This window comes from Schistocerca serialis, chromosome 6 (genome assembly GCF_023864345.2).
Source record: "Schistocerca serialis cubense isolate TAMUIC-IGC-003099 chromosome 6, iqSchSeri2.2, whole genome shotgun sequence".
Classification (NCBI taxonomy): Eukaryota; Metazoa; Arthropoda; class Insecta; order Orthoptera; family Acrididae; genus Schistocerca; species Schistocerca serialis.
Genome location: NC_064643.1, coordinates 156,398,060 through 156,542,238, shown reverse-complemented (window position 1 = coordinate 156,542,238; position 144,179 = coordinate 156,398,060).

Here is a 144,179-nt window from a genome sequence, read left to right as displayed (position 1 = left end):
GGGTAATGAGCAGCAGTAAAATTACGTAAGGCTATGCAGAATGTATTAGGTCAGGAAATGAGACGGTGGTAGTCGTAGGCGTGGTTTCCCATGTGGGCAGCAAAATAGCTGCTGCGCAGAAGTAAGAAGGATATGAAATGTTGTCTGGAAATAGAAACAATAGCTTTATTGAAAAATAAAATCTGCTACATCCAAAAATGAATTCAAATATCAAGGCGTATACTCCGAAAGTATTTCTCTCCGTTTCTGCTGTTATTTGATGATGTAGGTAAGCACGAACAGTGGTAATACATGGGCTTTAACCATGATACGAGTCACAGACGTGGGAATATTACTCAAAGGGTTAACAATTAGGTTTTCTGCTCTTTTTAGACATGTAGGCATACCGCCATACCTGTCATTCGGACTGCAATGCATCCGCATCCGTTCGTGAAGAATTCCTGCTAAGGAAACGGAATCTTCTTGCCACTAACGTAGTCAAGGACTAACAACGTCGTACACCTTTGTTGGCAACTGTGTTAGTATGAGAATGATTTGCGGTTGTGGGGCTACATTGTATCTGCTACATCCATTTAATATTTTCTTGTCATCTCGATCAAATATTGTCAATAATTATCACAGAAGGAGTGGTTTTGAGTTAGGAAACGTATTTCAGTTCAAAATGGTCGCTTCATGCGAAAGGTGGTCGTACTCTTCATGTTTCACGTTGGGAGCTGTATACGTCAGCTACGATTATGGTAAGGGCAGTATTTACTACTGTGCGAACAAGGCACTGCTGCAGTAAAGTGCTCAAATTGTGTAACCATAGCTGCTTTTTCTTTTCATTAGTTCCAGTTGTTCTGCAGAAGCTTGATCTTATCAATTCCTTCCGCTAGTGCTCTTTTTTAAGTTCTAATGACTAAAGGACCAAACTGCTAGGGTCAACAGTCCCTAGACGTAGAAACTACTTACACTAACTTTAACTTATTCGAAGGACAACACACACATTCATGCCCGGAGGAGGACCCGAACCTCCGGCAGAAGCGGCCGTGAAATCTGTGACACGTCGCACTCGACCGCGCGGCCACACCGCGCGGCAACTACTATTCTAAAGGTCAAAACTGAGAGACTATTCTTAGCCCTCCGTATCGTATGTGTTTCGAAAACCTCTCAGGATTTGCGACAGTAGTATTCTTCGCGAATGCCAATCTACAACAACAACCAAACAAGCCTAAGTCCCTGAAGAGACTAGAATTATCTGTCAGGGACCCGAATTTGTGTTGTTTACATCATCTCGGTGTCAAACAAGACGGTAACAGTCACTGAAGCAATACACGAGGTTATTATTGATGTGCCCGCAGCTCGTGGTCAGGCGGTAGCGTTCTCGCTACCCGCGTCCGGGTTCCCGGGTTCGATTCTCGGCGGGGTCAGGGATTTTCTCTGCCTCGTGATGGCTGGGTGTTGTGTGATGTCCTTAGGTTAGTTAGGTTTAAGTAGTTCTAAGTTCTAGGGGACTGATGACCTTAGAAGTTAAGTCCCATAGTGCTCAGAGCCATTTGAACCATTTGAACTATTTAACACAAAATGACATTAAAAATTTAAGTTATTCACAAGCAGCTAGTTGAGAATATGTATTAACATTAAATGACACGACGAACCGTCTTGTTCTGCATTTGGATTCAAACCCAGCTCATGCAGACTAAGCAAAGATTTCGTGACTGACGGACACTAACAGTCATTCCTGATTAGGCATACAGAGAGTGATATACCTCGATTTTAGACAGTATCAGTTAGCAAATATCAACTTTAAATTGCATAACGCAAACATTTTTAACAGACGCGAATTCCTACCCAGCATCTATTGTCCCTGTTAACGAACGACGAGAGATGTTAAATATTGCTTCTTCACAAGTAACTTACTTGAAATGCCGTGAGGTAAAGCTGTGTGTTGGACACGGATTCGAACCCGGAACCTAATCGGATTGCTATCGAAGCACAGTCAAATGTGACATATCGGAATTTTGCGGCAGTAGCTAGATGTTTTAACTGAAATGACGAGACGAAACATTAATTTTTTCCTTCCCAGGACTCCAACCCGGCACCTATCGCTGTTATATTCTAGAGAAAACGAACGTTAAATATAGGTTTGTTGCACCAGCAGTGACATGTGAGCATGTTTGAATTGAAATAATATGACGAAGAGTTCAGCGCTCACTGGGAATAGAGCCCCACACATATCGTTGTTGACTACACACAAAGATAAGTCAGGTACCGAATTGTTCTCCACCAGCTGCTCAGAATAGCATCTTGAACGTACAGTCATCTCGCAAATAGTTCTGTGTCTCACTGGGAGTTAAATACGTCAGATATCGTTAGTGTTGACAGCGAATGAAAATACATTAAAAATCAAAATTATTATCCACCAGCAGATAGGTGTTCTCATGATAGAGCTTGATAATACATAATTAAATCTTTAGTGCCGGGCCATGATTCGATCCCATTCACGCGTAATATGTGAAGGTGTTGAGGAATCTGCAGTTTTGGACAAACAACAAATTGTAGCCGAGCTGTATTGCCACGAAGGGATCAAATTCCGCGTTAAGGGCGGTCTGAGTTGCATTCCCAGTTCAGAACCAATTTTATCGACATACAGAAGCTCAAATAAAAGATGGAATAAGTGTCCTGTGACCATACATAGCGTTTGTGTCGTCACTTGAAATAAATAACTAGTATAAGAAAGGTTACTGGTGATAGAGTTTCTACATGTCGCCACTCCAGACTTTATTGTGGTTCAACCTACCGTCTACTTGGTAAAGAAGGAATATCATCTTTAATGTGAATTTTCAGACCACGCAGCCATTATATCTCCTTCACTTGGTGTAGCCAGGAGAGAATGGAAACTGTCTCTCCCTATCTAAAATCATTGACAGAAGTGGGAATCGAACCCAGACCATAGGTATAACAACCTACCATCCGTCCAACAGACCACGAAATCCCCTTCTCTGCGAGTCATATTTCTATCGTAACGCAGTTGCGGCACACTGGATGAGAATTCTGACACACAGGCTCCCTGTACTAATTTGCAGCATGTTCAGTAAATTCATTTACCTGGTTGACCGAATCACCATGAACTAGCTGCCTCGGCTACCCAGTGCATGCATTCGACTATTTTGTAATCACAGAAATAAAATCACGTAACTGCCACCTACACACAGCTGCCAACAGTGTAGGATGCAGAAGTTTAAATAGGAAGTGTTCCTTTCCACTTGAGCTATTCTATTGCGCTATCTGTTACTAGAAAACGTCGCTCAGTCCAAAAGAAAAGCTGTAACTGTTTGTCTCTCAGAAGTCAAGACCTGGCCATATGCATAATCTGACAGTGCTGTGGAATCCAAAAGTTCTGGAGGAATAGTTGCCGAGCTCTGGAGCTGTTGTAGCTACGTGTCAGCTTGTAGCATAGATAAGATGTCGCGAGTTCGAATACATTCAGTGCCACATTTAATAAAACGCAATTCTGCTCTCTGCTGAAGTTATCAATCTAATGGAACTTTGAACTTAATTCCCTTCACTTCTCAACCCAAAGTAGTCGCATGTGGAAAAAGGACTAACTACTGTGACATTTTGTTCTGTTCAGGTTTAATAGACAGCAGGCAGCAGATGCATCTCGAAGATGTGTAGGGAGAGCGCATCGTGCCATAATATGTCAGAAAAGTATTTTCTACATTAGCTGTCGTGTGGTAGTGATATTTTATTCTTCTTCAAACTTTGACAGCTTTAACTCAGAACAAGTTTTCTACATGCATGTAATCAATAAACTGCATGTGCATTGTCAGACTGTCATAGGTAACATCAGAGAATTCGCATATATCGTTGATGATTAATTTCTCTCTCATGTTTACTATTGTTTTAACAACACTAAAGGAAACCTTACGAAAATTGTGCACTGTATTATAAGAAATGAAATAAAACTAACCATGATAACCTTACGACGAAAGTATCTGTACACAAGCATGCCTCTATCGACACGAATTAGTAAAATACTACTTACTTAGATTTTGATTGGGTCTGTGTTTAATTGATATGCTGTGTCATACTCAAGAGGTATGCAAATGTGGCATTTCATAAATATAGTTACGTATTCCTAGAAACCCAAAATTCGCTTGTCAGCAGCGGAAAGAGGCGTTACCTGTTGTGCAGCATTGTAAGTTTTTCAACATTGCACTATGAGCTGAAAGCGTTTTCTTGCGATTTCCTTATTGATGTTTGATCTGACTGCTTGTAGCTCTTTCACAGAAGGGATAAAAACGTTACAGTCAGTGAGACTGGATCTGCGAACCGTAACAGACGCTGTTTCACAGGTCAGCACGTTACCACAGAGCTGGCGAGGAGGTATGGGTCTCAGCTTCCTATTTCGAGGCCAATAGTAACTAGAACTCGTAAACCGCTATTTAAATGTCGAGATTAGTTGCGATTTCCACCTGCAACGACTTTCCTGGGCTGAAAACCGTAAATTTTCAATCTATTGTTACCCTTCAAGCGATAATAACTCAGATTATTCAATGGAAATGACAGGTAAAATCAAGTGAACTTTGAGGCTTAATTCCGTGCACACCAGGAAGTAACTCGTCGATCACAGAGTTGCCAAACATACGTTGCCTTGTTGCCAAATCTCAGTTACAGTACCAGCAGGAAGAAGACGAACCGATGTGATCCTACAGCGGTCTGGGAAGTGACCATAGCTGGTGTCTCCAAGTCGCGGCTGCTACGGCCTGGAATACGTAATGCGTCTGATTCGCTTTCTGTAACTAGGTTTAGGGCCTGGAGCGTAGTTACTAATAATACTCAGAACTGACTGCAAACTGAGCATCATAAATCAGTAACTCTCATTGTTGTTTTTATATTTCTTTCGTAAGTGTACTCAAAACTAAGAAAGTCATTCACAGGCGTTTTCGTTCCTCGCCGATAGTCGAGCACAACAAACAAATAAAAAAAAAAAAGAATGTGTGTGTGTGTGTGTGTGTGTGTGTGTGTGTGTGCGTGTGTGTGTGTGTGTGTGTGTGAGAGAGAGAGAGAGAGAGAGAGGGGGGGGGGGAAATAAAAAGCAATGAGAGAGAGTGTAAAAAATTGTTGTAAAGAAATTGAATCATGGTATTTAAAGAAATTTTTCATTAAAATGACACGTTCCACATCATTACGAAATGTCGTATTCATGATCTATTGAACAAGAGGTAATCTAATGTAATCTAATCTAATCACATCATATTGATGATTAGCCATGAAGAGTCATGAATTACCGAAAGTTTTGCCAATACCAGTAACCAAATCTAAACTTGAAAATAAAAGACGACAATTTTTGTAATAAACCGTGACTCCTATCAAGACCCTTTCGTCCCTGTTATCTAACCACGAAAGATGTCTGGTATACCTCCATTCTGAAGTAGCAAAGTGTGCATGCATTTAAAGATGAAGTGCATGATGTGAAGTTCTGTGACGGAGATACGAACCCAACACGTAATCCGATTGTTAACTAAGAAAAATCAAATGTTACGTATCGGTTTTTCTTACGAGCCGCTAGGTGTCTGAATCTAAAATAAGGATACAAACTTTTGTGCCTAAGCGACAATCGAACTGCACACCTATCGTGCATCCACTAATATAGCGTAAGTATCAGTTGCTTACTCATGAACAGTAAGATGAGTGCGTGTTTGACCAGAAATAACGACACCTGTTGCGATTGTTGGCAACACATGAACAGACATTGAAATTGCGCGTTAATTTTCACTAGCAGGTCGGTGTGCACTTGATAAAGCTAGAAATGAAATTATGAATATTTTTGTACTGGATCAGGTTTCAGACCCACATACTTACCTTTGGAGACCTAGAGAAGATTGCAGTCTTGGGAAAAGGAACGAAATGACTGAACTATACTGTTCCGAGAGATTCAGATCCTCGAAAGAGGAGATACGAATTCGAATCACAGTGCAGCACCAAATTTTTAAACGTCTCTAGTTCAATCAAGTACAAGTAAAATAAGATCCCTGTCCCTTTAAATGGCTATCGGTTCATCAAATAAAATAAAATTTGCTAATGTAAGTAAGCTTACTGGCGACTGTATTTCTGTTTACCATGATTTCCGCTGTGTCATTTCCCAATGTAAACCGGCTCTGCCCAGTCGGTAATGAAGGAACGTGATGTTTAATGCGGATTCTGGATTATAACGTCTTTCTCCTGAGGTTACCAGAGCTAAAATAAATATGTTTGTGCCTCTTAAAAGCAAATGCCTGAACCCACGCATTGCACCTGTGATAGCTCGTTCCACCAGACCATTGTGGTCACATTACCCAGCCCCAGGAGTGTGCTGTAACGGATGATGTGCTTAGCTTACAAAATTAGTCACGGTGGAAAAAATGCGAGTCTATTAAATGGTCAAGTAGAAGCAAGCTTCTGACGCAGAGATTATGCTATTCTCATGTCAGCAGGATGTAAAGACTCTTCTAGGCATCATAGGCTGGATGTGAAGCCATTTTGATTTTTCACAAATTCAGAAAATTTCGTAGTTCTAGAAAATCCACTGTGAAGTGTGAAGTTGCCGGATAATTCGATTATTACTGTTATTATTAATATCATTTTATTCATACCGCTGCTGGAACACGACCGTAGTCTTGAGGTAAAACGCGAGACCAGCTAATATGACGTCTGGCGACCGAAAGCACATATCGACAAAATTTTTATCGCCCCTTTCCTCTCGGTGCTGAAGCTATGAGTGTAATACAAGCGAATCTACAATATCATATTAGCTGGTCTCGCGTTTTACCTCACGACTACGGTCGTAGTCAAGAGTAATGTACTAAGACTGGAGTCAAGACTTCCTCTGGGAAGTGCCGCAGTCTACATGTTGCCAGATCGAGCATATTGCCAGACATAGAATTCTGAGAGGAGCATGACTGTATTGTCCACCTTCCGTGAACGACTCGGCGGTCAATTTTTTGGTCTGAGACTGTATCTACAACACATATCGTACGCTTAAGACCCAGAAGAATTTAAAACAAAATGTATTTTTTAAGAGAGCAACGTTAACCATACCGTTCGAAGTATTCATAGTATTGTATACGTCTGTGTAAACGCCTTCCAATGACCACTCAAGAAAGACAAGGATACACAGTCTAGCTTCAATATTATAAATACGCCTCAGTTTGTGGATGGACTCAGACTTAGGTTCATAATAATTTTGAAAATTTAGCAGCCCTGTACCCATTGGTGTTAAACTCGTTTTCAACCAATGATTCCCACAGCTACAGGGATACTACTTGTGATACCTCTTAGACAGAATACTTAAGCAGTGTTATCAGACGAAAAGATCAACCTGACACAAACTGTGGGAAGTTTGTTTTACAACTTTCGTACCTGGATATTCAGCTTTTTCCTATTTGAGATATCTGTGAACGTTGCTGCTTAAGACAATTTAAGCAGAAACTAAATTCCCTCAGCTTCGACAATGTTTAAAGAAATCGTCTTATCGGCACTAAATCGTGGTTTGTGAATTGTTTACCGGCCGTACTCTTCTGTATTTTGCCGGTTGGAAGGCGAAAGCTTACTGACGAATTTCACACAGAAATTACTGTTACAGTGTAGTTATGGAGCCAAATGAGTGAATTGCGTATTTTCCGGTGAGAAAGAGCACTGGCAAACAGTCTTCGCTACATTAGGTTATTTAAACTGGTGTCACTCTGAGCTAGACTTTATGGTCAGCGACTAAGTGTAAGGTCAACGTTTCGGATGCGAGTTTGCGACTGCGAAGTACTTTCCTACATTATAGAAGCGAATATTACATTTGAACTAATATTGCGAAAATTTTGTACTTGGACAGCTTAGAATGAAAATACTTCTGTTTATTGCAAAGGGAAACAATAGATTTTCTAAAACACTCTCTGTCATACACAACTTGAAACAGGGCATGTCGACCACATCATGTGGAAGAACTAACAGCAACGTATATCGGAAGGCAGTAAGATCACTTGCCTTTTGGTTTGTCAGTACTCGATAGCCATTTCTAGGCGAAAGTAAATGAAGAAAGGCAGTGCGATTTTGTTACCACGTAACGTCTTCGTCAATTACTTTAGTTTTAATGTAATCTACGACTAATTGCTGGTGTTTGATATTAACATGAAAAGGATTCCGTAGACAGGGAAAGAAACTGTTCATGGGAAACTACTTCTATAGTGACCAAAAGGCATTAAATGATATTCAAGCACTTGAGTTCCAGCAGCGGTATAATTAAAATGATATTAACAATAACAGTAATAATCGAATTATCCGGCAACTTCACACTTCACAGTGGATTTTCGCGAACTAAGAAATTTGCTGAATTTGTGAAAAATCAAAATGGCTTCACATCCTGCCTATGATGCCTAGAAGAGTCTTTACATCCTGCTGACATGAGAATAGCATAATCTCTGCGTCAGAGGCTTGCTTCTACTTGACCATTTAATAGACTCGCATTTTTTCCACCGTGACTAATTTTGTAAGCTAAGCACATCATCCGCTACAGCACACTCCTGGGGCTGGGTAATGTGACCACAATGGTCTGGTGGAACGAGCTATCACAGGTGCAATGCGTGGGTTCAGGCATTTACTTTTAAGAGGCACAAACATATTTATTTTACCTCTGGTAACCTCAAGAGAAAGACGTTATAATCCAGAATCCGCATTAAACATCACGTTCCTTCATTACCGACTGGGCAGAGCCGGTTTACGTTGGGAAATGACACAGCGGAAACCATGGTAAACAGAAATACAGTCGCCAGTAAGCTTACTTACATTAGCAAATTTTATTTTATTTGATGAACCGATAGCCATTTAAAGGGACAGGGATCTTATTTTACTTGTACTTGATTGAACTAGAGACGTTTAAAAATTTGGTGCTGGACTGTGATTCGAATTCGTATCTCCTCTTTCGAGGATCTGAATCTCTCGGAACAGTATAGTTCAGTCATTTCGTTCCTTTTCCCAAGACTGCAATCTTCTCTAGGTCTCCAAAGGTAAGTATGTGGGTCTGAAACCTGATCCAGTACAAAAATATTCATAATTTCATTTCTAGCTTTATCAAGTGCACACCGACCTGCTAGTGAAAATTAACACGCAATTTCAATGTCTGTTCATGTGTTGCCAACAATCGCAACAGGTGTCGTTATTTCTGGTCAAACACGCACACATCTTACTGTTCATGAGTAAGCAACTGATACTTACGCTATATTCGTGGATGCACGATAGGTGTGCAGTTCGATTGTCGCTTAGGCACAAAAGTTTGTATCCTTATTTTAGATTCAGACACCTAGCGGCTCGTAAGAAAAACCGATACGTAACATTTGATTTTTCTTAGTTAACAATCGGATTACGTGTTGGGTTCGTATCTCCGTCACAGAACTTCACATCATGCACTTCATCTTTAAATGCATGCACACTTTGCTACTTCAGAATGGAGGTATACCAGACATCTTTCGTGGTTAGATAACAGGGACGAAAGGGTCTTGATAGGAGTCACGGTTTATTACAAAAATTGTCGTCTTTTATTTTCAAGTTTAGATTTGGTTACTGGTATTGGCAAAACTTTCGGTAATTCATGACTCTTCATGGCTAATCATCAATATGATGTGATTAGATTAGATTACATTAGATTACCTCTTGTTCAATAGATCATGAATACGACATTTCGTAATGATGTGGAACGTGTCATTTTAATGAAAAATTTCTTTAAATACCATGATTCAATTTCTTTACAACAATTTTTTACACTCTCTCTCATTGCTTTTTATTTCCCCCCCCCTCTCTCTCTCTCTCTCTCTCTCTCACACACACACACACACGCACACACACACACACACACACACACACACACACACATTCTTTTTTTTTTTTTTATTTGTTTGTTGTGCTCGACTATCGGCGAGGAACGAAAACGCCTGTGAATGACTTTCTTAGTTTTGAGTACACTTACGAAAGAAATATAAAAACAACAATGAGAGTTACTGATTTATGATGCTCAGTTTGCAGTCAGTTCTGAGTATTATTAGTAACTACGCTCCAGGCCCTAAACCTAGTTACAGAAAGCGAATCAGACGCATTACGTATTCCAGGCCGTAGCAGCCGCGACTTGGAGACACCAGCTATGGTCACTTCCCAGACCGCTGTAGGATCACATCGCTTCGTCTTCTTCCTGCTGGTACTGTAACTGAGATTTGGCAACAAGGCAACGTATGTTTGGCAACTCTGTGATCGACGAGTTACTTCCTGGTGTGCACGGAATTAAGCCTCAAAGTTCACTTGATTTTACCTGTCATTTCCATTGAATAATCTGAGTTATTATCGCTTGAAGGGTAACAAAAGATTGAAAATTTACGGTTTTCAGCCCAGGAAAGTCGTTGCAGGTGGAAATCGCAACTAATCTCGACCTTTAAATAGCGGTTTACGAGTTCTAGTTACTATTGGCCTCGAAATAGGAAGCTGAGACCCATACCTTCTCGCCAGCTCTGTGGTAACGTGCTGACCTGTGAAACAGCGTCTGTTACGGTTCGCAGTTCCAGTCTCACTGACTGTAACGTTTTTATCCCTTCTGTGAAAGAGCTACAAGCAGTCAGATCAAACATCAATAAGGAAATCGCAAGAAAACGCTTTCAGCTCATAGTGCAATGTTGAAAAACTTACAATGCTGCACAGCAGGTAACGCCTCTTTCCGCTGCTGACAAGCGAATTTTGGGTTTCTAGGAATACGTAACTATATTTATGAAATGCCACATTTGCATACCTCTTGAGTATGACACAGCATACCAATTAAACACAGACCCAATCATCATCTAAGTGAGTAGTATTTTACTAATTGGTGTCGATAGAGGCATGCTTGTGTACAGATACTTTCGTCGTAAGGTTATCATGGTTAGTTTTATTTCATTTCTTATAATACAGTGCACAATTTTCGTAAGGTTTCCTTTAGTGTTGTTAAAACAATAGTAAACATGAGAGAGAAATTAATCATCAACGATATATGCGAATTCTCTGATGTTACCTATGACAGTCTGACAATGCACATGCAGTTTATTGATTACATGCATGTAGAAAACTTGTTCTGAGTTAAAGCTGTCAAAGTTTGAAGAAGAATAAAATATCACTACCACACGACAGCTAATGTAGAAAATACTTTTCTGACATATTATGGCACGATGCGCTCTCCCTACACATCTTCGAGATGCATCTGCTGCCTGCTGTCTATTAAACCTGAACAGAACAAAATGTCACAATAGTTAGTCCTTTTTCCACATGCGACTACTTTGGGTTGAGAAGTGAAGGGAATTAAGTTCAAAGTTCCATTAGATTGATAACTTCAGCAGAGAGCAGAATTGCGTTTTATTAAATGTGGCACTGAATGTATTCGAACTCGCGACATCTTATCTATGCTACAAGCTGACACGTAGCTACAACAGCTCCAGAGCTCGGCAACTATTCCTCCAGAACTTTTGGATTCCACAGCACTGTCAGATTATGCATATGGCCAGGTCTTGACTTCTGAGAGACAAACAGTTACAGCTTTTCTTTTGGACTGAGCGACGTTTTCTAGTAACAGATAGCGCAATAGAATAGCTCAAGTGGAAAGGAACACTTCCTATTTAAACTTCTGCATCCTACACTGTTGGCAGTTGTGTGTAGGTGGCAGTTACGTGATTTTATTTCTGTGATTACAAAATAGTCGAATGCATGCACTGGGTAGCCGAGGCAGCTAGTTCATGGTGATTCGGTCAACCAGGTAAATGAATTTACTGAACATGCTGCAAATTAGTACAGGGAGCCTGTGTGTCAGAATTCTCATCCAGTGTGCCGCAACTGCGTTACGATAGAAATATGACTCGCAGAGAAGGGGATTTCGTGGTCTGTTGGACGGATGGTAGGTTGTTATACCTATGGTCTGGGTTCGATTCCCACTTCTGTCAATGATTTTAGATAGGGAGAGACAGATTCCATTCTCTCCTGGCTACACCAAGTGAAGGAGATATAATGGCTGCGTGGTCTGAAAATTCACATTAAAGATGATATTCCTTCTTTACCAAGTAGACGGTAGGTTGAACCACAATAAAGTCTGGAGTGGCGACATGTAGAAACTCTATCACCAGTAACCTTTCTTATACTAGTTATTTATTTCAAGTGACGACACAAACGCTATGTATGGTCACAGGACACTTATTCCATCTTTTATTTGAGCTTCTGTATGTCGATAAAATTGGTTCTGAACTGGGAATGCAACTCAGACCGCCCTTAACGCGGAATTTGATCCCTTCGTGGCAATACAGCTCGGCTACAATTTGTTGTTTGTCCAAAACTGCAGATTCCTTAACACCTTCACATATTACGCGTGAATGGGATCGAATCATGGCCCGGCACTAAAGATTTAATTATGTATTATCAAGCTCTATCATGAGAACACCTATCTGCTGGTGGATAATAATTTTGATTTTTAATGTATTTTCATTCGCTGTCAACACTAACGATATCTGACGTATTTAACTCCCAGTGAGACACAGAACTATTTGCGAGATGACTGTAAGTTCAAGATGCTATTCTGAGCAGCTGGTGGAGAAAAGTTCGGTAGCTGACTTCTCTTTGTGTGTAGTCAACAACGATATGTGTGGGGCTCTATTCCCAGTGAGCGCTGAACTCTTCGTCATATTATTTCAGTTCAAACATGCTCACATGTCACTGCTGGTGCAACAAACCCATATTTAACGTTCGTTTTCTCTACAATATAACAGCGATAGGTGCCGGGTTGGAGTCCAGGGAAGGAAAAAATTAATGTTTCGTCTCGTCATTTCAGTTAAAACATCTATCTACTGCCGCAAAATTCCGATATATCACATTTGACTGTGCTTCGATAGCAATCCGGTTAGGTTCCGGGTTCGAATCCGTGTCCGACACACAGCTTTACCTCACGGCATTTCAAGTAAGTTACTTGTGAAGAAGCAATATTTAACATCTCTCGTCGTTCGTTAACAGGGACAATAGATGCTGGGTAGGAATTCGCGTCTGTTAAAAATGTTTGCGTTATGCAATTTAACGTTGATATTTGCTAAGGAAACGTATGAAGACGCAGACTTCCTCGTTATCAATATGTGCGGCATGTCTTTCGTGCTAACGAAAGTAAATTCCCGCTTTACCTCTTCTTACGTGTCAAATGAAATGTGTGCCATGAGGAATAGAATATTTGTTGACTGCATCCTTTCTTGCTTCCATCCTTACCAACATATTTCTTCATTCTCGTGGTAATCATGACATTCTATGTGTATGCTGCAAAAGATTGCAAGTGGACAAATTCGACATCGAGGTGCAAAGCGTTTGGTATCTTACATTATATTCAATTCGAATAAGCTTCCGGTGTATTTTTACTTCGTTTGAATTTTTAGATGATTATGAACGTTACGAAAATTTATCTCACATGCTTTATGTTGAATGAGAAACATTGAATGATCCGTTTTGCTTTCCCTACGTTGAAATGATATAATGTCGGCGTCAACAGCCTTCTTCCACGCCGGAAGCTGAAACTTGTATCATTCTGGATTAATGATAATTGAGTGTCTCATATGTATCCATAGCCCACAAGCGACGTCAGAAACCATCAGGGGAGAACGCCGCATAAAAACCAAACGTGCGCGCTCGTCTCCACTCTGAAGAACCGTATCGGAGAATCACGGCAAGCATTTCGCTGAAGAGCTGCCTCGTCAGAGAGCCGAGAAATGGCAGCATCGTAGCAAGTATTTGTCAACACTCTGATAGTGCATTTACTTCCGGGTGTAGGTCGGCGTTACTTCGCTAAATTCACTTGACATTCGTTTCTCACATCGAAGACTCGTACGATATAATCCACTGCAAGATGACACAGTTAGAAAGTATATTTAATTTCTGGACTCCAAGAACGGCGTTCTTCACATAAGTAACCCCTGTTTGTGTGTGCATTCGGGAGGACGACGGTGCAATCCCGCACCCGGCCATCCGAATTTAGGTTTTCAATGATTTCCCTAAATCGCTTCAGGCAAATGCCGGGATGGTTCCTTAGGAAGGGCACGACCGATTTCCTTCCCCATCCTTCCCTAATCCGAGCTTGTGCTCCGTCTCTAATGACATCGTTGTCGACGGGACGTTAAAACAGTAATCTCCACCTCCTCTGTGTGTTTAAGGTTGCGTTTTGAGGCTCAGGCAACATCGCAGTGACTATAGTCCGCCCCTGGCCGCCAGTGTGTCGTTAGTTGAGAGGTTCCCTTGTGCTTTGCAGTGCTTGTACTATAAGACATAGCAGTTCGAATCACGGTAGAAGCCGCTGACTACAACCTTTTACTTTCCATTTTAATTAATGGAGTTGCAAACTGCTAGTAAAAATTTCTTATGCGAAATCTGAAGAATGCCTTTAAACATGAACCTTCGTCCGATTTCGACTTAGTAAATTAAGTTAATATCATGGACTTCTGCTTTGCAAATTCCAAGGTGCTTCACTGTAAAATAGGTCCTGAAAAGATTCAAACCGACTTTCAACGATATAAATTTGCGCTTTGTTCGTCATATAGGTCTAACATGTCAGAAGGTTGTTTATGAAGTGCACATGTTCATTAATATAGTTCCCTTCTTCTAAATTTTTGCAATAGCATTTAACTGTAGACGTTTTCTAACACCGGCGTTAGCAATTCCTTTCCGTTCTCTGAAACCTTCAAAACGACAAATTTTTCTGGTTTAAATCTGATGACCTTAACTATCACTTCCGATCAACAATAAATACTTCATGAACCCATACATGGAACTCCAAATGTGCAGTGTTCCTGCACTGCTACAGAGAATGCATTGCAATGTATTCACACAGTTTATCGCATAGACTTACCATAAGAAATGAAACAAGAACTGTAATACACTTTACACCACAGACGCTCACTCTGGCTTGACGAAAACATCCAAACATTGACCAAAAGTTGCACAAATAATTGAATTTGAAAAGAAAAGAAACGAGGTATGAAGCATTTATAAATTCATCGAATGTAGTGAGGTGGTTTCATTTCGTCCCAGTCTATAAAATTAATTTGGGGCCATACTCAGCTCTTGCCGATTAATGTAATATAATACCCGCCTACTAATCAGGGCGTCTGTCTCCGTTGCTTTTGAGCGTGAATGGAAATCGTAGAAATTTTCTGTGGAGCAACATTTAATAATAAAGCGTTTTAAATCATCAAAAGCGATGAGCGGTAGCAGGCGCTTTCGATAAAGAACGGGGGAGTGCAGCGCCGCTGCTGTCGCCACGGCCGCTGCCAGTAGCCAGCAAATGGATCCCGGAGCTTTGCCGATTACGGCGTCCAGAGGAGGACAGTCTGCAGGAAATCAGCCGCAAAATGGTTACTGGACAAAATTTTGATATCGGTGTGTCAGAAAGCGAAATAGATTGAATCTGCGCTACTATTACATTCACCTGTTCAGTATTCAGGCAGAAGAGGCTATAAAAATATTTTATGCCAGCTGCTCTCGATCCACTGACATTATGAACAGAAACAACGCACGCTACCGCTAGACCACAGGTGCAATCAGCCTGTAGTTTCTCCATCATGGGACAAGTTTTCCTCCAGGAAGTGCCGCAGTCTACAGTGTTGCCAGATTGTGCAGATGACCGGACTTAGAGAATTAGCGAGTTGGCCAGTTTTATTGTCCCATGTCGCGATCGGCGCGGACTTAGCCTCTGAAGCGGCCGGCCGCCGGTCAAGTTTTATGTCAAAGAGTGTACGTGGATTTTTGTCTTTGGTCGCTGGCAGTGCGATTCTAATGTTGTGAGGGTTTTGTGTTTTTCGTCGCCGATGTGCGAATCATACGTAGCTGTGGAGTAGCATTGATGGTTTAAGGTTGCATGAGGCGCGAAAGAAGGAAACTTGGTGTATAGGAGCACAGGTATGTGAAGATAAACATAGAATGGTGGGGAATCGTTCGACGTAAAGAGAATCAGAATCTGGATGACGTTAGAACAACCATCACTCAGTAGTGCGACGATGTTTCAGCGGAGGCATTAGGCAAAGCAAATAGGACAATAGTATGTTCTGTGTTTCTCTATGAAATGTTACAGAAATTTAAAAGTGGAACGCGTGGACAGGGGTACTCATGTTCTCAAATGTCGGTGCATACAAGACCCCTGATGTGTTTAGTACTATGGCAAGTGTTTTTTTTTTTCGAAATCTAATTATTTGATTTGCAGAATGTATGTATGATTCTGATGTGTGTGTGTTTCATTAAGATCGATTTTTTACGAGTTGTGGCTTTTTAACTACACTTTCGAAGTGTAATTAGAACAGTGAGGCATTTTCCGTCAGTTGTGGTAGCGTATATTGTACCATGTTCCGTATGTGTTTGAAGCATCGTAGTTGTAGGGTTATTGTCAGTTCATTTTCCCAGAAAATTTTTTCAGCAGCAGTTGTAGGACAGTTTCGTGTGGTATTGTGGACACGAAAATAAATGAATACACCCGTACAAGTGGTCGAGGGAGAATTGTGGCTTCCCGCCAGTTTCAAACGCCCTCCCAGCTGAGCCCCATACACCATGGTGAACCCTCCGTTTTATTTTGTCCGGGGTAGCGGAATAGGACGGTGTTGTCTCCTGCAGTGTGGTTTGACCGCCCATTTCAAAGAACACGAACGTCACCAGCACAGGTTGTAACTCATATGACTTGTGAAATGTATTCCGCTGTGCCGCCATTGTTTGCTGAAAAGTATTCACCCCACACTCATTACAAAGAATCGTTGTTTTCTTTGGTGTACAAGGTAGTTGCTTTCTCACCTTGAAGTTTGTCGCTATAGTGTGTTGGAGAGAAACTTGCAGGTTGTATGTCAGATGCTGGACAGGGTCGCTGACGGATGAAACCCTCTAAAATAAATGAATTCACCACCTCACCTATTCTGACCTGTACAGGTGGCTGAGGGAGAATTACTGCCTTCCCGCCAATTTCGAATTCCATCTGTGAACTGGCTCTGCTGAGCTTCATGTACCATGGTGAGTCCTCTGGTTCATTATGTCTGGGGTAGTGGAATAGGATGGAATTGTCTCCTGCAGTGTGGATTGACTGGCCATTTCAAAAGTCACGAACGGCTGCAGTACAGAATGTAGCTTTTGTGTCTTGCGAAATGTATCTCGTTGCACTGCCGTTGTTTGCTGAAAAGTATTCAAACCACACTCGTTCATTATCTGCCCCAATTCTTAGCGCAGGAGGTTATCAACGCAGGCCTCAAGCTATATGCTAACAGGTAATACACCTGTAAAACTCCTCCTATAATATATCCTCAACTGAACACATTATTACAGTACCTTCATAGAAGAAAACTATGCACTGAGACAATGCAGTAACATAGTTCCGAACTGAGCTAAAAAATTGAGTAAAATGCATAGTATACCACAACATCTTGAGACGCCCTGCTAATTCCACAGGACAGGACAGATAGTATAAATTGTGGAAAGGGGCCAAAATAAGGGGTGCCAGTTACACTCGAACATACAACTTTATTATTTAATCAAACATTACAGGAATGCAGCATTAATTCTTGGGATTTAATTACTGGCTGAAAGTCAATTTAATTTAAAAACGGCTGAAGGCCAATAACTTAAAAAAAATCAGCAACATTAAGAGCAAAACAATTCTAATTTTTTGAAAAAATCAGCTAGAAGCCATACAAGTACAAACAACAATAACAAATTTAAAAAAAATAGGGCAGTACACCCAAGGGAGCACAGATGTTCGAGAGTCGTCCTGTAACTCAAACACTAATGCTCGCTTAGGTGAGACAGGTAGTCAGGCCAACCATTGACATTCCGACGACAATGCAACCGACTGACAGTCAACGGACCCACTGACAAGATAACTTCCACTTCACCAGACCAGGGCACAACAGGGAGTTCAACAGAACAACGTAGAAGATATTGGCACCCACAACCAATCATACACGGAGCTGTTAAACAACACACCGTATTGGACAGCAACAACACAATGAGGGAACTACACTGCCTGAAATTTACGTCAATGGCCAAGGCAGGTATCCGGAACGTTAACGGCCACAAGGCAGAAGATTCCGCTGGTGCACATCAATTCAAATAACCAAATACAGTGAAACTCCACCGGAGGGTGGCTAGAATTTTCCAACTTGAAAACCACGTTGTTGCTCCCGGGAATATCCCAACAGCCGACAACGAACTCCAAGCGACACAATGTGAACAGTCTTCACTTGCTGGTGCGTTAAATCAAAACTCAACTTTCGTGTCCAGTTAGCGAATTTCAACAAAATCCCACACATAATTTAAAACCTTTTCTAAACTTCTTCTCGCGGAAATCCCCTCCTCCCCCCCCCCCCCCCAACCAAATAAATTAAAAGAACAAAGTATTTTGCTTACTACATTTTTCACTGTTCGCGCAGTAAAATGTAAGCAACGGGAACGACATTTCAATACATCACTTCTTCACTACTAGCTATATTAGCAAAGAAATTTGCAGACGGTATACAAATATATGCCAGTACTTGCAACCATGCACTTGTACCTGCAAAGTTCTATGCGCCATACAGGAGCTACGAGGTCATAAATATCGAGATTTCGGATTTGCGTCTTCAACCATAACGATTTTACGTGCTTCCAATTCAGTATTTTGCATAATAATTCATTTGAAAAGTAATGAAATCTCTGAAGCTGTTTCGAACATGGAATACCGATTTATTAAACAATCTAGGGGGTGTGTTAACAGTCCACAGTAACTGACGGCTATCTGTGGTAGAATCTCGGAACATACTCGGAGCTCAAGCGTAATAATATTCATCAAATGGATTAACCTCCTCCTTGCCAAGAAAATATGTATCCCGGAGACACCTGCTGCGCATGACGCAACTCTTGCGTCTGTCATATAGCACCCTGAAATTCATAGCAAAGGACAATGAGGCAAGTGCTTCATTTCTTGACTTAAAAGCAATCTGTCTCAGTGTCAGATCAACGTTTGTCGTATATGCGATCGGACGATAGTTGTGTCTTATTTGAGGATTCCTTTGTAGAGAGGACACTCTACATTATCTTGGTTGAGGAGTGGTCGATGTATGAAAAATTAACATTGCACGTGGCCCCCAGCAAGGATGCCAGCACCCGTACTCTTCTCGTTGTATCTTTTAGCTGGTTTTCAGGGTGGCGCTCGTAATTCGATCCCTCGCTACAAGTTGTTATGGTGACGTGGGCTCGTTAGCCTGATTGCAGGCTGCTGTAGGCACGTGGATGTCCGTGGTAAATCAGAGAGATACTGAACTGAAAGACATTTATATATTTATTCAGTCCGTGAGCTGCAGTCGATGCATTGTTGTCTTTCGAATGTCAGTGGCTGGGAACCGAGGTCGGCGCTGGGGTGTGGAGGAAGGCCGAACTCTACTTGTGACCGTTCCAGGCTCGGCCAAACAGGGAACGTCAGGCCTCAGAACTAGAGACAGCACGCGCCTACGACACACACTGTGGAAGACCGCCGCTCCGATTAGCGTAGAGGCACGGCCCAATGCAGAAACTCCTGAGCGTGACGGGTTGAACCAGCGATCAGAAGACAGCGGCTTCTTATTGTGGAAATAAGCCCACAGTAGGAGAGCGTTTGCGCAGACCAAGTGATGGTGCGGCAGTGGACAAGGCCCAGGGCAAAGCGCCGGGCAACAGGACAGGCATCCTGGAGCCGACAGCAGTCAGCCAACAGGTGGCTCTACAGCATCAATCCTAGGAGCAGTCCATGCATCCGCAGGTAGCGGAGGCCGTATCCATAACTGGGGGCTGCGTGGCTCACGTCATTAAGGTGACCTGCATGGAGTGCTTCTCATAGCTGGAAGGCAGTTACTGATATTCTCTTTCTAGAATGGGCAGCATGTATGTGGGATTGCATCACCAATGTTTTACAAGGCTAGCACCCTTTGTCGCACCGGACAGGGAGGATCCCAGTGCTGGAATAATAGTTGTGGTCACTTCAGTCGGCCGTTAGTGTAGTCTGCCTTCCGTACTTGTGCTGTGTCTTCGGTGTGCAGCGCTGACGGAGGTAGTGAGGCAGGTGTGCGGTTACTTAGCGTATTACGCGGCCTGGGCAGCAATCCTTGGTACTTCAGCTCTGCCCGACCATAGTGTCTTGCGAAAGAATGCCTTGACGGCCTCCTTCTGTCCCGCTTCCCTGATGCTTTTTTGTGTGAACCCGTGGTGACGTCTTTTGTTAACACGACAAAAGCCAAGTAAAAGACGCACTTGAAGTAAAAAAAGGCCTTGGTAAAGAATACAAATGAATTGTCAGACAATATTCATAGCATACTCCGAAATTTTGCGGCCGATGTATTTCATTACAGAAGTTCCATCTGAAAAACGCATCACAATTTTCAGGAACGTTTTGAAAAGATTTCAGAGATTGTTAACTTGTTTTAAATAAGCAGAAACGTAAAAAAAACGTAGTATTTTATGAGTGTAATATCGGTCAGTAAGAACTGAAATCAGTCATCTCGTACAAGAGCCCCAATGGTACAGTTTGAGGATGTATGCCGTGAAACGCATGAATAGGCCCAGTCGTAGGTAAAACAGGTTGCCTGACTCGGTTCATTCGTAGGGCACTGGTAAAATGCAGTTATCATAAAATCTCTGAAGCTGTTTCGAGCATGGAATATCGATTTATTACACAACCTAGGGGGTATGTTACCAGTCCACAGTAACTGACAACCATTTGTGGTAGAACCTCAGGACATACTCAGAGCTCAAGCGTAATAATATTCCTGAAAAGGATTGACTTCCTCCTTGCCAAGAAAATATGGATCCCGGAGACACCTGTTGCGCGTGACGCAACCCTTGCTTTCAGCCGTGCACAGTACCTGCCAGAAATGCCATTTTGGTTAATGCTACAAGGCCTGATCAGTCAGTCATCCAGACTGTTGTAACTGCAACTACTGAAAAGGCTGCTGCCCCTCTTCAGGAACCACACATGTGTCTGTACTCTCAAAAGCTATCTCTCTCTTGTGGTTGCACCTACGATATCGCTATCTGTATCGCTGAGGCACGCAAGCCTCCCCACCAACGGCAGGGGGGGGGGGGGTTGTACGATTATATCGTGAATTGGTCACATAACGGGGATATAGCAGTTTGTTGCTTTAATTTTGGACACGAGTGTAGATGTGCGAGTGTGCCTCAAACTGGATGCCACAAAATCAAAATTTGTGTGTTCCGTTCTCGATTTTATGTACCTCTCACTGCTAAACATTTGGAACAATACTTTAATTGTAGCTGTTCCTTTGAAATTGCGATATATATTCAGTTAAAGACGAAGTAAAGTTAGGCAGGTAGAAGATTGCAACACCTCACTCATGAAGAATGCATTTTTTACTCAATATATAACAAACCTTATATTACAGTTAGTTTCCCAGGTTATTAAGAAATTAGAAGATTGTATGGTGAGATAACAGATGTCATTCAGACACTTAAGGGAGATGAAAACTTAATTTTTAAGGGGGACTGATATTCTATAGTAGAAAAATGAAGACAAGAAAAAATAGTAGGTGATTGTGGATTGGGTGAAAGGAATGAAACACGAATTCGCTTGGTAGAATTTTGCAGGGATCTTATACCTGATGTAAAAATCGTGAAAGAAGGCTGTCTACATAGATGGACGCTGGAGACACCAAAGGATTCTGATTGATCGCATAACGAGAAGACGGCGATTTCGAAACCAGATTTTAAAGTGTAATACATTTCCATGTGCAGGTGTGGACGGTAACCTTAGGCTGTTGGTTACGAACTACGCAGCAAAAATGAGAAAATTGCATAAAGAAAGGAAACTGAACAGATGAGACCTATACCAATTGAAATAACCAGAGGTAGTTGAGAGCTTCAGAAGGAGCGGGTAAAGGAATTCAGGAGGTCAGGAATAGGTAACTCTTTAAGATGAAACAGTTAAGGCAACAGAGTACCAAAGAAGTAAAAATACGTAGTCTAGTAGCTGCCTTAGATAACTCAGTGCACGAGGTACTGAGCCTAACAGAATAGATGGTAAATTATAAAAACTTAGGAATGAAACAGACAAACCGGAATAAAGAACTCTAAAAATGAAACTGACAGCAAGTGCAAAATGGCAAAACAAGAATGGCTAGAATGTAAAAGCCAGCGTAAAATGGAGAATATAGATGCCGTCTATAGCAAAATTAAACAAACCTTCGGGGAGAAGAGAAGCAGCTGTGTGAATATTAATAGCTCAAATGGTAAACAAGTTCCAAGCAAAGAAGGGAAAGATGAAAGGTATAAATAATATGTAGAAGGGATACGGTAGGGAACTGAACATATAGACAGTACTATAGAACGAGAAGCGCCAGTTCATGATGATGATATATGAGATATAATACTGCGAGAAGATTTCAATAGTGCAATGAAAGATTTATGTTGAAACAAGGCTCCCAGAATAGACGACATATCCTCAGAATTACTGAGATCATTGAGAGACCCAGCTATGGCAAAATAAAATTTCAGCTGGTGTGTAAGATATACGAAACATGTGAATCACGAGGTCAACAGGAATGTAATAATGGCAATCGTACAGAAGGCAAGTGGTGACAGCTGTGAATATTTCCGCAACGTCAGTTGAATAAGTCATGGTTACCAATACTGACACGAATTGTTTACAGAAGGGTGGAAAAAGGGTAGAAGCCGACGCCGGGGAAAGTCGGTGTCGGTTCCGGAGAGGTTTAGGAACACACAAGGCGATACTGACACCACGATATATCTTAGATGATAAAGTGAAGAAAAACAAACATGTATTTAGCTTCTCTTGACTGAAGGATTGCTTTTAACAATGAGGACACAGATACACGTTTTGAGACAGTGAAGGTTGCAGGGATAAAACGCAGAGAGTGAGTGGCTTTTTACAGCTTCTACAGAAAGTAGAATCGACGTGCGTGGAAGGGGAGCAGTGAGTGAGAAGCGAGTGAGAAGGGGTTGTAAGTTATCCACGATTTTATTCTATCTGTACATCGAGAAAGCAGTTAAAAAAAGAAGAACTAATTTGGAGAGGGGATATGGGTTAAGGGACAAGATACAAAAGCCTTGAAGTGTGCCGATGACATTGTTGTTCTGTCAGAAACAGTAAAGGGCTAGAAGAACAATTGAATGGAATGGATAATGTTTTGAGAAGATGTTATACTACGAATGTCAAAAAAGTAATACAAGGGTAATGGAATGTAGTGGAATTAAATCAGGCGATAACGATGAGATTAGATTAGGAAATGAGACTGTAATAGTGGAAGGTGAGGTTTGCTAGTTGGGCGACAAAATAACTGAAGATGGTCGAAGTTGATAGGATGTAAAATGCTGATGGGCTACAGCACCAAGATTTTGTTGACATCTGATTTAAATATAAGTGCCATGAAATTTCATCTGAAGGTGTTTGTCTGGAGTGTAGTCTTATACAGAAATGAAACGTGGACGATAAGCAGTTCAAGCAAGAACAAAATACAGGCTTCTGAAATGTGGCGCTACAGAAGAATGCTGAAAATTAGGTGGGTAGATGGTCAAACAATTGGGGAGGTATTGAATCGAAATGGGGAAAACGTATCAATAGCACAACGTGTTAATAAAGTATGTAAGTGTGGGGAGAGGTAAAAATTGTACAGGGAGACCAAGTAATGAGTAACAGAAGCAGATTAAAATGGTTGTAGGTTGCAGTAGTTATCTGGGGTGGAAGAGGTTGGAATAAATTACAGTAGCGTGGAGAACTGTAGCAAACAAGTCTTTTGTCTAAAGACCTCAAGAAGAATAATGTTAGCAGTAAAAGTCAGAAGAGATAAATGAAATATACGATTCCTTTTTCACAGAATATAGATTCTTACTGAAATTTAAAACTTCTCTAAGCTTCAGTAAAGAATAAAAATTAATTTTCGCCGTACAAAAGCAACTGTAGTCTGGTGCACATAATCCAAAAATGATAGAATTATTTGGTAACAGCAGCGCTTATAATACAGTGAATGCAATAATATATTTCAGATTCAGTATTATTTAAAACGGGTCCTTTTTGATTTCTGAATGGCATAAAGCAAATGGTAGTTGTCTAGAGATAAAGATCAATAAATATCCATTTACACATATTTCTTGGGGTATTTAATAAAAATGGTGCGAAGGACGTAAAGATGAAGAAAAAGATAAAGGAGAATAAGTATTAGACGTTACAAATCACTAAAAGACTTCTTCTTTACCTGAAATTGATGTAAAGATGTAATTAGATTTATTTTGATTCATTATTTCAACTATGAAGTTCATATCCTTTACGATCAAGATGAAAATAAATATTACCCTTGTCTTGGAATTACTCTATTGCAAAACGTTCAGTGAAAAAATGAATTGTGTCTGTTGTAATAGACCCATACTTAATTTCTTGAGGTAAATGAACAGATGCGGTATACATTTAACGTTAGCTAATTCAAAATATATTTTTTAAAATTCAAATCCGTCTCTCTAATTTTTTCGCTGTTCGCGCCAAAACTTGGATATGAAGTCTTCCAGAAATGTAGCTCAACGTTAACAAATAATGACTACGTATATATTAAAATTTGTTGGTGAAATAATATTGTCAAGTACCTGAACATCAATTTTGTCCATGTTTCCAGATGTATAACGATATTTTTCTTTTACATGTTGTTAAGCCTACAGTTCTTTAACAAATATTTCAAACAACATCCAAAAATAGTCGTGTTGCTTTCGGAAGAACGCAGAGCAGATATACTCAATAATTCTCAAGTGGCAGAGAAAGATAAGTATTCTACATTTTTACTCAATACTTATTTAATGTAACTCTGTTAATAATATATTTTCTTATATTTAGCGGTTGTCAGTTTGAATAATCGAAAAATCCAAGCCATTTTCACCGTATTTGTAAGTAAGATACTATGTTCTTAGAGATACATTTTCATATAGTGTTTATGAGTTGTAAATTATTTTCTGAATATTCATTCGGATTTTTATCGATGTATTTCTAATTATGAGGTTCAAATTCCGTTCAAAATGTAAATGGTTGCAGTTTTTGCTCGGTAACTACTGTTATCATTTATGGTGAAACACTCATTTTCAGTGAGATTACAGTTGTTTTACTGATCTATAATTGTAACCATGAGTTAAACATTTCAGTCTTGAATGCCAGGTACACTGGCCATCAGTTGCACATCATGTGGTTCATGGTGAGTGAACAGATTTCCTATAGTAACATTTATCTCAGTTGGGAAAATAAGGACGATCTATAACCAGCGAACTGATAGTTCCACACCTGTACGAAATTATGGATGGGAGATCCTTGTTACAAGTAATTAAGGAATTCACCATATCCTTGAAACCGAATAAATTGGGCGTTGTTACAGATGTGTAAAGGGCACGCTTGAAGAACTTCACAATTTCTGGTATTGAATGGCCATTTTCTTTCGAGTTTATGAGAGTATCCATTATTATTATACCAGCAGGCTGGCAGCAGGTCATGACACAGTAAGCAGATGGAAAGCGTGACATCAGTCTTACTTACGGCTTCTGAAGTCAGAGAGAGGAAAAGCGGATCCTCAGGCCTATTGGCTAAGCTCGGAAGGCCACAAACGTAGGCCAGTCCCCTTTGTTTCTGGGAGAGAAACCTCAGAGTGAAGCCCAGAAAAAGATAACGTCTCTCCAGAGAGAAGTTCGCTAAGTACCTGACCTAGTTAAGCATCTGTGTCATTTCAGTCTTCTGATTACTTCATTAGGAAATGTTTGTAAAAGTAAAATAAGCACTGAGATGTCAGAATGCGGTGAAATTACGCGTCGGAGTAGATTTCGAAGGAAACTGGATTGTAGAATTTAATCTACAAGTATTAAACGTCATGAGGTGTAGTCGTCTAAAGTGGAACAATAGTTTCTACAATAGGCAATTAAAATGTTATCATTAAACGAACTAGGGAATTGCGCCTTACTGCACTGATTAAATGAGAGATATTCTAATTATTGGCATTTGTCAATAAAACTCCCCCGGGCGAACTTGAAATTCGTTATTGCTTTACTGCTGGGCAATGTAAGAGAGTTTCTCGTAACTTCCACACGACAGAGTATCTGCGCCTTGAATGTAAATATTTGTTTGGAAAATTACAAACGGAATGTTATATATGGACGCCAGCCACTGTGTTTTACACTTACGATCCTACTCAGTGACAATTGTGTTACTTGGTGTAAAGCTTCTGGAACCACATAGAGACTATGAGCTTCGGATATTCGGATACTGACACACACACACACACACACACACACATACACACACACACACACACACACACACACACACACACACACACACACACCATCGCTGAAGAACCTGTCTGATGATCAGGCAAGACAAGAGAGTTTACTAACGTCTAGGAGAGAGATTTGGGTAATCTCAAAAATGTAACGCCACAATCACAATCACTGTAGTTGTTTTCCACTTTAGCAACGCGAAAAGTAACGTAAGAAGTTAACTTGCTGTGCAAGCAGCGTATATTACGTAGGAAATATTTCTATGATTGACATTGTCATTCTACAGTGTGTTGTGGTTGGCAGGAGAGCCAACACCGGGTTACTAGAGGAAGCCGAAAGGCACGCGTTTTAGCTCACGCAGGCTGGCGTGAGGTCTGGAACAGAACAAGGAAATTAGAATTTAGAAAAAACTGACGTAGCTGGTGGAATACTTAAGTTTAATCCATTAATGGTGAACGTCGCTCTGGACGGTACATTATTCACAGTATCAATAGTAACTGGTAATGGCGCCTTGCTAGGTCGTAGCAAATGACGTAGCTGAAGGCTATGCTAACTATCGTCTCGGCAAATGAGAGCGTATTTTGTCAGTGAACCATCTCTAGCAAAGTCGGTTGTACAACTGGGTGAGTGCTAGGAAGTCTCTCTAGACCTGCCGTGTGGCGGCGCTCGGTCTGCAATCACTGACAGTGGCGACACGCGGGTCCGACGTATACTACCGGACCGCGGCCGATTTAAAGGCTACCACCTAGCAAGCGTGGTGTCTGGCGGTGACACCACACATTGTCTCACAGCGTATTTGTTGATCGAATAGACCACGGCTTTATTGCTTGTTCGTCGTGTCCAACGGGCACAATATGTCAGTAATCAGAAATATCGCCATCGTCGGCACACCTGACTATAACAACTCGTCTGATCACCGAAATATTGTGCCCGTTGAACACCTCGAACCGACAGTACATCCGTTCACTGTTCGATCCACACTTTTATTGTTATTTGAAGCAAACACTCACGGACACAAAGTTGCATTTAAAATCAGTACTCACCAAGAAAATGACTGTCACCACTCCTTTGCAGTCTCGTCCTATGTAAAGTCTACGGGGAATAGAAGACATAATTAAAAAACCTGAATCCCTGGAATACTAGTAAACTTGAACAAACTAAAAATGGAATTATGATCGCTTGCTTACCTTTCGCAAGCGATTTGGCGATATTGGTCGACAGTGAAATCACAGCAATAACGCAGATAGGAGGCCTGAAAGAATGCAGTGTTAAGTTTGCCTACAGTTCCCTTATGTAGAAACTGGTATCATTTGTATGAAATTTTTCTTTTAGAAATTAAACACGAAGTACGGACAGACCTCGTCAGTCAGGCACTTCAAGCATCTCGATGAGATAATTCAACGAACGCAGCTAGAAAAGAAAGCATAGAGTTCGATTACGGAAACTAAAGACAGCGTACGGCGGAACGCATGACATCTACCAACAATGAGCATGTTCATAGATACTAAGATTAGAGGATGCAATATGGTGATAAGAAGCTGTGTACCCAACCAAAAATTTAATTCACAACAGAAAAAGCGACCTACAACTTCATGAAAGAAGAATTAAGGATTATGAAGAAAATGCTTGGTCTCGAAAAATAGGAGGATGGATACTGAGGTAAAGGCCGTAAAGTAGCAGAGAAACTATCAAATTGGACTGTGGACATTAGAAATTGAAGACTGTAATTTTATGAACATGTTCAACGATTCCCAGAAATGAGGCATCCACAGATAATTACGACATACGAAGAAAAATTAAAGGATGAACCAGGTCTACAACAGCTTGAAAAGAAATTCGATAGCCGAGATAGAGGCAGTGAAAGTAAAAGACAGGAATTTGTTCAGCCAAAAGAAAAACTTTTCGGTAGTGCAGCAAGAAAATGAGGTTCGACAAAAGAAGATGAGGAACTAAGTGGATTATAAAAGTATGAGACAGAGAATGAGAGGCATGCGGAGGGTTAGGAAAAGGAAACCAAAGGCACCATTTAAACCAATACAACCCATACACAAATAATAATAAAGATGTTAATATTATGACTTTTACGTTTCTCATGTTACGTGGAGAAAACGTATCATCTCAGGAGACATGACGCTAATGCCATGTAACAGAGATCATGTCTTTATTGATCAAAGTTTCGCGAGGAGGAGCCAACAAGTTTCTACAAATACGCCACATCAAAAAGTAGACACTCATTCATAACTTGATTCTCTAGAGGAGGGATGTTCCAACCTGGGACCAAGAAGTGAGCATCTACTACACGATCGCAAAAAAGTCTGTTTAGGTAAAGCTATGGTAAACTGAATATTTTCAATTTGATACTCCAGCCACACATGCCGTTCTCTCATTGATCGGTCCCCTTCGTAACAAATGGTTCAAATGGCTCTGAGCACTATGGGACTCAACTGCTGAGGTCATTAGTCCCCTAGAACTTAGAACTAGTTAAACCTAACTAACCTAAGGACATCACAAACATCCATGCCCGAGGCAGGATTCGAACCCGCGATCGTAGCGGTCTTACGGTTCCAGACTGCAGCGCCTTTAACCGCACGGCCACTTCGGCCGGCCCTTCGTAACACAGCCGCCCGTGATATCTTGAACCGTGATAGTCTGTTTGCTATAGCCGGCCAATCCGTTCAGACGAGCTGGTCTTTTATTTTACGGCAACTTCATCTACAACTACGCAACTAGAGATATTGAGACATATAATGAAATTACAAGGAAAGTACAAGGAAATTGTGTATTACTTCCGTACTGTTGTGATAACGATTTTCACCATGGTTTTCATCACAACAAATTGTTAGAAATTAGAAATATCCTCGTGGATTGAAGTTACTGCCAACGATTGCTATCTAACAGTACCATAATCCTGTTATAACAGGTTTAATTTGGTATCGTATACATTGCTACAAAAAAGAAAAACATTTGATAGTAAACGTCTCTACAGTGGGCTTTCTCGAAATCATCTTGCTTTCCTGTGTAATTTGATCGGTAGAAGTCGGAAGTAATCGTCTTGGAACTAATGTCAACCGAAGCAACTGTCAGTAGAAAGCTCTGCGTAGCTAGCAGCGTGTTTGATATTGTGACTGAAACTGAAGGTCGGTCGCTACCCATAAGTTGAATGAGTCCTCACAGTGAGACCTGTAAAATAATTCAGAAAGTGGTAAAATGCTGCGAAATTAGAGAATTGTACTCGTTCGTACAGAGTATGGCAGTACACATTGAATGTAGCAGCAGCTGTTTGACCGTGTTAATCAAGGCATGTCACGTAACATGCCAGGCAAGATAAGATGATCTTTAATTCAGTTCCCTCATTGGACAGTCCATGGAATAGGTTCCCGTGCAGCATGAATTACATATTATTAATAGTCAAAGCAGGCTGGCAGCACTTTAAACACAGCTGAATACATTATTATAATCTCATTAATTCTGTGATTCGTAATTACATATACGAGTAAAATTACTAACGAAGTCTCATATACAAAAGTCAAACAATTTCCATCTCGCCTTTTTAGAATGAAGAATCATAAATTAATAAATTCTGTATATCTTTAATGTGTTAATACATATATTCTTCTCAGCGGTTATATTTAAGTATGTTATGTGCGTCCAAAAAAAACTTGTCTTCTTCAGTGTGGGCTCAGATAAGCTAAAAGTTGGACACCCCTGGTTATAGAGTTACGAAACTACTATGATGCTGATTGCCACATTCCACCCTCTCTTGCTAATGGTTAGAGACACTTTATGTGGGACCGAGATCTTGCCATTTAGAGGGCAGTCGACATGCGACTGGACGCCTGATTGTTTGTCAAACCAGGCGCGTGTGCGCGCTGTCTTGTGCATCTGTCCGTGTCATCGTGGAAGACGGGAGGGAGTGTACACAGCATCCTCATCACGAAGCTGTAGAAGAGACGGCAACCGAGAGTGTTAAAGTAAAAACACAACTTCACGTTCGCGGAATCTTGAATGAGTTAGTCCAAGTCATGGCACGGGAAACAGCCACATGTCGTGGCAGAACTACCTTCCGGCATGAACTACACCGACCACACACTGGCAGTTAAACATCTCATACGGCCGTCGGCACTGGCGACACCACCCATCATTTGAAAAATCGCAACTCGTCGAACCACACTCCGAACTACAACTGAGCTAATCAGCTACGGTCCGGTTCTGTGTTGTCTGTCCCGCCGAGGACGAGCAGCTGTATGTAGTAACCTTTGTGAGGTATCCGCCTCCTAATGCCTATTACAAGCACTTCCCTCCACGATGTTCATTCGGAAACTCATTGAGGTTGATCTGCATCCACTGACAACATAATATCTGTCGGATTTGAAACCGACTGTCATCGACGTGGCTTGAATCAGATATCTGGTACCTGAGAGTTAAGAATATTTTAACGACCGCTTTTATTGCGCCGTGTCAGACCGGACGGTCTAGCGGTAAAAACCCAGCCTAAAAGCTGAAAGATACTACAAAACGTGTTGCCCTCCTTTGAACTTTCTCGATGTACTACGTTAGTGCTGTCTGGTGAAGATCCAAGATCGCACAGCAATAGTCCAAAAGAGGACAGACAAGCGTAGCGTAGGCAATCTGTTTACTACATCTGTTGCATCTTCCAAGTGTTCTGACAATAAAACGCAGTCCTTGGTTCGTCTTGCTCACAACATTTTATGTGTTAGTTCCAATTATGGTCGTTCATAATTGTACTTTCCAATATTTAGTTGAATTTATGTCCTTTAGATTTGATTTATTTATCTTGTAACCGAAGTTTAATCGATTCCTTTTAGGACTCATGTGAATGTTCTCATCTCACACTTTTCATTAATTACGGTCAATTGCTAATTTTCAAATCATACAGATATCTTATCTAAATCGTTTTGCACTGAGTTTTGACCTCCTGATGACTTTACTAGACGATAAACGATAGCATCATCTGCAAACAGCCTAAGACGGCTCCTCAGATTGTCTCCCAAATCGTTTATATAGATCAGGAACAACATAGGGCCTAAAACACTACCTTCGGAAACACCTGAAGTCATTTCTGTTTTAATTGATGACTTTCCGTAAATTACTATGAACAGTGACCTCCCTGACAGGAAATCACAAAACCGGTCGCATATCTGAGGTGATATCCCATACGCAGCTTACAAGCCTCTTGTGATGTACAGCAGGATAAGCCTTCCGGAAATCTATAAATACGGAACCAGTTTGAAATCCTTTCTCGATAGCACTCAACATTTCGTGTGAGTAAAACGATTGTGGTGTTTCACAAGAACGATGTTTTCTAAACCCGTGTTGACAGCGCGTCAATAGACCGTTCTGGTTCAAATGGTTCAAATGGCTCTGAGCACTATGGGACTTAACATCTGAGGTCATCAGTCCCCTAGAACTTAGAACAACTTACACCTAACTAACCTAAGGACATCACACACATTCATGCCCGAGGCAGGATTCGACCCTGCGACCGTAGCTGTCGAGCGGTTCCAGACTGTAGCGCCTAGAACCGCTCGGCCACCCCGGTCGGCTAATATAGACCGTTCTGTTGGTGGTAATTCATAATGTTGGAACACAACATATGTTCCAGAATCCTGCTGCATAACGACGTTAATGATATGAGCCTGTAAATTAGTGGATTAACACTGCCACTTTTTTAAAATATTGATCTGACGTGTGCAACTTTCCAGTCTTTGGGTACAAATCTTATGTCGAGCCAGCGGTTTTACAAGACTGTTAAGTATGGGCTGTTTCATCAGCATATTCTGAAAGGAACCTAATTGGTATACAGTCGTGACCGGAAGACTTGCTTTTATTAAGTGTTTTAAGTTGCTTAACTACTCCATGGATATCCACTTTAAAGTTACTCATGATGGCAGCTGCTCTTGATTCGAATTCTAATATATTTAACTTCTTCTTCTTCCGTGAAGTAATTTCGGAAGGCCGTGTTTAGTGACGCTCCCTTAGCAGTTCTGTCGTCGATAGTACCTCCATTGGTATATTGGAAAGAAGGCATTGATTGTGTCTTGCCGCTAGTACACTTTACATACGATCAGAATTTCTTTGGAAATTCTGCCAGGTTCCGATACAAAGATTTGTTGTGTAAACTATTATAAGCATCTCGCATTGAAGTCCGCGTTAAATTTCGAATTTCTGAAAAGATCGCATATCTTAGGGGTTTTACGTTCATTGTAATTCGGCATGCTTTTTTCGTTTTTTCTGCTACACTGCGCTGACCCGTTTTCTGTACCATGAGGGATCAGCCCCGTCGTTAATTTATTTGATATAAATGTGTCAATTGCTGTCGATACCAATTCTTTGAATTCAACTCACAACTGGTCTACATTTACAATGTTAATTTGGAAGGAATGGAGATTGTCTCTTAGTAAGCGTTAAACGAAATTTTATGTGCATTTTTGAATAAATATATTTTTCGCTTATATTTGATGGATTTGTGGGCGACGGTATTCAGTCTCGCAACGACACCCCTGTTACCCTTGTGTCCGTTTTGATTATAGTTATTAACTCATATCGCTTTGCAGCGCTACACCTACGTACTTCATCAATGTGACTGCTGTGCCGAAACAACACTCGTTGGCACTGTAGCGGGTTCATTGATTTACTTCTGGATAATGCCTAGTGGATGTTACACAAAACGCACGAAGTAATATATCACTTTATTGTAACTTGAACAAGATGATATATTCAACATTGAAACAGTCTATGCGTACAGGAATGTCATGTGTATTGGTTACTGTCGCTGAACACCAGCTTGTCACTTGATATTGTACAAGAACTAATCTCTCATGTCAATGTACAACTGACTATAAACCTTGCTACATAGTTCTGTCTCACTGAAGTGTCGCGCCGCTGGCTCTATAGTGAGACAATGCCGTCGTCATCGGCGATAACTATGGAGCGGGCACAACGACCCTATGCTGTGAAGTAGATAAATGTTCAGCCGGGGCCCAAGAGAAATACGGGCTCTGCAACGAATATGTGACATCATATTATTCGGCTTTTCGCCAGTCTCTACGGACAATCGGCTCCAAGCAGGGCTCGTGGAAAATCAATAGGTAATTTGAAAGGTACCTTTTAAAGGACTTAATTCTTTCGGGTGCTGTCGAGAGTTTCCATGCGTTTAAACGAGCAGTCAAGAATTATTAAACTCATCTGAAATACACTGGAATTAAAAATTAGAGCAAAAAAACGCTATTTACCCGTCCTGTGTCTAATTCACGATATAATTATACGAACTGTCAATAGATGTCCGTACTATCTCTGTCCTGTGCGGAAAATGGCATTCTGCTCAACGGACAACGACGCCAGAGAATATGTCAGGGCACCTATCAACCGGGATAGCGTTTGCTGGGTAGTTCCACATCAACAGTCGCTGTATACACAGTCACAGACGGTGCAGCGTGGCGCAGAGAGCAGCCTACAAGGCTATCTGCGCTGGAGGGCTATGGGAAGAATGGAAGCAAGACAGTCACAAACTGATGTGGCCCGTTGGCTTAATGGAAATCGTTCTGTTGTTTTTCGGATGTGACGATGGTTTATAGAGATCAAAACTGTATTCCGAAGACTAGGGCGGAGTCGACCACGTGTAAAATCAGAATGAGAGAATCGTTATTTTTCTGTAATGGCACGACTGTACTGTCTTAGTACTGCATGCCAACTTGCCAGTTCATATTGAGATACAGAGTCCTAAAGTTTAAAGAGCGTTGAAAAATCTGCAGTTGAGATGCCGGAAACATTCAAGCATATGGCTTCTTGCTAGAGATGAACCTATCTTTCTGTTTGTTTGGCTCATTAATTTCAGAAGCATTATAGACAGAAAAGTTGAGGTAATGGACTTGTACCAGTGTTGAAATAAGCCCTTCATATGACCTCGCAGCATCCACTGGACGTGTTGTATCGACACAAACGGCGTACGGAAGGCTTCGGCAGAGGGGCCTTTATTGTCCGAGACAGGCTGTAAGTGTACCTCTGATGCGTCTTCGCAGAGGGGAACTTCTAGTGGGGTCGTCAACATGCGACCTGGGCGGTGGAACAGTGGGTCAACGGTCCTTCCACACATGAGTCCCGATTTGCCCTGGACACTGATTCTCGACGGATTCGCATCTGAAGGGCGAGTGTATCACGATTTCCGGGCCCAAGAGACTGATACCGATCCCTAATGGTGTAAGCTAGGATTATGTTCATTCGAACTCCTCTTCGTGAAATTGTGCGGTTAAATCGGCAGGGTTTTGCTGCTGTCACGTGTCATGACGAAATCTTGGTTCAAATGGCTCTGAGCACTATGGGACGTAACTTCTGAGGTCCTCAGTCCCCTAGGACTTAGAACTACTTAAACCTAGCTAACCTAAGGACATCACACACATCCATGGCCGTGGCAGGATTCGAATCTGCGACCGTAGCGGTTGCGCGGTTCCAAACTGTAGCGCCTACAACCGCTCGGCCACCCCGGCCCGCTGCGAAATCTTGGGACCTCATGTGCCGCTGTTGTGAGGTGCTGTGGTCCCAGACTTCGTACTGCTGGGCGATAATGCTGGGCGTCATGGAGCAAGCGCAGTTGACGTTTTCGTGAAAACGGAACATACTGCACGCACGGCGTGGCCTCCTCGCTCTCCCGATTTGAATCCCATAGACAACCTCTGCGTTGCACTAGGGTTCCATCACGTTAGCATCCACCAACCACTCTCCAAGGCTTGCGAGCAGCGCTCCAGGAAGTATGGGCGTTGTTGCCTCAACATGAGATTGATGATGTGATTGGCGGCATGCCCCATCCTTGTCAGATCTGAATGCTGCCAGATGTGGTCACACCCCATACTGAGAGCATTAACCAGTTGTCACAATGTGTGTGTAAATCCGTTCAGTTGCGAAAAACGAAAAACATTTTTGTCTACAGTTATGCATGTTGCAGCTGCTTATGTTCTGTATTATTTCTATTGTTTCTGCTTTACTGTCACGTGATGATACTGCACAATAAGCACAATAAGCGCACAAGAAACGCAACCTTGCAAAATCTCGGTTTGTTGCTTTAATTTCGGACGGCAGTGTAGTTACTCGCTCCCCGCCGGAGACGGCTCCTGACACTCGTAAGACCTGTAGTGTCACGTGCAGTGACGTACTCGCAACAGCCTGTCTGTGTCTTCAGCAGCGGTGGCGTATGGACACTCGTGGTGGCGGGTCTGCGCCGACGTGTCTCAAGCGCTGCTGCGTCGGACAGCGGTCGTACTTAACTGTGCGTTCGTAGTGAGGTACCAATTTCGTCATGGTACCCCGTTCTTCCGACGACATCTCAGCGACTGTGTCAAGGAGCATAGTACTAATGCAGTGTTCGAACGTCATGGGATCGTTTTTCTTACCCATCTTCATTAAATTATATTTTTCCCACAAGTAAGGAAAACAGCCATTCATCAGACCAAATAGAAATTTTGTCCTAAAGTCACTCAACGAAGACAGCTTCCCGTACACCACTGTGTCATCAGACGACAGGAGAAGATCATGAATGCGTAAGCCGGCCGTTATGGCCGAGCGGTTCTGCCTCGGGCGTGGATGTCTGTGCTGTCCTTGGGTTAGTTATGTTTAAGTCCAATACACTGATGACCTCAGATGTTAAGTCCTATAGTGCTCAGAGCAATTTTTTGTATGCATAAACAGAATGAGAGCGGTTCCTTCACACTTCACTGCAGCACTCCTGAGACATTCTTGCCTCTAACGAACACTCTCCATCGGGAACAACGAAATGGGTTCTATTAACTTTTTCTGGAGGAAGGAAAAATGTTGTATGTAGCAAAGGCCTTAAGTGATTTTTTAGTAGTTTTACATGCAAAATTTATACAAAAATATGTACCCGTTTTCGAAACATACTTAGTTCACTTGGATTCATTTTATGGGCTGAATTAACTAAAAAAAATGTTCTATTGTAATAAATAGTAAAATAGTCATTAAATAATAAAGGTTTAAAATAACAATAACAATATTGAATTATACAGTGGAATATAGCGAACCAACCACATCCTTGTATTCTGATGGTCACGAGCTGCTGCACATTGCTTTATTGATTTGGTGGTATTTTTATAGTGTTGCCAACAGTTGGCAACACTTGCGCATGTTGGAAAGATTGAGCATTCGGAAATGTGTACCTCAGGTTTCCACTGGGAAAAAATATATCTGTATCAGCTAAGGCGCAATAAAATTTAATGCACTCACTTGTAGCCAGAGGGTCTGAAAGGGTTAAATAGGAAGTTTTCGAGGTACTCAGAAACACTCAGGCGCTGTTGTGAAGACGAATCGTGAAAACAGCTTTCTGTAACGCATATTCCAAACTATAAATCCATTAACATTGTCTACGTTCAAGTGGTACCCCAACAGTTAGCACTTACACAATAATCAAATTGACTGCATTAGTGGATACTTGTTTGTTAAAGAGCTGATACCGTGTCATGACTTATGTATCGCACAACCTGTTATTGTTTTTATCTTCAGTGTGAAGAATAGTTCGAAGCAGCTCTCCACTCTAGTATATTGCTTTACTATGGTAAACTATACTCACCATTTGAATCTACCTCCTGTATTCAAGTCTTTGTCTCTCAATATTTACATTACTGCCTCTACACCCCCTCCTGCCACCCCCCCTTCCCCCAGCAACTTAAAAAGACAGAACTTCCTCATCAACCATTTCACTATGTCTTAGGACGTAGCCAGGCATCATATCCATTCTCTCAGGTAGTGGTACCACAAAGCACTTGGGTTCTATTGTCTTCACCATTACCATACTCTGTACCAACCACATCGGATCCCCTTCACATCTGTGCTTGCGTCCCGACAACAGGTAATGTAATTCCAGGAGCATTGGATGTTATACCGAAACATTAGTCAGAGACTAACACCAAGCTGACTACGGAATTAGCATTCCATGTGTAGACTGAGATTAACACCACAATGTAAATCGCTCCGTGTGGAGGCATGGACTGCATTGCCACAGATGACCATAGCCGGCTAGCATGGCAGCGACGTGCTGGCAGGTTCCACTCTTAAAGTGTTGTGGAGAAGCACTGAGATATCACTCCTAGCGCCATCTAATCAGAATCGACAGCAGACCAACACCGACAACGATAGTTCAGGTATACATGCCGACGTCGCAAGCTGAAGATGAACAAATAGAGAAAGTGTATGAGGGTATTTAAAGGGTAATGCAGTATGTAAAGGGGGACGAAAATCTAATAATCATGGGCGACTGGAATGCAGTTGTAGGGGAAGGAGTAGAAGAAAAGGTTACAGAAGAATATGGGCTTGGGACAAGTAATGAAAGAGGAGAAACACTAATTGAGTTCTGTAACAAGTTTCAGCTAGTAATAGCGAATACCCTCTTCAAGAATCACAAGAGGAGGAGGTATACTTGGAAAAGGCCGGGAGATACGGGAAGATTTCAATTAGATTGCATCATGGTCAGACAGAGATTCCGAAATCAGATACTGGATTGTAAGGCGTACCCAGGAGCAGATATAGACTCAGATCACAATATAGTAGTGATGAAGAGTAGGCTGAAGTTCAAGACATTAGTCAGGAAGAATCAATTCGCAAAGAAGTGGGATACGGAAGTACTAAGGAATGACGAGATACGTTTGAAGTTCTCTAACGCTATAGATACAGCAAAAAGGAATAGCGCAGTAGGCAGTACAGTTGAAGAGGAATGGACATCTCTCAAAAGGGCCATCACAGAAGTTGGGAAGGAAAACATAGGTACAAAGAAGGTAGCTGCGAAGAAACCATGGGTAACAGAAGAAATACTTCAGTTGATTGATGAAAGGAGGAAGTACAAACATGTTCCGGGAAAATCAGGAATACAGAAATACAAGTCGCTGAGGAATGAAATAAATAGGAAGTTCAGGGAAGCTAAGATGAAATGGCTGCATGAAAAATGTGGAGACATCGGAAAAGATATGATTGTCGGAAGGACAGACTCAGCATACAGGAAAGCCAAAACAACCTTTGGTGACATTAAAAGCAACGGTGGTAACATTAAGAGTGCAACGGGAATTCCACTGTTAAATGCAGAGGAGAGAGCACATAGGTGGAAAGAATACATTGAAAGCCTCTGTGAGGGTGAAGATTTGTCTGATGTGATAGAAGAAGAAACAGGAGTCGATTTAGAAGAGATAGGGGATCCTGTATTAGAATCGGAATTTAAAAGAGCTTTGGAGGACTTACGGTCAAATAAGGCAGAAAGGATAGATAACATTCCATCAGAATTTCTAAAATCATTGGGGGAAGTGGCAACAAAACGACTATTCACGTTGGTGTGTAGAATATATGAGTCTGGCGACATACCATCTGACTTTCGGAAGAGCATCAACCACACAATTCCGAAGGCGGCAAGAGCTGACAAGTGCGAGAATTATCGCACAACCAGCTTAACAGCTCATGCATCGAAGCTGCTTACAAGAATAATATACAGAAGAATGGAAAAGAAAATTGAGAATGCGCTAGGTGACGATCAGTTTGGCTTTAGGAAAAACAAAGGGACGAGAGAGGCAATTCTGACGTTACGGCTGATAATGGAAGCAAGGCTAAAGAAAAATCAAGACACTTTCATAGAATTTGTCGTCCTGGAAAAAGCGTTCGACAATATAAAATGGTGCAAGCTGTTCGAGATTCTGAAAAAAGTAGGGGTAAGCTATAGGGAGAGACGGGTCATATACAATATGTACAACAACCAAGAGGGAATAATAAGAATGGACGATCAGCAACGAAGTGCTCGCATTAAGAAGGGTGTAAGACAAGGCTGTAGCCTTTCGCCTGTACTCTTCAATCTGTACGTAGAGGAAGCAATGATGGAAATAAAAGAAAGGTTCAGGAGTGGAATTAAAATACAAGGTGAAAGGATATCAATGATACGATTCGCTGATGACATTGCTATCCTGAGTGAAAGTGAAGAAGAATTAAATGATCTGCTGAACGGAATGAACAATCTAATGAGTTCACACTATGGTTTGAGAGTAAATCGGAGAAAGACGAAGGTAATGAGAAGTAGTAGAAATGAGAACAGCGAGAAACTTAACATCAGGATTGATGGTCACAAAGTCAATGAAGTTAAGGAATTCTGCTACCTCGGCAGTAAAATAACCAATGAGGGACGGACCAAGGAGGACATCAAAAGCAGACTCGCTATGGCAAAAAAGGCATTTCTGGCCAAGAAAAGTCTACTGATATCAAATACCGGCCTTAATTTGAGGAAGAAATTTCTGAGGATGTACGTCTGGAGTACAGCATTGTATGGTAGTGAAACATGGACTGTGGGAAAACCGGAACAGAAGAGAATCGAAGCATTTGAGATGTGGTGCTATAGACGAATTTTGAAAATTAGGTGGACTGATAAGGTAAGGAATGAGGAGGGTCTATGCAGAATCGGAGAGGAAAGGAATATTTGGAAAACACTGATAAGGAGAAGGGACAGGATGATAGGACATCTGCTAAGACATGAGGGAATGACTTCCATGGTACTAGAGGGAGCTGTAGAGGGCAAAAACTGTAGAGGAAGACAGAGATTGGAATACGTCAAGCAAATAATTGAGGACGTAGGTTGCAAGTGCTACTCTGAGATGAAGAGGTTAGCACAGGAAAGGAATTCGTGGCGGGCCGCCTCAAACCAGTCAGTAGACTGATGACCAAAAAAAAAAAAAAATGATTAATGGAATTCACCTCATGGAGATCCCGCGTCCTCACGTGTTACGTCTTACGTAACGGTACAACGGTGCCGCTCTTCAACAGGACAGTGCTTGTCCACATGTCTTACGTGTTTCTTCGAATTTATGCGTGATGTTGAGATGCTCCCATTTCCAGAAAGATTCCGAGATATGTCCAACAACACGTTTGGGATAAGCTTGCATGTCAAACCCTCTTCTGGTGCCAGTATCACGGATTTCTGGAGAAACGTGCCGGCTGTATGACGTCCTTCCCAATTGAATCACTGCACGTGTCCACGTCAGATGAGTCGCAACGTCATACCTATAAGTAGACTCATATTGCCAACTTCTTTGCCAGTTTGATTAGATTTTGTCATCATTACAGGAACATCACATATTATCTCAACCTGTGAAGTTTCATTATATTTCCTGGTGTCCCTCTGGATACTTCACCTTTTCTACTGCATCTACTTACTGTTTTCGTGCCAAGATCTACTCCTGTCACTTTCACACCTCCTCTAGCCCCCGCCCCCCTCCCTCCTACCACCCGGCCACCGCATGCCCCCAGAGCCATACTGGCTCTTCCTTGATGCCTCGGGATATATACCGCAAACAAATCCCTTCATACCGTCAAGCTGGGCCGTAAATTTCATTTTTTCGTATTTCGGTTCAGCACCTCCTCATTGCAGTCTACTCATCTAACTCTTAGAATAGTTCTGCAGCACAATATTTGAGAAGCTTCTGTCATCTACATGTCTGTTAGTTCACGTTACACCCACAGTAGGCTACACTCAAGCATATTTTTAGAAAAGACTTCCTAAACTTAAATTTATATGTTAACAAGATCCAGTCTTTCTCATCTGCCTTTCATGGTATTGCCAGGCTGTGTTTTATAACCTCTCGACTTGTGCATTTGGAAAACTTGATGACGTACATGGAATTTTAAAGAACTTTTTATAGCTAGATTCCTTGATGATTTACAAGTGATGCGAAAGAAAAACTTACGCGGTTAGTCGTTATATCGCATATCGACTATTTCTATTCACTACAGCACGGCAGCGTTAGTTAAACTGGAATGCTTGCGAGCAGTACGACAGTAGACGATTCGACTGCTTCCCCAGATCCATTAATACATACAGTCTCTCCTTCGTTGGTGTGCGTTCAGTGCACCGCATTAAATATGTAGAAGCTGTCATCCCATCATAATGTGAATAGAAGATCTAATTTCAAGGGTGCACCTATCCATAAATCATTTTCAGATGATCAGTAAAGTTATTTTTGTTCTCATTGACAAAATACCCAGTCATGTCTCTCTAACAATCAAGGAAACGCTCATTTCTTCCTCCAGTAAGACTTGTGTTACTTTCCATTTATTCTTTGATCTTGATCTTGCTATGTCTTCTTTCATCATTAAATACATTGCACCCTTTCCGCACGACGTCTTCCTCTCCTCTCTCTCTTTCCTCTTGACCACTGTTGTCAAGACCTTAAGTCTTAATCCACCCACTTACAAGCCGTATCTAGTGTTGTAGTCTCTACAGAAAAATCTAAACCGCATTTTTATTGTTGTACATATTTTAATTTCTTTTCTTTCCATCTCCTTCATTTCTCAGTAGCGGTTTCCATGCACCAACCAAGATGATACAGTAGTGATACTGGACATACGTTCTGGAGGCGCGACATTCGCTTCCCCATCCTGCCACCCACATTTCGATCAGTGATTACCGTAAACCGATTAAGGAAAATGTCGGGATAGGACGTGTTCGATCTATTGCCCAATCCTTCCATATTTTGAACTTTTTTTCCGCCATAATGAGCTCCGTGTCGACGATGCCTTAATCGCTAATGTTCCTTGTTTCCTTTGTTTAGATTCCATACTAAATAAGAGACCTGACATATGTACCATCAGGAATGTAATGTTAAAATGCGTGGTTTGATTTTAGAGTGAGTCCAACAGAGCAATTATTATTAGGATAAGTAAATATAACAATTGAAATAAAAGTGTTTATACAATACAATCACCACAAGAATATTAGCCACTGCAAGCCCAGGTTCTGTATTACATGCGACTGATAGCAAGAACATCTACTGCAGCGAGATTCAGCATGCGCTGTACGCTCTGCATGGTGCCTTAACATATGTCATAGATGGTGAATTCGTAGCTGAATATATGGTTGCCCTCAGAGAGCGACGACAACTTTCCAAATTATTTTTGCAGTTATTTTAATCTGTTTGCGATATGATATCTTCAAAATAGTTATCGTATACAGAACTGTAGCGTTTCAAAATAGATATTTCTGCTTGGTACTATTGGTGAACATCATTATGACGAAACGTATTCGTATAAACACATTGTTTCCTCTCGAATTTTCCGCCACGGCGCTTTCAAAAGCACACAGATGCAGTGCCGCTCAATTAGGAGGAAGTTAGCACCAATATCGGTTGTGGGAGAAAGTTCACAGAAAGTAACTCTCAGGAGGAAGGAGGTGATAGGAAAGTTGAAATTTTATAATTAGCAGGGAATCTGTCAACGTCCCTGGTTAAATCTCAAAGACTAACCGCCATATCTCATGAAGGTGGAGCCTGTGGAACTCTTTGAGAGAAGGGTGGTACTCTAAACGGGACATTTTGAGAGAGAGGTCGCCTTTGTGCTTCAAAGAGTTTTCTAATTTCCCTCCCTCAATCCACACTAATCCATTAGGACACATACATTAGACTTCAGAAACAGTTTTCACAGTCATCACATAGCTATTGATATAAATGTCACGCATCTTAACACGTCGGAACACCGAACTGAGATTACCGCTGTCAGCTCCTGGCCTATCAGACAGTTAGGGGTTTCAGCACTGTTGTAAGTAGGCTATTCAGGTTTTTGTGTTGGTAACACCACGTATTGCTGTGTATGAATATCGTTGATTGCGCTGTGTGCAGTCTGTGGCTGGTTGGACTCATTGTTGGAATATTCGCTATTGTAGTGTTGGGCAGTTGGATGTGAAGAGCATGTAGCATTTGTGCAGTTGGAGGTGAGCCGCCAGCAATGGTGGATGTGGATAGAGAGATATGCCAGAGTTTTGATATGTTACTATAAGCGGGCGATCTGGACATGTGTCCGCCAGAAAAAGTAGATTTGTAAAGACGGTTGTCAAGAATTGATAGATATATGATCACTCTTGAATATTATTAGGGTGAATACATTGTTTGTTCTCTATCAGAATCTTTCATTTGCTAAGTATGCCTGTCAGTAGTTAGTGCCTTCAGTAGTTAGAATCTTTTATTTAGCTGGCAGTATTGGCGCTCACTGTATTGGAGTGGTTCGAGTAACCAAGATTTTTGGGAGGTAAGTGATTCATGAAAGGTATAGGTTGTTGTTAGTCTGGGCCATTCTTTTGTAGGGACTATTGAAAGTCAGATTGCGTTGCGCTAAAAATACTGTGTGTCAGTTTAGTGATGATCAGAATAAGTAAATAGAAATCTGTTTGAGTACGTTGAGTTTTGCTCACCTGTTTGAAAATTAAATAACGTAGGAGTTTTTCCAGCATTGCCATTCTTAATTTTTCAAAGGGGATATTGATGTCTTGGGACTCCTTGTAAGAACATCGAATGGAATTTTGTACGTTCTAGTTGCTGTTGAACTTACTTCAAATTTGCTTCTTTCACTTCGTTACATGAAGCCACTGGACGGTCTGTATCCAACGCCTTTGTTCAAAATTTTTTACGTGAAGTTTGACAGGTTGCTAAAGTTATTTCAGATAACGGACCGCAATTCAGATCTGCTGTTTGGTCACGCATGCTTCGGAATCATAAAATCAAACTTGTTTTTATTTCGTTGTATTCACCACAGTGTAACCCGTCTGAACGGATTATGAAAGAAATCAATAAGCTTTGCAGACTTAATTGTCACAGAAAGTATCGGTATTGGGACAGATATTTACACATATTTCAAAACTGCTCAATGAAGTGTCTCATGACACCACTGCTTTACCACCTGTTCTTGTACTGAAGAATGAAGAACCACCAAACATAATCAGAGAACTTGTACCTTTTCCGAATACACGTAAACTTCGACACAAAGACATAATTGATTTGGTTATTAAAAAAAATTTATTCTGCTGCAAACAAAAGGAGAAAACTACACAGTAAAGCAAATTCAAAGAAACTATATATTGGTCAGAAAGTGCTCATTAAAGCTCATTCATTGTCACGTAAGAAGAAACACTTGACTCACAAATTCTTGCTGATTTATAATGGACGTTAACAGAATTCGACGTATACCACATGATAATTGCGTTGAAGTTGAAACTCTGCGTACTAGGAAGAGTAAAGGTTTACACCACATTTCACAAGTAAAACCGTTTATTGAGAAATAATCTGCTTTTTAACTTAGTCTTTGCCATAATATTTTTCACTTCACGTTACTAGTATGCTTTGTCACACTTAGAAACTGTTTACATGCAACAGTGTTTTGAAGTTAAATATCGAGGCAAGAGCCTAGGGAACTTATCCAGACAGTAATTACGAATGCATTTTTATAGGGAACAGACGATTCAGTGTTATTGTGTGTACATTCTTGCTTCTTACTTGCATTATTACGTAACGACTATAAGGCTTACAAACTTAGAAAATATACTGCTAATGATACTTTAATGCAACATTTTGGTTTACTTGAAAAGACATTCTCGATTTAAAGTACTTCCTGTGAGATTACATATGACTTAGTATTTGATTTGTTTGACAGCTACACGATTACATGACGACGCTACTAATGCGTGACACAATCTACATTGTTGCTTTTGCGCTGTATCCGTTTTATATCTGCACAGTTTTTCTGTATTATTCTGGAAAGTAAAACATGTATTAGTAGTAACTTTTGTGATATAGTTACAATGAGACAGCCTTTTTCGTAGCACAACAATACATTACAGTACAGTACTTTCTTGATCACGGCAATAACCGTAAGAACTACGATATCTATACGCATAGCATTTATCTTTTGTTTATGAAGAGGTAAGTACATTGACTTTTTCAGAACTTGGCTTATGGATGACGACAACTACGACAGTTGGCACATTTTTACCGTTAAGTGATTACAGAAATTATCTTACAGCAGGATGTACAGTTTAGCGCTATAGGAAACGCATTTGAGTGTTTAATTTTTGTACTTAGAACTTTTTTAGAAAGATTATTGAATTACAAAGGTACAAAGAAGGCTATCGGTGACACATTTCATCCCATTGCTGTAATCTGTAAGACCTGAGGGTATAATTAAATTGACCCTCACGGGGTACACCTTTACTTTGTGTACTAAGTTTGTGGCAAACGCTAGGAGCCCTAGCTAATATGGTATTTGCTTATACAACTTTACACATCGGTAACATCTTTCTCTAACACGGAATTACACAGCTATCTGATTATTTAACAGAGAAACAAACGTTTTTGTACTACATCAGTGACACACGTTTACAGAGTTACACAGTTGGATAACTTAACAATTACAAAATTGTATTTTGTTTGTACTTTGTGAACTGTTCATTTTTTTTTGGAACCATTGTGGTACTATGAGAGCTTTGAATGATGTATTTGGTATGGATCACGATTTCTGAAGTACATTTGAGGTATATGACTTTATTCAAACGAGCAGAGAGCATTTTGAGATTATTGAAGAAAGCTATGACGTTTTTGAGATTTTACTGAGGTGTTAAGATGTTATTATTGCGACGACGATGTGTACTGCGACATCGAGGTGTGGCAGTAATCATTATGAAGGGTGAGCGTGTGCATGAATGTGGGGACCACTAAGGTAACAGAAATTTCGGACACTATTTATATGAGATTTTGTTTGTTGTAAATATTTGGGTAAGGAAGGTAGGTGACCTTCACATAATGCGCTGTGGGCGACTAGCTGCTGGATAGTCGTCTGAAAAAAAAAAGCCGTTAGTGTGGGCCTTTCAGAGGCACAGGTGGAGACAAAAGAGGCCATTAACCTCATTATTGACATTTCTTTCTAGAAAGCATCGCAAATACAACATACTCATACTTGAAGATATATGATAACTCTTCAGAGCTAGTAATTTCTGATATTTACTGAAATACCTAATGAAATGATGAGAAATATTTTATGTCTATTGTCTTTCTAGTTGAGAGATTTTTTTAACTGCCTTATGAAATGCCTTATGACTAGTGAATGACGTTTCATGCCTTGCTGTATGTATATATTTCCTTATTTTGTTTAATATCTAGTTTCTAGCTGCACTGCAGCATTGGTTCAAATAAAATTTAATATATATACTAATAGAAATGTTTTCTTTCTACTGATACAGTAAATCATAATTTTATGATCTACTTTTTTTTTAAAGAAAAAGAGAATGCAGATAGGCATTTCGCTTCACAGGAATTGCATGCATTAATTTTTTAACTACTTGATAACTTGTTTGGTAGAGTAAGTTATCGTGATGCATCACTCTAGTTTTAAGATGTGACATAGGTATTATACATTTCCTATCTTTATTGTCTTATTTTTTCTGCTTGAGCTTTATCATGTTTAGGTATAAGTTATTGCACTTTCAAGGCATAATTCTACTGATTTTTACATTGTATTAAGCCAGTTTTACTACTGATGATGATGAGCGTTTGGCGTCATTGGCCGGGAGGCCCCTCGCGGGGCAGGTCCGGCCGCCATATCGCAGGTCTTATTACATTCGGCGCCACATTGGGCGACCTGCACGTCGGATGGGGATGAAATGATGATGAACACAACACAACACCCAGTCCCTGAGCGGAGAAAATCTCCGACCCAGCCGGGAATCGAACCCGGGCCCAGAGGACGGCAATCCGTCACGCTGACCACTCAGCTACTGGGGCGGACAGTTTTACTACTGATTTATTTTTATTGTTGCTGCACATTGGCTCATATTAGCTGTAATATTGTATTTGCTTTGCTAATTTAGATATACTGCTGCTTGCTTTGCCAATCTGAATTTTTTGTGTCAATGCTGTTTGTGTTAATTGTTTTGTGATGCTGCAGTGCCTTGTTCTCTAGATATATATATCTGAGCTCAGTAGATTTAAGTTAGCTTAAGACGGGGTAGGCTATATAAGAGAATGAGTTGTGATGAATTGGAAGAAATGCATTGACAAGGTACAAGAAAAAAGTTTGGCCAAAAATGTAGTGTGCAATGAAGAATAATCGTTTTAAAAGCGGATATGAACAAAAAAGTAGGGTAAAGGGGCAACAGGTTTAGGTAGGATTTTCTTGGAAACACATGATGAGGTAAGATAATGGCAAATAAATAATGAGGTAAGAAATATGGGAACATATAAGTACTGAAAGCATGCTTAGATAGGATTTTTTTTGTGGAAACAAATGTTGAAAGAAGAGAAAAGATATATGAAGTGAAGTTTCGGGTTGGACTGTAGAACCAAATGTTCCACTGAAAATTAACACTGTCACTTCCTTTTGTGTTATTCCGCTATGTGTTTGTGTATCCTTGCGTATTTGTGTTCTTCCTGTCTTTGTGTGTTCATCTGATAAGAGTTATGATGTAGAATTTTTCTAATACTAAACTACATTCACTATCATGAGGAATACTGTTATCCTCAAATGCTTCGGAAGAATGGTTCAAATGGCTCTGAGCACTATGCGACTTAACTTCTGTGGTCATCAGTCGCCTAGAACTTAGAACTAATTAAACCTAACTAACCTAAGGACATCACACACATCCACGCCCGAGGCAGGATTCGAACCTGCGACCGTTCCAGACTGTAGCGCCTAGAACCGCACGGCCACTCCGGCTGGCCTTCGGAAGAATGTTTCGATATTATTTACTCTGTTATTTTTCCTTTAATGACAATATGTCAAGTCAATGTTTGAATATTCTCATTTATTTACTTATGTCATAATCCCTGTATCACTGATGTGTATGCTTATTTCTATTCTTTTGTAAGGCCCGTATTACTACAAATGTTATTTGTATTATTATGTTCTTTAATGACGTTTTCTGTACCTTTGTAACTATATTCTCATGTCATAAAATTGTATAGACACCAGTTCTTGGATTTAAGTTTCATTTCACTGCACACGTTTCTGTTTGTCATAGTACGAGGGTGAGTCAAATGAAAACCTTAAATCTGTGATAACAAATCGAAATTTCGCGCCGTTATCGTGTAAGTTGGTAAGCGTGCTACAAATAGCGTGCAGAATGTAGGTGGCAGAATAGTGCAGATGCACACATACCGAGGTAGCATCAGTATAGATATGGCCGTCCTGCCTGCGGCTTGCACCAGGGAAGAAGCGCCTTCTGTTATTCGTTTTTTGCGTAGTGAAGGTGTGACACCTATTAAAATTAATCGACGAATGAAGGTTTCGTACGGTGATGCATGTTTTTCACAGCGACAAGTCAACAAATGGTGTAGGAAGTTTGCAAATGGTGTCACTTCAGTGGAAGAATCTCCTCGTCCAGGTCAGGCACAACGAGTTGTGACTCCACAGAACATTGCAGCAGTTGAAGCCATAGTGAAGGAAAGCCGCCGAGTGACACTGAATGACATTGCAGCATGTTTACAGATTAGTCATGGGTCAACACACCACATTGTGGATGATGTGCTCCAGTTTCACAAGGTGTCTGCAAGATGGGTGCCACGTCAGCTGACTCCTGAACTGAGAGAACGACGTGTTGATGCCTGTGAAGAACTTCTTCTGCGCTTTGAACGAGAAGGTGATGGCTTCCTTGCAAGAATCGTTACTGGGGACGAAACCTGGATTCTCTTCCACCAACCGGAAACGAAGAGAGCGAGCAAGGAATGACGCCATTCCTCATCACCAAAACCAAAGAAGTTTCGAAGAGAACCATCAGCAGAGAAGATTACGCTGATTCTCTCTTAGAACCAAAATGGCGTCGTTTTGGAACGTGACATGCCTAGAGGAACCACTGTCACCAGCGCATCATACACAGATCTCCTAAAAAATCATTTGCGGCCGGCAATCAAATCAAAGCGACGTGAATTGCTGTCAGTAGGTGTCCTTTTGCAACATGACAAAGCAAGGCCCCACAGTACCAGTACAAGAGTTGCAACAATCACAGACCTGCATTTTGAGTGTCTTCCTCATCCACCATACTCACCAGACCTTGCCCCAAGTGATTTCCATATCTTTGGACCACTCAGACGCAGTGGGAGGAAAGAAGTTTCGTTCTGATGAAGAGGTACACAACGCGGTGTACCAAAAGAATTTTTTTCTAAAGGAATTCATGCACTTTGTAAGCGCTGGAGGACTTGCATTAAGCGCGGGGGAGATTATTTTGAAATGTGGTACAGCTTTGCACCACTTATGCACAATAAATAATATTTAAAAAAATATTTAAGATTTTCATTTGACTCACCTTCGTATATGCACAATTTATGAGAATTTGAAAAAAAAAGGACTGTTAGTGCACGCACGTGTGTTGATAATTCAGCAAGGGACTGGTTAACAGCACTGCTGGTTCTAAGGAAATTCCAAAAAGTTTTTGAGTGCACAGTTGGTGGTTTAAGGACTTTCTATATTACCAGCATGACTCTTCGATGGTGATTGTGCCCCCACACAGTGGCAACAGATGGCTGCTGGACATCTATACGAAGACTACCGTGGGCCTGCACATGTGGTGGCGCTCCTACACCATTATCTCTACAAGGACTACAGTGGATCTGCATCTTTGGTGGCCCACCCATAGCATAATCTCTACCAGGACTACAGTGGGTATGCTCTGTGGTGACCTACCTACCAATATTCATCAAATCCTCGACTGACACTGCTGTGGGTTTGCTCTGTTGTGGTCCCTTACCTGTCTGCATGTCAAGAGTTAGCACTGTCTTGCCGTTGGAAGGACGACACTACTTCTTCAAGACTGCATGGAAATTCACTACTTCCATGTGCATTTTACTGCTCATACTTTGTACTACTGTGAAGAATCATCAGGACTGTCTTTATGGACTGGGAGGACAATTTTTGCTTTTGGCCAACATTGTATCAATAAGTGTCTGCATTTGATATTTTTGTTAATGTAATTATGAAAAATTTATCGAATCGCTTTTGTCCACTGCCAAAGACAATTTGCATGGGGGCTATGTAAGTAGGCTGTATGAAAATCGTAGTGCTCTGTATGAAAATCGCTGATTGCGCTGTGTGCAGTCTGTGGCTGGTTGGACTCATAGTTGGAATATTCACTAGTGTAGTGTAGGGCAGTTGGATGTGAACAGCATGTGGCGTTGGGTAGTTGGAGGTGAGCCGCCAGCAGTGGTGGAAGTGGGGAGAGAGATGCCAGAGTATTGAGAGGTTACTACAAGCGGACGATCTGGACGTGTGTCCGCGAGAAAAAGAAAATTTCGTGAAGATGATTGTCATGAATGGATAGATATGTGATGACTTTTGAACATTATTAAGGTAAACACATTGTTTGATCTCTATCAAAATTTTTCATTTTCCAACTATGCGTAAAAGTTGTTAGTGACATCAGTAGTTAGAATCTTTTATTTAGTTAGCTGTATTGGCGCTCGATGTATTGCAGTAGTTCGAGCAACGAAGATTTTTGGGAGGCAAGTGATTCATGAAAGGTATAGGTTATTGGTAGTCAGGACCATTCTTTTGTAGGGATTATTGAAAGTCAGATTGCGTTGCGCTGAAAATATTGTGTGTCAGTTTAGTGATGATCAGAATAAGTAAAGAGAAAACCGTTTGAGTACATTGAGTTTTGCTCATCTGTTTGAAAATCAAATAACGTAAGAGTTATTCCAGCACTGCCGATCTTAATTTTTCTAAGGGGATGTTTCACTGTTTACAGCGGTTACTGATGAGTAATGATGTAACTACAGACGAAATAAGACGTTTACGCACTGAAATTTACCTGCTGTCAATGATACGTAGAAAGAAATATCTGAAACAACATTAGCCAGTCAAAGGAAATCTGATTGTCAGCTTGTGACCTATAACTCTCTATCACAGAAAACCTGGAATTTAACAGTGTTGTAAGTGCACAGTTGAATGATCATGACTGCTTACAACTTAACAAATATGCAGCAGTATTGCAACTAAGTGCATAGTTCAATAATCATAACTACTTACAATGTCATAAATGTGCAGCTTTCAATGCCGTAGGTCCCCGCATATGTGTATGATTAACCATATAAGCCCTTAATCATATTTCCAGAATATCAGATACATCGCTTAAGTCGCAGGTGTTATATGCGATACATTTAGTAACAATCCACACGACAAGGTAATACAAAGAGAGACCCCCCCGTTTTCTGATGGCTAACACAAACCAGTTACTAGTGACTAATTATGATGGAAAGTATCGTATGCTCGAAACATTTGAGAAGCTCTTCTAAAATGGAAGCAAATGTCATTTTATACTGAGAGCAATTTGAGAGGAAGGTAAAAGGAGAGCACAGACGATTTGGGCACAGACGGGTCAATCGGGCACGATCGACCGCCGTGCCATCCTGAACCAATGGCGTCACCGTGTTGGGGCATGGAGGGGTAGTGACAGCACACCATTCTCCCGGCCGTTGTCGGATTGGCAGACCTGGTGCTGCTACTTCTCACTTAAGCAACTGGCCCAACTGCCACAACGAGGCCGAGTGCAGATCGTTCCAGTAATCCCACTGAGGAACAATCCCTGTCAGAACCGAGAATTAAATCCAGATCCCCCACAAAGCTGTCGCAACTTCGGAATTGGACAACATTAACATAGCCCAGATGCGGTTCAGCTGCGAGGATTCTGTCAATATACAGGATCACCTGCCAGTTATGTGGAAAATTATACACTAAAGCGCCAAAGAAACTGGTATAAGCATGCGTATTCAAATACGGAGAACTGTAAACAGGCAGAACACGATGCTGCTGTTGGCAACGGCTTTCTAAGACAACAAGTATGCGGCGCAGTTGTTACATCCGTTACAGCTGCTACAATGGCAGGTTATGAAGATTTAAGAGGGTCTGAACGTGGTGCTATAGTCGGCGCACGAGCGGTGGGATATAGCTTCACCGAGGTAGCGATGAAGTGGGAATTTTCACGCACGACCATTTCACGAATGTACCGTGAATATCAATAATCTCCGACATCGCTGCGGCCAGAAGAAGATCCAGCTAGAAAAGGACCAACGACAACTGAAGAGACGTGACAAAAGTGCAACCATTCGGCAAGTTGCTGCAGATTTCAATGATGGACCATAAACAATTGTCAACGTGTGAACCGTTCAACGAAACATCATCGATATGGACTTCTGGAACCGAAGGCCCACTCATATACCCTTGATGACTGCACGACATAAAGCTTTACGTCTCGCCTGGGCCCGTCAACACTGACATTGCCCTGTTCATCACTGTAAACATGTAGCCTGGTCGGACGAGTATCATTTAAAATTGTATCTAGATGGACGTGTACGGGTATGGAAACAATCTCATGCATCCATGGACCCTGCACGTCATTAGGGGACTGTTGAATCGGGTGGAGGCTCTGTAATGGTGCGGGGCGTGTGCAGTTGGAGTGATATGGGACCCTGATACGTGTAGATACGACTCTGATGGGGGATACCTAAGTAAAGCATCCTGTCTGATCATCTGCGTCCATTCATGTCCATTGTGCATTCCAATACCCCACACGTCCAGAATTGCTACAGAGTGGCTCCAGGAATACTCTACTGAGTTTAAACACTTCCAGTGGCCACCAAACTCCCCAGACTATTGTGGATATTTGGGATGCCTTGCAACATGCTATTCAGAAGAGATCTCCGATTCCTCGTACTCTTACGGATGAATGGACAGCCCTGTAAGATTCATGGTGTCATCACCTTCCAGCACTACTTCAGACATTAGCCGAGTCCATGACACGTCGTGCTGCTGCAGTTCTGCGTGCTCGCGGGGGCCCTACACGATATTAGGCGGTTGTACCAGTTTTTTTCGCTCTTCAGTGTATGTACTCATAGGTCATATCATGAAGAGTTGCGGCAAATATGCTGTACGATTACGAGAGAGTTCTCAGACTAGAAATGATTGGTACAGTCATTGCAGAGTCTCTGCGAATATAGAACTCTGCATCAGATGTACAGTGTGATAACGAAGGAAGATGGGGTGATGATATCGCGAGATATAAATTAGCGTATGACAGAGAACACTACGGTATTTTAAATAAAATATTAATTTGCTGTTGATCTGTGTGAAATTAACTTACATTTTTTTCTATAGAGAAGAGCAGGGCAATTAAAACTGCAAACAGTAAAAGTAACAGTTTCTTAAGAACACAATTTTTAATAATAATTTTTTAACTTAATAACCTTTGTCCGTCGCACGAAGATTTACCTCGAGCTGCAACCGAAGAAGCCCGTAACCGGCTGTTAAATCTTAAACCAAAAATGGTGCAGAACGCGAGAGAAGTATTTCTCTTTTTGTTCTTGTGATCATCTTCCGACAAGCAGCGATGGGGAACTGAGTCAGTGTGTGTTCAAAATATGCATATAGATTCCTATTTAGTATCTGGACACAGTGGATATTGGTGTATTATAAAACGCGTGACAATCTAAAGTACTCATAATTATATTAATTCGGAAAGTATATGAATGATGATATGGTGACAAAACGAAACACGCGGCTCAAGCGTCCGCACTCCAGTCTTAACTGTGGAACTTTAGAATTCTTCCTGCCCTTCTGCAATCGAAATTTTCCGATCGTCAGCAGCTATGTCTTTCTCTCCTTTGTACACCGAAATTAGTCCTCCTTTGTGAGAGTTATTTTTCTTTTCAGTGTGACGTCAGTTCGTATATTGGAGAGGCACGCTGGAGAAGAATAAGGCTAATGGCACGTGAAAGCTGCGCTGAAGTTGGAAACGCTGTTCGGCGGCACCGCTGACACAGCGCAGGAGAATACTGCCCCGATATTGCACTGCGGGCTATGGCGGACCTCTTAAGGGTGGGGCGGCGAAGGAGTGTGGGGGGAGGGGGGTGAAGGCGAGGAGAGCTCTCTTGAAAAGTTTGCAGCAGATATTGTTTCTTAATCTCCTTCATTCTGGTTACACCACCGCGATAATATTGTGCAGACCTAGTCCATAAAAACGAAAGCCATTTCTTCTCCTGTAACTAAGCTGCTTATTCTAGGCACTAGACGCTTACAGCAAATTACAATGGCAGCGGTCCGTGTCAGAATGGGAAGTTCTTACGACAAAGGGACTCACACCCTAATCTCCTTACAGGCTGTTAAATATGCTTTCAAATCGCACCACAGACAGTGGCTTTGTGATACACTTAGTCGGTCCACCCAACTTTAGCACCAGCATAGTACAGGTGGAACACAAAGAACGTAAACTGAAGAGCCAAAGAAACTGGTACACCTGCCTAATATCCTGTAGGGTCCCGGCGAGCACGCAGAAGTGCCGCAACGCGACGTGGCATGGACTTGACTAATGTCTCAAGTAGTTCTGGAGGGTATTGACACCATGAATCCTGCAAGACTGTCCATAAATCCTTAAGAGAACAGGAGGGTAGTATATCTTCTGAACAGTACGGTGCGAGGCATCCCAGATATGTTCAATAATGTTCATGTCTCGGGAGTCTGGTAACCATCGGAAGTGTTTAAACTCAGAAAAGTGTTGCAGGAGTCGCTCTGCAGCAATTCTGTACGTGTTGGGTGTCACACTGTCCTGCTGGAATTTCTAAAGTCCGTGGGAATGCACGATGGACATGAATGAATGCAGGTGATAAGACAGGATTCTTACGTAGGTGCCACCCGTCACAGTCGCATCTAGAAGTATTAGGGGTCCAATATCACTCCAACTGCACACGTCCCACACCATTATGGAGCCCCAACAGGCTTGAACAGTCCCCTAATGACGTGCAGGGTCCATGGATTCATGGGTTGTCTCCATACCTGTACACGTCCATCCGCTTGAGGCAATTTGAAACGAGACTCGTCTGACAAGACAATATGTTTGCAGTCATCAACTGTCCAGTGTCAGAGTTGACGGTCCCTTGCGAGGCATAAATCTTTGTGTCGTGCACTTGTCAAGGGTACACGAGTGTACCTTCGTCTCTAGAATCCCCATATCGATGATGTTTCGTTGAATGGTTCGCACGCTGACATTTGTCGACGGCCCAGCATTGAAATCCGCTGCAATTTCAATCTCTGTTGGTCCCGTTCTTGCACGATCTTTCTCCGGCCTCAGCGATGTCGGAGATTTTTATGTTTTGCCGGGTTCCTGATACGATACTGTCATGAAACGGTCGTATAGGAAAATCCCCACTTCATCGTTACCTCAAAAATATAGTGTCCCTACGCTCGTGTGTTGACTGTTAGACATGTTCAAACTCATTTAAATTTTGATAACCTATCTAACAACCGCGCCAGTCACGTGTTGCCTTATATAGGCGTTGTTGTCTTATATAGGCGTTGCAGACTCCAACACCATATTCTTCTCCTCACGTATCTCTGTATTTGAATACGCATGATTATACCAGTTTCTTTGGCGCTTTCGTGTATAACGCTCCACGTGATATCAGAGGCTTGGTATTCAATACTACTTAAAGGCTGAATGAAGCAATCTTTTGGAACATTGAGTTAAGTACAACCATGCATGTGCAGATAAACAGAATGGGCCATACCACAGTTATAACAACGTGAAACGTCTAAATTGATCTCGATACTTGAAACACATTGTGATATAAATATTTACATTTAAGTTAGACAACAAATAATTTATACTTCAACTGGAGCAGGACAGGGCACTAGCATTGGCCACCAGATTTCATTGGTTAACCAAACCACAATTTAAATATTCTATGTAGGATCATGATGTCACATATGCCAGAGTTATATCTATTGTGGGTAACTGGCCATCCTGTCCCACACCTATTATTTAACTCACCACATGAGTAGCTGTTACTCAAGGCTTTAACTGCTTTGTCTTGTAATGTTAACAGTGCTCTATACCACCCCCCTTCTTGTTGCAATGTGTATCACCTGATGATGGAATAAGTATGTCCAAAACCAGTCATGCTAATGAAAACATCACTTGAGAGAGGACAAGCTACTCTATTTTTTGCGTACAGAAAATTAGTGAAGATTTTATTACAATATGACACACCTTGAGAGAGCCTCCAGAAAGTTAAAGGCCTGGGCAGACACTGATGAAGCCTGGTAGGTCGCTAAAGGTATGAGGTAATTTCATGATTCCTAGCTCGTAGAAACGGCTTGCTGGGAGTTGAAAGTAATTGGCAGTGAGCCCATTCCTTAGTAAATCTTGCTGTACAGGCCCACAGCCACACAGGGCAGACAGGGCAGCCCCTTGTCAGGACAGAGCTCCAGCAGAATAATGCCACGATACCTGCCGCAGCTCCAGCAGATGCCTGGGCATGAGTGACAGTCTAAAGGGACACGTCTACAGAGTGGAGTCACAAACTGGGCATTGTGGACAGAGCCACATACAATAAAAATTCACATCGTTTCATGCTATCCCATGTTGCAAGAAGGCCAGTGAGCCACATCCCTTGGTTGCCCCTGTTGTATAAGAAAACTCTCGCATCTGAGAAACGTTTGGAGATGGAATCTTTATTACACCTGTTGCGGTCACGTGTAGTAAGCGTTGCTTCACACAGTGGAGAAGGGCAAAACAGAGGCACGCCAGCGACCGAGGCGTTGCGAAGTAGGCAGATACAGATAGCCTTGCTGACAGCAGCAGCCTACCAACAGGCTGATGCAACGATGCACACAGACCGAGCGCCGAGTGAAGCCTGGAGAATACTGAGTAAGGGGAAGTGAGGCCAGCATGCTAAGTTACACTGCAATATACTGCGGGAGTAATAACAAAAAGCTACCACCGAGGTTAAAAAACATCCTCCTGCCGGATATAATGTCCGAATGTTCAATCTTCGTAGGTGACGATTCCGGAAGTCTGTTCCAGCTCGCAGGAGTCATCCGTTCGCCGCCAGATGTCAACTTCAGCTCTGGAGGTCGACCCGAGTTCGGTCGGCACCATGGCTGACTAACTACAGCGAGAACTTCCAGCAGGACCGGCCGCAGCGCGGTCGTGGTCATAAGCGCCGCTGGGGACTGACGCCCGGACTTCACGGCAACCTGGCCCCACGGCGCGTGTTCCGTCCATAACGGGACCTCGCGGACATCGCGACTGACGGCTTCCCAGCCGCCGGTGCAGCAGGCGTCGGTAGCTGACCTCACGGCGACACAGCTCCGTGGGCCGAACGGCGATGAGTTCATCTCAACCGCAGGGCATCCTGGCTTCAGTGGAGCACTGGTGGCCTGAGGCTCCCGAGTGCGATCAGCGGCGCGCGTTGCTCGCATTGTCGGAGAATCTACACAGCAGCAGCCAGGTGGAGGGATCCGCAGGGTTGGGCAGCGACGACGAGGGAGAAACTGTAAAGAAAGTTCAATAAATAATTGTAAAACTTCACGCCGTCTCAGTCTTTGGCGCAGCCACTGTGTCTGATGCTAACAAGTGGTGCAGAAATCGTAACACTCCTCATAACTAGGACTAACAAGCTCCAAGGTACAGGCGATTTAGATAAATATCTTTGAGACTGTATGTGTTCGTTTTTGCTGTGGGAAGAGACATGACTTTGGAGAAAGTGATCTTTTTCCCTTCTGCGAAAACTTAAGGCCAGTAATTGGGAGTTTCCTTTTTTCAGAGGCGCAGGTTTCTTAACTCTTGCCCTGATTGGACCTGAGTTGGTGCTGTCGTGTGGGACGGGATATATAGCGCCTCTAGAAACTTGTGATTGGCTCAAGGCGGTGTAAAGGCGATGTAGTTGCGCACTTTGCGGGAAAACGGAATTTCTTCTGGACGGTGGGAAGCTCTTGGGCGCAGGACTTGGGGCTGGTAATCTCTTCTGGTCGAAGCTCTGGCATGTATGGTTGGTACTTCAGTCCTGTACTAAGACTGACTTCACTGGCAGTTAGTTAGACTTTGGAGCCTGTGGTTAAGTTGTTACTGTACCGACAGCGTGACTTCAAAACGTCTCGGACTACTCGTTTGCCGAGGGCACGCTTATTTGATTTTTTGTTTACCAGTCTTGACGTTTGGTATCCTTGTCCACACTGTCGTGAGGCAAATCGGTCCTTGGTACGACCAGCGAACGGGTGTGCTGCAGGGCTCTGGTGGAGAGTAAATGGCGATCCGTCTGCCTGATCGCTAGACCGTGAGAGTTTTGCATTTCTCTCGTGGCAGCGATCGATTCACAGGTGCCGGCTCCAGGTCTCCGCCGCACACATCTCGCCATCTGGTAGTCACGTCGCTGCACGAAGTAAACAGGTTAACGTACTGCCGCTCCAGAATTGTCAGGGCGTACAGATCTTAATCGCCACTTGCTCTCAGCTGCACATATGTAGAGAAACTTCGGTCGATTTGATCAATCAAATTCTGCTCAGCGTGAGATCAACACAGCTTGCGCTATCCACATTTTAGTGTCAGAGTACTTGACTCACTGATCACCTAGTTGGTCTTAGCCAACCAGGCTTCACGCAGTGGGGTGTTTAATCTTCTGTTAGTTGTTTTGAGAATTCTGAAACTTCCCCTTTTAATATTAAGACTGACAATGCTGGAAAGACTCTTACGTTATTTGATTTTCAAACAGCTGAGCAAAGCTGAACGTACTCAGACAGTTCTCTCTTTACTTACTGTGATCATCACTAAACTGACACACAATATTTTTAGTGCAATGCAATTCTGACTTTCAATAATCCCTACAAAAGGATGGCCCTGACTAGCAGTAACCAACAACTTTCATGAATCACTTACCTCACAAAAATCTTCGTTACTCTAACTATTGCAATACAGTGAGCGCCAATACCGCCAGCTAAGTAAAAGATTCTAACTACTGAAGGCACTAACTATTGATAGGCACTGTTAGCAAATAAAAGATTTTGATAGAGAAGAAACAATGTATTTACCGACATCCAGTGTCACAAATTTCCTTATTCTGACGGACACACGTCCAGATCGTCCGCTCATTGTATCCTCTCAAAACTCTGGCACCTCCTTCCCCACATCCATGATTGCTGACGTCTCACCTTCAACTGCCCAACGCTACGCGCTGTTCACATCCAACTACCCAACACTACACTAGAGAATATTCCAACAATAAGTCGAACCAGCCACAGACTGGAAACAGTGCAGTCAACGATTTTCGTACAGAGCACTACGTGTCGTTACCAACATAAAAACCTAAACAGCCTACTTACATTTCAATCAATAACTTGTTTAGTATAATTTATGTCTTGTTTGGTAAAGCAAATGTTGTTAGTACATTAAATTTTACCAACATTCTTAATCAATTAAATGGTCCAAACAAGTTACTCTTCACACTTACAACTGAAGCAGATTTCACAAAGTTCTCAGTATATGCTCAGCTGTCGTCGTTCACCAAATAAAACATTATGTTAAAATGAGTAGCTTTGGATCATATAACCCAATGTCTTTGCAAGGACAGAAACTCACTCTCCAAGACATAACGTAATAATGCACATATGAACTGACATAATGGGGCTAACCACGACCAGATGTTACATTGGTGCCAACGATGATACATCACACTTATAGTTCTTAGTGGTTCAAGTGGCTCTGAGCACTATGGGCCTTAACATCTGTGGTCATCAGTCCCCTAGAACTTAGAACTACTTAAACCTAACTAACCTAAGGACATCACACACATCCATGCCCGAGGCAGGATTCGAACCTGCGACCGTAGCAGTCGCGCGGTTCCGGACTGAGCGCCTAGAACCGCTAGACCACCGCGGCCGGCTATAGTTCTTACTTCCTTTTCGAAGTACAGAGGGAAAAATACTCCAATGGAGTCCCTCGATATTAAGTGCCTGCTTCCCTGTATTGCTCAGTACGTCGTCTGTAACTCAAAGTACTTGACGCACATTATAATTTCTTCAACCTATTTAGGTCCCATTAGCATAAAGCGTCAGCCAGAATCAGTGTTTGCTCACACGAGATGTGAGCCTATAAGGCTGTGCTCGACAACTACAGATTTCTCTAGATTTATGGTTTTAGGAGGTGCTGCTAATGTTAGGTACTACCCTGGGCTACAGTTTGAGTAGACTGTCGTATATAGTTACTGCTGTATTCACACCTATGGCTCTGAGGTCAGCACTATCTTTCACGGGGCATTTATCTCTGAGGGTATCTTGCCCAGCCAAAAGGCGTCCTTAGTCCTTTGTCTGTTTACGATTCGCCTATTTTAGTAAATAGCTTCACAGAAAGGAAGGAACATTATTAGCTGTCTTTGCTGCGTTGACTGACTGGATTTGAGTATATGTTTTCCAGAGACTGCTGGTTTCATTCCAAGTGCTAGATAGCCATTTTGCCTCAACGTAAGGGTTGAGTAATTTATTATTGGGTCAATCTTATTCTCTAGCCTTAACTGTCAGTGTGCTGAACACACTCCCACTTCAGCAGGATAATGAAAATTGTGCCCTTTGAAGTACTAGTCTTTGTGAGGCAGTTTACAATACATCTAGTTGGATGTATGTGATTTACGTGATCAGTGAGTAGTTGAACTCTTTTTTTGCTGTTAGGGAGAATCAAAAGTTTATTATCAACTGGGCTAGCGACGAGGAACTGTGTTTGATGTACATTCTTATTCATGAAACAACAGGCGATAGGCTGTAACATAGACGAATTCATTGCCATTCCGATGATCATTTCAAAATATTTGCGCTATATACAATTAAGTAGTTGTCATCATGTATTAGCATAATCTGACAATTTCTGGAGCGAGGCGGTTGGAAATAAACTCAGCCTATCTTCAGTTGGTGGTACGTAGGTATACCACATCTCTGTCCTCATTTGTTTGTTATTATCAATAGACGTTAAAGAGTTCTCAATGTGTGGTTCATAAGGTCCAACACAGTATGTCATTCGTCCCTTCAAATATTTGTACAGTCTTTATATTGGGGAGCCAATTGTGATAACGATATGTCTTAATGGTACACCTTTTTTTAATATGAAGACCATTCTCTTTTAATGAAGCCAGACCCTGTGGTCGCAAATACTGCGCAAGATCATAAGAGAGGCCTGATTTCTTTAGTAACTCTCCTTTTACTTTAGTCAGTGTTTCTTCTCTACAACGTCTCAAAGGTCGGCACGTATTGTTCCACGACATAGCGGAACATTTCTCAAGATAAGCCGCTGCATTAAGAATAACCATTGTATACTCCTTATCGGCCGAAAACACTATTAAATCCTCTTCGTTTCTTAATGAACTAAGCCCTTTTCCCATTGTGCGTTTCACAAAGAACTCCGCCTTTGTCTTTCCTGTATGCTCATTTCTCCTTCAGAAACTTGGCAGTTACTGAAACAGGGTTAATTATCTACCTTGTGTTGTCAGCCGTTTTTTGAGGCAGATGACGCACGGCTTGTTCCACAACACTGCATTAAACCGAAATTAACTGTTGGCTTATCCATTGAGAAAATTTACTATGCCGATTAAAAATGCTCACGCAGAGAATGTTTCCCTTAATTTAGTGACGCAATATAGGCGTGATACGAGAGACACAGAGAATTTCGAGCATGAGAAGGAACAACGGAACAAGGAAACATAGTTTGCTGGCAGCATCATATTTTCTTGGTACATCTGGACTTCAGACTGGCGATTCATCTTGTGACTTTGGAAACTAAGGTGGTAATTCACCTGTCTAGATTACTGGTCATCTGGCTCTCAGGGTGTTATTGGTATGCGTGCAGATACTTCTATCGGTCACTGAAGACGGTATACTATACAACATTACATGTGTGTGGTTTCATTTGCAGAGTAATGATTATAGCTACTATGAGTAGCATGTTTCTAGCTTGGCTAGTACTCCAAAACACATATGGCAAGAAACAAGCTATTAATGCTTATTTTCTACTGAGAAGCAGGTCACGTAAAGAAGTGTGGTTGGAAAATGGTAAGTCTATACTGACAGGCATAACCCACTTAGTGGTGCAGTTACGACCATGCAGACAAAATCAGGTAGTACAGTATGTGACGTATTTGAGAGGAAAACTGTTGGACGCAGAGAAAAAGCAGCTAACACATGGAAGTGGATACGTATTAAGGTACCAACCATCGCAAAAGCTGTACTTATATCCGAAACACCCCGCATATTAAAGACTTTTAGTACTACACTGCGTGCGTGAGATCTTAGTACGAGAGTTCCACCAACACACCACCTACCACAGAGTCTGTTGTGGTACGTAGCTTCTACATGAAATACATGAGACAGAAAGTTGAGAAAAGTAGGCCTGTGTTATCTTTCACAATCCGGGTCATTGTGATCTTTCACAATCCTATTTAAAGACTTGTCACAATCAAGAAACCAGCATACTGCAGTGGCTGACCCCATATTCTATCATCTTCCTTAATAGATATTCCTACGAAAACTAGGCCACTTTCACTAGCGAGTCCTGAGGAAACTGAATACATCTGTTATGTTGCCCTTACCTGGGTGCAGACCACCAACTGCCTCTCACGAAAGGCATCCATTCCCTCGCTGCTTCTTTCTTTTACACATAAGCCATTATAATCGTTACTGACACCATGATGTAAATTACTAACGATAAACTGACACAAACTAAATTAAAATAAAAATAATCCATAAATACTTCCATGCCTAATTAGCAATATTTTCTCATTTGTGTCACTGTCTCACCTTGGAACAAATGTAACATCGTTCTTTGAGGCTTTATACACATTAATTAAAATTTTATTTGCTCATGATACTATTTCTTTAAGTGTTCTCAAACTTATTCATACATTTGCACCCCTCTGGGTATCAAACTAAAACATGTTGACAAACCGTACATCTTTGTTAGTTTTCGTACTCCAGAGTGGTTACAGCATAATTCTGTATATGAAGAAAATCACTTCGTAAACACTCGCAGCAATGAACGTTCATAAAATGCAGTGGCGACAATAAATATTTTGGCAAATATATTTTCACAAGAAAACAATTTATTCCAAGGAAAATCTTTACAATTATTATGCACATAATTGACAGCTCTAATTGCACTAATATCACAAAACAACGAACACTGTGCCTCCATAACTGGCAATATCACAGATGGTTTAAAAGAACTATAGTTTGACAAAAGTCATATTACAGCTTAAAGGACTTGTAAAACTACAGCCAGTGTATATAGTCATTAGTACTTGGCGGCGCAGCCTTTCGCCTTAATTACAGTAGTACAATGTGACAGCATGGATTGAGCGAGGTCACTCAAACGATGCAGGGGATTTTCTGCCATTCTTTAACCAAAGATTGCAATAATTGGTCGCAGCTGGAGAATTTTCGTCGCCTTAGCCTTCCATCGACTTCCTTCTGCAGATGTTCAGTCGGACTGAGATCTGGGCTTTTGCTAGGCCTCTTAAGCATCCTTCCTCTCATCCTTCCCAAAAGGACTGTGAAACGACCAGAGATGTGCTTAGGATCATTGTCGTGCTTAAAATCGCAGTTTCTTTCCAATTTATCTTTGGTATGGGCAACATGTGTGTTTTTAAGATTTCACAATACCTGAAACGAACCATAATGTCTTTAACAGACAGCAGATGGCCGACACCTGAACGGGAGAAGCATTCGCACACAACAACGTTCCCATTACCATGCTCAACAATGGGTACTCGGTACCGTACATCCTTTCTTGTACTGAGTGTTCTCCGAAAATATCGAACCCCATCTGAAGAAAACAAATTAAACTTAATTCCATCGCTCCAGAGCACACTCAACCACTGTTGAGGTACCAATTCCTTACGCAGTTTAGCAGGCTGAGGCCGGGCTTTCCTATTCTTTACTGATACTAATGGCTTTTTGCTTGGACACCAGGTATGAAGATTAAATTCTACTTGGGTCCGTCTGTAACGTCCCCTTAGAGAAATTTATGAATGATTGTTCTGATAAACCTCTTACATTATTTGATTTTCAATCAGCTGAGCAAAACTGAACGTACTCAGACATTCACTAAAGTGACACACAATATTTTTAGCGCAACGCAATCTGACTTTCAGTAATCCCTACAAAAGAATGGCCCTGACTAACAATAACCTATACCTTTCATGAATTCTTACCTCACAAAAATCGTCGTTACTCGAACTACTGCAATACAGCGAGTGCCAATACTGCCAGCTAAATAAAAGATTCTAACTATTGAAGGCACTAACTACTGATAGGTATAGTTAGCAAATGAAAGATTTTGACAGAGAACAAACAATGCATTTACCTTAATAGTGTTCAAACGTCATTATATATATATATATATATATATATATATATATATATATATATATAAGTTCATGACATCCAGTCTTACAAATTTACTGTCTCTCTCCAGATCATCCGCTCTCAAAACTCCGCCATCTCACTCCCCACATCCACCACTGCTGGCGGCTCACCTCAAACTGCGCAACGCTATGCGCAGTTAACAGCCAACTGCCCATCACTACAATAGCAAATTCCAACAATGCCACCCAGCCACAGACTGCACACAGCCAGTGATTTTCATACAGAGCGCTACGTGGCGGCGGCGTTACCAATATAAGAACCTAAACAACCTACTTACACGTCTTACGGTACTCTTCGATATTTAGATGTGAATTCACACAGCTGTATGTTGATATCAACAGGAGTCTCCTTTGGGTCGCCGTTTGACAGCCTCCTTGTGAGATTTTTCGTTTGCAGTGTGACATCGCTGAACCTACGTATCTACCTAGCAAGGCTTGTGCCTTGTGCCGCAGTTACGCAGGGTCAATCATGGTTAATTGGATTTGGCATGTTAATTTTAAGGGGTGGCCAGATGCCCTTCCTGCCGCCACCCCATACCCCTCAAGACGGAACTAGTGTACCCCAACTGTCTGCGTCTAGTGTAACCCATGGAATAGTAAGAATGTGTTCAGATGTCTGCGAGCCGTGCCACAGAGGTGGAACGTTGGACCAGCCCGGTATTCACCTAGCGGGACGTGGAAAACCGCCAAAAACCACATCCAGGCTGGCTGGGACACTGGCCCTCGTTGTTAATATGCTGGGCGGATTCGATCCGGGGCCAGGGCGCCTACCCGAGTCCAGGAAGCAGTGTGTTAGTGCTCTCGGCTACCCTGACGGGTCATTACTGAACGTACCTGTATTTTGTTTATTATCTTTGGTCCCTGGTAATCGTTTTCTTTTATTACAAACACTCAAAATTTGTGTGGACAAACCAAAATCCCGAGTAACATCTGCCTGAGACTCACCTCACTGTAGGCATCGATCACCACATTTTTTAGCACTGCTGCATCCGAGTACTCTTTGACCTTCGGCATGTTGCAAACTGCGTAAAAACTAAACTAAGCCTAATGTAAACCAAAGGTAACGATGGCGTAGGCACTTTGTTCTCTGACAATATACCACAGTGTCAAAATAGTGTTTATTTGGACTTGTACCGATGCACAGTGAGCCAAGGCCGGCTGGCTAATCGGGGAAGGTCACGACGAACATTCCAACGGCGAAAATGTGTTTCTCAGAATACTAATTGTCGTTACTGTGTTTAGCCATGCATTTTCTGGACACCTCGATAATCCGTAAATACTGTCTGCGAGTCTGTTGCAGATGGTTTGATGTTGCTTCCTTTTGATTAAGTAATGAAGGTATTTACTTTCATGAGAGTTTGTGCAGTATAATGTTATATTCACCTACACCTAAGTCTGCATTTGAATCAAAGCTCTGTCTGCGATTGTAGAATCGATGTAACAGAGTGATCTTTTGCCACGTGTTACGTTTTCATGCAGTTGCCTTCATGGTTAGAATATGGTATTCCAAGCATTGACGTTAAGATCTAATTTCGACAACAGCTTCCGTTAAGGGGCTGATGAATAAGCGTCTAAAGAATATAGTTATTTTCCGTCATGAAAACCGTGTCTCGAATATTCAGCGTGATGTTTCACGACATTTTCGGCAGTTTTCCTCGTGAGTCGCCCATTTGGAAGAAATTTTCCTGTTAGGCAAAAAGGCCTTTAAGAGTTATACTTTGGATATTCCATGCCAATCCGACCTCATAGTATCGCACATACACGAACAGTCTTGTCCTATGCTGTTAACGACAAATATAATTCAGTAGGACGGTTGAGAATGAATTTCGGTGCTACCACATAGCTCGCTACTCTCAAGTCAATGACAACTGAGAGTACTTAATTTCTCCACTCAACGGGCATAATCAGTAACGGCCTCACTTACTTCCACTCACTGAGACACTTTACCACGAAACTGTCTTGTTATCATGATCAGAACCTCATTAATGATCCTTCTACGTTGATCAGATAACTGTGCGGCGAATGTTCCTTTCAGCTCAGTGACTCGCATGTTCTATCTAGAAATTCATCTCACAAATCTACCAAGAGTACATGACATCGACTTAATTACCGGCAAAATTTAATTAATTTAAGAATATTGTATTCCCATGGTTTAGTTACGAGCCTCCGTCCTTTATTGCTAGATCAATGATACAATAATTTGCAACCTACAGCCAAGTTTCCCTGACCTCGCGTATGATTCAGTGTCTTTTAAATAGGCGGTCTTGTTTTCCAGTCCCGACTCCTATAGCAACAACTACCTCCAAATCTATGCTCCATAAGGCACGTCACGGTGTGGAGCTGAGTGTAATTCACGTCCCATTTTCACGTACACCTTTCCTTTTTCCAGTCTCAAATGGGGCATGAGTGAAGCGACTATTGATACGCTACGGTAATATATATATATATATATCGTTACTTATTCGTCCTCTATAACTGTAAATATAAAGACAGAATGAAAAATACTAGAATCCATCGCAACAAATAAATATTGTATTGCTGTGGAGGGCGAGTGACTATAAATGAACCAGAAATTCGTAAAATTGCAATCTGCCCCAAATACAAAACTTGCTATCGCTAGGTAGTCCAATCCCCGCTGTCCATTTCTGATGTCAGGTACAACAATATAAATGTCTGGTGGCCTCTATATACAACCAGAGCAATGCAGTGCGGGATGAAAGGTCATTTGTAAAAGTGTCTTTTGCAAAGCTACCATAGTTGCAACGATTCATACTCAATGTCACGAACGTTTTATAGTGTCATCGAAATTCTGTGGAAGCATTAAAAGATTACCGTAATGTAAGAAATTTAAGTGATGAAAGAAAATACAAAAATATAGCAAATGACTGAGGCGAAGGAGTATACCGACGTCTAAAACATAATACCGAGAGGAATTAAAAATTGCAAAACGTGGATTGGCTAGCGGAGAAAGCGAAAACTGTAAAAACTTGGATAATTTGGGAAAGACTGAAATTGCTTGTAGGAGTTTTAAAGAAATGAGAAGAAGCTGCATAAATATTTCGGCCTCACAAAATCTAGTCAGTATTAAGCAAAGAACGCACTGCTGTAATGTGGAAGAAGAATATGCTAGTACAGCAAGAAATGTGAAGATAATGTGAAGGAAAGAGAAGATATGCTATAAGAAGATAAGATGAAAGAAGTGACAATGCACGACGATTTCGACAAAGTTCTGGAATGTTTATATCAACAGAAGCCACATGGAATAGACGAAACATTTTTACAGTTATGAAGATCATATCACACTTCAAGAAGAATGTAGTAAATTTCATTCTAAACAGTTTACTATTTCAAGTTTGCACAATACTACAGAAAATTATCTATAGAAAAATGGAGCATCTAACAGATGCACACCAACAGGAAAATCATTTTGCTGCCGGAGAAATGTAAGAACAAGGGACTTTTGCAGATTTATACAATCATTTCGACAATATTCACTAAGTATCCTCTTTGAAGTACTAAGTTATCAAATTGAAAACACAGGAAGTGAGAGTTTACCTGTAATTTGAAAAGAAACTACGCTGCAGTTACAAGACAAGAAGCGCAGTAAATGTTGGGAAGAAGATGACACAAAGTTCTAGTCTATAGCCCATGCTATTCATTGAGTAACGGGCGAAAGAAATCAAGAAAAAACTTGAATGAGTGTTTAAAGCTCAGAGAGGTTAATGAAGAAATTTATGATCAGCCGACGACACTGTAATTATGTAAGAGACCGCAAATGACTTTCAAGATCAGTTGAAAGAAACGGTTTGTGCAACGAAAGAGGGTTGCGAGATCACGCTCAACAAAGACGAAACAAGGTTAATGAAGTGCAGTTTAATCAAATTACCTGATTCTGAGCAAATTTTCTCAAGTTATGGGAAACTAAAAGTAGTGGAACAACTCTTTTATTTGTGCATCAGTGCAGCAAAGTATTTCAAAATAAAGAAAATACAATATGCAGGCCAAAAATAGCAACAAAACTTTTCCGAAAAAATGAAATACATTAAAATGGGATATAAATTTAAGTGTTAGAAAATCTTTACCCACAATAGTTTCGTTGAATGGTGGCTTAGATTGACCTGAGAGTGCATGGTAAACAGCATAGACAAGACGTGACTAGAAATTTTGAAATGAGGTGCAGCGGAAGGTTTCTGACATGTAAATGGGTAACCTGCTAAGCAATTAAAAGAAGGAATAAGCTGAAAGTACACATTCTCAAATTTGAATTTTAAAGGGAAAGACTTTTCATTATAGGCCCTTACACATCTGCAAGTTCCAGACTACCGGGTCTTCATCTCCAGACTAGATGGTGTGCTGGATTCAGTTCTTAAGGAAGACTCGAATTTGACTTTGTGTGTGAATTCCCATTTACATCTATATGGCTACTCAGTAAATCACCTGGAAGAGTGTTCATCGAATCACCTTCACAATAATTATCGGTTATTTCACTCTGGAACGGCGAGCGGGGAAAAAAAACGCCTATATCTTTCCATGTGGGTTCTGATTTCCCTTATTTTATTATCATTATCGTTTCTCCCTACGTAGGATGACATCAACAAAATATTTTCACATTCACATAGAGTCTGTGTGTGATGAAATTTCAGGTAGTATTATGGAGATCATTACAGGATACACGAGTTCTGTGCTCAATCTCTTGTGAAATGTGTCTTTCAGAAGTGGTAAATTTTCTGACAGATTGAAGTTGCGGTTGGAGAAAGCACTTCATATTATAAGTCAGAGAGACAATGTAGGCAATTAGCGGTTAGTTTGTTTACAAGCAGTGTTTTTTTAAAAGGTTTTGGGATAGCAATATGTAGCAGAACACTGGCGTACCTCAGTACACATAATTTGCTATCTGACCACCTCGTTGATTTCAGTAAAGGAGTATCCATAGAGAATGCAACTTATATTTTTATATGTGAGACACTCTCATGCATATACGATAGACTGAGGACAATAGAAATTTTCTTTGATTTAACGAAAGCATTTAATTATGCCATTCACACAAAACTTCTGCGTAAGTTGTAATATTACGGGACCGCACAAAATCTCAATAAAGGTTCAATTCACATCTGGCATGCTGAAAGCAGGAGAGTGTCCTCCCATGTCAATAAACAGGGAAGATGTTTGAATCCGGCTGGGGTGATGGCTGCAGTGTTCAGTTCAGGCTCCATTGCTTTTACTGATGTATGTCAATTACTTGCCTTTGAACATGAGATACGACTCAAAAATATTTCTCTTAGCAGATGACTAGTGCTGTTACAAAATATATGGAACGTAATATAAATAATGGAGCTAATAAGATTGTCAGTAACACCAGCATGTGGCTTTCAGAGAACGCAGTAACACTTAACTACAACCAAACGCATTTCATGAATTTTATGGCATGGAACTCCCATAGAAACGAAATTTTACTTTATCAAGCAGGTCGAACAGTCAGTGAAGTCAACCATTTAGTATCCGTAGAATTGAGGGTAGACTTCCTTGGATGTCTGTAAGATTGGTACTGTCTATGAGGCTTAAATGTCAGCTTCACAGATTGCTTACTTCCACTTTATTACATGGTGTGATGCATATTAGGACAATAGCCTCCAGTCACCAAGAACGTTATTATTTCAGAAAAGGGCGGTAAGACTGATATCCGGTGTCACTTGCGAACTTTCTGAAGCTCGTTCGTTAAGTGTTCTGCACTTCTGACTCTGTCATCTCTGTACACTATATTCGATCATGGGATTTGCTGTTGATAATACTGACTCATTCAGAATAAACTGCAACACTCGTTGAGTGAATACTAGGCGAAAAAGCGATATGCGATTGGATAACACTTCCTTAAGTATTACATAGAAAGATGTGGACTATTCAGTACGTTTAATTTTCAGCAGACTTCCAGAAGCCCTGAAAAACATAGTGATAAAGGTTGTCTTCAGGCCCACTTCTTCTGTTCTGTAAGGAAATAATTTACAACAGCTGAGAATGAGTCTGTGTAATGTCTCATTTATTCGTAGTCTCTCTTAGAGTTTTCCCAGTCATCGCAATGTGATGTAATACACATAAATTTTTGTGAGGACATACTGACAAAGTCTTTGCCACAGCATATTATGGATCTAAGGTTTCTCCCTTGACATTGCATATTGACACATCAGGATCCAGTGCACTGTCTCCTTTGTTCTTAATTGAGGGGCTGACGGTACAAATGCTACAAATAAATGTCGTAAGGAAAAAATCCCAGTATACGTTTGGTGAACTGAAGTGTGGATCTCTTCAGAGTAAATGTACTACGAGTGACTTCCAGTAAAATGTTGCAACCTGTGACGATGAAGTGCAAGCTCTATACCAAAGCCTGGACTAGTGATATGGAGGACTGAAAGTACAGTAATAGCGCAATGTATGTTTTTAAGAGTACTTATACTAATATTTAATATATGGTTAAATACACCGTACTTAGAACCATCTCTTGTTTTCTATGGTAGCTTGTGTTACAGTAAATTCGGGTTCATACGACATGAAGTGAGAAACCTCAGACCTATAGGTATTTTATCGGCAGACGTCTGCAGTACACATACGTATTATTTGCACTCTACAAACCTCACTCAAGTGACGTTTATTTAATATTGCTGAACTGTTCGTTATGTTACACTATCGCTTGAATATGATATACGCTTTATGTTAGTTTAATAACATTCTACAGAATAAATTATTATTTGCTTTCTAGATGTTGGTTCCGATTTATTTAACCTCGTTGGATTATGACATTCAGGCAGTCTCACACTTCAGACCAGGTTTTCACACATAACGTGCTTCATAGTTATGGAAGAAGTAATAATAATTTTGATAGGAGAGATAATAATAAAATGGTTTTAGTGTATGTAGGGCCAATATCATCAATACTTTCACTATTGATGCTTCTACTGGCCATTAATAATAATAGTAATAATAATAATAATAACAAAGTGATAACATTAATGATAGTTGTAGAAGAGAAAAGCATTTATAGGTGAACAAAATCGATATTTTCTGATGTAGGGAATTCTGGGGAAGGAATGTTTAAATAGACTACAACAGCTGAGAGCACTGTAATATGAGGAACATATGATAAGTAAGGAGGATGTACGAGGGTAATGAGTGTGTGTTCTTGTAGTGGTATTTAGTCCAGAGACTGGTTTGATGCAGCTCTCCATGCTACTCTATCCAGTGCAAGCTTCTTCATCTCCCAGTACCTACTGCAACCTACATCCTTCTGAATCCGCTTAGTGTATTCATCTCTTGGTCTCTCTCTACGATTTATACCCTCCACGCTGCCCTCCAGTACTAAATTGGTGATCCCTTGATGCCTCAGAACATGTCCTACTAACCGATCCCTTCTTCTAGTCAAGGTGTGCCGCAAATTTCTCTTCTCCCCAATCCTATTCAATACTTCCTCATTAGTTATGTGATCTACCCATCTAATCGTCAGTATTCTTCTGTAGCACCACATTTCGAAAGCTTCTATTCTCTTCTTTTCCAAATTATTTATCGTCCACGTTTCGCTTCCATACATGGCTACACTCCATACAGATACTTCCAGAAACGACTTCCTGCACTTAAATCTGTACTCGATGTCAACAAATTTCTCTTCCTCATAAACGCTTTCCTTGCCATGAGTGTGTACAAGGACAAAATCAGTATTGTTCCTTTAGTAGATATGTCGTTCATTGTCTTCTTAAGCTGGAGATGTTATTCATTTCTCTGATACAACGAGGCAAGTTGTTCGAGAGTGGGGTTCCGTGAAAGGATTTCGAGAAAATGGCTGAGTTATAGACCTGGGCAGATAGGATTTTGCTCTGATGGGAACATATGTTTTTGGCATGTTGTTCAGACAAGAACATTATGGTCGAGGAGAGATACGGGGACAGTGGTGAAAATAAACCGTGTGGAAATTTCTGCACTTGCACACACGCAGCCAAAATAATTGTGTGTGTGATGGTAAAATATGTCATAGTCGTAGCAAACACAGGCGTTCATAACCAGTTTCAGGCGCTCCGTTCTCCCCTGAGAAAGGATTTGCTGTAATCAATAAATGGAAATACATGCATTTGTACAAGTTCTTGTTTAAGGTCGATAGGGAAGAGATTTTTATATTTTTATCGGACACTGAAATGTGATGCTGCGGCATTACTACTTGCAGGTTGTACTTAGTATAGTTTCGATTTTCGTCTGTTACTACTCCTAGACTCTCTGCTGACTGCCAGAAATTGATATTTGTCACATTTAGGTTTAAAAGATGGTAGGGATTACCGATATTTTGGGCTAATGAGCCTGGAATGAAGAAGCAGAAACGCTTGGGTTTGGGAGGAGTTAAGGGCATACCTATAATTTGCTTAGGGGTGCGGCAAAAGTAAGAAAACTCGACAAGTAGTAGGAGCTAAAAAAATACTTATTCATTTAACTTACTAACTAAATTTACTTCAACAATACCTGCAGGGGTTCTGGCTAACTCAGGTTAAGATTTCAGTTCCAAATTTACTTTGCGCTTGTAGAACCCTCTTTCTATGGACACTCATTATGCAGAGGCCGACAAACCATTGTCGAACGTAACCAAGTCTTGACTCTTCGTAACATACTGAACGATATTTTGATGGTACATGTCGTGCTGTGATGCGTAAGTGAAATGTGAAGCGCCTGTTTCATGTCTGGTAAAACAGCTGTTTTCGTTTAACTAGCGCAAGAAGCTCCATTTCCTTCAGTTCGCCCTGTGCCACATATTTTCGTTTACTCATAGTGTACCACAGTTCAGTCTCACCAAGAAAACCATTTTAACTGTAATAACTACAAGAAGGTTCCACTTTTCTCTAAAAGTCTTGATGCGATATCTGAAGCACTACATGAGGGTACAATGTGCGTAATGGGTACACAGGTAAATTATACTCGGAATGACTTGCTCTAGTGTCATAACTAAAGAAATCTAGGTAGGTAATCATTAAAGATCTCTAAAAAAACTTGCTAGCAGTCTGTACCGGAGGATTTGCACGATGTGTCAGCCGATTTGTGGTTCATGCCATCATTAAATCTCAAGACCGTTGACGATTGTCTCTGCTTCGGCTGTTAATAGGGAAGGACAGGGTGACGGACGAAAATATTGCTCAGGTTCAGGATTTTTTTTCCCTGTACTGGAATGCAGTACACAAACGGCGTTTGCTGCAATGAATAAAAAATACGTTGAGATTTTTATTAGTATTTTATATTGAAAAATATTAATATCATCATTGTGTAATTCAGATTTTCCCAAGGCACTTCTGAAAGAAGGTGGATCGATGGTTGTAGCTGTAAATGGTTGTAGCTGGTTATCTGAAATATGAAATTAACATATCATCCTCATCCTTACAAATGTAATTTTATTTCGTCGCAGGGATTTGCAGAAAAAAAAATTGGCTGGAATTGTAGATATTAGTAAAACTGGCTATCTAAACCCCTATTTTTTTTGGCCAAAAAAACACTGAATTCCAATATTAAAAAAAATCGGCTACGATGAACTGAAGAGAATTCAGTTTGCATCAACGGAGACCAAAAATAATTGTAATCGGATGAAATTTGTACCGTGGGTGACGAGAACCACGCCAAAAAAACATTGTTTTGAGAAAAACGCGTTTCAAGTTCGTCAATTATTTATCATATTAGAAAAATGGACAATGCTTTAAACTTACAGGGTGTTATCGATGCCAAAAGAACTATCGCCCCGGTTGGTGGTTGGCCTCCTTCTGCTACTTCGACCTGATAGGCCCTTAATTTCGTCCTCAAAGCCCTTTTCGTCGCTGAGCGCATCGCCGCTGGCGTCTCTATCATCACAGAATCGCTACGGTCGCAGGTTCGAATCCTGCCTCGGGCATGGATGTGTGTGATGTCCTTAGGTTAGTTAGGTGTAAGTAGTTCTGAGTTCTAGCGGACTGATAGAAGTTAAGTCCCATAGTGCTCAGAGCCATTTGAGCCATCACATAATCGGCGCATTTCATCGCCGATTTTGATTTGAAAGGTATTTCCCACGTGAATTAATGCAGTTTGGCCTACATTTGAATAGGAATACGACCAAATTTGAAACAATGTTCAGAATATCAGTTCGGCTGGATGTTATTTTTGGAGCGCATCTTCAAATGAGACTATTGAAAGTTACGTTCGCATTTTGAGGAAAACCGCCCAAACAAAGGTAAGTAAAATCAGATTTACTCAAACTGGTGTAAATAGGGCTGATGGCATCGATAATGACTTGTGGTAATGGCGTTTTGTGTTTATAACCTTCCAATTCACCGTTTACTTTAGATTTAAATGCTCAAAGAATCGTTACTATTTGGAGTTAGAGGATAATAGTTTGGAGAATAATTCTTCAATGTATCTACATTTTAATGCGATAATAAAAAGTTCCGCGTTTTTTCGACCGTCATCCTGACGTTCCCTTTGAAACTCTCGCCATGAATAGCGGCCTGTCCACGATGTTTTCTCAAAGTGTCAATTATCCTGGATATGGTCTGCATACTGAAGCGTGCCCATGCTTTTGGACTGCAAAGCATCTACAATAGGTTGCAACAGTGCAGAATATTATGCTGTAAGGCAAACACCAACAGTAAATTCACAAGTTTTAGGGGCGCAGTGCAAGTGAACAGCAGATTTTCTGATTTCACTGTTACAGTCTTATGACAGTGTCAAAAGCGCCATGACCACCTGGGCATAATTCTCATTAAGAATACTGATACTTTTATATTTCTGGGACCATCTGGTTTCACAGAGCACTGGAATATTTGGTATGCATTTTCGACAGAGGGCCGACTCTCCAAAGAAATTTATTATTTCTTTGATTGTAGTAACTACATTTTCTATTACCGGTTTTGGTTTAAGTCACGCACAACTCAGCTCAGTTTGTGGATAACGCAGTGAGAAAACAACGTTGTTTTATATTTCTCTCCTATAATTTTCTGAACACCACCATCCTTTCCTGAGAGTCGAACGTCCATCCTACACTTGTCCTACGCAATTTTCGGGATCCGGATCTGTTTTAAGTATAAAATTTTCAATAGCAGAGGCTATAGATTCCGCATCCGTGCTAGTCAGTTACACAAAACCAAGAAACTTTTCGCGAACCCAGTTTTTTCCGTATGAAAAAACCAAACACCGGTAGAAAGCTCCTCTTTCCTGATACGTCACAGCTCTCATCTGCCAAGATAATACGGACAACCATGTTCTTTATGTCAGCAGTTATAATGCTTCTAATGACATCTCTGCATAAATTAATTATTTCATCCTGAATTTTTCGCGAAGTGTATGTGGCATTTTTGCAGTTTTCTGTGTGTTCTTTCATAGTATGGTCTCTAGATTCAGTTTTAAGTTTTATAAGGTCTTCAGAAACCACTTCACGTTCTTCTCTGCCCCTTATAGGTGGGTCATGAATACCACAGAACATCACAGTTGAAATGATTTAGCTTACGACTTTCCTGTTGGAATCTGTTTCTTCTTGCTGAGCAGCAATCAACTGTACATCTACTGGCATATTTTCAACTAAATATTTCTCAGCTGTAGTGGCTTTTAGGTGCCGCGTGAGTTTTTACTAATTTATGCATACATTTATTGCGAGTGAAAGGCCTCGCCGTAAACGAATCTTGCATATTTGTTCATTTGGTCGAAACAACACGAAATAAATGCGCTTCGCGCCCTTTAAATTTCTGGGATTACGCCAGGGAGGAGCATACTCTGCCAATAAGTTGTACTTAAATTTTCTTTTTAACTGCACAGCGTCCTTAGGAAAGTCATAATTCGGAGGTTAAATCCACCAATTTAAAAAAAATTCAAATTTTTGAGACGACGTCATGTTACTTGAACGACGTAACCACTGATACACGTCATTATGACAGCAGATTTGATTCTGCGCAGGAGATCCAAATGGCAGCATAAGTTCACTTGTTACAGATGCAGTGGAAACAGTAACCAGTTCGCCGGTGCTTTTGACGCCATCGCTGGTGGCTGCTGCGTTCTTATGCTTCGCATCTTCTCCGCCTCTATCACTTTCATCACTACTGTTTTTATGTGGTTGTTTTCTCTTCTTACCCTGCTTCGATAAAAAGTAGTAGGTAGTTATAATTCATTTAAATATATAGCAGGCTGAATAATGCTTTTACCACTGGAATCATCAAATATCATACCAAAACATTTTTGAAGAATAAATTGCATGACTTTTTAAATACTCAAATACTATACTTAGTAGGTAATAAAAATAGGTCAGGTTTGTGTTGGAAACACAGTATTCGAAGTAAAGCAAAGTATTCAAAAATAACTACTTAAAAAATAATCTGAAAAGTAAAAGTGCTGAAGTGTAAATGGATTAGAGAGCAACCGTTTGATATTGCAGGTATGTATATGTTACTAGCTTGCCGCTCGCAGCTTCTTCCGCGTTATACGCTTTCCCGTGAAAATGAGACACCTTCCCGCAGTAAAAAGTAGTCTTTGTGTTTTTGTGATGTATAAGGTATACCACTGTAAAACTCCGTGAAAATCAGTTCAGTATTCAGCCATCTTCATAAAATTTTGTGTTTATAATATTTGATGACAAAAAGTTTTGTTCTTGACAAAAAGTCAGTAGACATTTAATTCATAGTAATTGACTCTATTCACATCTCTTTACACATCTTCATAAGTAGGTATAATACCTATCTAGCTAATCTGCGCTAAATAACCCAATATAAATGAAAGCGAAAGACTAAAATTATCTTATATAACTAATGACGACATTATAGTAATTATATTAACATAAGTATATATGTACCTTTTCCTGTGCTAAGAAAGTTTCTTATATCCATCTCAGGTAGCAGGCTTATTGCAGTTTATTCATATTACTTTGAACTGAAGAGGTATATCGCTATTCAAGCACAAGCAGGAACATTAAGAAAACATAAAACGCCTGGAACTTGAGAAATAATGGCAATCGATCATGGTTAAGTTGTCGATGCACTTTAAATTTTGACAACTTACAAATCGTACATGGAGCGGAGCCGGCTTCGTGCGCAGTAGGGTACATCGACAATGAATCGTCGACAAAGCATTATTTCAAGCTGTAATTTTGAATGTTTCAATGTAACATAAAAATTTGTTGTTGTGAATTCCGCTAAATAATTTTTTTCATATTGTTCGCAGACTATTAGTTTCAAGTTAGGGTGGAGGATGGGACAGATGGTCCACCTTGCCCCACCATGGGTACGCCCATAATAAACAGTAAAATTATACAGCCCCGTGGAAAACGAGTGTCTAAAGAGCTTTATTTAAGAGCTTTGGATATTAGTAATGCAAAGTCTATAATAGTTACGAAAAAGAAGCAAGATCAGTTATTCCACAACAGGATTTCAGAGGTCGCAAAGACTGTTCATTAATGATGCCCGCAAAGAAGACAGAAGAGGTTCAGATAAACCAACTTCCCAGAATGCAAGAGATATAGTCATTTCATCAGAACACACAACGTTTACAAACAGTATTTGAGCTCAAAGTTCAATCTGAGCAAGATGTATTTGGTCTATGGTCCCAAGTGCTTAGAACTGAATACACCTCCATAAGGCGCTACTGTGATATTGTAACCTTCACCATCCACACAGTGACGTGTAAAATAAGAAACTGATATCACCTCCTCAGATAGGGTCTTAACTAGTGAAACTGAATAACAGAAAGAACTTTAGTTATGAAAGGCGAAAGCGCAATGGACAAAAAGAAATTAGATAAAAATTATATTCCAGACTTGACTCCAGTGATTACATTTGACTTATAGAAAATTTGGCCCACACCATATTCGACTACCAAAAAAATACTTAACCTTATTGTGAACCTACAATATACGTGTGCAGAACAATGAATCTGGATATGATAAAGTGTTCACGTGGAATACTCCACTGCAGGGAGGTGTTCGCCGAAAATTGGTTGATGTTCAGTCAAATATTTCAAGCTACTGACCAGTGAAATATTCCACATCATTGCTTGCAGTGACAGCTGTGGTGATCAAAACAAAAACTACCACATTTTTGAAACAGTGGATGTACATATTGAGGCAAAATCAACATATTGAAACTACAGATCACAATTTCCTTGAGCACCAGTCATACTTACGTGAAATGGGGTCTTACTGAAAAGGCAAAGAAAGCCTGTAAATATGTGTTTGCTCCCCAAACTGAATGGAAGCTATGAAGAAGGTCGGTAGAAAGCCTCAAGTGTTAGAAATGGGAAAGGAAACCTTTCTTGCACATAAATGTGTGAAGTCATAGCAAAGAACAAAGTTACCTGGTAATGACACTGACAGGAACATAACAAAAGAGAAAAATATTAAATAATTCCGATCCAGCAATGAAAATTCTCTGACAACGTAGTTGGAGTATGCACAAAACGCAGATTTTGAGTTTATAGTAACTGTATTTTAGGAAACACAATTTTGGTTATCTTCAGTGCCTTTCTGCAGCCATTATGTAAAGACGGAATTGAAATTAAATCAGAGAATTGGCGAAATCATCAGAAGATAAAGAACTGTATCTTTCCAATTTATGATTTCTATAATAGTAGTTCCCATTACCAGACAGTAGTTATCAAGAGTGCCAGTAGAGTGAGTGGAGAAAGAACAGGCAGTGGTAGAGGAAGGGAGCGGGATACTATAAAAACGTGCAATGCAGTGGTACAGCGTCACGAGTGTCGTCCCAGAAGGCGTGTCCTTCAAGAGATATCACAGATGGAAATGATTCTCATTTTTTGTAGACACTGACCTTGAGCGGATTACGCGAAGTTGCCGCGAGTAACGTGTTGTATGTGTTGGTACCACAACTTTTTCTCGTTTTGGTATTTTTATTGCATTTACCACTTACTTATTGCGTTTTTCAGCGTGTTATACCCATTTCTATTAATTCCTCATACACCCTTATCTTATGATAAACATTCATTATAACATATACATTATATGTGTTATACCAAAAAACCGTCAGGTTAAAGCACAGTAAATAAAATGTGTTTGCAGTTGTACTTAATTCATCCTAAAAAGTTTTAAGATATATCTAGTGTAAGTATTTTTAATACACTGCAGTCTCTAACCGCATCTACGACTATAGACATGTCAAATATCCATTAGGAGTAGTAACTGATGTTTCAATATTAACGCACACAATCCGTAGGTAGCCATTATGCTTTGGCAATTACTTACTCATTTTACTTAAGCAAGCACTTGCACTACCTCTGCTGTCTGATCCCCAGTTACCACACTCTAGGCGACATACAAGTAATCTGCTGTTGTTTTTAATATATATAGATAATCTATGTGTCACTTCGTTGTCCATTTTGACAAATTGTGCTTCACAATGAGTATCTTCCAGAATTGCTGGAGAGCTCTTTCTCCTGTTCATTAGGTAGGATTAAATGTTGCGCTATTTGTCCAGGTAGTACCTAACGTTGTACTTTTTCTGTGCTCATTGTTTCGGAGAAGAATACGACAGCCCTGAAGAAACGTCCAAGGCTTTTATCTGACGGTGTTCGTCAACACAAGTGGGAGCGTAACTGAGTAGCCGGTGGGCTGTAAAAACATGGCGACCGAGGAGACCTCTGCGCCCTGTGATGTTTTCTGTTGACAACCTTTCTTCCTTCGTATATTTCCGCAACAGATATATTGTTGTGAGTTGTCATTTATGAATGGTTCGTCGGTGCTTTTAGAGACTGGACATCAGAAGAAACGGTGACCTACTATCAGTTAACTTTCACTGTTTATAGGCCTTGAGAGTATACCGTTGAGGAGTTCCTAATTATACGGTGAATCTTAGAGTTATATATAAATATTACTTATCATATTTGTATCATATAAAAGCCTGAAAAAGTGAAGGCTTCGTTTCCTTAAAAATTGATTCCATTCTAGAATTTATTAAGAATAACCTTATTTTCGTTGGTTACCATATCCGGGATGTAAATAGTGAAAGTTCTGATACATATCTGTTACGATAACCCCTGTAGTCGTATAAAATATATAGGGTCTATGACATCAAATGACTCAAGTTTAAGCATATTTTTATTTGTTTTTTCTGCAAAATTTATTAAATACGTTACCTTATTATCGACAAATGTGCACAAAGTTTTCGGATATTTACATAAAGTAAGTTATTTTCTTAGATCAATTTTTAGCTAAAATCTGCTTCAAAACTTGTATTTCACAAAACATATTATTTAAACAATGTTAAACACAAACAGTCGACCTTGTTTAAAAAGTTAAAAATAAGCTAACCTACAGATTTCCCTCACCAGTGTGCTAATTTGCGAGTGCCTTGTGGACGGATGGATGTGTGCTCACAAGCCAGTAGGGATTCCACTCTCACTGTTAGTACCAGTGATTACATCTGTCAGCAGTACAACTGCGTCTGTTGCCACCGGAATATATCGCAAAATAGTTAATAGTGATGACCCTAGCCCGTTTGTCATCACGGAGTAAGACGTAATTGGCCATCTCCTACTATTCGTCAGCCGAGTGTGACTCCTAACTGGCTATTTCCCGCTATTTTAGAAGTGGGCGACGGTATTCAAAAGTTAAATAGATTATTAGTTACCTTTTAGGATTTACATGTGAAAATTTATTGCAAAAAATTTATTATTGTCACACACGTTAAACTAGAGCATAGATTAGTCATATTATTTCAAAAATATTAACAGAAAATCTACTTACTGAACTGTAGTTAAGTTGTTAGTAATGTTGTGGCGACTTCAGCACGGCTACAAACAGTGAGGTCCTACTACCGTCTGGCAAGCTCCGAACTAGAAACGACTTTCAAAGTCATGCATGAAGTGATCAGTGACCTAGAACGCATCACATCGTCAATCAGTCGCTGAATACTTGGAAACGAGAAGGGCTATCTCCTATCCCACCCCATTTAGCTGATCTCTCTCCTTACCACCAGCTAGTAGTAGTGAAATATTAAAAATCCCACATTGTCACGCTAACCCAATTGTGTTAATGGAAAATTAAGAGCCCCTCCCCTATTCCTCCTCCCCTTCCCAGTATCCATCCCATAGTAATACAGAATTAAAAATCCAAGATGATGGACACAAATAAATAGCGCCACATATCCTACACCACCCTCTTCCATATCTCCAGCCAGGCGGAGGGTAGTATTTAAATGGTCTGTGAAAGTCGTTACACAGTCTCACGAATTCTGTGATGGATTGGTATTCACCAAACCAAACATTTTTTCATTCATCAATGGAATATCGTATTTGTTATTCGCCGGGAATCTCAAAGCATCAAACCTCATATAATAACTCCTGATATCCTCACATATATTGCCAGATTTGATGAGGTATATGAGGCTGTCATTGTCTATGTGGCACAGTTATACACAATTTGATTAAACTTTGTTCACGGTACGTCCACAGTGGATGCCGAAGACGAGCGTTTTCGATAAATCTAAAATTGCTATGCCAACTGCGATTAGTTTTACGAAATAGAGACTGCACTATGTAGCCTGAGTGGCAGAGTTATAAGTTGGTGGCCACAGTGACTCACTGGTGGTCGAGAGAAATGTTTTATCAACTTCAAATACTCATTACATCGTTAGGAACTTCAAGCAGACACAGCCGACACTGGCGATCCTGGCTGGAGCTGACTCGCAGGTGGATGGCTTCACCCCAGTGAAGAGATGCATGCGGAAGTGCCCTGCAGTACTGGCGCTGGCCAAGTAGTAGCCGACAGCCTGGCAAGCCTTAACGTCAGTGGCTCTCCCCCACTTCTTCTGCGACGGTGTCCCAGTACAGAACGGCTGTACCTGGTGGCATGAGCCCCACTCTCATCCTCTTCAGAGATAGCTGAAGACTGCTGTGTGTGTGACATGACTCGCTACCCACTGACAGGAGTATGGTGGAGGCATGTGTTGAGCGCAGGTCGGAGATTCTGTGGCACCAGCCCTGCAAGGAGACTCAGCGCACGTGGCGGATGGCTCGACCTAATACCTCTGGGCGGTGCAGGTTTCTTCAATCACAGCAGGCCCATCTCTCAGTCCTTTTGTGTATGTATTATTCAGACCCATATGTCGCCACATTGCGCTCACCAGCCCGTGGTGTGTAGCTCAACATCTTGTGACCTCTTCCTTACAAATTTCACTAAAAACTGCATAGTATCACTACAGTCTATTGAAGACAACATTTAGTCTGCTAAATTCAATGGAGATAAGATTTTAGATGTAAATCACACTCCTTTGAAAATTAGGCTTTGCAATAAATGCAGTCACCCGAACTTGTCCTCCCATGATGATGCAAGTCCAGTGACTGGAATCTGTCGCACATCGTGAATCGCTTTGCCGAATACCACTTTGATTGTAAGTTTAAAGAAATTTTTCTGGATCTCATCTCACGCATTCATGTCGTTTTGTGCGCTAATCTTAATATATGTCTTCATCTGTGGTGTTTGCCCACAGGATAAGATTCGGTGAATATTTCTTACTACTATTTTATTTTTTCGAACATTCGACAACCATTTCTTTGTTTTATTGTTGTCTGATGTTAGTGACATTTGTTCAGGATGTAAGTGTAAATCTAAATGTAAATAGAGAATACTTTCGAGGTATTCATGATCAATCTCTAGTATGTACCCTACGTTCGAAATGTGTGGTAGGTTTTATACATTAAAACTTTTAACACTCTCTAAAGGAAGCCGTCCAAAATTAGATAGGGAAGATGTTGCAAAACTAGCCTGCTGTGTAAGTTATTCACAGCAAGCAAACTTGTGTGAGTTTCAGCAGTGTTTTCATCATAATCATACATAAGTCCATTACTGGCAACGGCATGTCTGTAATAATAATGAACAATTCTCCGTCTGATGCTACTTTCAACAAACAGCTGTTGTTATACATCGGTTATTAGCTGCTACTCCTCCTCCATAGTTTTCAACAGAGGTTCCCACCCCAAACCAGGTGAAGTAATATAATGTGCATGCTCGTGTTCATATCTTTTAAGACGAAGACCACGAAAGTCGTCTACGACATCCAGCAAGGAGCAGAACATCGATTCCTGAACATAAATCAGAGCATTCTCAAAGTGTTCTACAACCATTGAACGCGTTCAATACATTGCAGGCTATTTGATATTCATCCTCTGTTATCGATTCGCTTGTTAACAGACTCGTAAACTTATCGAATGAGGCCAGGTCATCTACTAGAGGAATCGATTCATTCATTGGTAACGTATTCATTGGGGAAAATTCCCTTCTAGTTAACTACATTAAACTCATGATGATCGGGAAAATATGACTGTACTGCCTGAGTTCTGTTAATGTACATATGATGCACATTTTTCAAGGGAACACGTCAGAAATTGTAATGAATCAATAACGCGTAAATTTATGTTGCAGTGCCACTTGTGCAGCATTACTTTCCATAAAATATTTATATTTCTCCATGTTTGATGGTAGAATAGCAATTTGATGTCGGTTTAGTTTAACTTCTTTTGCATTCTTGTTTATAGTTTTTTATTCACAAACATTTGAGAAAAGAAATACTCGTCAGTATTGCTTTGATTGTGGAATACGATGGGCACTTTAAAGTGATGCCCATAATTCACATTGCAGCCAGGATGTGCTGCTCTTCGACCTGTGAAATGACAATGATCCGCTGCTTTAAATCGTCTTCCTCAGAAGGTTTCTCACAAATAAGACAACTCCATTCAGACCAAAGCGCTGACACATCGTCAGGGCTTAATATCATCTATTTATTTTGTAATAAAAAGTCATTTATGGTCCCAGCGATTACATAGATATGCCCATCATTCCATACAACCTTTGCAACCATGTAATTTAAACTGGGAATATTCGTAATTATACCTGCAATGTGTATAGTAGTATTGGAATCCTATTTTTTGTAGAAAACTTTGAAAGTGAATATATACATTGCACACATTTTCAATGGAACTTCAGTCATACAACGTAATTGTCCATATAGTACAAAAACGCTGTATGAATAAAATTATAATCAATTATGTATGAGCCATGTTATTTGTGTTTCATTTCTCCTTCCTACTCAGTATACAGTTTGTTTCCACTCACTATTAATGTATGTCTGTCTCTCGGTTGGACTACATCTTTTTAGGATAGTTGAGACGTGCAGAGATTGCAGAGATATTTCACCTCCCTTTGTGTTCGACGTCTCTTTCTGTCTCTGTCTCTGACGCTGTATCGTTCAATGCAAAGTTAAGGCATTACTGCAATGCTATCCGTCACCGGCCGGAGTGGCCAAGCGATTCTAGGCGCTGCAGTCTGGAGCCACGCGACCGCTACGGTCGCAGGTTCGAATCCTGCCTCTGGCATGGAAGTGTGTGATGTCCTTGGTTTAGTTAGGTTTACGTAGTACTAAATTCTAGGGGACTGATGACCTGAGAAGTTACGTCCCATAGTCCTCAGAGCCATTTGAACCCATTTCTGAATAGCTAGTAATGAACAAAAAAAGGCCTAATAGAAAGATTGGAGGCTAAGAAATGGTAGATTTTGAGATCGATCTTAGGTCCCATGAAATAGAATGGGGAATATAGAAGACGTCATAATCATGAACTGTATTCCCACATAGAGAAGATGTTTTATGGACATATGAACCGAATGAGTTCTGGAAGACTCACCAATCGTATGATTACCTGCTTTCAAGAGAAGAAAACAAAATGGGCCTGGTTCACAAAGGTGGAAAAAGGTCTTAAGGAAGTGGGGATCACCCATGATGACGTCCAGGAGCGTCTCCCACTCAAGGAGAAACTTACGACGTGGTAGGGTTTCCAAGAACGGCCAAAAATAAAAACAGGGAAGGCTTGGATCCAGGAGAGGAAGGAGCAACACCGAGAACGAATGCGGGAGCTCTGGCCAAACATCAGAACACGTAAAGCAAGACAGTTGAAATAACGTGGTCCAGACTCACGAAGCTACGAAAATATTTTAATATGTTATTCTACAAGTAAAACTAAAGAAAAAATTCATATAAACACAGGTCAGCAAATGTTTAGTTACGGAGTTACGGCTAGTAAAAAAGAAATTCAGAAACCTCGCTAATATGAAGCCATCGCAAAAGCGAAATAAGTTAAAGTAAAGCACGATTTCCATTTATATTGTTGTTATTGGTCGGGTGAATCTAATAAAACATGTCCAGACGTGTATCTGCAGCATTTTTACACAACATCCAGAGGAGCAAAAATTATTACACAGGTAAATTTGTTTACTTTCCAGAGAATGTAGAAACTTTTATGTCATTGTTGGCAACCGTTAGTGAGTTGCTTCAGCCGCTTCCTCACCTTGAAACGAGATAATTTTCTGTATTGTTCAGTGAACGAACATAATAACAACAGTGTATTTAAGTGAAACAACATACTAACAGTTGCAGTTAGTAGATTAATTATGAAATAGGCGTGCCTTTCCAATTTACGACAGGGGAAAACGCCGATGTGGTGTTTCTTTATGGCAACTGTGATGGTAATGCTACTGCTGCAATTAACGAATATCACGTACTTTGTCCGAGTCGGAGGATTCCAAATGCACGAGCCATTAGCGGAGTATTTCGAATGTTACAGGAGACAGGTTCTCTACCTAGCGTTCATAATCATTACGAGTGCTCGATACGTGAAGACGATATGGCTGATCAGGGCAGCCGGGGTACCAGTACACCACGTGTCTCTCAACGATTAGGCATTTCGCAATTTAAGGTATGGCGTACAATGAAATACAATAATCTGTATCCTTACCATAAACAAAAAGTGAATCATTAACATGCAGGAGATCCTACCCTTCGCTTAAAGTCGTGCAACTGGTTAAAAACTAATCGCTAGTTACACAAATACATTTTATTTACTGATGGGGCTCAGTTCATTCGAGATGGTATAAACAATTCACATAATGAACACATATAGTCTGAAGAAAACCCACATGCAACAGTGGAACATAATTTCCAGCAGCGATTAAGGATAATCAATATACACTTTATTGGACCATTCATTTTCTCAGTACGTCTAACTGCCGAGACGCACTTACAATTCCTTTAAGAAAAAATGCCCCACATGCTCGAAGATGTTCGACTTGCTACGCAATTTGAAATGAATTTTCAATGCGACGGCGCGCCTCCACATTTCACCAACGCTGTTACTACACATTCAAATGAACATTTCCCCCAGAAGCGGATTGGTCATGGTGCTACACGTCTGAGGCCACCCAGATCGTCCGATTTAACACCAATGGATTTTTGTTTATGGGGATGGACGAAAGACATAGTTTACGAGGACAAAGAATACACTTGGGGCATTATTTGCTAGCATTATGAATGCACTTGACGAAATTGGGAGCAACCTTGTAAAACTGAAACGAGCAACAAAATCTGTTCATACACGTGCAGTTAAATGCATTGAACTATGTGGAAACATTTTTGAACATTTATTGTGAAACTGTATGTACACTGTACAACTTTCTTAAGACTAAGCTATGTTTTTTCCGGTTTAACATCAATTCACGTTTGCTATGGTATTAATAAAAGCAGATTATCTGACATATTTACACAGTTTCAGTTAACGTTATTACCATCATTTCTCCAAAATAAAATTCTCTACAACTTCTGTTACAAACTTTTGCAGTTTTCTGAATTTAAAAAGCAAACTCGGCCGAGTAGTTCATAAATTAAAAATTTTACGAATTTACGTCTTTGCTCATCTGGATGTTCTGGAAGACTACTGCAGATGCTAGCTGGGACAGGTTTTATTAGATTCACCAGATCAATAACAACAAAATAAATGGAAATCGTGCCTTACATTAACAGTTTTGCCATAGTTTCATATTAGCGAAGTTGCTAATTTTCTGGCAAAATCTTTTATTAGCCATAACTCCGTAACTAAACATTTCTGTACATATGCTTATGCGAACATTTTTCTTTAGTTTTACTTGTAGAACAATATATTAAAATACTTGCACATCTTCTTGAATCACCCTGTATATATACGCTGTGCAACATAACTGTGATATCTCTTTCCCTTTCTCTCACGCACACCCACACACCCACACACACACCCACACCCACACACACACACATATATATATATATATGGGAGAGAGAGAGAGAGAGAGCCCATGCGTGAGAGGGGGGAGGGAGAGAGAGAGAGAGAGAGAAAGGGAGAGAGAGCGCAGTTGTGTGCAGTATTTTTGACACCAAAAATATAGAGAAAACTGATTACTTTGAAGGAGAAAGGTGTTTACGGAGCACAGCATTTGTTGTATAATAGAAGAGTGATATGTGTGTGTTTGCGCCATTTTACGTATGCAATGCATATAGGTGGCACTGGAATCATTTTAATATTAGGCCAAAGGTATGTATGTTGATGTAAATAATGCATTACTTTGATCTTGGCTTCACTTTAATATTAAAGGCAGAGGTAACACTGACAAATTATCACTCTATCACAGAGAGAGAGAGAGGAGTAAAATATAATTCGATGTATAAAGTACAGAGAAAACACATGTTTGTAAGGAGAACAACTTTGTAAAACTGAAACGAGCTACAATATCTGTTCATGCACGTGGAGTTAAATGCATTGAACTCTGTGGAAACATTTTTGAACATTTATTGTGAAACTGTATGTACACTGTACAACTTTCTTAAGACTAAGCTTTGTTTTTATCTGTCTAATATGAATTCACGTTTGCTATGGTATTAATAAAAGCAGATTATCTGACACATTCACACAATTTCAGTTAACGTTATTACCATCATTTCTCCAAAATTAAATTCTCTATAACTTCTGTTGAAAACTTTGTTCATTTGTATGGATTTTAAAAAATAAACATGGGCAAGTAGTTAATAAATTAAAAATTTTACGAAATTACGTCTTTGCTTGTCTGAATGTTCTGGAAAACTACTGCAGATACATGTCTGATACAGGTTTTATTAGATTCACTGTATCAATAACAAGAAAAAAATGGAAATCGTGCTTTACTTTAATCTCGTACAGTTTTTCCTATGGTTTCATATTAGCGAAGTTGCTAAATTTCGGGCAAAATCTTTTATTAGCCATAACACCGTAACTTAACATTTACAGACACATGTTTATGCAAACTTTTTTCTTTAGTTTTACTTGTACAATAACATATTAAAATGTTTGCATATCTTCTTGAATCACCTAGTACATATATGCTGCGCAGCACAACTGTGATATCTCCCCCCCCTTTTCTCTCACGCACAGATGCACACCCACACACACACACACACGTACACACACACACACACACACACACACACACACACACACACGTATATATATATATATATATATATATATATATATATATATATGTGTGTGTGTGTGTGGGTGTGTGTGTGTGTGTGGGTGTGTGTGGGTGTGTGGGTGTGGGTGTGTGTGTGAGAGAGAGAGAGAGAGATAGAGAGAGAGGGAGGACGGGTGGACGGGTGGAGGGAGGGAAACAGAGAGTGCAGTTGTGTGCACTATATTTTACACCAAAAATATAGAGAAAACTGACTACTTTCTAGGAGAAAGGAGTTTAAGGAGCATAGCATTTGTTGTATAAAAGAACAGTGATATGACTGTGATTGCACCATTTTACGTATACAATGCATATATTTGACAGTGGGATCATTTTAATATTAGGCCAAAGGTATGTATGTTGATGTACATAACGCATTACTTTGGTCTTGGCTTCACTTTAATATTAATGGCAGAGCTATCAGAGTCAAATTATTACTTTATCACAGCTGTGTTCAAGGTGTAAGATACTATTCGATGTATGAAGTACAGGGAAAACACATCTTTGTAAGGAGAACAGAATTTGTCACACAGGGACGGTATTTTTATGTATACAACGCATATCTTTGCCCTTGGAGTCGTTTTAGTATTACGCCAAATTTATGTACGCGTATGTACGTGTAAGTACATTATGCACAACTTTGATCCTGTTTCTTTCTGTTATTAAGCCATGTGTATGTGACTTTCATAGAAACAGTGAACATTTTTGACTTTAAATAATGGGTTTTGTAATTCTTTGCTGCATATCTGGTACATCATTTTAATACTGCGCTCTGATGGTTGAAAAGAGGAGTGCTTCCATTGTCTTGAACCTTTTTTGAATTGGGTGAAGATAAGGAGGGGCAGAGAGGGAGGGGGGCATGAATGATGTGCACATTAGAAATAGTGAAATCTCACATTGTTTCTATGCATCATTTTAATACTACCCTCTGTCTGTCTTGGGTTTTGAATATTCCATTAAGATAATCGGGCTACATCCCGAATCTTGCATTATTAATACTCCACTAAAATTGGCTGGAGATAGGGGGAGGGAGATAGGGTTTTAATTTCGCTTTGACAGAATTGTACTTTTTTCTAACGCTTGTACATTCTGATGGGTTGTAGTTAGAGAGGAGGGGTCTGTGGGAAAAAAAGCACATTTGGTTTGCGTCAGTCATCTCAAATTTTTGCATCGAATGGTTGTGTGGAGATAGGGAGGATGGGTTAGTTCTTTTTCATTTGCCACTATCGCAAGTGAGCCATTACTGACATCTTGTATATTTAATACTACGCTATGTTTTGCTGGAGGGAAAGGGGAGAAGGTTTTTAAATTTCCCATTAACACAATTCGGCTAATTTCATCATCATAGTTTTTTAATATTGTGCTATGATTCGCTGCAGATAAGGGGCGGCATGGATTCCCACTGATAAGGATGTTGACTTCACTGATAACAGCAATGATGTCACAGGCAGTGTCCATGTTAAGAATGATGGCATGTTTCTCCTGGCCCTGAATGCAGGCAACCCCAATGCAAAGTTAAAAGTAAATCAAACTCGGCATAGCTATAGCACTGTCGTAGTCACCATGTTAAACTCGCGAGTCCCAAATGTTTAGAGGCCTTTACCAGACACTAAAAATCTATTCGAAATGTGGACCTTCCGATTAAGTCTCTCCTGGTCGTGGAGCTCATGAAGTTGAATTGTGTCTTCCCTTTTTGTGCAATACCTAGGAGGAACAGAAAAATGGGAACTGATTTCGTAGTTCAAATGGTTCAAATGGCACTGAGGACTATGGGACTGAACATCTGAGGTCATCAGTCCCCTAGAACTTAGAGCTACTTAAACCTAACTAACCTAAGGACATCACACACACATCCATGCCCGAGGCAGGATTCGAACCTGCGACCATAGCGGTCGCGCGGTTCCAGACGGAAGCGCCTATAACCGCTCGGCCACAACGGCCGGCAATTTAGTAGTGAGGAAGCTGTGGAGGGCCCAACGGTATTACACACATGACTCTAACTTTGAAAGGTTCTTTCGAAATATAATCCACCGTAGCAAAGTATTCACAATTATTTTCACCTAAGTCAAAACGCTACAGGTTTCTAGGTAAACTATCTAGTCTCTTCTGAGATATAATCAGCACAGAAGTATCTCAAATGCTTTTATTTGCCAAGAGATTACCGATAATAAGCCGGAAGGCCCCTTGCAAGTAGTCCGAATGGAACAAAAGAATAACTGCTGGTTCTTTTGTGGCCCACCATGATTTTCTCTCCTGTATCAACCTTTCCACCTCAAAGTAGCACATGCACCGGACATTCTGAAATATTTCTTGGATATTTTTCAGCTTTTGCCTTCCCTATAGATTTTACCCTCTATCGCTGTGTCAATTAACGCGCAAGTTATTCCTTGATGTCTCCCTTCTTTTAAATGTTTTCCACATGTTCATCTCCTCACCGGTTCTGCAGAGAGCACCCTCATCTCGCAACCAGTAAGTCTGATAAATTTCCAACATGAACACATAGCTGCTTATCTTCAAACGCGTCGATTATCTTACTACCAGACACCTTCCGTATTCATTTCTTTACCCCAAGTTAAAAACACTAACTGTTCCTTCTCTTTCTATTTGTACTGTAGATTTCCAGTCCCCAATCCCAACACTATTTCCATCCCCTTTACCACGTTATTCCAAGAGACCATCTTGAGCAGTTATGATCTCATAGTCAGCGTTAATACCTAAGCATTCAGTCTTGTCTTGGCACACAGTGGATCAATTGCTACCGCATCTTGTATCTCACATGCTTAATGGAAAACTCGTGTGAAGTAACCGAGATGGTGAACAAAGAAGTGAGTTGGTTAATTTACTCTTAATATTTAATTAGGAACATTGCACTTCAGGTTGAGCACGGGGTCTGGATAATAATTCGGATGGACTTCTTTCAGTCAGAATTTTCTTATCAAACGCTATAGGTATAAAGTCACTGTATGTATTTCACTGATGACCGTAAACATGATGACAACAAGTTTGATACCGCGTTGGTTTCCGTTCGGATCGAAATACAGCAGAGATTCTGCGTGGCAGTGTTTCGGAGGAATGTAACACCAGACGTCTACACACATGTCACTCTATCCCTGAAAATTATGGGTCGGTCGTTTGCTGGTGTGAGCTGTCGTAGGGCTGGGGTTCCAGGTGCGTTCCACTGGTTTGAGATCAAGCGAATTTCGTGGCCAGCACATGAACGTGAGATCGTCATCATGCTCCCACACTCACACTAGCATAATTGTCACAATATGACACGGACAGTCTTCTTCGCGAAAGAGATCAAGAACAAACGGATGCAGGTGGCCCGCCGGCTGGTGTGTCCGAGCGGTTCTAGGCGCTTCAGTCCGGAACCGCGCTGCTGCTACGGTCCCAGGTTCGACTCCTGCCTCGGGCATGGATGTGTGTGATGTCCTTAGGTTAGTTAGGTTTACGTATCTCTACGTATAAGGGACTGATGACCTCAGATGTTAAGTCCCATAGTGCTCAGAGCCATTTGAACCATTTGAGCAGCTGGCCCGCAATAACGTTCATGTACTGTGCGGCTGTCATGGTGCCTTCGATTACCACCACAGGTCCCATGGAAGTGCAGATGAAGGTCCCTCGCATCATATTACATTTCCTACTGGCCTGCATCCCTCGTACGATGTATATTTGGGATAGCCGTCGCTAGGACAACGCTGTATCTGGCTATGACCTGGTGAAACTGTAGCTGCGATTCAACCCGGCAGGTGACACGTCTCGAGTGTTCCACGGTCCAGACTCTATTAGCCTCCAATTGTAATTGACGATGTCCTAGGGTTGACAGGGGAACTCGTAGAAATAGTCTTCTGCAGAGCCCCAAGTTCATCAATGTGTGCTGAACAATGCTCCAAAACACTTGTGACTGCATCAGAACCGTAACCTGTTGTGAGATTTGTGACAGATCGCTGCCTATACTGCATCACAATGTGGGCGAGCCTCTGACATCCTTGTTCTGCGAGGATACATGGACCACAAACACCTTGTCGTCTCCTCGTGGTTCTATCCTCCTTCAATCATTTTCCGTAGATGCCGTCGACAGCAGCAGATAGACAGCCAACAAGCTTCGCCATTTTTGACATCTGCGTTCCCAGGCGACAGACCACAACAATTTCCCCTTTGTCAAAGTCGGCTACGGCTCGTATGATTCTCCGCTCGTCTCTGCACAGCATTTACAATTTACTTACAGCGTCACAGCGTGGGGTTCAGTTCGGCGGTGGACAGTAGTCATAATGGTTTGGCTTATCATTATAAGAAAAAAAGGGGAAATTTATGTTAAAACTTTGTTCAAAACATTCATCTGATTTAAAATTTCAGTATGTCCGTCTACATTTTGTTTGTATCTGTTGTAGGTCACGGACTTGGTGAAATGTTCGCTTTACCATGACATCTGAGAATACAGCGTGAAGAACTGAAAATATAACGTCACAATTCGGAGACCATAAAACAGAGACCGAATCCCTTGGCCATCTCGTACATCAACTGCAAGTGAAGGACAAGATAAATGCTGAGCTTGTACTCAAAAAGAGGACACTCTAAATTTCAGATACGCTGGACATCTATCGCAGGCGGTCTCTTGCTGTTATTTCATGTCTTTCCGCAGACATCGCACGAGTAGAAGAGATATACTACAAGAGATGGCGACAGAAGACCTCAATACTGTCGGTACAGATAAACGAGATAGCTTCAGCAGCCACTCCGAACGTAAAACTGCGCATCGTGGAGGAGGAAAAAAACTCTCACTATCCGCGTCGAAGAGCTGTGACACGTCCCTGAGTGTCAAAGCGTTACGGTCCTGCGCCGTACACTTTATGTTTGTCTCGGTCTTCTCACGAATGTTGGGCATGCGGAACGCTGTAATGTGGTGCTCCAGCGTTCCCTATGACGTAGACAGTGTTTATTTATTGGATTATCTTTGCCTTTGCTTTGTCTGGACATTATAAATCGGTGATGAAAGTTTTAGGACATCGATAGAATTAAACCAGACAGGCCGACAAGGCGGGCAGTTGAATTTTCCTTCCTTCAGCTTGCGTTTATTCCGTCTATTTTAGTGTCTGCTTTTTCAGTCTTTGGAAAACTTCGTGGTTATTTAACGTGGTGATGAGATTCCATCCCTGATGTCACAGCCGTGAAAGTAACTTTAAGCTGGGCATTCGTTCACGTCAACTGCTTGTGGATGGCGTAACTTTATGGAGTTCGGTATCGTAATTCAGCAGCTGGGGTACTACATTCACTGAAGCGGAATTTGGGCACCAGCCCAGCATTTTCAAAACGAGCGTGGAAAACCGCCCTCATGCCGGTCAGAGTACCAACACGCCGGCTTTAATCAGTCACGGTATCGATTACGGTCTTACCCAGCTCCCTGTATTGTAAGCTAGCACGCTGCGTGGCGCTGTGCGCTAAGACAAGTCTGGAGAGTTGGATGTGATGTAATACTCGTAATTAGTAAAACAAACACACACATAATAAAAAGAAATTGGGAACTAAAAACATATTATAAGTAGCGGAGACACATATTAAGATACTCACAGTAAGGAAATTTTCCGATCCAAACTTAAACGTTGTCTAGTTAACCAGGCGCAAAAATTGAAGATCACGGCGGCTTTGGCAGACGCGACGGAGAATCTCATAGCAGACGAACGAAAGACATCTGGGAATAGTATAAGGTAAATGAACTTTTCTTACTGTTTTAAGCATTACTGAATGGTTCATTCACATAAAAAATTAATGATAATAATACTAGTTACAGTAATGAACTTGGATATTATCATAATGTAAATCTCATTAACGTCGTCTTAAGCAATTTTCTAGTAACGCGACGTTCGAATCGGGTTTGGAGGAATATAATATCAACGAAAGTACATTCCAGCAACGAAAGACGGTATCAGATCTGGAGAAGTCGACTGATCTGGCGAAGAGCGAGAAATAATAGGGTAACGTTAGCATATAAAACGAAAGAAAGAAACAAACATGGATGAGTGTAGAGAGGACTCGTCAAGTGTTGACAATGAGAGTGAAATACTACTTCTTTTACAGTTCATGGTGAAACCTTCAGCTGTCATTTATTTTGGACAATTCGCTACTAGTTTTGGTCAGTGACCATTTTCAAGCTTACCCTAAAACGAATAAATCAAACCATTCGAGATTACACAGTTTATGGGGAAATATGAGATTAAATAGTATTTCACTCAATGGCCCAAACGGCAGGAATATTATACTATGATTTGAACAACAGTAATTTACTCTTATAAGCCTACCATAGCACGTAAAAATTTATCACTATAATAAATGTGTACGATAATTTTGGTCAAGAAGCACGTCCAAGTCTACAGATAGTAAGACTTATGACAGGTGCAACAAGGCCAAACTGTTTAAAGCAATTCCACGTCAGAGATAAAATTATAGTACATGCTATCAATAGCAGTATTAATTTCCTAAGAGGTAAATTGTAATCTTATGTTCCAATTAAACACTACACATTAGGGAGTTTGATCGTGAAATTGGATATATATAAACGTAATACCTCAAGAAATGCTACACTGCCGACCTGTTTAATTCAAAATATATCATAACTGCCGAAAATGAATCAGCTTAAACCATAGAAACCATTTAATGACATCGATACACCAGGTAAAATTTTGTATATTTCAAAATGTAGTTACTGACGAAAAATAAGTTAGCTAGGACATATTACCGGGATAGGATGTTGTCATGTTAACAGACAAAAACCAGAATAGCATGTACAAGCAATTAAACACCAGATCACAAAATGATGCAGCGAAAATTTCATGTACATTGTGAATAAAATGAAAGCCTACCTCACAGAAAAACCTGTACCAGAATATATTACAACATTAACATGCATTCCTCTTGAATATAGAGATTAAAACTTTATTACACTTTCATATCCACATACCCAATGAAACTTGTTGGAAGAGGCTGGCTATGTGAGGGGGGGCATTTTAAAGTAAAGAAATATTTTGATGAAGAATGTGAACATATGGATTAATACCTTATTATACTATTAATTCCACATACCCTATGGAAGTTCTGGTTGGGGGGTGGAAAGGGGGTGGGGTTGTGGACCGTTCTAAACAGTAGCAATTTTGATTAATGTGAGTATAAAACACTCTAGAGAGAAATCGGGAGGAAACAGAGATAATTTCTTTCCCTAAAGAGGGGGTTGAAAGTATGGGATACGGTCGCCTGAAAGAATGATGGAGATAAACAGTCGAGTACACCTGCAGCTTAAATTCTGACATATACGACTTAATTTTAAACGGACTCTTAATAAGTGGGAATAGAGTTGGAGAAGACAAAGACAAAATTTCTTTTATCAAAGTTACAGGCTACCTCTAGAACCTGCTTTACAAAACCAGCCAAATAAAACCGTACAAGATGCAGGAGCCGAGCGGGATGTACTGTGTTGGGAATGGACCTGAGGGCTCAAGCTTAACCAAAACAGAAACTGGATGTGAAGTAGAAAACAACTCTTACTTCCAACATCCTCCTTAGTGAACAGACATTAGTTCTCTCTCTAGTGTGATCTATACATACACACATAGAAAATTGCTATTGTTTAGAAAAGCCCCTCCCCCACTCCCCCCCTCCCTCCTCCCCCACCCCCAACCAGATCTACCGTTCGGTGTGTGGATTTAATAGTGTAATAAAGTATTAATCTCTACGATCACATTCTTCATCAAAATATTTCTACTGTTTAAAAGTGTCCCACCCCACACGCAACTAGCCTCTGCACACATCTTTCATTGGCCATGTGGAGATAAAAGTGTAATAAGTTCTAGTCTCTATGTTCAAAAGAAATGCATGTTATAATATACTCTGGTATAAGATACCTTGTGAGATAGGCTTTCTTTTTATTCACACTCTACATCAAATTTTACGATGCATCGTTTTGTGAGCTGATGTTACTTTCTAGTATTGCTATTATCGTTTTTATTTGTTAACATAACAACGTGCTGCCGGCCGAAGTGGCCGTGCGGTTAAAGGCGCTGCAGTCTGGAATCGCAAGACCGCTACGGTCGCAGGTTCGAATCCTGCCTCGGGCATGGATGTTTGTGATGTCCTTAGGTTAGTTAGTTTTAACTAGTTCTAAGTTCTAGGGGACTAATGACCTCAGCAGTTGTAACCTCCCCACCGTAATTTTAAAAGAAATAAATGACAATACTTAATACAAATGGGAGCCGAGTGTAACCTCCCCACAAAAATTTGAAAGAAAGAAACACGACAATATTTAATTATGAATGCTAATGGACATTGCTCTAAGCGTAACCTGCCCACAATGAAATGTACTGACAATGGCAACAAAATGTGAAATTCGCAATCTGACTCAAATATAAATTCCTCATGAAAAATTAAAGTCCATTCAGTGATAAGAAAATTTAATTAAACCGAAATATCGGTCTTTGGCCCTGTGCAAAACAATCAGAATTAAAGTCTTACCTCAGAATAATTGGATGTCACATTTCTGCTCTTGTTGTTGCGCACCGCTTGGAGGAACTGCATTGCAAATAATAATATTCTTTTTTTTTTGTGATTCTAGTGAAATTTTTCTTCAAAAGAAGTGGAATGAAATGGGAAGTGCAACGAGATCTTTAGTTCAATAAAAAATTAAATTTTTGAAAAAATGCTTTTGAAATAAAAATTATTATTGGGGAACTTGTTGGAGAATAATTACAATTTTTCATTATCTAATAATTATATTAATTAACAGTATACCTTATTCACCATCTTGACCAGTGTTGCCGACCGCCTACATCACACAACCGCACTGGGCTGCTACTACTGACCGACCGCTCTGCATGACGACCATTAGCGTACAGCACGCGACGACTACTGACTGACTACTACTGACAGACTCGCAACGACTACTGACAGACTGAGAACCGCTCGCAACACTCGCGCGGTCAAGCGCATACTCTCTGGTCACAGATGCTACAATGCCTCGCCATCGCTGCTATGTTACATACGTGTTTCATAACCCTCCACTGGGGGGGCAAAAATTTGGCAGCGATGGTGAGTCATTTGGACTTGCCAATCGCGGCAAAATTTTTCTTTAATTAACAAAATCCTACAACTTACAGAATATTTAAATGTTGTGCACACGCACTAAGTACAAAATATATCAGACAAAGACAAAATGTGAGTACAAAACATAGTAACAAATCAGAAAAATGTATATACAAATTATTTGACAGATAACAAAGTGCACAGGCACTGAAAAAAAAATTCTTTAGCATATTCAGAACAAATAAACAGACTGGCAAAAAATATTACATTGACAAGTGACATAAGTGCACATGCACTACACTTGAGAACATATCAACAAATGATGAAATGTATATACAATTAGTAACAAATGACATAAGTGCATACGCAATTAAGTATTGAATGTACAGAATAGTACAAATCATATTGAAAAATGAGAAAAGTGTACAGGCACTGAAGTTCAGTAGAAAACATATTAACACCTAACATAAGTGCACATGCACTGTAGTTCAGAACATATCATTACAATAAAAATGTATATACAATATGAAAGACAAGAGTGTACATATACTGTACTTCAGAACAAATCGAAAAATGTCTTTAGCATTTTCGCAATAAATAAACATAATGGCAAAAAAAATCATGTCCAAAGTGCACATGCACTGAAAAATGTCTTTAGCATTTTCACAACAAATAAACATAATGGCAAACATCATGTCGACCAGTGACATAAGTGTACTCGCACTGGAGTTCAGCGAATCGAAAAATGTATAACCTATGAACATAAATGATGTTACCAACAAATTTTTTCTTTATGTGACAAGAATCAGGATAGGAAAGGGAAGGATTGCATCATGGTTGTAGCACTTTAGATTGCACACAGCTGCTCTGAAAGTCCATATCTTTCCACAGAAGTACAACACCAAGTGACACAACTTGAAGTTCTTTTCCCATCAGAATTTATCAGTGTAGCCAAGACACTGAACTGTCGTAGTAATGTTCCATGTTTTCATTTTGGCAGTACATTACGTACACCAAACAGTGGGACCATAATAATGTCTTCATCGCTCATGGTGGTGGACAGCATGTCGTGTCAACACCACACTCTTACAAGGCACACCAACGTAGAATTAGTGCAAAACCAAATATAGTGCTCCATGATCACTGGGATAAACAGGACAAATGGACATTGCAGTAATTCAGGGTAGTCAGCTTATGAGGTGAAGGACATCAAGTCACATAATATTGACAATTACAGACTTAATTAGTAGTTTGTGGCATTCATAGCCCAGTTATTGAACATTTCTGTACCAAGTATGTAGTATTACAGAAAAATGTTCATTAATTGTTGTACATAGAATCAGTAGCCTTTTTTTCCTGGTTACAAAGCATTATGAAATAATCGCATTCTTTTCAGTTACAGAGTATAATTAAGAATCATTAACCTTCTCCTAATTACAGTTAATTAATCATTTGTCATTCCAATAATAATCATTAGCCTTTTCCTAATTACAGTTAATTAATCATTTGTCGTTAATTAATCATTTGTCTAATTACAGATAATTAATCATTTGTCTAATTACAGTTAATTAATCATTTGTCTAATTACAGTTAATTAATCATTTGTCTAATTACAGTTAATTAATTATTTGTCGTTAATTAATCATTTGTCATTCTAATATAGTAAGAATCATTAGTCTTCTCCTAATTACAAAGCATTATTAAACAGTACCATAGTTAATTAATTATGTGTCATTCCAATCTATTAAGAATCACTAGCTGGCATCATGGGTAATCGTGTTACAATAAACAGTGGCGGTCCTTGGCCAGTTACAAAGTATTTTTAGTAAGACAGAATAATGTGCATCAGAAGCCTTAATTGAAAAGGAGAGTCAATTATTGGCCTAGCATTAACATAATACATTGAGTGATACAAATTATTGGCACTCATTGGCCAATAACCAAAACATGAAAACTCAACATGGAAAAAAAAGGGCTAATTAATGGCATAATTAATAACAATTCTTCAAGTGACATTAATTATTGGCACTCAGTGGCCAGCAAGTATTGAATAGAATCATCATTCAGTATTATTCAGATTATTACGAAGTCATTATTAAAAATCAGTTTATTACAGTCAAATCATTAAAAATCACAGGCATTATAAGTAGTATCATTACAATAAACAGTGTTCCTCCTTCAGTAGTATTCAGATCATTACAAAGTCATTATTAAAATCAGTTAATTACAGTCAAATCATTAGTAATCACAGGCATTATAAGTAGTATCATTACAATAAACAGTGGCAGTTATTAGCTAGTGACAAAGCATTATTTTGAATATAGTCTCATTAAGAGGTCATTACTCAAGTGACATGCTATTCAGAGTTGATCAGTATTATTCAGAATTATCATAAACTAGTGACATTGTGTGGGACTGGTAATACATTTTTTTTTTTTTTTGGTAGCAATGCATTGCGTTGGGATCGATAATTAATTGCTGAAACATAACACTATTTGCTTTTGACCTATTGCAGCAAATGAGGATAGTAACGTCATTCGTCATGAGTCAGCTGTAGTAAGGTCATGTAACAAGGCAGTATGCGTGATCACATTTATAAATGATAAACACAAATGGGTAAAATACAAAAAAAATGCAAGTACTAGAACAGGTATAATAAGTAACAGGTTTAGTAAGTATCATGAAAAACTTCTCCTGGAAAAATTACAAAATGTATTATCAACCTGAAAGAAGAAACGCACACTATGCTGAAAAGTAGTGAACTTCGAATTAACAGGTAGTGAAATGTGTATAAACTGTGTTCCATAGCTGTCCTTTCCAAAACTTTCTGTCATCCTACTATGCAATGTAACACCTGCTGTCAAAACAAACTGCAACAAATACTTAAATAACTACATAACATAAATACATAACTTCAACATTATCCTCATCTGTAAAGAAAACTTCATTATCCATATCATCATAACTTCACTATTATCATCACCTATAAAGAAAAACTTCATTATTCATAACACCATTTCCCTCATCATTATTCATCAGTATTCATTATCATCTGCAAAAAAATCACTTCATTCATTATTATACAACTATTCCTTATCTCTAGCATATTTCATCACTAAAACTAAAATGTGTAGTTCTGTCTGACAGCCTGCATCAATCACCTTGTATTCTGAAAGAAAAAATTAGTTAAGACTGCTATTCTGTGATGAGTATAGTATAGTCTTGTTAATGCTTGTTAATCCTGATCCATTTACTCTTCCTCATAAAGTTATTGCATCTCCTTTCGTTTATCCCGTAGGTGAAATTCCCATTTCTGTTGAATTTATTTCTTACATGCATCATTTCTTTCTGAAATTGATGAGCAGAGATTAATGTCTTGCATTTAAATCATATACCCACTAAATAATGACTGGTTTATGGTGACACAATTACCCATACAGCATAACATGACAGAAAACGTAATATGTTAAAGACGTTGACAGTGTTCAGATGCAAAAATGTACACAGAATAATACAATGCAGTAGCAAAAAAAAAAAAAAAAAATGTAAAACAGTCACGATGTTGAGATGTCATAGGGCAAAAAAAATGTCAAAGTCGACTGTTGTGTGTTATATCTTAACTATTTCACAATACATACAAACAAAACTGGAGTACAATCATATACACAAAAAAAGTGGAAAATGTGCACGGTCTGATGTGTAACGACAAGAAAAGCGACCTGCTAACCTTACCTTGCCGGGCACTTGCCAAGAAAAAATACGATAATCATCAGTAATTAGTCAGGTGAATTAATTGCATTAGTAAATGACATAGTGTGTTGAATCATACAGTGGTTTCACTCAATAAACGGTTTAATGTTTGAGATATGGTGATTGCCTTTCGATTTTCTGGTTCTCAAAGTTTCGACGTGTACAACATTGGGGTGAGGGATGCTGCGAATCCGATATGGACCTGCGTATAGAAGTTCAAATTTACTGCACTTACCTTTTAATTTACTGGATAAATAGTGTGTACGTATCAATATCTTCTGTCCAACGTGAAAGTCGCGGCGTGTACAAACCTGTTTTTGCTGTCTTCTCCGGCGCTCTGCGGCACGTTTGATGTTGTTCAGTGCAATGTCAATTATTTCGTGGTGTCGTAATCGACGAGATGTAGGAAATGTTATTAATTCTTTAATTTTGTTAGGTGGTTCAACGTTTTTCAGTATAACAGACGGAGATAGCATAGTGGATTCATTTGGAATGGAATTAATTACATCTTGGAATGAGAGTATGTGTGTATCCCAATCAATATGTCTTTTATGGCAGTATATTCGGCACAGCTTACCAATTTCTTTCATTAATCTTTCACAGGGGTTCGAAGAAGCGTGGTACTTGGATATATAGATCGGAGAAATGTTTCTAGCTCGTAACATGCGTGTCCATACGCTACTACGAAATTGTGATCCATTATCAGAAATTACTTTCATTACATGCCCTACATGAAATAGAAAATGTTTTACAAATGCTTTCGAAACAGTTTTAGCAGTAGCTTTGCGTAATGGAGTGAAAGTAACAAATTTTGAAGTGAGCTCAACAGCGACAAAAATGTAGCAAAAACCTCTGTTAGTTCTCGGAATCGGACCAAAAATATCTACTGCGGCCATATGTCTTAATTTAACAGGTATAATGGGATATAAAGGAGGAATATGTGAAGTGGTGTCTGATTTAGCTTTCTGGCAAATTTTACGAGACGCTAAAACTCGTCGTATACGTTTTTCCATGTTAGTAAAATAACAGTTCTGTCTCAGTATAAGAAAACATTTTCGTGCTCCGTAATGTGCGTAGCTTAAATGAGTGTACCAAATTAATTTGTTGACCAATTCGTCAGGAATGCATAATAACCAATTGTTGCTGTCAGGATGAGAGCGGCGAAACAAAATGTCATTGCGTACAGTGTAATGGTTTCTAATCGTAACATTATTCTTATCTTGCCAAAGGTGTTTAATTTCTTTCCACACGTTGTCTTTATTTTGTTCTTGTGCTATGTCCTGTAATGACGATGAAATAAAATTTTCAAATGCAACTTGCTGAATGTACATGACACTGAAATTTGTTTTGCAGAAGTTGGTTGCTACGTCTTGCTGATTGTTGCTCAGAGAACGCGATAGTGCGTCTGCTATAACATTTTGTGTGCCGGGAATGTGGACAATCGTAAAATTAAATTCTTGTAAATATAGTTTCCATCTACTTAATCTGTCGTGAGTAAATTTAGCTGAAAGCAAAAATTGTATAGCTCTATGGTCTGTGTAAACGGTGGTATGTCTGCCATAAAGAAAGTGCCGAAATCTCGTAAAAGCCCATACAACACATAATGTTTCAAGTTCTGTAACGGAGTAATTTCGTTCAGCAGGTGACAAAATGCGACTTGCAAATGCGATGTTTTTAATTACTGTAGAACCATCTTCTTCAATTTCCTGAAAAATATGTACACCTAAAGCGGTGTTGGAACTGTCAGTGGCAATGGAAAAATTTCTGGTGAGATCTGGGTGCGATAATAGTGGTGCATTCAACAGAGCATGTTTCAGGTTCATGAATTCAAAATGTGCTTGCTTATCCCAAGACCAAATACTGTTTTTACCTGTTAATTGACATAATCTGGGTGTGTCTAAAGCAGAGTGATGAATAAATTTGCGAAAAAAGTTAATTAAGCCTAAAAAAACTGCGTAATTGCTTCTTCGTCGTAGGAACAGTAATGTCACGTAGAGCTTGAAGTTTTTCTGGATCAGGCGCAATGCCTTCTGCTGAAATTACGTGTCCAAGAAATTTTATGGAAGTTTTGCCAAAAATGCGATTTACTGAGGTTAACTGTAATTCCTTGTGCATGAAAAGTTTGCAGCAGTTGTTCAAGAATCAGATTGTGTTCAGACCAGTTAGCTTCTGCGATAAAAATGTCGTCTACATACGTCGTAATTCTGTCTTTAAGTTCTGTCGGAAGTATTGTGTTCAAACCGCGAATAAAAGCTGCAGAAGAAATAGTTAAGCCGAACGGTAGTTTGCAAAATTGATAACAGTCGCCGAAACAGAGAAAAGCTGTGTATTTTCTGCAGTTCGGATGAAGTTGAATTTGCCAAAATCCCGATTTCAAATCTAATGTAGAATAAATAGCTGTACCATGAAATTTCTGTAAAAGTTCCTCTAGTGTCTGTGGTCGATCTGTTTCATTAATAATAATGTCATTAATGTGACGTGAATCAAGTACAAGGCGAAGTGAGCCATCTTTTTTCTTAACAATATGCAGCGGGTTTATGTACGGACTAACTGCTGGTTCTATAATTCCTTGGTCGAGCATATCCTGCAATTCTTTTTTAACCTGTTCTCTGTGAATATATGGAATGGGATAATGCTTTGCTTTAAATGTGTCGTGCTGTTTGACTTGAAATTCATACATAAATCCGGACATAGTACCAGGAACATTGTCAAAAACTGGAGCTTGCTGTAAAAGAATTTTGTGTAACTGCGTTCGTTCGTCGTCTGTAGTTGCACTGCTCTCTTTAACTTTATCGGAAATCATTTGTATTACGTCGTAGTCCATTTCGTCTGGAGTATTATAGTTGTGTACGTACGTATCCGTTAACAATGTGGGATTACAGTCTATGTCACGTGTTGCGGAAATGATCTCTGTGCGGTTGATTGTTTGTTCTTCCGCAGATAATGAGTGCTGAAATTCTAAAGCAAGTTGTACATTTTCATCCTTTAACATTAAATAAGAATTCTGAAAATCTATAACTGCGTCGTGTTGTACCAGAAAATTCGTGCCTAAAATAATGTCTGTTGTTAATAAAGGAACAATCCAAAAATTAGAGTGGAAAGTATGACCTCCAATACAAAATGATAAATGCGTCTGTAATTTAACGTCTACTCCTTTACTCGATACTGCTCCCTTCACTTTTGTTTTGCCTAAAGGTAATGTCGGATAGGTATTCTCTTTGTTGCACTCATTAAAAGTCTCCTCATTTATTACTGATATAGGTGATCCGGAATCAATTACTGCTGAGAATTTCGATGAACCAATTTTAATTTCGATAACAGGATGTGAAATGGTTTTCTGAATAACTGGTCTTTCCTGTAAAAGAGTGTCTCTGATGTCGTCAAAAGTAATTACATTTTCGTGAACAACATTTTGCGTGTCTAAGGTAGTGCTTGTGTTATTAGAAGATGCGTCCTGTGCAATATTTAGTCAGATTCTATCTGACGTGTTATTATTATTAGGAGGATTCTGTGGCATTTCGACTATTTGAACTGTCCTATTACTTCTTCCAGGCGTGTTACGCTCTGGATGGTACCTACTGTCGGGTTCATTCTTGAGAATATGTTCTTGCGTATGATTTTGCTGTTGGTATGACCGACTGTTGTTAGATGTTCGCTGAAAATTGTCCTCATTATTTTTACGTCTGTCGTAATAGTCATTCCTATACGGTGCATTGCGATAGGAATTGAAATACTGTCTTCTTTGTACGTAGTTGTTTCCTTGCTGACGTACGTTACTATTTGTTGGACCAGGGGCTATACGTCCACGCGGCGAAACATTAAAGCCTGGTTGACCTTGTGTATTCCATTGTTGGTTAGGTATGTTAACCGGCTGGTTTTGATGTTGTTGTTGTGAAACACCTCTATTGTTACTAAAGTGTTGTTCCTGTTGCTGAAAATTTTGACGGTATTGATAATTAGAATTTTGCCTGTTATTAAAGTTTTGGTGGTTGTCGTTCCTAAAACGTCTGTTATCTTTCCGATTGAAATTACGTCCCTGATCATAAGCGTAGTACTGTTGTTGACCTTGGTTGTTACACGAAAAGTTTTTGTTTACAAAAGAATAATCGGATTGCTGTACTTCCAAGAGCTGTAAAAGATCTCTGAATGCTGAAATGTTTTCTTTTTGCTGGCCCGTTAGAAGTGACACTCGTAATGACCGTGGTAATTTAGAGATGCATAGTTGTATAAGTGCGGATTCACTGTACGGTTCACTTAGGTATTGGTTTTGTTGTACCATGTGCTCAAAAAATTGCGTTACACTGGGAAAATTTGAGTTTTCATAGTTTGGCAAACTAATTAGTTGATCTTTAATTCCGCGCTGTGTCGTCTTCGACCAGTACGCTGACAGAAAAGCATTCTGAAATTCCTCTACTGAGTAGCATTGCCTCGCGATCGGTCTCATACGAGTTGCCGGTTCGCCTTCCAAAAAACTGCAAATAAATTCAAGTTTGTGTGTTACAGGCCAATTCGGTGGAAGAGCAAAGCTAAATTGTTGAATCCAATCCAGTGGGTGAATCTGCGCTCTATCGTTTTTGAAAACCTTAAACTTTCTTACTGACAGAAAATGTTTGTAGTCGAAATTATCATCTCTGTGTGATGGAACAGGTTCAGGATCGTAAGAGAATCTATTGAACTGTGGTTGATCAGAATCTAAGTCCCGTACTCTCTGTAGATTACCCAAATTATACGCGCTGCGTGAGTCTGACACATGTTCATAAAGTGGCGTCTGTTGCGGTATGTTATTAACTGAAATGTTTTTCATCTCTGTTACTTCTTGTTGTAAATTTGATAACTTCCTACGTAACGTATTGTGAGATGAATCGATCTCATTAATTGTCTGCTGTAAATTTTGAAATTCAGGTGTTTGGTTAAATGAAACCGGTGCAGTATCGTCTGATTTATTGTCATTAGTATTTTCGATAACATCAATACGACTGGCCAATTCATCACATTTTTCAGTCAGTATCTTAACCTGATCATCGGTTTTAGAATCAGACGCATTAATCTGTTTTTGCAACTTACGCGTAGTTTCGCTCAGTTTTTTAACATCAGCTTTGATGACATCGCAATCCTGTGTTAGATCTAAATGTTCGAATCTGTCTGTCACTGTTTGAATATTTACTGTGTGTGTATCTGTTTTTGATTTAAGGTCAGAAATTTCATCTCGTAATTCCGCGTTCAATTGTTCTATGGTATTAATTTTGTCGGACACTGTAGTAATATTATTGTCTACATACGTCTTCGCTTTCGCGAACATTTTACGTTTGTCCTCTTGTCTTTGTGCAGTGATTGTTTCCATAACCTGACGTTTGACTTTATTTTGATCTTGAATAAATTTGCGGAAACGCGTATCACTGTTCTGTATGTGCTGATTAAAGCGCTCGTTAATCTGAGTGTTCTGCTGTTCGAATTTCGCGTCTATCTTTGCGTCCATTGTGCGCGAAAGTTCTACCGTCATTGCTTTAAACTCATCCCGTAATTGTGTAGCTTTTTCAGAGCATTGTTTAGCGACTCCGCTAATTTCGTCTCTGAGTGTTTCTGTTGCGACTGTCTGCATTTCCCTTAATTCTTGCGCAACAGACTTAATTTCTTCGCTATTTTTATGTGAACAAGCCTCAATTTCCACGCGCAACTGTTCCTTAGTGTCATGGCACTGCGCGGCAACGGCTCTAATTTGTTCACTAAGCTGTCTGGAATTGTCGTCTAATTTTTCATTCTGTTGTCTGACCTGTTCACTAAGTTGTTTGAGATTTTCGTCATTATTGTCAAGTTTCTCATTAATTTTATTAAATTTTTTATCCTGTTCACTAAATTGTTGTTTGAAATTGTTGTCTATTTTCTCACTTTGCTGTTGTAGCAAACTTTTCATAATTCGTACCAAGTCAAAACTAGCGTTTATATTCTCTGTGCTGTTTAGTGGTGGATCTGGAATTGTCTCGCTTTCCGTAACCATTTGGTTATTCTGAGATTCACCAAAAGGTTTGTCAGTCAAACATACACTGTCAGTCCCTATTTCGGAATTAAATAAATCCGTCGTACTTTGTGTATCCTGTTCATTTTCATTACACAAATTCGTCTGTACGTTACTTGAGTTTTCCAAATCGGGTGTGTTAAGCTGGGCAGCGCTCATTATAATAGGGCGTCCCGCGTCATCAATTGTCGTCAAATTAACAGACGAGACAATTGGGTTCGTTTGTTCATCATCAGGGTAAAAGTCATCACTAGTGGTTGGAATGCACTGATTGTTAGTGAACGCAGGATTGTCATCATTACTCTGCGTGTCACAATTATTATCAGTCACGTTGTTTGAGTCGGTAAATTCATTCACAATACCTCGCGATACACTATTCATAGTCTTTCGCGGCATTTTTACAACAGTCACAAATATTCACAAAACAATAAGCACAAATGCAAAAACAACACACAAATACAACAGAGCAACGAATTGCCGTTGACCTGTAGAAAGAAAGTCACAAGATTAATAAAAGCGTTGCGCCAAATTCTAATTATACTTAAGCAAATAAGAGCAGATATCTGACTGTTGTTCAAAAGACTCTCAACGAAATACGATCCTGGACTGGGTGTCGCCAAGTGTAACCTCCCCACCGTAATTTTAAAAGAAATAAATGACAATACTTAATACAAATGGGAGCCGAGTGTAACCTCCCCACAAAAATTTGAAAGAAAGAAACACGACAATATTTAATTATGAATGCTAATGGACATTGCTCTAAGCGTAACCTGCCCACAATGAAATGTACTGACAATGGCAACAAAATGTGAAATTCGCAATCTGACTCAAATATAAATTCCTCATGAAAAATTAAAGTCCATTCAGTGATAAGAAAATTTAATTAAACCGAAATATCGGTCTTTGGCCCTGTGCAAAACAATCAGAATTAAAGTCTTACCTCAGAATAATTGGATGTCACATTTCTGCTCTTGTTGTTGCGCACCGCTTGGAGGAACTGCATTGCAAATAATAATATTCTTTTTTTTTTGTGATTCTAGTGAAATTTTTCTTCAAAAGAAGTGGAATGAAATGGGAAGTGCAACGAGATCTTTAGTTCAATAAAAAATTAAATTTTTGAAAAAATGCTTTTGAAATAAAAATTATTATTGGGGAACTTGTTGGAGAATAATTACAATTTTTCATTATCTAATAATTATATTAATTAACAGTATACCTTATTCACCATCTTGACCAGTGTTGCCGACCGCCTACATCACACAACCGCACTGGGCTGCTACTACTGACCGACCGCTCTGCATGACGACCATTAGCGTACAGCACGCGACGACTACTGACTGACTACTACTGACAGACTCGCAACGACTACTGACAGACTGAGAACCGCTCGCAACACTCGCGCGGTCAAGCGCATACTCTCTGGTCACAGATGCTACAATGCCTCGCCATCGCTGCTATGTTACATACGTGTTTCACAGTTTAGTCCCATAGTGCTCAGAGCCATTTGAACCATTTGAACAACGTGCTATCCCAGTAATATTTCCTAGCTGGCTTATATTTTGGCAATTACGGTGTTTTGTAATATACAAAATTTCGCCAGTGAGGCTCTACCTAGCGTATTGATGTCGTTAAATGGTTTTCTATGGTTTAAGCTAATTTAGTTTCGGCAGTTGAGGTGTATTTTAGATTGAAAAGGTCGCTAGTGTGGCATTTCATGACGTACTGCGTTTGTACATACGGAAATTCACGATCTAGCTCACTGATGTACAGTCTTTACTTGGAATCTCAGACCATAATGTACCTCTTAGTAAATTAATACTGCTATTGTTAGCATGTATCATAGTTTTATCTCTGACATGGCATTGCCTTTGACTCTATCTCTGACTATTCGGCCTAGTTACACCTGTCCGTATATTACTAGCTGTTGATGTGGATTTGCTTCTTGACGAAAATTGTCGTACACAATTACTATTGTGAGAAATTTTTTACGTACGATAGTTGGCTTAAAACAGCAAATTACTTTTGTTCAAATAATGGTATAATTTTCCTGCCGTTTATGCCAGTGAGTGAAACTCTATTTCACCTCTTATATCCCTGTAAACTGTGTAATCTCTAATAGTTTGATTTTTTCGTTTTAGGCTAAGACTGTTACGTAGCATTGACCGAAACTAGTAGCGAATTGTGCAAAATAAATGAGAGCTAAAGGTTTCACCTTGAATTTGAACAATTATTTGGTGGCTGAATGTCCCTACCAGCAAACATACATAAATACTGATTCGATTTTGAGTTGAATTAACAGATCAGAAGCAGGAACTACGCCGAGGATACGAGGAACGCTTTAATGTCCCTTTGGCCGGAATCTGATTTTGGATTACGTGCAAATTACTGTATAGTATATTTCATGGTATTATGACTGAACTGGAAGAAAATATGTCGTAAGATTTAGTATGTCCAGACATGATCCTCGATGTATCCGACCTTGTCTTGCAGGTGTGGAATTATGTCAGTGTTCCTAAGCAAAAGCGAAAACGTCTTCCTTTAAACGTTGCAGAAATTTACGTTGAAGCCAGTATTTCCTGATACCACTGGTGTGTATGGGAAAGAATTCAAAGGAAAAGACAGAAATGGTGGAATCCAGGAAAAACCACATCTTTTAAAGTTTTTAAATGTTAGAAAATACAGTGTTTCTGTGTTAGGAAAAGCATTGTTTGGAAGATATTTTATTCAGGAGTAAATAGGAGCCTCGACATGAAAAATTAACCACTCAGTTCATTGGTACACGCTGGAGAAAGTACATCAGATTACTAATAGCACAAAATGACAAATTTACGTACTATTACGATGTCTGCTGTGTAGTGTTGCCGGATAATATGCAGCATAAGGTATGAAATCTGTAAATTACAGATCACAAAAGCTAATATTACTAGTATTTGGGACGGATTGTAATGAAGATGTTATCAACATATAGATTGACAACGATTTACGCCTGAAACTGTGAATGAAGTACACACAGTAAGTGAAACGCAAAAAAATATTATGATGCTTACAATAATAACTGAAACCCTATAAGCTGTACAGTACAAGGCAACTGAAAATGTAGAGAATATGCGACGGGGAACACCACCGGTAATGTTGTTATCCAAAACCACATTTTCTGTGTCACGCGGATGCCAGAGATGAAATATATCATTCATTGACTTTGAAAGTGCATCCTCATTTGTTAACAACCGTCTTTGTAAACAGTGCACATTGCTTTCTCCGATTTACAGTAGTTAAGAAATCGTTTAGCGATTACGCACAACTATATCATTCTTAGTCATTCAGATATACAAAATACATTCAACAAATCAGGTTTCTATTTGCTTAGTTCAAGACACAAGCAATTATTTCGTTCAGTGATAGTACTGTACATAACGATGACGTTATCTGCAATGCAACAAAATGTGCAGCATTTTTGTTGCCTTAAGCGTAATCATCAGTTAGTAATCTGTCCATTAGCGACCAGAAGAGAAAATGAACCATATGTAAGAACGCATTTTCAATGATGACTCAGGACAGTCTGGGAATACTATATAGTGATGAGATAGAAATCATACAGCGAAAGACTTGTGATCAGCAAAAAGCAAAAGATAAATGAGATATATTATACATATTCCATGCGTTAACTGAACTGGGAAAATGAATTGCGGATTTTCTCTTAGATTCTCAAATCATAAAGGAACTGCTCTGATCTTCCAGTCTACCTGGCTATTCTGAAAGCCCTATTCCCCATGGAACGTCTAAGAAAGTTTCAATATGTAACGCCTCCAATTCTCAATGAATCCTCCCGTAACCTCTTTCATTTCATTTAAGAGTTATATACTGACTTGTAGAATTCATGGAAATATAACCCCATAAAAGCATTAAAATCATCGTTTTATTTTGTGAGGTAATTTGGTACTCTATGTTACTTATCAGCCTTACAGTAAACTAAAATAGACATTTCATGCTTGAACCTTGTCAGTTTGTTCCAGTTGTTGCATTCCTTCAGCTTACAGTCTATAATTATCTTTCCTCTTGTTTTATAAATTTCCGCAGTCCTATGTTCCGCATATACATAGTGCAGTGAATGCAACTGACTTTCACTTACATAATAGGTCTAATGCTAACACTGAGTGATGGTCACTCAAACGTTTGAAGTCTGTTCTTTTCGTCAAGAAAAATCTGTGATACTGAGAGGTGGCACGCAACTCTCTTTTTAAGAATATTAGCAGTCAGATGAACATTCATATTGTCACGTGGGGTAAGGTGTAAGCAGACGAATGACGAACACTAACTTCGCTTAACGAAAGTTTATTCAGCACTTGCACATACAAGAGCGCGGAGTGAACTGCCTCTGGCCAGAACACATACGGTATATATACAGCTACAGAACATTCCAGTACAATGATTCTTGCCATTTGTGGATACTCCTAGAAGGTACTCGAACTGAAGATAGAAATTAAAATATTTCAGTTTATATAAGTTTTGAACTGACGACCCTCCAGGCAACAATGTAGTATCATTACCACTTTTTTATGCTTGCCATTACCCTTTTTTTGTGATTCAGGAGGGCGGGGAGGGCAGAGTGATCAGGGGTCGTAACCCGAGGCCTGGTCACAGTGTCCCCCTCGCCCGTCAAGGAACCAAGGAATGAGGGATGGTAAGGGGGAAACTTTCCGGGAATTTTTATTTTTTTATTTACTGTTTTTAATATATTCTTAATTGGGTTTTACTTTATACCACAACAAAAATAAATGTACATAGCACAGCATCGTGCTCTGAGTAAAGAAAACAATATCTCGGCACGTTCCTACACCGAGGTAATGCGTATGGGGAAAACGAAAAAAAAAGTTTTGCGTACATGATGCAGAAGGGTGCGCCGCTACTCTCCTTACGCTTCACCATCCAGGTACGTCTTCACGTATGTCGTATGTTATTCCACCGAGAATCGAACTTAGTCTTGTCAGCTCACTCAATGGGTGTCTTCTCCTACTAGTTGATGATCCAGCTGCGTGGAGGGTCGCGTATGGAACTCTCTAAGTAATTAGAAAAATAATGTCTGTATTTTATTTTGGGTTCCGTATGATCTTGCAATGACGTCCTTGTAGGTGGTTCCAAAAGTCGAATACATCTTTAGGTCCATCGCGAAATAAGTAGTGTACCACATGCGCACGGATCAACGTGACAGCGTTGGTCTTGGTGCTCGGGAAATACTGTTGATCCTGAAATAGTAGAAACCGAGGTGTAATGTGTTCCGGAGTCACTCTTAGAAAATACGACAAAATTTGTCGCACCAAGTGTCATACGTCTTCCGCCGCGCCACATGTGAGACTGTGTTCGTCCGTGTCTGGCATCCCGCAGTCTACACATAGAGGTGATTCCGCCACGTTTATCTTGTGGAGGCGTGATCGGGTGATCTGTTTACCATCGACTGTGATGTATTATGTGGATCGGACGTCTGTGTCCAGCGTAACCGCGTGAATCGTCTTCCACACTACCTTCCAAGTAACGTGAGGGCTTTTGGTCTCCACGACGTTTGGCGGGCGCCTCTGTTGTAGGACATGATATATATCCCGCGCCGACGCCTGTTTCGTCGGTGGTACTGCGATACGGACATAGCTGTGTTCAATGTAAAAATTCCCGAAGTAGTAGAAGGGTGGGGGCATGTCTTACGTCGTGAGTGGGGCATAATTGAGGGCGGAGCTAAGGACTCCGACAGCAAACCTGTCAAACTTTCCGGGTGGTGGCGCCACAACTTGATTTGTGAGCTGACATACAGGGCCACAGCTCTGTCATGGACATGGACGAGACAAAGACCTCCCCTTTCTTTGAAGAGCATGTCAGTACTGACGTCGGCTCCGAATGCCGGTAATAGACGTCGAGCCAACAGTAACGGTACTGGAAGAACACGCGCTGTGTGTGGAAGGCGCGATGCGAGGTAAACATTGACAAAGAGTGTCCCTTGTAAAATGCCGAGGGTCCGCAGACGAAGGCTGAAGATCTGGAGCCGAATCTGTTGTAACAAGCGGCGGTAGGTAAGAGCCGCAGTGCGCCGTATGTCGTCGTGAAACTCTATTCCGAGACATTTGATAGTGCCATGAAGCTGTAGAGGTTCGACACACGCTGGGGTAAGCCCATCTTCTACGGCCATGGTGACCGATTTGGCGACGTTGAGACAGCTGCTGGAAGCCACACCGTACGTGGTATTCCATTCTAGTGCTCTGATGACATCGTCGCGATTGCGGAACACGAGAACCAGGTCGTCTGCATATGCTGTACAGCGAAACGAGACGTCACGTAAGGTAAGACCAGTGAGGCATTGACGAAGGCCACAGAGGAGCGGTTCCAGTGCCAGAGTATATAGTAACGTCGACAAGGGGCAGCCTTGACGCACGGAGCGGAATATCTGGAGGGACTGCGAGAGAGCACTTTGGAAGTCGCCTCTCGGAGGAGGCGCATCACGACGGCTGTGAATTGCTGTGGGGCCGGCCGCGGTGGTCTAGCGGTTCAGGCGCTCAGTCCGGAACCGCGCGACTGCTACGGTCGGAGGTTCGAATCCTGCCTCGGGCATGGATGTGTGTGATGTCCTTAGGTTAGTTAGGTTTAAGTAATTCTAAGTTATAGGGGACTGATGACCACAGATGTTAAGTCCCATAGTGCTCAGAGCCAATTGCTGTGGGTACTGCATGTGCTGGAGAACGGACGTTAGGTACGTGTGATCCACTTGACCAAAAGCTTGGCTAATATCTAGTGATGCCAGCGCTCCCGGGATGCGGCGTGCCCAGGCTAGGGCTATTAAGTGACGGTATCGACACAGTGCTGTGTGGATGTTGTTGATACCCCCTAGGGAAGTCTGATCTGGCGAGATGGCGTAAGGTAGTGTCTGTGGTAGACGGTTTGCTAGTAGTCTGGTGAATATCTTCATGTCGCAGTTGACGAGTGTTGGCGGGCGATAATCTTGTATTCGAGCCCCACCTTTAGGTTTGTGAACCAGTATAATTATTCCTTCGACGAAGGTCGCAGGGAGAGGCACCGCGGGGGACATAAGCTCCGAACAGATGTCTGTCAACTTGGGAACCAGTAAATACTGGCAAGTTCTATAAAACTCCACAGGGAGCCCGTCAAGGCCAGGAGACTTATTCGCCGCTCCTTTACCTACGGCGTCGATAACTTCGTCTTCCGTAATGTCGTTCAATAATTCAGTTTGTAAATCCTGTGGGACAATGCAGTACACCAATTGTGAGACTGCTATCACCGTCGCCGGGTCGGAACATTGAGCAGAATAAAGTCGTGTGTAGTGGTCGAAGAAGGCTGCAGCAATATCGCGTTGTGTGGTGTGATGACGGCTGTCCTCAGTGGTGATGGCATGTATCAGCGCCCGTCTTCGCAGTGTACGTTCTCGGATGACGTGGTACATGGTGGGTCGTTCCGTTGCGAATCTGTCTTGTGTTCGCGCTCGGACGATCGTCCCTTCGAGGTGTCGGCGCATATGGGCTACGATCTGTGATTTCGCACGCTGAACTGTCAACTGTCGTACCGGTGTGGGTGGCAAGGAGGTGCATTCGCGAAGGACGGTGAAATAAATATCGAGGGTCTGCCGCCTCCAAGCAGCAGTCTCGCACCATACGTAATAAAGTTTCTCCGTAGGGCCGGCTTGGCGCAGTTTAACCACCAACTAATCGATGTAGGATACGTCGTAAGGCGGCGGACGCACCAACTCCACGTGTCTTCGATGGCGTGTCGACAATCCGGAGAAGCGAGGTGAGCAAGGTTTAATTTCCAGGGGTGTCGGCTGCACCCGTTGGCGACGAAGGGTGACGGCACACATATAGGCCTCGTGATCAGAAAAGGCTACAGGCAACACCTCCGCGTCACTCAACGTTGCTGCGAGAGAACGGGAGACGTAAATCCTGTCGAGCCGACTAGACTAGTAACTCGTGAAATGGGCTTATCACGGTCATTTTCCTCGGACATGTTCCCTAGTATCTACCAGCTGGAGATCGCCGATGAGTGTCCCAAGTTCAGGGCTTGGTGAATGGCGTGGCAGCTGATCTTTAGGTGCTTGGGTGCAATGGAAATCGCCCCCTAATATCAAATCATCGTGCCTGCCCTGAAAAAGCGGTGCTATTCCTTCTGCGAAGAAGAGCTATCGGTCACGACGGCGATTCGTTCCGAAAGGGGCGTACACATTGATAAACCGGACGCCTTGCACCGTTACGGCCATTCCTCTATCGTCGGGTAGATATCGGACTTCGTCCGCCTCGAGGCCCTCTCTGAGGAGAACTGCGACTCAACTGTTAGTTGACGAGGCGTGGGACACATGAGCCGTATAACCATGCATGCACGGGAAATCGGCCACGAAGACTTCTTGGAGAAAGACAATGTCAACGTCTGCTGCACTGAGCATGTCTTGGAGGAGGGACAACTTCGTACGTGTCCGAATGGTGTTGATGTTGATGGTCGTTAAGCAATAGGTCTGTAGATCGTCTCCTGCGGTGGGGGCCGCCGTCAGTGTCGCCGTAAAAGGTGGGGCCTGTGATCTGCTGGCCGCGTCCGCGCCGTCATCTGTTGCTAATCGGGAGGGGCCGAGGTGTGGGAGGAGAGACCCCTCTCCTCATCCACCACAGCGCACGTAGGATCGTCTTCAATGCCATCCGCCCAAGGTCCGTAAGTCAACGGTGGCTGCGGTAGAACACTTGTGGGCTGAGTGACTAAGGGTGAATCCGCAGTTGTTTCTGGTTGTGTACCAATGGCGGGCGCTGTGCTGGCCATCTGTTTGCCCGAGAGAGCGGAATCGGGTTTGTCAAAAATCAGACAAAGGGACAGGTGAGGGCGATCTGTGTCATCCATTTCCTCGTCGTTTCGTTGGCCGTCCGGTCGTCAACTGGAGAAGACGTCCGCTGGAGGCAATCGTCTGAGGTTGTGTGACGTCGCTTTTTACGTTTTCTCGGCGACCTTTGTTTGCGGACGTGGGTTTCTGTGTCCGAATGAGTTTGTGGTTCCCGTATCGCATCCTCCTCAGGGAGAAAGGCAGAGGTCGGTACAACCCTAGCGTCGAGTTCCATTCTTTCGTCCGAATCTTCATGTGGAGTCGATGGGCGGCATTCTTCAATCTCTGCGGACACCGTGATGTTGTTCGTCAATCCAGGACTGGCGACGGGTGTGCATTCTAACGCTTCCTGTCTTCCAAGTGGTTTGTCGTCTGTCATGGCGGTCGATCGTGTCACCTCTGCGTAATTGACGGGGAGGGCCGTGAGCGTAGGAGGTGGTGTCGTGTCATGTAATGGAAGTTGTGTAACCCGACGTTGAATACACGCCGAGCGCACATGACCCTCCTGGCCGCAACCAGAACAAGTACGAGGTTCTCCGTCGTACATTACTATTGCTCCACAGCCACCTATGACTAAGTAGGATGGCTCATGTTTCTTTAATTCAATGTTCACTTGTCGGACGCCGTTGAGGACCTGGTAGCTCTCGAAGGTGTTCCATTTTTCTGCCACGTGACTAATTACCGTCCCATAAGGGCGGAAAGCTGAGGTAACCACGTCCGGTGGCACTTCGAAAGAGAGTTCGAAGACTCTTAGTGTGCGTAATCCTAGTCTAGCATGGTCAACAGTAACCTCTCCGATGTGATCATCGGAGTGTTTGAACTTTAGAGTGTTCGCGCATCTATTCACAACTGCGTGACATAACTCGTCATCGACCATCTGGACGTAAACGATGCTACTTGTGATGCATAGGTGGATACCGATGATATGCTGTGTTGGTATTTGAACTTCGTCACGTATGAATCGTTCGACTGCAAAGGCTCGTGGTCGTGCGTAGTCGGGCTGAAAGCTGATCTTGATGGTAGCTTTTCTGTACGAATGAGCCATGGCGACTCAGTGTCAACGGACGCGAGTATTAGCGGCATCGAGGAAGTAAACAAACTACGCGCGCTCCATCGACTCTGCGGACGGGACTTCAACAAGACGTCCTCACCGCTCACCGGCCGAAAGCAGACTGCCCCACTAAACTACGGCGACTGCGCTACTCGACTTATTCTAGGACAAGATTTTAGGTCACGATCTCAGTGCTCCCCAGTATTACATTTGCCACGGGTGGTTTATGACTTTTTTACATGGGGAAATTATGGGCAGAATGTTCTTATAACTGCAATTGTAACCAGTAAACTTGTACCAGAGGGGTTGTAGTTGAGGTGATGGAGAACAGGTGGGAGGGATGAATCGGGGGCCGTAAATGCTGAGTGCAGTGACCCGTCTCCGTGACTGATTCTAGGAAGCAGCTCACAGTGGACCTTACCTGCTGAGGGATTTCTGCCCAAAACTCTCTCCTCTTTCGTCTTAAGGTCGGTCAGAACGGCACTGGTTTAGAAAACATATTTTACCTGGTCCAGGTGTCAGTCCGTCACGTAGACAGCCAGATGGTGGAAAGTGGTTGGAGGAAGCCATTTCAGAGAGGTTGTTGTAACCTGAGCTTTTGTGCAAATGATGGGAAGATCATATTACTCAGTTTATTCTCATGTCAGAAGCTGGGACAATTAGTGAATGCAGAACTGTAACGCCCCCGATGATGACGCCAGGTCCTTTTAGCGATGGCCGAGCGGTTCTAGGCGCTACAGTCTGGAACCGCGCGACCGCTACGGTCGCAGGTTCGAATCCTGCCTCGGGCACGGATGTTTGTGATGTCCTTAGGTTACTTAGGTTTAAGTAGTTCTAAGTTCTAGGGGACTGATGACTTCAGAAGTTACGTCCCATAGTGCTCAGAGCCATTTGAACCATTTGAACCTTTTAGCGAGCGCCACAATCATGTATTTCAGGGGCACAACTGTCTAGGAGGCCTAATAGCATTCATACAGAAACTGGAAATGATCGGCCCGGAAAAATTTGGTCACTCTATAAGCGAGGGACTGTGGTCCCATCTAGGTAGATGTTTTTTGCCAAAACATGGCCATGTTTCCCGCGAGAACCACACCTCCATATTCTAAAATCTTCTTTTTCCAGACAAGAGAGATTTGGTCCTCATAGGGTACACAAAGTGGTGGCTTGCCCCGTCTCCCCTCCCCAGTGTGGGAACCACGACTCTGTGTCTGGATTGACTACCAGACCAACAGAACAGTCAAGAGGGAAGTTTCAGTGACTAGAAGAATGTTCCATTGGATTATGCAGTGATAGGCGATGTAGTTTTTGCTAATTCGGCTCACATACAAAGACGGTGGAAAGTGGTTATACTTTACTTTCTTCGTCTTCTGGTCCTCCCATGGAGAAGGTCTTTCTGTAGTGAGTGAGACTTGTGGTCTCTATCTTGTGGTGAACTAAGAGCCAGTGACAGTTTCCAGATGTACAGGCGATGGATCTGCACATTATCTCGGGCATACGCTATGTGATCAAAAGTATCTGGACACCTGGCTGAAAATGACTTATAAGTTGGTGGCGCCCTCCATCGGTAAGGCTGGAACTCCATATGGTGTCGCCCCAACCCTAGCCTTGATGACACCTTCCACTCTCGCAGGCAGACGTTCAATCAGGTGCTAGAGAGTTTCTGCACTAAGGAGAGGTGTCGATGTCGGTCGGTGAGGCCTGGCGCGAAGTCGGCGTTCCAAAACATCGTAGAGGTGTTCTATAGGATTCAGGTCTGGACTCTTTGCAGGGCAGACCATTAGAGGGATGTTATTGTTGTGTAACCACTCCGCCACAGGCCGTGCATTTTGAACAGTTTCTCAAATAGTTCAAATGGTTCTGAGCACTATGAGGTCATCAGTCCCCTAGATCTACTTAAACCTAGCTAACCTAAGGACATCACATACATCCATGCCCGAGGCAGGATTCGAACCTGCGTCCGTAGCGGCCGCGCGGTTCCAGACTGAAGTGCCTAGAACCGCTCGGCCACAACGGCCGGCAACAGTTGCTTGATCGTGTTGAAAGATACATTCGTCATCTCCGAATTGGTCTTCAACAGTGGGAAGCAAGAACGTACTTAAAACATAAATGTAGTCCTGTGCTGTGATAGTGGCACGGAAAACAACAAGGTGCGCAAGCCCCCTGCGTGAAAAACACGACTACACCATATAACACCACGGCCGCCGAATTTTACCGTTGGCACTACACACGCTGGCAGATGACGTTCACCGGGCATTCGCCATACCCACACTCTGCCATCGGATCGCGTCATTGTGTACAGTGATTCGTCACTCCCGACAACGTTTTTCCACAGTTCAATCGCCCAATGTTTACGCTCCTTACACCAGGAGAGGCGTCGTTTTGCATTTACCGATGTGGTAGGTGGCTTATGAGCAGCCGATCGACTGTGAAATCCAAGTTTTCCCACCTCCCGCCTAACTGTCATAGTACTTGCAGTGGGTCCTGATGCAGTTCGGAATTCCTGTGGGATGGTCTGGATAGATGTCTGCCTAATACACACTACGACCATCTTCAACTGGTCTCAGTCAGTCAACAGGCGAGGTCGACACTCTGCCATCGGATCGCGTCATTGTGTACAGTGATTCGTCACTCCACACAACGTTTTTCCACAGTTCAATCGCCCAATGTTTACGCTCCTTACACCAAGAGAGGCGTCGTTTTGCATTTACCGATGTGGTAGGTGGCTTATGAGCAGCCGCTCGACTGTGAAATCCAAGTTGTCCCACCTCCCGCCTAACTGTCATAGTACTTGCAGTGGGTCCTGATGCAGTTCGGAATTCCTGTGGGATGGTCTGGATAGATGTCTGCCTAATACACACTACGACCATCTTCAACTGGTCTCAGTCAGTCAACAGGCGAGGTCGGCCTGTACGCTTTTGTGCTGTACGTGTCCCTTCAAGTGTTCACTTCACTATCACATCGGAAAAAGTGCACCTAGGGATGTTTAGGAGTGTGGAAATCTCGCGTACATACGTATGGCACCCACTTTCTAAGCTCGTGAGTTCCGCAGAGCGCCCCATTTTGCTCTCTCACGGTGTCTAATGACTACTGTGGTCGCTGATACGGAGTACCTAGCAGTAGGTGGCAGCACAATACAACTAATATGAAAAACGTATGTTTTTGGGGGTGCCTGGATACTTCATCACATAGTCTATCGTGAGTTACAAGGGTGAACTTATTCGTCCTGAATTGGTTGTCTGACATTTGACAATTCCAGCACGCACTGTCGTGCCTGTGAGTCAAGTTGGTTTGGCCAGACCAGCAAACTGAAGCACCTCACACTGAAATATGCCGTGATTTCATGGCTCTGATACGAAAGTTTCCAGCGTTGTGGTAATCAGAAGGCCAGGCCACGTAGTTTTCAAGTTTTCGTAGCCGCTTCAGAACATTACAGTTGACCCACCGCAACGCTCCTCGCCCACAACGCACCGTTTTCTACTGCCGCCAGAATCAAAGTGGATGGGTAAAGTACTGCTGCACCAGTGTAAGGTTGTTAAATGATATTCACAGCTCCATGGTCTCAGGCGAACCTACTTTGTGGTGTACTTGATCGGAGCTGATTCCATATGAACAGAGTTGGTCCTCACAGCGGATTCACGTAAACAGAGTCAGACGGTGTTGTAAAAGGAATTAATTCAGGGGAGAGCTAGTATAGCTTCCTCCCCAATGTATGCTTTGCATAACAAACCCTAATCCTTAACTGATTTGTGTTTGTGATTTTTGTATAAGATTTATCAATTGGTTCTCCGGAAAGTTGTGATTACTAAATGTTTAATAAAACTTGTCATTATTTTGTAAACTTAAATATGCCACTGTTCTGATTCATACTCCCTGTGCTATTTACTGTTTGTATTTAATTCTGGTGGTTCACGGATACAGTAGGAATTTACGGTTAAATCTTATTAAATTAGTTAATTTGACTATTAATTTAACTTCCGAAAGTGATTAGGGCATACGGCAACGCAAGTGCCGTAAATTCACTAACTCATATACAAAAGTTAAGGGTGCAGCACGCGATTTGGAGGTTATTCCTAAGATAATATTTTTCTTTACGTAAACATAATAACATTTCGGTTCGCTCAGACATATATTTATCATTAAAGCATGTGATGGCTTCCAGTATTACAAGACAAAGAGCAGGATTTTACATCACCTCCTACATGTCACCTGCTTTAAATATGTTCCTCAACACAAACTTTGTACATCTTCTTGTTAACAGTTGCTGGCTTCGTTTCCTTAAATATAACCTTACAGGGTGAGACTAGTGACACCTTATCGATCTGTTTTTAATACTTTTCTGAGTGGAGAAACTTAACCGAAAGTACCTCAGTTCTCCATATAATGCGTTTAAAACGGCTTCCAATCAGACAGGCTAAATGAAAACATTAATTTCTGAAAGCTCCTCCATCGCAGTTTCCCACAGAAAGCAGGATAAACGATTAAACCGCGACCACGCTATTAATCATCCAATTCAAGTACGCAATTCTGGGAAGATGGCTCAGAGAGGACTGTCGGTTTGCTTTAGTGAAGCAAATGGTCTTTGTTTCGTACGAGATGGTTAATCAGAAGACGACTGATCGAGAACCACATTGCAAGATTGGAAAGAATGAATGATTTGTAACACAGTACAAACAAGCCGAGGTTTCCCTAACAAATGGCTCTCAGCACTATGGGACTTAACAGCTGTGGTCATCAGTCCCCTAGAACTTAGAACTACTTAAATCTAACTAACCTAAGGACATCACACACATCCATGCCCGAGGCAGGATTCGAAAGTGCGACCGCAGCAGTCCCCCTAACATCTTAACCCTGTAAATACATCAAGAATACACTCACGTGTGAGAAGGAAAGGATGATTACGTGCAGGAAGGTGAGGATATTATTCTCATCCCTTGCAGGCATACTTGAGAATCTTTCTTCTCCGGCAACGAGAAAACTCGCCATCGCACCCACTCGGATTTAGCGAGAAGATGGTGCAGTAGATAGCCCGTCAAAAACTGAACGTAGATCACGCATGAGTAAAAAAGAAGGAAGGTGTACTGAACTGCGGAAAAAGAAGCAAGTCGAATCACTGAATGATCCGCGCTCAAGGTGTACAACGTGCAGCACAGATCAGTAGGCACGAAGTCGTGGTTGTGAAGACACGGTGATAGACTGCGAACGAGGATATCCATCATGCCGTATATTTCTTTCTTTTCATTAAATTATGAACTGCCGTCTGATTCGGCGAACTCAAATTTGTGCCTGTGTCGCGGTGTAACGTCCGTTTGTAACGGGGGAAGGGATCTCCGGACGGATGTACTTCCTATTTGTCCTTTACAAATACCACATGTTATGACCCTAGCGTTCCGTTTTGTAAGTTTTGACTCTTGAAATCTTTTGTCGTAACATAGTTCACACCTGTTTATTAGTTTTTTTCATTTCTGTGAGAAGTCTATGCGACATCTCGCCTGCTCCCACTACTCATTACATTTACTTGCGGCGGTAATACAGGTTGTTTATAAATGAATATCGGGGTTTTAACTCTTTATAATATTTATTACATTAAACTTACAGCTATAAATGATATGACATATGAACCCCAACAGTTATGTTTGGCAACAGCGGGAAATGGTTCCGCCGCAATCCGCTAGTCAGCGGCCGTAGCGAAGATGGCGACTAGTGAACACAAATCGTTTTGTGTTTTGCAGTTTGCAAATTTGAAGATACCGGCTTCCTTTGAAAAGGAAAGAGCACAGGACGACCAGCAGTTAGTGAAGAGAATGTTGAGCGAGTGAGAGAGTCGTAGACTCGTAGCCCAAAGAAATCAGTCGGGAAGGCTAGTCGCCGACCGAAGTGGCCGTGCGGTTCTAGGCGCTGCAGTCTGGAACCGCGAGACCGCTACGGTCGAATCCTGCCTCGGGCATCGATGTGTGTGATGTCCTTAGGTTAGTTAGGTTTAAGTAGTTCTAAGTTCTAGGGGACTAATGACCTCAGAAGTTGAGTCCCATAGTGCTCAGAGCCATTTGAACCGTTTGAAGGCTAGTCGTGAATTAGAAGTTCCCGCCTCGACTGTTTGGAGTTTGGAATGTTCTAAGAAAATGCGTAAAACTACGTCCTTAACGTTTGCAGTTATTACAGGCTCTAAAGCCAGCAGACCATGGACTACACGCCAACTTCGCAAACGAAATGTTGTTTCATAACGATGAAGATTTTCTGGATCTTGTTGCCTTCAGTGAAGAATCGACCTTTCACCTTAGTGGACATGTTAACACTCAGAATCTGCGCGTCTGGGGCTCAGAAAATCCTATGTGACTGTTTTTTCTGCCGTATCCCGGCACAAACTGTATGGGCCTTTCTTTTTTGGTGAACCCACTGTAACTGGCACTTCTTACCTTGAGACACTAGAGCAATGGCGCTTCCCTCAGTTGGAAGAAGATGAGCCAGAGAACTTTATTTTTCAGCAAGACGGTGCGCCACCTCACTGGCATAGCGAAGTACGCGATTGGTTGAACTTCACTGTACCCAAGCGCTGGGTAGACCGCAAGGGGTCCAATGACAGAGCTTGCTTTGCGTGGACTCCACGTTTAACCGACCTGACACCATGCGATTTTTCCGTTTGGGCTTCATCACGGATCGTGTATACGTGCCTCCGCTACCAGCAGACCTCCCTGAGTTAAGATTCAAATGGCTCTGAGCACTACGGGACTTAACATCTGTGGTCATCAGTCCCCTAGATCTTAGAACTACTTAAACCTAACTAACCTAAGGACATCACACACCTCCATGCCCGAGGCAGGATTCGAACTTGCGACCGTAGCTGTCACGCGGTTCCAGACTGAAGCGCCTAGAACCGCACGGCCACACCGGCCGGCTCCCTGAGTTAAGCAACTGGATTGTAGCAGCTGTAGCTACAATCACTGAAGACACACATATGAACGTTTGGGAAGAACTCAGCTATAGACTTGATGTGTGCCGTGTGACAAATGGTGCTCACATTGAACATTTATAAAATTTTTGGCAAAACCGTTTGAGTTGCTCTTTCATTTGACATATCATTTATAACTCTAATTTTAATATAATAAATGTTATAAAGCGTTAAAACCTCAATATTCATTTATAAACGCCCTGTACGTTATTACCACATGACTCATATTCTGTGACCAATCTGTTTGAAAATTTCTAAGACTACAGAAGGAGAACAGACGAAACACTGGCCGGATGGAAAGTTCAGTATTTTGTGGAAAGAAATGGGGCGTGAGAGAGCTTTGAAAACGGATCTCGTGGTTTACACTCTAACACCGTGGCCGGACAACTATGCCCAAAGCTTTCTGCAGTTCGCTCGATGTTGCATATCTTGAGCTTCAACCATTCACTGTTCCTATTTTGCTACATTTTTCACAGTTCAGTACACTTTGTTCTTCTTTTCACGTCTGATCTGTGTGTTTACACTCCTGGAAATGGAAAATAGAACACATTGACACAGGTGTGTCAGACCCACCATACTTGCTCCGGGCACTGCGAGAGGGCTGTACAAGCAATGATCACATGCACGGCACAGCGGACACACCAGGAACCGCGGTCTTGGCCGTCGAATGGTGCTAGCTGCGCAGCATTTGTGCACCGCCGCCGTCAGTGTCAGCCAGTTTGCCGTGGCATACGGAGCTCCATCGCAGTCTTTAACTCTGGTAGCATGCCGCGACAGCGTGGACGTGAACCGTATGTGCAGTTGACGGACTTTGAGCGAGGGCATATAGTGGGCATGCGGGAGGCCGGGTGGACGTACCGCCGAATTGCTCAACACGTGGGGCGTGAGGTCTCCACAGTACATCGATGTTGTCGCCAGTGGTCGGCGGAAGGTGCACGTGCCCGTCGACCTGGGACCGGACCGCAGCGAAGCACGGATGCACGCCAAGACCGTAGGATCCTACGCAGTGCCGTAGGGGACCGCACCGCCACTTCCCAGCAAATTAGGGACACTGTTGCTCCTGGGGTATCGGCGAGGACCATTCGCAACCGTCTCCATGAAGCTGGGCTACGGTCCCGCACACCGTTAGGCCGTCTTCCGCTCACGCCCCAACATCGTGCAGCCCGCCTCCAGTGGTGTCGCGACAGGCGTGAATGGAGGGACGAATGGAGACGTGTCGTCTTCAGCGATGAGAGTCGCTTCTGCCTTTGTGCCAATGATGGTCATATGCGTGTTTGGCGCCGTGCAGGTGAGCGCCACAATCAGGACTGCATACGACCGAGGCACATAGGGCCAACATCCGGCATCATGGTGTGGGGAGCGATCTCCTACACTGGCCGTACACCACTGGTGATCGTCGAGGGGACACTGAATAGTGCACGGTACATCCAAACCGTCATCGAACCCATCGTTCTACCATTTCTAGACCGGCAAGGGAACTTGCTGTTCCAACAGGACAAGGCACGTCCGCATGTATCCCGTGCCACCCAACGTGCTCTAGAAGGTGTAAGTCAACTACCCTGGCCAGCAAGATCTCCGGATCTGTCCCCCATTGAGCATGTTTGGGACTGGATGAAGCGTCGTCTCACGCGGTCTGCACGTCCAGCGCGAACGCTGGTCCAACTGAGGCGCCAGGTGGAAATGGCATGGCAAGCCGTTCCACAGGACTACATCCAGCATCTCTACGATCGTCTCCGTGGGAGAATAGCAGCCTGCATTGCTGCGAAAGGTGGATATACACTGTACTAGTGCCGACATTGTGCATGCTCTGTTGCCTGTGTCTATGTGCCTGTGGTTCTCTCAGTGTGATCATATGATGTATCTGACCCCAGAAATGTGTCAATAAAGTTTCCCCTTCCTGGGACAATGAATTCACGGTGTTCTTATTTCAATTTCCTGGAGTGTAGTTTTTGGCGGGCTATCCACTGAGCGAATTTACTACCAAACCTGAGGGGAGTGCGATGACGAGTTTATCTTGTAAGTACCAGCTAATATTTCGACCACTTGTGACCGTGTGAGGAAGGAATGTCGAGCGACGGTAAAGGAAATCCGGCGATACTTCTTAACGAACCAACCCACCTGAAATCTGGGTTTCGCAGGACAGAGTGGATCAGATTATGGTTGTGGAAAGGGGTCAAGATCCGTTACTTGTAGTTGCACAAAATACATAAACTTTCTATTCCTAAACACACTTAATCACACATGCCCTCAGAAAAGCTTCACAAACAATACCCCTGACAGCCCGAACACAAGTTATTAAAATTGCTTTAAGGAATACATGCGGCTGAAGGCCTTATTTAAAAAAAAAATTCGTAAATATTCGGCTGAAGACCACACACTAGACACATAAGAACTGAGGCTTAAGGCCTGGATAAGAAGGATTTGCAATATAGCAAAATTCTCCTTTTTATCTTTTTTTTTTTTAAATTGTTCAAACAAGAAACTTCAATATTTTAACTTAAGGCGGCTAAGGGCCTTATTTTAAAATAAAAAAAAATTAATAGTTGGCTGAAGGCCTTGCACAGTACTTGAGACAAAAATCATAATCTAAAAACAACAGAACAATGGTGCTCAGAAGTGTTCGAAGGTCGGCCTTAGGAGGTAACTTTAACGTAAGCTTAGGTTCGATAGGTAGCCATGAACAGGATTAAGTAATCAGATGGCAACCCGACCCAAGGACGGCTGAAGGACCAACCAACAACCGAATCAATTCCACTGCGCCGACCAACAGCACGACAACGCAAAATATCAGCCGAGGACGGAGATACCAGAAGCATTACGTCATCAAAATTGGCGTCTAAAAACACCCAAGGCACAATAACCACTCAAAAATAAGAACATCACCAAAGGCTGTCAAACTACACGCGGTACGGACAGCATCAACACGTTGAGGAAAAACACACTGCAGTACACTACGCTAACGCCCTCACCGCGGGGACTTCCTCGCTGCTCTGTCCCAACCGACCGACTGCCTGCTCCAGTACGCAGACAGCATTAACATAACTGCTCAGTCGAAATTACACAATGTTGTGTACATAGTTCCGCATAGTCAGCGCGTTCACAACTTTCCAAATAGAGCGCGCCCCGCTAAGCACAACACTGCAGACGCAGCGCTCGTCCGTCTCCGCACTACGAGATGGCACTGTCTTAGAGACGGACCAAATTCTGCTTCCACCAATCCGCGTATTAATATGTAACGCAGCCAATGAGATTGCTGCTAACGTATGACCTTTCCTCCTCGCAGATCACACTCGCGCAATGATGCCTGAAAGCGCGAGGTATTATAACGGGTGTACAGACCTCCGATTAGTCAGTCAGCATTAGTCTGTACCAATCTATAGTCAAGTTTCAGTCTGCGCCAAATAAGATTATCATACTCCTGTACATAGCCATTAAGAGAAATGTATAGACACTTTGTCAAGTATCAGAGATATGTGAGAATAAGACCAAAGGAACTTCAGATTGTCAATTTTAAACAGCATCCAGAATCAAGTTACGTAATACCTATGATTTTTATTATTTTAATAAATGTGTGTGAAAATTAATCAAGTTCTGTTTAAAGTTGGTCACCGTCAATCTGCTACTCTACGCGTGCAAGAGGCATTTCTATCGTCTGACCTCACGGAAGAAGACAAACACGCCACCATAAGACCATGTGACATATTGCTGACACTCGCCTACTTCGTTAGAGCGACAAGTCTAATAATCTGTTGGTGTGTGTACCGAAGGTCTTACAGCACAAACACCACACAAGCTAGACACAGTTCCAGGAAAACACTTCCACAAAAACTGGAACAATCGTAAAAGCAATCAGTGTGGAACAACCAGGACGAATGACAAGTCGACACACACAGAGAACCCGATGCTGTCGGCGACCAAATACACGTCGTCCGTTGAGACGACCGACCGAACGACCAACCACGGTCGTCCCCACTCAAGTCATGTGTGTCAGCAACAGTCGGGCGGGTCTCGGCTGTACGCGGACCTTACTGCAGCTCCGTCCCGACTCAATTCCATGTCCGTTCGGAACTCGGAGACACGACGACACGTGCACACTGGCTCTGACCAAACCATGCAGAGGTAACACTTGTCCATTGGCCACCCGAGATCTCTGCACAATAAGGGAACCGAGCCACGTCCCGCAAGATGACCAACTAACGAGGCCCAGAAACGGTCAAAAGGCCAAATAGACGTCGCCGACCGGCCGACCAACCAACGGTCGTTCCCACTCCAGCCTCCTTTCGTCGGACAGTGCATATGAGTCGCCAGCGGTCGGCGAGTACTGGCTGTCCGGACCTCATTGGCGCTGCGTCTCGAGTGAACTCCCGACAGACGACGAGAAATACTAACGTTCGCTCCAGAGATAGTACGACAGTACACTTATCGATAAGCGCTGTTGCTGCCACGCACGGGCAAGCATACCAGCAACTTAGTGACGGGAAAAAATTGAATAAGAAAGAGGCGACAGAACCATAAAAACAACATAACGAGCAGTGAACGGCTTGACTGCTAGCCGTACACGGCTCACCACCGTCATTACAAGATGTACGATTTACCTAAATCGTGTTGCCGATTGAAGGTAAATGAATGGAGATAAACGAAAGCGACAGCAACGCGACTTAATGTGCCCTGATTACCGACTTCCGGAGAAACAGCAGAAAACTAACTGGAATCGCGATGGAGCACTCGCCACACAGACAGTAAAGCCCTGCAGCGGAGGCGCGTCCTCTTCGTCCGTGAAGCCGCCAACGCCCAATCGCTCCTCGCTCGAAGTACACAGCCACTCTCTGTCTGCACGAGAACCATCTGCGCAATTTACGCCATTCCGCAGTCAGGAGAGGGGGAAAGGAAAATTTCTTGAATTTGAAAGTGACCAAGCATAATCTCTCTCGCGTACGTGACTTTTCTGTCCTCGACTGAATTTATCTCTCACTCTCTCGTAAGCCACGCCCACTCATCCGCACACTTTACTTTTGTATCCAAAGGACTAGGGTAAAACTCATTAGATTTTAGAAAGTCCAATCGTTCACGAGGCTTGCAACTCTATGTCCATCTGTCTCTCACACTCTGCTATCTGTCTCACTCCCAGAACGATGCTCAGCTACAGGTAGAGGGCGTGTAGCCGTGCAGTAGGTTTGAAACCCACCAATGATGTGTCGTGTAGGGTATGCGTTTTCCTGTCCCTGTTCCGCCCTGCGCGTCTTTCTCACGTCCCAAACTGACTGTCTCTACCGAGTAATGTTGATCAATTTTCTTTAGAATCTGAACACGCCTTTAATTCTCTTCTTTGCAGTTCCGCGTTTTGCCATTTCCCTCATCCAATGGCTTCTGTCTCACTTGCAAAGCTACTAATGTGAAAGAGAGAGATTTCCGTTAAAGCTTGCCGTTTTCCTCACCCCAGGAGCATCTTTGTCACGCATTAATGTGAAGTATCAAGGTGGGAGAAGTTTTCGTTACCTTTTAAAGAACGGTTCCCATTCATAAGCAGTCGTCTCACGGGACCAGAAAACGCACGTAGATGAGGAGCTGATGACGTCACTGCGTGGAATTCTACTACCCCGACGAGCGTGAAATAAACAACATGGCATATCAGCTGTTTTTTTCCTGTGGAGAGGACGTGACCTGTAATATTTGACACTACTTAACGTCACAAGCGGAAAATGCGAGCCGCGATATTCTATTGAGTTAAACTATTGATTTCTTTGGCTTCTTTATCACAGAGTGCGTGATATAAACATAGGCTATTATAAAGCATCACCAAAAATTGCCTGTTCCATTCTAATGAAATATCGATTTTGGAAACTATGAAGTACGGTTCTTCAGCGTGGTCGTATTCAATGCGACGTCGAGAACATGGACATCACGCATGCATAAACTGATATTGGTCACTGTAACTGTATTCTGCTTAAAACCAAAAAGGGGGTGAAGATGCAGTTGAGTAGGTGATTAATTTCTACTAGTATGTACAGTCTTAGACATAAAAATTGACCGCCGGCCAGCCGCCATGGAGATTAAGTCCGAGTCGTTCACTTAAGGTGGCCAATAAAACTGACCGCCCCTGACAACTCTAAGTCCGGCCATCTGCACAATCTGGCAACACTGTAAGATGCGGAAGTGTTAGGAGGAAGTGCTGTCTGCTTCCGAGCTCATATGGCTGGAGTGAGCGTGGTCCTGCGGTAATCGTCGTGCTTGTTAAACGTACAGTCGCATGTTCGCGTCCAACTGCTCTTTTTTTTTTTTTTAACACATTTCGGTCTTAAGTTATGAGTCTGACTGAACATCGAAGACAATTCGCGTGACTTTCTACCCACCCGCAATAACAAGTATTCCAGAAACAATTCCACAGGACAGGTCGTGGCTGCGGCGCGATCATAACAGCTTACGCTCGAGCGTTTCCTCGCGCTGCAGCGGCTACCGGCCACCGGCCAGTCGCCACCCGCCGCCTGAAATCCGGCGCCGCCCATGTGAAGGCGGCGCCACGCTGTCAGTGTATGTATCAACTGTCATTTTCGAATTTGAAGTTCTAGTTATCATCTTGCAGTTAAGCATTGTATTTTGCATACTTGAAAATCATGAACTACAGTTAAGCATTACAAAATTGAATCGCAAATGGAAAAAGGTGTAACATCTGCAACACAACGTTTACTTTTGGTATAACAGAGGGGCGAATGTGGAGGAGACAGCTAGAAAGATTTTAACTGTGCGTGGAGCGAGTGCTTTTGGGAAAAATACGAAAGAAAAAGATATTCTTGATTCAACAAAGATCGTTCTGGCATGAATAATTTTCCACATTAAGGAAGCCTCGACTACTGATATATGTGACATTTTACAATGCGACATTCGCATTCAGCAGGCAAAGTTCAAAAGTCTGGTGTAGGAGTACTGCATGCTCTAATTCGAAACAACAAAAATCAACGGAGTGACTATTATTGAACGTCTGGTCGCTCATTGAGCATTCCTTTGCAGTACTGTTACTGGTGACGTGTTATGATGCCTTTATCGTTAACTTCCTAAGAAGAAATGAAAGGCTGAGCCCCACCAAAAGACATAGACTAGAGCAAAGAGTAGTGTGAACATAATATTTTACATTTGATAGCTCCATAAGTGTGTTTTGGGCTACGAATTCTGCCCCAAGGGGTGTGTGCTACACAGCTAGAATTTGTTGTCAACAACTGAGACACCTCTCGGCTGCAGTGTAAGAAAGTCGAGCAACAAAACTACATCATCTGTGCTACTGCATGATAACTCAATCTGTTGATTTGAGAAACAAAACTATCCAGGAGATTGATAGGAAGGTCGTCTCTCAGGCACTTGTATTGATAGGGAAGTCCTCTCTCAAGCTCTTGTCCCTCTCGTCATATATTCGTAAAATTTTACCTTTCCCGCTCTTGATCGATCAACCGTCAAGGCAATTAACTTCTAGACGAAAATACTCTTAAAACTACACTGGTTTAATGACATCGTTAGAACCAGTGGTTTTCTACAAACGTAGGACATCCAAACAACTTTGACATAGTCAGATTGTTGTAGATATCGTGAAAGAAAATTCAGATGCTGATTAATTTCTCTTTGATGATTAATGTTGCGATTAGGAAACTGATGGAAAATGCAATTAAAATATTCACTGTGCCAATACCAATTAAATTCAGCTTACTACAGAAACATCACGAAGGCAGTCTATCTTAATAAAGCATTATGTGTCTGTAAGACGATTGAGCCTATTTTAACACGCATTAGTAGGATATTACCGACTTTTGACTTCGAAAAGATCTGTATTTACTTCATTTCCTGTATCATTCGCAAGTATTATGAAAATGTGGCATTTCATAGATAAAATTATGTGTTCACAACAACAAAAAATATGTCGGTAGAAAACAAAAGTGGCATTACGAAATTGGCAGTACCGTAGGGTTTCCGCTCTGACACTAAGGGTTACTGTAAGTAGCAAGCCGAATTTTGCTCGAGCGTTATCTTACGATTCCCTTATTGAGTTTGTATCTGCCTGCTTGTAGCTCTACTACAGAAGAATAAAAAAATCTGGCTTTCAGCGAGTCTAGCAAGGAGAACGACAGCTGCTTGCACCTGGTAGCCAAGCATGTTACCTGAGAAACGGTATTTTCCTATAGTGGGAAGACATCCTTTTGTGGTTGAATTGTTGACAAATATCAGTCAAACGTGTGCCGTTGGTCTAAGCGTTTCGGTGTGTTGAATTTCTACCAACGATTTTTCTACAGGTTTTTTCTGTCCCAAATAGAGAGTGGAAGTCTCCCTGAAGTATTTTCACGTCAACTTGGTGAATTTTGCTCATAGTATTTTCGAGTGTGTTCCAGTATTTTTCGACATATTTGCTGTTTTTCTTATTTTCGATGTCGGTGGGGCCATGTGCATTGATGAGTGTTTATTTTTTACTGGGGCTCTGAGTGAGCATAGTCATAAGTCGATTGTTGACGGGTGTGATTTCTTTGACAGAACTGATGATAGATCCGTGTTCGAGAAATGCCATGGCCAAGATTGGTACGCCTGTGTGTACATTTTGTTGCATTTTGCTCTTGAAGCTGCAATGGTTTCCGTAATGCAAGGTTACATTTTCAGTTAGTCGTGGTTCTTGAAGAGCAATGATGAGAATGTTTTGTCGGTCGATTTATTATGTGAGATTATTTAGTTTTCGTATTTGGATCAATGTATCGATGTTTTGTTATAAAAAAAAGTTCTTATGTGTGTGAAATCTTATGGGACTTAACTGCTAAGGTAATCAGTCCTTAAGCTTACACACTACTTAACCTAAATTATCCTAAGGACAAACACACACACACACACACACCCATGCCCGAGGAAGGAGTCGAACCTCCGCCGGGATCAGCCAAACAGTCCATGACTGGTGCGCCTGAGACCGCTCGACTAATCCCGCGCGGCGTGTAGTTTTCAAATGCATGTTTTCTGCTTGTAGGGAAATTTACAAGAGATCTTCAATTTTCTCTGCCGTGCTAACCTGGCCTCCCCAGAATCCTAAATTCCAAATGCCGCCTGTCGACAGTTTGCACAGATCATGTTTCCTTGTGTTTCATTGTTTTGGCCTCGCTGATTCCAGGACCGGACAGGACCAGAGGGTGTTGAAGCCTTTGGAAGCAAATATTTTCAGCCGAGCTCATTGAGCTAAGTGACGGAGACCAGAGTAGTGGTGATTTTCATTCAGACGTGCGTGGATTTTGGGTTCAACGGATTGATTAGTCGTTGAGGATTGTGTTAGTATTTGGTTCACCCCAAGTATTTGATTTCCTCGGTACCACCCATATGGAGGAGAGTTTCCCCTACCTGCCCCACTGGATTATTATTATTATTATTGTCATTATGTCATCAGAAAATCCGATATGGTGCATCTTCCCACCACTGAAATAGATGTGCATTGTTCGACTCCGTATTTCCATCACATAAATATGGGTTCTAATTGGTTCAAATGGCGCTGAGCACTATGGGACTTAACAGCTGTGGTCATCAGTCCCCTAGAACTTAGAACGACTTAAACCTAACTAACCTAAGGACATCACACACATCCATGCCCGAGGCAGGATTCGAACCTGCGACCGCAGCAGTCGCACGGTTCCGGACTGCGCGCCTAGAACCGCGAGACCACCGCGGCCGGCTGGGTTCTAAATACATTACATTGCTGCTAGTAGACATATTTCTCACTCTTTCTTGGGAAGTTGCTACCTGTTACTCTATCATAGGAATTTATGTGCGCAGCATCGTTGCAATACAGACGTTCAAATTATCCGATTTCTGTAATTTCATTTCGACACCAGATCGTTCAAATCGGATTCAGCCAGTCAGGCTTAATGTGGATACCCGAATACGACTCTCATCATTTGATAAACTGGGTAAACCACATTCTTAATCGGACGGTTGAATCTAGATCACTTATTTATGACAGGGCCTGAATTCTTAAACGCTGTTGAACATAATAATACAATGTGCTTATTACTAATATGTTATTTAAATATAAATATATGAGCGAACGAGATAACAGTTTATTTACAGCAGCAGAGCCCCATGCATCATAGCAGAGCAGTGCGAGATTGGTGTCAGGGCCAAGAGAGGATAAAGCTGTAGCCGTTTGTTCCACGAGAGACTCCTACTCGGATTGTGTTTAAGAGCATATTAACTTAAATTGTGAATATATTTCTGAATGAAAGTTTGTTATGTATTTTTCCGTCACCCTTCTCACTGTTATAAGTTATGTTCTACAAGGAACGCACGCCATTGGAGGCGGCAATCTGTAATTTATTTTATCTTAATTACTACTTCAATATTTTTCCACAATTTAAAGGTATATCTGGGTGCAAACATAGAATACATGGGAATAATGCAGCTGCTCAGTGACAGGTATGGGGGAGGCATCGAGGCCAGGCCTCGGATCCTCGACCCCTGCTCTCTTTGCCTCCGCCTACCTGGTGCGGAAAGTCTTCTCAAACTTTAAAAAAAAAATTGTGCAGTGATCAGCATGTCTGTCTAGTAAACAGGAGGTCCAGGTTCGAAGCCCAGTCGGTCACAAATATTCATCTGCCGTCTTAGCTGTATTTCAACGCGCTGTGACAGTGTGGGCGTCGGTCCTTCGATATTTAAGATGCAATTGTTTTTTGAGGCAATAGAGGTGACTTGAGGACATTTGTCTTGCCATCAGTGTAACGGGACCTTAACGGCATCCAACCCTTAGTCATTGCTTTGTGCCGGCGCTAACCCATGTCATATATGTGCGAATCAGATTGTAGTTCACATTTAGTCAAATAACGAATGGTCAGTATACAAGTATGTCGGCCGGGGTGGCCGAGCTGTTCTAGGCGCTACAGTCTGGAACCGCGTGACCGCTACGGACGCACGTTCGAATCCTGTCTCGGGCATGGATGTGTCTGATGTCATTAGGTTAGTTAGGTTTAAGTAATTCTAAGTTCTAGTGGACTGAAGACCTCAGAAGTTAAGCCCCTTAGTGCTCAGAGCCATTTGAACCTTCAATGAGGTATACAAGTATTTACGAACAGTAGAAGCAGGATTGCAGCGAACTGATCCCTTAACCAAGTCCAACACAGAATACCTGTGTAATGAGTCATTCCAGCTGCATAGCTGAGGGTAATATTGTTAAGCAATTCATTGCAGAATTCATCTAATACCCGCACGATGATCTCTGTAGTCATACTGTATCATTAGCAGCTCGCGAATGGAGTACTATGTTCGTTAAATCGGATTACTCAAGCTGAGGCCAAATAAAGAGAAGCGACGACGCCACAACACTATCTTTACTGAAGTAGGTAGTCAGCGGTAAATTATGTGTGCCACCATTAACGTTACTGTAAGCAGTTTGACAGCATAACATCACCACAACTACTGACCATCTGAGCCGTATCATCACGCAGTTGTAGCTCGCAGTGATTACAAGTTGCTGATGTTTGTCAAGAATAGCGAAAAGCGCCTCTAAAGTTCCATTTGCATTACGCCTAGGACGGAGAGAATCCTAAATAACAGTAATAGGTCACCCAGAGAAGAGAAGAGTCCACGTATTGTCGCAAGTTCTTGCAGTCTGATATTAATGCAGTTCCCGATAGTTTCACGCTAACAGGTTCTTTTGGCTATCAGAATACTCATATGGGAATGACAAAAGTGTAATTGCTAGAACGCTCAATACCTTAATAACACCTCATTCTGGATTGAATACGACTCGGAAAGCGACGTTAATTTGACGTTTCCATCCATCTAGTGACGTCTTACTGAATGAAGTCTGAAGTGCATGCACAGTTGTGTTGCCTGCCGCATGGATTCTGTGAAGTGTTGTGGCAGCTGGCAGTGATTGCTGAATACAGACATTTACAAATATCCCCACCGCTTTAGGGGAAATCGTCTTTGTTGCATTTTTCCATACCGTAATTAGCACAATAACATAAGGCTTGTTCTGCTGAAGAACTTGATGCCCACAAGTCCTTAAATAAGAATCTCCTAGCGCGAGTAATGCATGAAAGGAGACAGACTGTTGGACAAAACAATGGACAGCTCCCTGCTTTTTGCGTTTCCAACAGCACCTACGATAAGAATCTGGTGACATACATAGACTTACTAAGGTGTCATATTATGCTTCCCAACCTTAAACTGTTTATTTTTCTACTTCATACTAAAACAAAAGTTATGATATGAGAAGAGGAAATGACTGATATGCTTCTCAGGAACTTGAGTTTTTCGTGTTTTTTTTCTCACTTCATACTAAAACAAGAGCGTTACTTTGAGAAGAGACAATGAAATATACGCTTCCAAGACATATTATTTCCTTGTGTGCTACTACTGCATACATGAAAGAACTGCAGTTTATTTTTGTATGTTGGATAAATTTTGATATCACCTCACATTCCTTTGTGAGAGGGTTCCTATTTTCTTGAGATTCAAATAGAGTGGACATTTCATCACTGGTTAATATTCTGATGACTAATGACATGATACCCGTTGCAATTGCTCCATGGCACCTGTGAGTAGAGTCTCACGTTGGTTACTACAAGAACACGCGGGCAGTGATATCCGCTCACTGCAGTCACAGCCAAGGTGATTTCTTCCTGTTTATGGCGAAGCGTCTGCTGCAGAGTCCACGCTCAGCCAACATAAACAGATCGCGGCGGCATTGGGCACTGCTAATCGCTGCACTAGTCGCGAGCCTGGACAACAAGAGCGCACTGTCTCTGCTAACGATGCTATGGAATTAAAACATCTTGCTTAACGCAACGTAATATGCAGGTCGTGGGTTGGGTAAAAATTCAGTTTGTAACTTCCCATCGCATTAGAATACTTTACAGTCATATTTGATGCCACATTTATTGTTGGTTGTCTCTCTAATGTTAATAGTAATGATTTAGATTGTGCGTGAACACAAAAACACACACACACAAACAGTCATTGATTCCAGTGAGGGTGACAACTACTGTGTGTTGAACAACACATGCACCAGTCAATTCCTCAGTTGGCGTCGAGTGGATGAGATTTTTCAATTACCTTGCATTGCAAGAATTGTAAGGAGGACACTGAAAGTAAATGGACTTGTATCTAAACAGCTGCGACAAAGCAAAGTTTGACCGACTATCAGATAATTGTCCCCATGCGTAGTGTGGACGAGTATACTTTTAGCAATCCACCCACACACGATCATTACGTAAGATTTCTCGAAGGGTAGGGGCATTGATTTCATTAAGTCGTCGACAGTGTAGCGTGATGGTTTACTTCCCACCATACGTTTTCTGTATTCGTCCAAAGGTCGCTTGCATTTGTAGGTCCACATGTCAATGACCTTGTTACCTCTGCCCACATATTCTCTATCTGGTTGATGTACGGTGATCGTGGAACAAACGGCAACAGCTTTATCGTCTCTTGGCCCTGACACCAATCTCGCACTGCTCTGCTATGATGCATGGGGCTCTGCTGCTGTAAATAAACTGTTATCTCTTTCGCTCATATATTTATATTTAAATAACATATTAGTAATAAGCACATTGTATTATTATGTTCAACAGCGTTTAAGAATTCAGGCCCTGTCATAAATAAGTGATCTAGATTTAACCGTCCGATTAAGAATGTGGTTTACCCAGTTTATCAAATGATGAGAGTCGTATTCGGGTATCCACATTAAGCCTGACTGGCTGAATCCGATTTGAACGATCTGGTGTCGAAATGAAATTACAGAAATAGGATAATTTGAACGTCTGTATTGCAACAATGCTGCGCACATAAATTCCTATGATGGAGTAACAGGTAGCAACTTCCCAAGAAAAAGTGAGAAATATGTCTACTAGCAGCAATGTAATGTATTTAGAACCCAGCCGGCCGCGGTGGTCTCGCGGTTCTAGGCGCGCAGTCCGGAACCGTGCGACTGCTGCGGTCGCAGGTTCGAATCCTGCCTCGGGCATGGATGTGTGTGATGTCCTTAGGTTAGTTAGGTTTAAGTCGTTCTAAGTTCTAGGGGACTGATGACCACAGCTGTTAAGTCCCATAGTGCTCAGCGCCATTTGAACCAATTAGAACCCATATTTATGTGATGGAAATACGGAGTCGAACAATGCACATCTATTTCAGTGGTGGGAAGATGCACCATATCGGATTTTCTGATGACATAATGACAATAATAATAATAATAATCCAGTGGGGCAGGTAGGGGAAACTCTCCTCCATATGGGTGGTACCGAGGAAATCAAATACTTGGGGTGAACCAAATACTAACACAATCCTCAACGACTAATCAATCCGTTGAACCTAAAATCCACGCACGTCTGAATGAAAATCACCACTACTCTGGTCTCCGTCACTTAGCTCAATGAGCTCGGCTGAAAATATTTGCTTCCAAAGGCTTCAACACCCTCTGGTCCTGTCCGGTCCTGGAATCAGCGAGGCCAAAACAATGAAACACAAGGAAACATGATCTGTGCAAACTGTCGACAGGCGGCATTTGGAATTTAGGATTCTGGGGAGGCCAGGTTAGCACGGCAGAGAAAATTGAAGATCTCTTGTAAATTTCCCTACAAGCAGAAAACATGCATTTGAAAACTACACGCCGCGCGGGATTAGTCGAGCGGTCTCAGGCGCACCAGTCATGGACTGTTTGGCTGATCCCGGCGGAGGTTCGACTCCTTCCTCGGGCATGGGTGTGTGTGTGTGTGTGTGTTTGTCCTTAGGATAATTTAGGTTAAGTAGTGTGTAAGCTTAAGGACTGATTACCTTAGCAGTTAAGTCCCATAAGATTTCACACACATAAGAACTTTTTTTTATAACAAAACATCGATACATTGATCCAAATACGAAAACTAAATAATCTCACATAATAAATCGACCGACAAAACATTCTCATCATTGCTCTTCAAGAACCACGACTAACTGAAAATGTAACCTTGCATTACGGAAACCATTGCAGCTTCAAGAGCAAAATGCAACAAAATGTACACACAGGCGTACCAATCTTGGCCATGGCATTTCTCGAACACGGATCTATCATCAGTTCTGTCAAAGAAATCACACCCGTCAACGATCGACCTATGACTATGCTCACTCAGAGCCCCAGTAAAAAATAAACACTCATCAATACACATGACCCCACCAACATCGAAAATAAGAGAAACACCAAATATGTCGAAAAATACTGGAACACGCTCGAAAATACTATGAGCAAAATTCACCAAGATGACGTGAAAATACTTAACGGAGACTTCAACTCTCTATTTGGGACAGAAAAAACCTGTAGAAAAATCATTGGTAGAAATTAAACACACCGAAACCCTTAGACCAACGGCACACGTTTGACTGATATTTGCCAACAATTCAACCACAAAATGATGTCTCCCCACTATAGGAAAATACCGTTTCTCAGGTAACATGCTTGGCTACCAGGTGCAAGCTGCTGTCGTTCGCCTTGCTAGTCTCGCTGAAAGCCAGATTTTTTTATTCTTTTGTAGTAGAGCTACAAGCAGGCAGATACAAACTCAATAAGGGAATCGTAAGATAACGCTCGAGCAAAATTCGGCTTGCTACTTACAGTAACCCTTAGTGTCAGAGCGGAAACCCTACGGTACTGCCAATTTCGTAATGCCACTTTTGTTTTCTACCGACATATTTTTTGTTGTTGTGAACACATAATTTTATCTATGAAATGCCACATTTTCATAATACTTGCGAATGATACAGGAAATGAAGTAAATACAGATCTTTTCGAAGTCAAAAGTCGGTAATATCCTATTAATGCGTGTTAAAATAGGCTCAATCGTCTTACAGACACATAATGCTTTATTAAGATAAACTGCCTTGGTGATGTTTCTGTAGTAAGCTGAATTTAATTGGTATTGGCACAGTGAATATTTTAATTGCATTTTCCATTAGTTTTCTAATCGCAACATTAATCATCAAAGAGAAATTAATCACCAGCTGAATTTTCTTTCACGATATCTATAACAATCTGACTATGCTAAAGTTGTTTGGAAATCCTACGTTTGTAGAAAACCACTGGTTCTAACGATGTCATTAAACCAGTGTAGTTTTAAGAGTATTTTCGTCTAGAAGTTAATTGCCTTGACGGTTGATCGATCAAGAGCGGGAAAGGTAAAATTTTACGAATATATGACGAGAGGGACAAGAGCTTGAGAGAGGACTTCCCTATCAATACAAGTGCCTGAGAGACGACCTTCCTATCAATCTCCTGGATAGTTTTGTTTCTCAAATCAACAGATTGAGTTATCATGCAGTAGCACAGATGATGTAGTTTTGTTGCTCGACTTTCTTACACTGCAGCCGAGAGGTGTCTCAGTTGTTGACAACAAATTCTAGCTGTGTAGCACACACCCCTTGGGGCAGAATTCATAGCCCAAAACACACTTATGGAGCTATCAAATGTAAAATATTATGTTCACACTACTCTTTGCTCTAGTCTACGTCTTTTGGTGGGGCTCAGCCTTTCATTTCTTCTTAGGAAGTTAACGATAAAGGCATCATAACACGTCACCAGTAACAGTACTGCAAAGGAATGCTCAATGAGCGACCAGACGTTCAGTAATAGTCACTTGGTTGATTTTTGTTGTTTAGAATTAGAGGATGCAGTACTCCTACACCAGACTTCTGAACTTTGCCTGCTGAACGCAAATGTCGCATTGCAAAATGTCACATATATCAGTAGTCGAGGCTTCCTTAATGTGGAAAATTATTCATTTCAGAACGGTCTTTGTTGAAACAAGAATATCTTTTTCTTTCGTATTTCTTCCAAAAGCACTCGCTCCACGCACAGTTAAAATCTTTCTAGCTGTCTCCTCCACATTCACCCCTCTGTTATACCAAAAGTAAACGTTGTGTTGCAGATGATACACCTTTTTCCACTTGCGACTCAATTTTGTAATGCTTAACTGTAGTTCATGATTTTCAAGTATGCAAAATACAATGCTTAACTGCAAGATGATAACTAGAACTTCAAATTAGAAAATGGCATTGATACATACACTGAGAGCGTGACGCCGCCTTCACATGGGCGGCGCCGGATTTCAGGCGGCGGGTGGCTTCTGGCCGGTGGCCGGTAGCCGTTGCTGCTGACAAACGCTCGAGCGTAAGCTGTTATGATCGCGACGCAACCACGAGCTGTCTTGTGGAATTGTTTCTGGAATATTTGTTATTGCGGGTGGGTAGATTGTTACTCGAATTGTCTTCGATGTTCTATCAGACTCATAACTTAAGACCGAAATGTGTTAAAAAAAAAAAAAAAAAAAAGAGCAGTTGGACGCGAACATGCGACTGAACGTTTTACAAGCACGACGATTACCGCAAGACCACGCTCACTCCAGCCATATCAATTCGGAAGTAGACAACACTTCCTCCTAACACTTTCGCATCTTACAGTGTTGCCAGATTGTGCAGATGGACGGACTTAGAGTTGTGAGGGGGGGTCAGTTTTATTGGCCACATTAAGTGAACGACTCGGACTTAGTCTCCATGGCGGCTGGCCGGCGGTCAATTTTTATGTCTAAGACTGTACGTCGGATCGTTGTACACGGTTATTCGTTGTCGAGTCCAGAACCTTCTTCGCGATTTCCTCCGCCGTTCTTGGACAACCGTTAACAAAGGTAACACCAATATTCTACGTGTGCTCGTTTTCGTAACGAAAGTACGTGATTTACACGGCATAGGTCAATGTCACACTAGCTGAACTCAGACTGCCGCTGGTGAGCCCTGGGGTCGCAAATCACGAAAAATGGTTCAAATGGCTCTGAGCACTATGGGACTTAACATCTGAGGTCATCAGTCCCCTAGAACATAGAACTACTTAAACCTAACTAACCGAAGTATATCACACATTCCATGCGCGAGGCAGCATTCGAACCTCCGACCGTAGCGATCGCGCGGCTCCACACTGAAGCGCCTAAAACCGCTCGGCCACAGCGGCCGGCGGCAAATCACGAACAGGAGTGCATTCTGTTCCGTGATATCAGTGGCGGCTATTGCGTAAGAGGGCAAGAGCGCGTGGGCACAATAACCGTTTGAAAGCTTTCAGAGTTAACGGTTATTTTTCTCTGAGTGCTGTTATACTTAATGTAGATTAGGGAATCTGAAATACGCGGCTTTAAATCTATCGCGCTATGCTACATTGTATTCGTCTAGACTCCGTGAAACCTGGTTTCAGTGTTGTGAAAATACTTTCAGTTGTGCACGTTTTAAGGAGCTTGTGCGTATACGCAACTGATGTAATTGCCTTACGGTCCAAATTCGCACGTATCTCATAAAAACCTGAATGGTTCACTGAGTGCACGGCTAGTCCTTACCACTAATCTATAAGTTTACGCTAGTGCCACCAAATGGTATCACACTGCAGCAGACTCTTAGCCCAGTTCGCTTTACATAAATCCCGCTAGATGGTATCACACTCCGCAGATATGCCATCCACTAAGTATATATTAAAATTAGATTAGACATCAATATATGTTATAGTTACACTGACAGGAAAACGTATTTTGTGGGATATGAATGAGATATAATATGTTAAGTATTGGAATCTATCATACGATAATCCATTTGTACCGCTGAGAACCATAAAGTACACCATCGTCAATTGTGAGACTGTTGCATTTATTCATGCCTCAGATATCTGTTGGTGGGTCAGGTTTATCTATGCTGTAGGGCCACACTGTATGTATGAACATCAACGAAAGCTGCCTCATTGGTTACTCTGATTTTCAGTTAAATTTGGAATCGACGACGATGTGTTTTTGGCTCTTATGGTTCTTAGCCCCTCATTTCTATTCTCGTCAAGTGATCATGATGGTAGACACTACTCCATGAACATTAATTCCACAAACGGAAGTTTGTGTTTCGAGTTGGATGTTTACTGTGCTGGAATCTGCATACGTGTGTAGTGTCAACATGAACTAAGTTGAATCTTTTTTAGGTACTAACAGAGAAGAAAATTACCAGGAAAAGTTAGCCGCAAAGGAATTAGGGCCTCTCAGACCAGAGCCATTGACTGAGAGAATGACAAAATCAGACAAGCGTGACTACAAGCGAACAACGAAGTGTGTAATAAGCGTAAGTTGTTGTGTGTGGGCAACGTCAGAATGTCTGGTTTTTGGCCTGCAAGTTAATTCGTTGACTACTACACGTGTTAGGGATCTTGTACATCTGTCCAAATAAAAGAAAAAAGAAAAACAAAAACTCCCACTTGCACAAAAATGCGAAATGGAGAGAAGCGAAAGCTTACACGGCGTTTCGTTCTTGCCCTAAGCTGTACTTAATTAAGTACAAAATAACAAAGTTACCCCAAAATTATTCTTTCTTTTTTGTCAGGCAAGCTATGCATATCATTACTACTATTATTATTATTGGAAGTGGCTGTAGTTGTATCAATATGTTGATAAGCATAGCTATTATACAGGAGATACTATTAATTTCACACTGTCATAATTATGTGACTAAAAATTTGTGACCACTCAGAACGTATGATTACAAGCCACCACTGCGGGAGGCGTGGGAAGATCGTTTCAGAGTGTGCAGCAACCACGACGAACACCATGGCCGGCCTGCTTCTTGATGACAAACACGTCCCGTGTGAGGACTGTTTTACTGTATTTTTGCTTGCCCTTTCACTAGGAAGTGGTAAATTCTATCAATGCAGCCTTCCAACTGCAGTCGCACATAGAATGAGGAATAAAGGAAATTAGCTAAAACAGAATGTAGACATCACCCATTTCCCCTCCTGAAGACTTTAGCACTTTCTCCCTGTTGTAAAATATAGCATGGCAGTTCCTTACAACATCACCGGTATGACACACAGCTGACAGACCTCGTACATTAATATGAA